This window comes from Pelophylax lessonae (genome assembly GCF_965119305.1).
Source record: "Pelophylax lessonae genome assembly, chromosome: 2".
NCBI lineage: Eukaryota > Metazoa > Chordata > Amphibia > Anura > Ranidae > Pelophylax > Pelophylax lessonae.
The window spans coordinates 63,158,445-63,302,623 of record NC_138769.1 but is presented as its reverse complement, the minus strand read 5'-3'; the positions used below and the strand labels follow the sequence as shown (position 1 = coordinate 63,302,623).

The window sequence follows — 144,179 nt, the reverse complement described above, 5'->3', positions numbered from 1 at the left end:
GGCGATGTACTTATTACCAAAGACATCTCTTTTGATGCTGCTAAACAGCAAGAGATTGACAACTGGCAAAATAATAATGTTTACGAAGATGTCACAGACAAAGGTCAGAAATGTATCTCTACTAGATGGGTCTGTACGTTAAAGGAAACTTCTAGTGGTGGTGTTCCCAAAGCCCGCCTTGTGGCGAGAGGTTTTGAAGAAGTCAATATGCATGAATTACAGAAAGATTCTCCCACATGTGCATCAGAATCACTCAGGCTCCTGTTAGCTGTTATTTGTCAAAACAAATGGCAAGTGAACTCTATGGATATTAAGTCTGCTTTTTTGCAGGGAATGGAACTCTCAAGAGACATTTACATTCGTCCCCCACCAGAAGCGAGCGTGGACAATGTGTTGTGGAAACTAAAGAAATGTGTGTATGGACTTGCAGATGCTTCCCTCTACTGGTACAACAAGGTCAAAAGAACTCATGCTGAAAAGTGGGGGTAAAATGTCACGGGTTGATCCTGCAGTGTTTTATTGGCAGAATGAGCAGTCTGAGGTAACAGGAGTACTGGCATGCCACGTGGATGATTTTTTTTGGGCAGGTTCAGAGCATTTTGTAACCAATGTCATCCCTGTGCTTAAATCTGCATTTCACGTGGGTCGTGAAGAGTGTGAGAGTTTTTCATATGTGGGGATGAACATTGCTACTGTGGGTGGTGTAGTACAGGTGCATCAGCACAGTTATATTGAAAACCTACAACCAATTCATTTGCAGGCAACACGTGCTGTACAGAGAGAGGCCCCACTGAATGAGAAAGAGAACAACTCAGATCCAAAATAGGACAGGTTCTGTGGGTTGCTAAACAAACAAGACCAGATGTTAGGTTTGACACATGTAGCCTAGCATCCAACATTAAGAATGCTACTGTTCAGTCCATACATGAAGTGAACAAAGTGATCCGTAAACTTAAGTCAGAGAAGGTAACACTTAAGTTTCAATACTTGGGTAACAGTGAGGATTTGAGTTTGGTAGTATTCAGTGATGCTTCACTGGGCAATCTTCCAGATGGAGGTACACAGGGTGGAGCTCTAATTGCCCTCATGGAAAAATCAGGAAAGTTCTCCCCACTGTTTTGGCAATCTAAAAAAATTAGACATGTGGTAAGAAGCACACTGGCAGGAAAAACCCTTGCCATGTCAGATGGTATTGACAATGCTATGTTCTTGGCTTTGCTCTACTCTGAACTCACTACTAGTGTTGAGCGAACACGGACTGTATTATTCGTGTTCGTACCGAATAATTGGATTTTTGTTACACGAACACGGACACTTTACTGTATATTCGGGTAAAAATCCGTGTTCGGTCGTTTTATTTCCGGGTTTTGCATGCTTTGGCGCTCTTTTCATGGCGGGATTTCAACAGCCAATCAACAATCGTTTAACTGGTGTGCCTTAAGCCATCCCAGCCATGCCTGCAAATGTCTCAGTAGCTGTGATTGGCCGTCTGAAGCATGTGACCAAGTCTTTATAAGTTCGAGGCAGCCGCAGCGGCATCATTATGCTGCTTAGATCAGGGACAGAGCACACATCAACGTGCTGGCTGCTGATTAGGGAAAGATAGGCAGGAAAAAACCATTTGTGTCCGGATAGAATTGAGGGACAGGTCGGAGTGTTTAGGCAGGGCGAGTTGTAGGCATTTTAGGGATAGAGTCTGCTGAATTATAGGGTCAGTGTGTTCTACAAACTACAATCGATATTGCTGTGTGGGGTGGGGTCTGCACTTAGTTCTCCTGATCTACGATCTCTTCTCAATCCTGTTAGGGACAGAGTCTGCTGAATTTTAGGGAAAGTGTGTTCTACAAACTACAATCGATATTGCTGTGTGGTGTGGGATAGGAGATAGGCAGGTGTCAGTGATCCACATCCATTTTTCTGTGTGTGGGCTGCAGTGAACACAATCTTTTTGGGGTGCAGTGAACACAATCCTTTTGGAGTGCAGTGAACAAAATCTTTGTGGGGTGCAGTGAACAAAACCTTTGTGGGGGTACAGTGAACACAATCTTTGTGGGGTGCAGTGAAGACAATCCTTGTGGGGTGTAGTGAACAAAATCTTTGAGGGGTACAGTGAACACAATCTTTGTGGGGTGCAGAGAAGACAATCCTTGTGGGGTGCAGTGAACAAAATCTTTGGGGGGGTACAGTGAACACAATCTTTGTGGGGTGCAGTGAACAAAACCTTTGTTGGGTGCAGTGAACACAATCTTTGTGGGGTGCAGTGAAGACAATCCTTGTGGGGTGCAGTGAAGACAATCCTTGTGGGGTGCAGTGAACAAAATCTTTGGGGGGTACAGTGAACACAATCTTTGTGGGGTGCAGTGAACAAAACCTTTGTGGGGTACAGTGAACACAATCTTTGTGGGGTGCAGTGAACAAAACCTTTGTGGGGTACAGTGAACACAATCTTTGTGGGGTGCAGTGAAGACAATCCTTTTGGAGTGCAGTGAACACAATCTTTGTGGGGTACAGTGAACACAATCTTTGTGGGGTGCAGTGAACAAAACCTTTGTGGGGTACAGTGAACACAATCTTTGTGGGGTGCAGTGAACACAATCTTTGTGGGGTGCAGTGAACAAAACCTTTGTGGGGTGCAGTGAACACAACCTTTGTGGGGTACAGTGAACACAATCTTTGTGGGGTGCAGTGAACAAAACCTTTGTGGGGTACAGTGAACACAATCTTTGTGGGGTACAGTGAACACAATCTTTGTGGGGTGCAGTGAACAAAACCTTTGTGGGGTACAGTGAACACAATCTTTGTGGGGTGCAGTGAACAAAACCTTTGTGGGGTGCAGTGAACACAATCTTTGTGGGGTGCAGTGAAGACAATCCTTTTGGAGTGCAGTGAACAAAATCTTTGTGGGGTGCAGTGAACAAAATCTTTGTGGGGTACAGTGAACACAATCCTTGTGGGGTGCAGTGAAGACAATCCTTGTGGGGTGCAGTGAAGACAATCCTTGTGGGGTGCAGTGAACAAAATCTTTGGGGGGTACAGTGAACACAATCTTTGTGGGGTGCAGTGAACAAAACCTTTGTGGGGTACAGTGAACACAATCTTTGTGGGGTGCAGTGAACAAAACCTTTGTGGGGTACAGTGAACACAATCTTTGTGGGGTGCAGTGAAGACAATCCTTTTGGAGTGCAGTGAACACAATCTTTGTGGGGTACAGTGAACACAATCTTTGTGGGGTGCAGTGAACAAAACCTTTGTGGGGTACAGTGAACACAATCTTTGTGGGGTGCAGTGAACACAATCTTTGTGGGGTGCAGTGAACACAATCTTTGTGGGGTGCAGTGAACAAAACCTTTGTGGGGTGCAGTGAACACAACCTTTGTGGGGTACAGTGAACACAATCTTTGTGGGGTGCAGTGAACAAAACCTTTGTGGGGTACAGTGAACACAATCTTTGTGGGGTACAGTGAACACAATCTTTGTGGGGTGCAGTGAACAAAACCTTTGTGGGGTACAGTGAACACAATCTTTGTGGGGTGCAGTGAACAAAACCTTTGTGGGGTACAGTGAACACAATCTTTGTGGAGTACAGTGAACACAATCTTTGTGGGGTGCAGTGAACAAAACCTTTGTGGGGTACAGTGAACACAATCTTTGTGGGGTGCAGAGAAGACAATCCTTTTGGGGTGCAGTGAACACAATCTTTGTGGGGTACAGTGAACACAATCTTTGTGGGGTGCAGTGAACACAATCTTTGTGGGGTGCAGTGAACAAAACCTTTGTGGGGTGCAGTGAACACAATCTTTGTGGGGTGCAGTGAAGACAATCCTTGTGGGGTGCAGTGAAGACAAACAATCCTTGTGGGGTGCAGTGAACAAAATCTTTGGGGGGTACAGTGAACACGATCTTTGTGGGGTGCAGTGAACAAAACCTTTGTGGGGTACAGTGAACACAATCTTTGTGGGGTGCAGTGAACAAAACCTTTGTGGGGTGCAGTGAACACAATCTTTGTGGGGTGCAGTGAAGACAATCCTTGTGGGGTGCAGTGAAGACAATCCTTGTGGGGTGCAGTGAAGACAAACAATCCTTGTGGGGTGCAGTGAACACAATCTTTGTGGGGTACAGTGAACAAAACCTTTGTGGGGTACAGTGAACACAATCTTTGTGGGGTGCAGAGAAGACAATCCTTTTGGGGTGCAGTGAACACAATCTTTGTGGGGTACAGTGAACACAATCTTTGTGGGGTGCAGTGAACAAAACCTTTGTGGGGTACAGTGAACACAATCTTTGTGGGGTGCAGTGAACAAAACCTTTGTGGGGTACAGTGAACACAATCTTTGTGGGGTACAGTGAACACAATCTTTGTGGGGTACAGTGAACACAATCTCATACTTCTGAAGCTTTGAGGGTGCTGCCTGTTCTATACTCCTCCTCCTCCTCCTCATTCATCCTTTTAGGTGTACAAACAATAGTAATTGGGGCCTAGTGTGCTTCTGTACGTGTGAAAAACATACACTTTTTTTGATCATATTTCCTATTCCGTTATTCAATAAAAACCTTTGGGGCTCAATTAAATTGTGGAATAGTCTGTGTCGGTACGTGTGAGATCCACCTTTCCAAGTTTTTGGGGTTCATCTCATACTTCTGAAGCTTTGAGGGTGCTGCCTGTTCTATACTCCTCCTCCTCCTCTTCCTCATCCATCCTTTTAGGTGTACAAACAATAGTAATTGGGGCCTAGTGTGCTTCTGTACGTGTGAAAAACATACACTTTTTTTTGATCATATTTCCTATTCCGCTATTCAATAAAAACCTTTGGGGCTCAATTAAATTGCGGAATAGTCTGTGTCGGTACGTGTGAGATCCACCTTTCCAAGTTTTTGGGGTTCATCTCATACTTCTGAAGCTTTGAGGGTGCTGCCTGTTCTATACTCCTCCTCCTCCTCCTCCTCATCCATCCTTTTAGGTGTACAAACAATAGTAATTGGGGCCTAGTGTGCTTCTGTACGTGTGAAAAACATACACTTTTTTTTGATCATATTTCCTATTCCGCTATTCAATAAAAACCTTTGGGGCTCAATTAAATTGCGGAATAGTCTGTGTCGGTACGTGTGAGATCCACCTTTCCAAGTTTTTGGGGTTCATCTCATACTTCTGAAGCTTTGAGGGTGCTGCCTGTTCTATACTCCTCCTCCTCCTCCTCCTCATCCATCCTTTTAGGTGTACAAACAATAGTAATTGGGGCCTAGTGTGCTTCTGTACGTGTGAAAAACATACACTTTTTTTTGATCATATTTCCTATTCCGCTATTCAATAACCTTTGTGGCTCAATTAAATTGCGGAATAGTCTGTGTCGGTACGTGTGAGATCCACCTTTCCAAGTTTTTGGGGTTCATCTCATACTTCTGAAGATTTGAGGGTGCTGCCTGTTCCATACTCCTCTTCCTCATCCTCCCTTTAGGGTAGGAAAAAATTTAATCGGGCCTAGTCTGTGTTTGTACGTGTGAGATACACAGTTTTTTATCCTATTCCGCTATTCAATACACACCCTTTTGGTGTAAAAAACATTAAATTGCGGCATAGTTTGCATATTTGACTGTGAGATACACCCGTGCGATACTGTTGTTCTTTTGTTCCGCTATTCAATAAAGACCTTTCTAGGGCAAGATCTTAAATTTCAGAAATATGAGGAGAGCGTCAAATAGGGGCCGTGGCCTGGGTCGTGGTGGTGCTGCTGCTAGAGCTCCTGTTGCAAGGAGAGGACGTGGTCGATCTGTGCCAGCTACACGCACAAGTGAAACACCTTCCTCAAGTGTGAGTAGGCGACAGAACCTGCATCAGTATTTGGTAGGGCATCATACGCCTCTAGAAGTGATGAGGCCAGAACACAGAGAGGCGATAGTAGATTGGTTTGCTGCTGACAGTGCCTCCAGTTCCTTCACATTGTCTCCCACCCAGTCTACTGCAGAAAGGTCAGAGTTGGCACCTGCAGCCAATGTCCAACCGTCTTTCACCTCACCCCCTTGCAAATCAGGCAAGCAGTCTGAGCCCCAAGCCATAGAGCAGTCTCTTATTCTTTTTGAGGACTCTGTCAGCAGGGTTTCCCAGGGCCATCCACCTAGCCCTGCCCCAGAAGTGGAAGAGATTGAGTGCAGCGATGCCCAACCACTTATTTCTCAAGATGAGTACATGGAAAGACCATCACAGCACGTCTCCGATGATGACGAAACGCAGGTGCCAACTGCTGCGGCGTTCAGCATTGTGGAGACCGACAGGGAGGGCAGGGGTGAAGACTGGGTGGAAGATGATGTGGAGGACGATGAGGTCCTCGACCCCACATGGAATGAAGGTCATGCAGGTGACCTGAGTAGTTTGGAGGAAGAGGCGGTGGTCGCACAGAGCCACCAGCACAGCAGAAGAGGGAGCAGGGTGCAGAAGCGGAGCGGCCGTGCCCTAGACACTACGCCTGCTACTGCCCAATGCAGCAAGGGAACGAGCGCACCAAAGTCAGCTCAAAAGAGTTCTCTAGCGTGGAAGTTCTTTAGAAAATGTGCTGATGACAGGACACGAGTGGTTTGCACCCTGTGCAATCAGAGCCTGAAGCGAGGCATAAACCTTCTCAACCTGAGCACAACCTGCATGATCAGGCATCTAAGTACAAAGCACGAGCTGCAGTGGAGTACACACCTTCAAAACCAAGAAACGTCTCTGGCTCATCCTGCTTCCTCTTCTGCTGCAGTCTCGGCCGCTCCAGCCACCTCTGTAGTCATACCGGCACCTGCCACCCCGCAAACAGACGATCTGTCAGCAACACCACCACCTGGGTCACCAACAACCATCTCCACAATGTCCCGTGGAAGCGTTCAGCTTTCCATCTCCCAAACACTTGAGAGGAAGAGGAAGTACCCCCCTACCCACCCGCGATCCCTGGCCCTGAATGCCAGCATTTCACAATTATTGGCCTTTGAAATGCTGTCATTCCGTCTGGTGAAGACGCCCAGTTTTAAAAAGCTTATGTCGGTGGCTGTCCCACAGTACGTCGTGCCCAGCCGCCACTACTTTTCCAGGCAAGCCATCCCTTCCCTGCACAACCAAGTGGGGGAAAAAATCAGGTGTGCACTGCGCAACGCCATCTGTGCCAAGGTCCACCTAACTACCGATACGTGGACAAGTAAGCACGGTCAGGGGCGTTATATCTCCCTAACGGCACACTGGGTAAATGCAGTGGCGGATGGGCCTGAGGCGGATAGCAATTTGGCACATGTCCTTCCACCACCGAGGATTGCAGGGCGCTTCAGTTTGCCTCCTGTTCCTAACTCATCCTACTCCGCTACCTCATCCTCTACCGCCTCCTCATCCGGACAGCGTAATACCTTCACCACCAACTTCAGCACGGCCAGGGCTAAACGACAGCAGGCAGTTTTACAACTTGCCTGTTTGGGGGACAAACCACACACCGCGCAGGAGTTGTGGAGGAGCATGGAACAGCAGACAAATGAGTGGTTGCTGCCAGCGAGCCTCAAGCCCGGCCTGGTGGTGTGCGATAACGGGCGAAATCTCATAGCAGCTCTGGGCCTAGCCGGTTTGACGCACATCCCTTGCCTGGCGCATGTGCTGAATTTGGTGGTGCAGAGGTTCCTTAAAAACTACCCCGATATGTCAGAGCTGCTGCAGAAAGTGCGGGCCGTCTGTGCGCACTTTCGGCGTTCTCACCCTGCTGCTGCTCGCCTGGCAGGGCTGCAGCGTAACTTCGGCCTTCCCGCTCACCGCCTCATATGTGACGTGCCCACAAGGTGGAACTCCACCTTGCACATGCTGCAAAGACTGTGCGAGCAGCAGCAGGCCATAGTGGAGTTTCAGCTGCAGCACGCACGCGTGAGTCGCTCTGCGGAACAGCACCACTTCACCACCAATAACTGGGCCTCCATGCGAGACCTGTGTGCCTTGTTGCGCTGTTTTGAGTACTCCACCAACATGGCCAGTGGCAATGACGCCGTTCTCAGCTTAACTATCCCACTTCTATGCCTCCTTGAAAAAACAATTCGGGCGATGATGGAAGAGGATGTGGCACAGGATGAGGAGGAGGAGGAGGAGGATGAAGAGGTAACATTTCAAAGGCTTTCAGGGCATTCATTCGCAAGGGGCTCCGAGGGTGGGTTCCTGCACACACAAACGCCAGGGACACAATTGTCCAGCAGGGGCACAGTTCTGGAGGATGAGGAGGAGGAGGAGCTGGAGGAGGAGATGGAACCATGTTCACAGCAGGGTGGCACCCAGGCCAGCTCATGGCCATCACTGGTGCGTGGCTGGGGGGATACAGAGGACACGGACGATACACCTCCCACAGAGGACAGCCTTTCGTCGCCTCTGGGCAGCCTGGCACACATGAGCGATTACATGCTGCAGTGTCTCCACAACGACCGCCGAGTTGCCCACATTCTAACTTGTGCTGATTACTGGGTGGCCACGCTGCTGGATCCCCATTACAAGGACAACGTACCGTCCTTAATTCACTCACTGGAGCGCGATCGCAAGATGCGCGAGTACAAGCGCACGCTGGTAGACGCGATGCTGCTGGCATTCCCATCTGACAGCGGGGCCACAGTGGAAGCACAAGGCAGAGGAGGAGGAGGAGGAGGTCGCCAACTCAACCAGGGCACCGCCAGCACCTCAGAAGGCAGGGTTAGCATGGCCGAAATGTGGAAAAGCTTTGTCAGCACGCCACAACAAACAGCAGCACCAGCAGCTCAGATGGAACGTCTTAGCAGGAGGCAGCATTTTACCAACATGGTGGAGCAGTATGTGTGCACACGCCTACATGTAGTGAATGACGGGTCTGCCCCCTTCAACTTCTGGGTCTCCAAATTGGGCACATGGCCTGAGCTTGCCCTTTACGCCTTGGAGGTGCTGGCGTGCCCTGCAGCCAGTGTATTATCTGAACGGGTATTTAGCACGGCTGGGGGTGTTATAACAGACAAGCGCAGCCGCCTGTCCAGAGACAATGTGGACAAGCTCACGTTCATTAAAATGAACCAGGCATGGATCCCACGGGACTTTTCCGTACCTTGTGCAGAATAGCAATGGATACCGACCTTACCCAGCCATTGTTCCATTTTTGCTCTTTCTCACTCTTTTGGGGTGTACCCTCATTTAAAATTTGTGAAAAGAAGCAGTGTTGGCTACCTCGTCCTCCTCCTCAGGGCCAGATTAACGTAGGGGCTATTGGAGCTGCAGCTCCATGCAGGCCCCTACCTTTTATATAGGCCCCGGGTTGGCCATATTCACTGTGACCGCTCTTCTGTCACTTGTAAACACAGAAGTCTGGCTTCTATGCTCGCTTCCCCAGGCAGCACCCTCAGAACCTCCCCACACAGCGCGAAGGCCGGACAAGGAGGGACAGTTGCCGATGCATGGATGTGTTTATGGGCTTCAGAGACAGCATCCCATGTTGAATTAGGCATGCATGGCTGCACCCTTCCTCCTCTGGGTGCATGCCAAGGCACGGCCCTTAAGGCCCTTCAAAATCCTCAGCACCAAGACCATGATGCTCTTAGTCCGGCCCTGGTCCTCCTCCACTGCCGCTTCCACCTACACCGCCCATAGGTGTGCGCAGCCTATTGCATTAGGGTGTGCACCCCAAAGTTGAAATACACATGCATGTGTTTGCCTACATGTACATGGCCCCGATACATTACTCTCCCTGCTGGCAAAGAGAAATAGAGCAGAGCAGGTGCGAGGGAGATCTTTCCCATCTCCTCACTGGCAAACAGAGCGATAATGCTATGTGCCCTAGGTGATTAGGGTGTGCCCAGGTACACCAGGCACACCCTGTGCGCACGCCTATGACACCGCCACATCCACCACCACCTCAACCTCCCTCCTACTCCATATGGGCCTCGTCCTTCAGAGATGAAGAACATTGTTTTATTTTTCTGTTTTTTTTTGTTGTTTTAAGTTATTTCCCTATCCACATTTGTTTGCAGAGCACTTGCCATGCTCTTAACTACGTTTTGCTGCCATTTGCAGCACTCTAGCCCTTTCCATTGGTGTTTTAGAGCCATTTTAGTGCCTTAAAGTTCGGGTCCCCATTGACTTCAATGGGGTTCGGTGTCCGGGAAAAGTTCGGTAAAAGTCCGGGACACGGACCCGGACTTTTTTTTAAAGTTCGGCCGAACCCGTCGAACACGGACATCTAGGTGTCCGCTCAACCCTACTCACTACTGGTAAAGCTGATCTTAATGCTCTTCCTCTTGTCTGTGTTACTGATAACCATTCCCTGTTTGACGCTCTTAAGTCTACAAAACAGGTCACAGAGAAGAGACTAAGATTAGAGATAAGCGGTGTCAAAGAGCTCATACATGCTAATAAAATCAAAGAAGTGCGTTGGTCAACAGCCAAGTCACAACTTGCTGACTGTTTGAGAAAAAAAAGGTGCTTCCTCTCTTATGCTTCTTAAAGCGCTGTATGAGGGTGTATGGAAACTGTAAAATCTGGTCCATTGAGCATATATCTTGGTATTTTTTTTGTTTGTTTAAATACGCAAACTCACTTGAATGCTACTGTGTTCTGAAAATCATTTTTGTGTGACAATGTTTTATGTCAAACTCACCCGTTCTCTTTTTTTATCTTAAGAAGAGAGTGAGATTGTTAACTTCATGTACAAGGGATATAGTTGTTTAATATACTGCCATCTTGTGGTCATTTCGGTTACTGCATCTTTTTCAGTGTTCCCTCCTATTCTATGATGTATTTCCCCTTCCTGTTTAGTTAGTGTGGATGAGAAAAAAAAGTACGGAGTGCAGAACCACGTCGTGTCTGTGGAGTTTATCAGGTGGCGTCCTTCGAGGTGGTACTTTCCCTCAGTTTCATATGAGGATCCTCCAGATGGAGATTCTTCTCAAATGGAATAGGAATCCCGATTCCCTGGACAATCAGATCTGACTGAGCAAGCAGACCAGGGAGTCCCTGATTCAGTCCCTGGCTTCAGTCTCCGATGCTCAGTCAAGGAAAATCCTTTCTTCAGATCTATTGGATGATTGTCACCACGGATGCCAGTCTATCCGGGTAGGGAGGGGTTCTCGGCAGGTTTTCTGCTCAGGGAATCTGGTCCCTGGAAGAATCCAGGTTGCAGATAAATGTATTGGAACTGAGAGCGATCAGGCTTTGCCTGGTTCACTGGACCGAGCATTTTCGGGGTTGTCCAGTGCGCATTCAATCAGACAATGCCACGGCCATGGCTTATGTCTGATTTACAGTGACGTCCTCAGTGACGAAATGCGTAAGCTTTGGACCGCACAGCGTCATTGCGTCACGGCAGGTGGATCGCAAGCCGGAAGTAGGTTGTTCCTAACGCTACTCCGCGAGGAGAACCGAGCAGCCCGCACCGCTAGCCCACCAGGGACGCTGATATTTATATTTTTTAAAAACTCTATAGCCTTTTGGAAGAAATAAAGACTCATTTAAACGGTATCACACCATTTGGAGTCCCTTTTTTCTTTCCTCCATATACGGTTGGAAGTGAGCACTTCAGAGGCAGAGAAGGCATCCCAGGACCCCGGAGGGATATTCGGAGGGACAAAATCCATCTAAGCCCAGAGGGCTTCACAAGCCTGAATGGTTCTGGTGCCATACGGCATACAGAACCCACCTGTTCTGGTAAGTGATTCCATTCACTTATATATATATATATATATATATATATATATATATAGGAGGATTTTGCCTGATTGAAGATACACCTGCCATTAACCACTTGCCTTCTGTGCACTTAAACACCCTTCCCATCCAGGCCAATTTTCAGCTTTCAGCGCTGTCACACTTTGAATGACAATTGCGCGGTCATGCTACACTGTACCCATATGAAATTTTTATCATTTTTTTCACACAAATAGAGCTTTCTTTTGTTGGTATTTAATCATCTCTGGGTTTTTTATTTTTTACAAAAAAAAGAAAAAAGACAGAAAATTTTGAAAAAAAAAAAAAAGTTTTTCTTATTTTCTGCGAGTAAATTTTGAAAATAAAATTTTCTCCTTCACGGATGTGCGCTGATGAGGCGGCACTGATGGGCACTGATAGGTTGCACTGATGGGCACTGATGAGGTGGCACTTATGGGCACTGATGAGGTGGCACTTATGGGCAGTGATGAGGAGGTACTAATATGCCGCACTGATGAGCACTGATAGGCGGCACTGAGAGGCGGCACTGATGAGCACTGATAGGCGGCACTGGTGAGCACTGATAGGTGGCACTGCTGGGCACTGAGAGGTGGCACTGCTGGGCACTGAGAGGCGGCACTGACGGGCACTGATAGGCGGCACTGATGGGCACTGGTGGATGGCACTGGACACTGACGGGTGGCACTGATGAGCGGCACTGATGGGCAGCACCATAAGTGCCCACACTCAGTGCCCATAGTGCTGCCAGTCAGTGCTCATCAGTGCTTAGATGAGCAGGCACTGATGGGCACTGACTAGCAGCACTATGGGCACTGATTGTGGGCATTGATGGGGGGCACTGATGGCGGGCACTGTGGGCACTGATGGGGGGGCACTGTGTGTGTGTTTTTACCTCTAGTAATCAGGGCACTGGTGATCAGTGCCCTGATTACATTCTCCTGTGTCCCCGGCGCTGTGAGGCTCCCCCTCCTTCCTCACACTGCAGGCTCCGTGTGAGGAAGGAGCGCCGGCGATGAGAGATGATCTCATATGTTTACATATGAGATCATCGCTCATTTTACGGCCCGATCACGTGGTGAATGGCCGCTGTGATTGGCCATTCACCACGATCTGTGATCGGCCGTGTCCCTTGGACACAGATTTCCCCCGCAGCGTGCTCGCGTGAGCGCGCGGGGGGCGTGTCACTGGGAGGCCGTTTAAAAACGGCCTCCCGAAAATTCGAGTCCGCGCTGCAGCCGTATATAGGCTGTAGCGCGGATGGGGAAAGGTTAAGGACAATTATTCCTTACATTATCGTGGAGCACAGGAGTCACTTTAATTTGTGGATTTATTTGAAGCACATTAGTCACTTTATACTGAATGAACTTTTTTATGATTATACATCTTGAAGAAATGTTTTTTGGATCTTAGCTGGAAGGGAAAGAAATCGTTTCTGCCACCATCCCGAGAGTATAGTTTGTCGATTTGTGGTGCCTCAAGTCAAGTATGGGATTTTAAGGGCAGGTGTAAGGCGAGTAAACAGTAGTAGTACAATTTGTAGATAAAATTTATTCACATGTATAATTATATACAGAGATTTGAGTGAATTAATGGGTAAAGTCCCATTGTGATAGTGAAGAGAAAAGAGTAGTAGGTGTGGTTACACGTGAAAATAGTGACTTAGACAAGAAAGGTAGATGGTCTTGCTCTGCTGTTCCTCATATCAAAGAATGGGAAATGGTTGCAGAGAGGGGCCTGATCGGTATTCCAACATGTTTCGGCCCAGTAGCGGCCTTTATCAAGGATGTTACCGATTCTAGGAATAAGTACAATGAATTGTCAGAAATAGTAGCATATATTTGCTCAAGTTTAAGTTATATATAGAATAGTAGATAAACATACATATTTTTTGTCCACTTTCTGGAGTATTGCTTTCCCAGACTTTTTCCAGGAGCTGCAGGAACAATGCTGTATTGGGTGAGAAAAGTACGGTATAGTTGTAGTTGGAGCCACAGGTGAAACAACCTGAAGAGTTGTTGGTAATAAGTAGTATGAAAATAATAATAATAATTACTTCTTGGGCCACGTTTTTTCTGGTCCAATGTAGTTCAATGTGGCTATAGTGTATAACTTTCCACATTGATGAAGATCATCTGTGGTGTTTGCACATTGATGGGAGTCATCTGAGGTGCAAGGTATATAAGAAAGATGCATAGTAAAGTAAAGGATGGTTTGAGGTAAAAATAAATAGACATCCTTGAATGCAGTACTGAAGGTTTGAAAAGTAAGGACTTGATGGAGAGATGTTGGTACATCTTTTCAAGTCTATGCTTACGTTTTGTAGAAGGTATTGGTATGGTGTTACAGCATGTTGCCTCCAGGTCCTGTCCTCCTGCGATCCGGGAGAGACTGAGGATCTGGAGGTGTTCCCCGGCCTTTTAAAGGCTGTCGCACATGCGCAGTGATGCGCTGTGTGACGCCTATGGGCGGTGTCTGTGGTCTAACGTGAGATGCGTCTGCACGCGGCAGATGCGGCATCCCTTGTAGCCGTGCGGACGTGCCCCTGCGGCCGCCGACACGGAAGAAAGCCAATAAATCCCAAGGGGGATAGTGGAGGGTGCAGGACCGACCGATTGGCTTAAAAATGCCCCGATCCAAAAGGGGAATCGGGGCTTTCCGTGCCGGGAGTTCCTGGAGTGCAGGAAATAAGCAAAAGAAGTGGATGAACAGTGTCATGACAGTATATGTACAGACGTATAAATACCAATTAAGTACATATGAGGAAGATTAAATAAATAAACAAGATATAATATATATTGATATATATAGTTGCAGCAATATAATCATGAAGGGAGAGGGGATGTGAGACGGTCTGGATAGGGTCCGAGTAGGGAGGGTATTCTATGGTCAGGTATCCCGGTATCATGTTTTCGGCATGTATTGGGGAGTAGGATGGCCAAAAAATGGCCAATTGTAGGTTGATCTAAATGGAGGTGGATTTCCTTGGTATGAGTTTAGTCTTTTTTGCCGGAAGAGAAACCTGGGAGGAATGGACGATAACTTTGGGCTTCATTTAGCCCTGGTGGGATGGTGGCCTTGAGAAGAGTAATCCAACGCATTTCTAGTTGTAATAACGTTTTGTTCCAGTCCCCCCCACGTAGTGGGATGTGGATCCTGTCCAGGGCCATGAAGTTGATTTTGGGCATTTTATAGTTGTGGTTGTCCCTTACGTGTCTGCCTAAAGGCACATAGAAATTGCCAATGTGCATGGTTTGGAGGTGTTGGTTGACCCTCTTCCCAAATTCCTGTCGGGTCTTTCCTATGTAGAAGGACCCGCATTCGCAGGTCATCATGTATATTATTCCTTTGGTTTTGCAGTTGCAAAAGTGCTTGGGTTGAAATGGTTCTCCATTCGGTAAGATAGTATTAGTTATTTGGCGGATGACAGGGCATTGGGCGCAGTCTCCGCATGGAAAGGTGCCTTTGTTCTTGCATGGGTCTCTTTTTGATCCTTCCTGGAATTCACTACGTACCAGTTGTTGTTGGAGGGAGCCTGCTTTCCTAAAAGTAATAGGTGGGTGGTGTGGTAGGAACTTCGAGGTGCTGGGTTCTTCCATGAGGATGGGCCAATTCTTAGTAAAGATGTTTCTAATTTCCTGGTGTTCGTTGGTGAATCTGATGATGATGCGAGTATCAATTCCGGTTTTGCTGGATTGCTTGTTTTTGAAGAGAAGCATTTCTCTATCTTTGTTGTTGGCCCGATTGTATGCCTTGCGTAGAGAGGTTTTGGTGTAGCCTCTTTCTAGGAATCGGGAAGTGAGTGCATCAGCTTCCAATTTGAAGTTGGCTGGGTCATTACAGTTTCTCTTGATTCTGAGGTATTGGCTATAGGGTATGGAGTGAATGAGGGGTTGTGGATGAAAGCTTGAGGCATGAAGAATGGAATTGCCTGCTGTCTCCTTCCTATAGAGAGTGGTGGAGATTTTTCCTGTGGGGTCTTTATATATTAGGGTATCAAGAAACGATATTTGATGTTTGTTATATGACATTGTGAAAAACATATTGTATTCGTTTTGATTCATCTTGGTTAATAACTCAAGTATCATGTGTTCTGGTCCGTTCCAAATAATCAATATATCGTCAATATATCTTTGCCATATGAGAATCTTGTCAGTATAGATGGTGTTTACTTCACTTGATAGAAATTCTTGCTCCCATGAGCCTAAGTAAATATTAGCGTACGAGGGCGCGCAGCTGGTTCCCATCGCAACCCCGCACGTTTGGATGTAGTAGTTGCCACCGAATGTGAAGACATTATAATTGAGTATGTATTGTAGCATGTCTGTGATGAACAGGTTGAATTTTTGATCACGTTGATTGTGGCAGCGAAGTGTTTTTTCGATAATTTGTATTCCTTTGGTGTGAGGTATGTTGTTGTATAGAGATTCCACGTCAATCGTGATTAGGTAGGTTTCTTCTGGTATGGTGATGTCATTAAGTATCCTGAGAAGATGAAGTGTGTCTTGAGTATAAGAAGGCAGGTCTTTGACATGAGGGCGTAAGTATCGGTCAATAACTTTACTCATGGACTCTGAGATGCTTCCATTCCCGGATATAATCGGTCTTCCAGGTGGGTCATCCATGTTTTTATGCAGTTTGGGTAGTGCATATAATGTCGGAGTTTTGGGGTGTGGTGTCCTTATATATTCCCATAGGTTCTGGGAAATGGTACCTTCCCGGAATGCATTATCCACTTTGGTGTAGAAGATTTGATCATATGATTTGATCATAATTGGGGCAATCTGTTTGTAGCATTTGGTGTTAGAGAGTATTGTGTGGCACATATTTTTGTATTTTTCTTTGCTCATAACAACTACATTGCCTCCTTTGTCAGATGGCTTGATGATGATTGTGTCGTTATTTTTGAGTTCTTGAAGAGCTCGTTTTTGTTTGTTGGTCAGGTTAGACATATGTTTTTTCTCTCTGATTGCTTCTATGTCTTTTGTGGTTTGTCGCACAAACAGTGCGATTGCTGGGTTGGTGTTAAAGGAAGGGAATTTATTTGATTTCTTTTTGAAAGTAGGTATGTCTGTAGTTGCTTCTGGTTCCTCATTGTCAGAGTCTTGGTCTGGTTCACTGGGATCATCCCAGTCATCTAGGTCACTTTCTTGGAGTAGTAGGTTGAGGTCCCGGATGGCTCTGAACTCAGCCGCTGTAAGTGTAGGTGTAGCTTGTGGTTGGGGTTGTTTGTGATAAAGAGTTTTGAGTAGTAGATTTCTGGCAAATAAGTTGACGTCTTTAATGGTTTCAAACTTGTCTAGGCATGTATTAGGACAAAGTCCTTACTTTTCAAACCTTCAGTACTGCATTCAAGGATGTCTATTTATTTTTACCTCAAACCATCCTTTACTTTACTATGCATCTTTCTTATATACCTTGCACCTCAGATGACTCCCATCAATGTGCAAACACCACAGATGATCTCCATCAATGTGGAAAGTTATACACTATAGCCACATTGAACTACATTGGACCAGAAAAAACGTGGCCCAAGAAGTAATTATTATTATTATTTTCATACTACTTATTACCAACAACTCTTCAGGTTGTTTCACCTGTGGCTCCAACTACAACTATACCGTACTTTTCTCACCCAATACAGCATTGATCCTGCAGCTCCTGGAAAAAGTCTGGGAAAGCAATACTCCAGAAAGTGGACAAAAAATATGTATGTTTATCTACTATTCTATATATAACTTAAACTTGAGCAAATATATGCTACTATTTCTGACAATTCATTGTACTTATTCCTAGAATCGGTAACATCCTTGATAAAGGCCGCTACTGGGCCGAAACATGTTGGAATACCGATCAGGCCCCTCTCTGCAACCATTTCCCATTCTTTGATATGAGGAACAGCAGAGCAAGACCATCTACCTTTCTTGTCTAAGTCACTATTTTCACGTGTAACCACACCTACTACTCTTTTCTCTTCACTATCACAATGGGACTTTACCCATTAATTCACTCAAATCTCTGTATATAATTATACATGTGAATAAATTTTATCTACAAATTGTACTACTACTGTTTACTCGCCTTACTCCTGCCCTTAAAATCCCATACTTGACTTGAGGCACCACAAATCGACAAATTATGATTATACATCTATTATAAGTTTGTTTGGAGGATTGTAACACAGAAGATATTTTCACAATTCGGATATTTTGATTTACCTATCATAATTTTAATTTTATATTTATATAGATTTCTCGCCACATTGTTTATAAATTCACTATAATATATGAATTTAAACTTATTTATTTGTCACATAAATTATATTTTTTACATATATATTTACACCCTATTTATTCACACCATTTTTTGCACATCTTGCACTGATTTACAGTATATGAGACAATTTCTATGGTCATGTGATGCTTATACATATATATCTTGATATCAGAGTTTTTTTAAGCAAGCGCTATATTTGATCCCCTTATGAGATCATATACACTCAAACTATCCTTTACATATAGTAGCTGTTAATTTTATCACAACTATACCAAATTTTATAAACTAAAGTCCTATTTTATTACCACAATTCAATATTACACATCCCTTGGCGCGAGGAATATACTTTGTAAATAAATTCATCAGCAAAACTGGATTTTTGACTTACCGTAAAATCCTTTTTTCTTAAGCTCATCGACAGATGCAGTACCCGCTTTTCTATTTTTGAGTTAGGTTGGTGTGGTTTCTCTGACTCTGCTTTGTTACATAACTGACATCCTATAGCAGGAAGAGAGAGGGTATACCCCCTGGGATTGCCCATAGGTGTAGCCAGAACTTTTTTTCTGCCTAGTGTCCTACTCCTGTAGGGGGCAGCAATACCCTACTGATATCAAGATATGAACAAACAGAAAGGCGGGTCCCCCTGGGGTGTGGGACTTTAGCGGCAAACACACTTCCACAGTTGAGTAAAATTTTAATCATTTTATTAACAAAAAATATTAAAAAAGATCTAACCCAGATCTAAGGTGTCACAATTTATGTCCTATACAGAGAATATGTATGGATGTAAATCAAAGAGATAAAGAGATTGGTGATGCATATACTCAATGGCATATGATGACTTTTGAAGGAAATCCTCCCACCCAACGCGTTTCAGGCACGCAGGCCTTTCTTCAGGGGTCTGGAAGTGGGGAGATTTATGATTTCCTGCATGACATAGTAAACCATATTTTTGTTAGTTGCATAATTTAGGATATATTACATTCAAGTGGATTTGATAGTATGCAACTAACAAAAATACTGTTTACTATGTCATGTAGGAAATCATAAATCTCCCCACTTCCAGACCCCTGAAGAAATGCCATTGAGTATATGCATCACCAATCTCTTTATCTCTTTGATTTACATCCATACATATTCTCTGTATAGAACATAAATTGTGACACCTTAGATCTGTGTTAGATCTTTTTTAATATTTTTTGTTAATAAAATGATTTCAATTTTACTCAACTGTGGAAGTGTGTGTTGTCGCTAAAGTCCCACACCCCCAGGGGGACCCCCAATTCTGTTTGTTCAGTTCACAGGGATGTTGGCAACTCACTTCCAGGCTTTCATCTAGCTGGGGTATACAATTTCTGTCGATATCAAGATATGAGCCCTGCGTCTGTCAATGAGCTTAAGAGAAAAAGATTTCACGTTAAGTCAAAAATCCAGTTTTTTTTTTAACTGCAAGGCAGCCTTTTCTTTTCACCTCATTGAGGATATTATCCTCGCTTACCTCAGTCCTGCTCCAAAATATGACAAGGATTATCTTAAACTGCTTTATTGTGATGAGGGACGGAGTCTACTTGATGGCCACAATTCAGTTTGCAAGACTGAGCTTCTCTTTTTTTTTTTTTTTTTTCTATATAAAGAGCCTGGTAGACGACATCCTGTTCCTGCTCCACCATTGTCAGGTGGATGAGACAAAAGAAAGGTTTAAAGCCCACTCTATCATTGTGTCTCCTCCACCCTCAAACAAGTCACGCAACAGTCCAAGATGGGAGCACAGTATGTAAGCAGGTTGAAGTGGTCATTAGGTGCTGTCCTGCTGGAAGAGTTAAGCTCAATGTTTTCCTCGTTGTCCTGATGTCTTTTTCGGGTTTTCCCTCTGGTTTCCTTGCCCTGTGTATATAAATCTGGACAGTAGTCCGAGGAGTCCACGTGAGAGAGACCCAGTGAGCACCATACAGGCTAGGGATGGAGACCGAAAAAGACTTGCAGGAGTAGAAGAATGCCTCTCATTATGGCCTGTAACCGAGACATTCTCCTACTCCTGCGGGTCTCTTTTTCCATCTCCATATCTAGCCTGTGCCCACTGGGTCTCTCCCATGTGGAATCCTCAGAGATTCGCCCTGAAGACACCAACACTGGAATTCACCTCTGAAGTACTTGCACTTGTGTGATAGAGTTACCATATGAAGGTCTATGATTGCTGGACTGCACTTTTCAAGCATGCTGGGACAGCACATCAGCCTGTAGTTATAGTTAGGAGTAGGAAAGTGTCCTGTCTTGCTTGTTGAACTGTAAAATGTATACTTTTGCACCTTTTATTAAGTAAAGTGTTTGAAACGTTGTCCTTGTCTGGTCTGAAGTCAATAAAGAGATGTATCATGAGTAACCAGCACACACACACAGTCTTTTTGAAAATACCAGTGGTTACCTAGGTGAAAGATTGTATTAACATGCCTTATGATATTTCAGATATATATTTCAGTTTATGCCCATCCTGTGATGAAATGTGGGCCCTTGCATTTACATCGTAACGAGCTAGACGGACAACCATTCATAACAACCTTGGACAGCAGACAGCTGTATTTTGCATATAGATGAAAAGACATTGACATGTTCAACACTTTTCCATTCATTCATTCAGACACTTAACGAGTTAAGGCTTAGCATTTAGATTACAAGACATTTTGCATAGAGACTGACACCACCATAAACAATTGACAATTGCTTACATTAACACAGACAAGCTGAACACAAGACGGACCGATACTACAACAAAACACCTCATATTGACACAAATGCATGGCGAAAGCAAAGGCCCTTTTATGTACTATTCTGTCTGATATGTGCTATTGACTGATGAATTATAAACCGGTTTGGAGCAGTCTTTCCTGCTCAAAACATGCCTTAAATATGAGCTTCACGTGCAATAAAATTAGTTGTGACTGCACTACGTTTGAGTGCTATGTGTTGTCATAACTCCCGGCCGGACGGGGGTGAATTCACTATCTAGAAAGGGGGGTTAGCAACTGAAGGGCTGTAATATCATCGTGATTGCCTCCTGACAAGATTTGAGCTAACACTAGGGGAAAGGAAGTTCAACATAAAGCCTATCTATAGCGTGTACCTGTTATAGGTTGCATGACCTCTAGCAGTAAGGGAGATGTCGGCACTCCTTAACGGCAGCAGTCTGTCTCCCATAGCAACAGGATTTAATTGCACTACAGAAGTTTCCCATCCTGTAGAGAGGTACAGAAGTTGAAGAGTTAATTTGAGTGCATGTGTGGAGCTTGCGTAGAGTGCACAGCAGGGCCCACTCCGCTATTGTAGCCGAAAAAGTTGGACAGGTAGTTATGAACATTAGCTCAGCGTGTCCCTCCAAAATGCAAGTTACAGGGAAGGTGCACATCGACACGGGTAACCAAGAGTTAACTGGAGAATAGATTCAGCACAGCGTACATCTGTAGAGGTCTGCCTTAAGGCTGAATATTCCCCCACGGCAGCCTCAGCCTTGTCCCAAGGCATTGGTGAAAACGGCACAAAGACAAAAGTACTCCGTGTGTGTGTGTGTGTGTGTGGTGTAACGTGACCCTGTACAAGACCAGAAGAAGGCCTCTTATGTGACCCAGTACTTGGCACCCAAGGAGTTAATGGGAAACATAGAGAACGTGACTAATGACCACCACAGCACCCTACCCTTACAAGTACATCACAGAGTAAATCTCCAGCACACTTGCAGCACCATATTTGCAATACTGCAACCTGATCCTCTCTTCACATTTCCAAGTTCTTCCAGGTGGATTTTCAGGCTTCAACCGATGCCAGCTTCTGCTATAAGGTGCTTTAAGCTGTTATCTGAGTGCTTTCATGTATTTTAAAGCTGAGCTCTAGGTTTTAGTGAAGTTTACATTTTTTTCCCCTAAACGTCTTTCAGAACAGCACCTGAGAAATTGTGGCTCTTCCCACCATCCAAGGAAACACCTCTTCTACCAGTTTTTAAAAGGGGGCTTCTCCCCACCACATATCAGTCTTTGTGTTTCCCTCCGACTGAGAGGAAACTCCTGGTGGGAGCCGGGACCTCTTAGATGTTGCCCTAGGAGATTTAATTCCCTGCCTCCACCTGTTTTCTTTTGTTTTTCAAGAGACTTACCGATCCTCCCTGGTCCACCTGAGGCATCTGGTGTTCGGGTTCTTTCTCTCCCTTCAGTGCTCGTGGAGAGCCCATACCGCATGCAGGTGCTGCTCCTAGGTGGCGGGATCTGGGGAGAGGCCCATCTCTGTGTGGAGGCTGGCATGGCGCTGATGGTCACCGCCATTTTGGTGGTGGCTCAGGGAGCTCCAGCAGGAAGTGAGATATCCGGAATGGGCGGCACCTGCAATGCAGGCATGCAGGGAAAGGTTCTGGAGGAAAAGGGAAAGCGCAGAGAATACTCCAAACCTCTGTAAAGATTCCTCTTTGGGTACAGACAGGCCAAGCCGCATTTTGCTACTCATGGCATGAGAGGAGAATCTACAAAATGACAGCACCAAGCTGAGAGGCACGGAAACAGACCATAAGAGTCCCTCAGCTATTCCAATAGTCATCCAGACAGGGTTCTGAAGAAGAGGGTAAACTCAAAGCGCGTTAGCCGATGTGTCTACGAGCATTGTGCATTTGCATACAGTATATGGACTTACACAGATGATGTTATGTCCAAGCTATGATGCAAGCATTGGTTTGTGAGTACATTCACCTCAGTTTTATACCATTAAAAAAAAAACATGTTTTGAGGATAATGCGGTAGGCCTACGCGCCTTCTTTGTTTCCTATACTTACTGTTGGCATCTCTGAGTCTTCAGTTTACTGTTCCATCACTGTTCCATCTTGTGAGTGTTCCTGGTCCGGTTGCCTTCCAACCAGGCAAGTTGTGTATTGCTGGACTTCTGTTACTATATATTCCTTTTACTGCACTTGGCCTCCATATGCTTTCTGCCCACTGCATCACGCTGCACCTACCCACACATACTTGGTTCATGCATTGTTTTTCTTGTGCTGTACAAATTTTCTTTACTTTCTGACTGTTTACTACTGTTCCTATTTTTGTTGGCTTGTTAGGTGCACAGCCCAAAAAAAATTCCCAGCATTACCAGAAGGGGTTAAATCAGGGAACCCATACATTAGTAGCTCCTTCGTAGGTAAGCTCTACAACTGTAAGGGGATCAATAGGTGCATGCCCCCTAACTTTTTGAGATGGTAACGAGGGACACTTAGTATGTAGGGATAGGACACCCCTGGCCACGCCCCCTTTAACCACTTAAGCCCCGGAAAATTTTACCCCCTTCCTGACCAGGGCCTATTTTGCGATTCGGCACTGCGTGACTTTAACGGACAATTGCGCGGTCGTGCGACGCTGTGCCTAAACTAATTTGACGTCCTTTTTTTCCCACAAACAGAGCTTTCTTTTGGTGGTATTTGATCACCTGTGCGATTTTTTTGATCATGCGCTATAAACAAAAAAAGAGCGTCAATTTTGCAAAAATAACAATATTTTTCACATTTTTTTATATGAAATTCCCCCCCCCCCAAAAAAAATGTAAAAATCTAAATTTTTTAACATTTTTGGCCAATTTGTTTTATGCTACATATGTTTGGTAAAAAAAAAATCGCAAAAAGCATATTTTGATTGGTTTGCGCAAAAGTTATCGCGTTTACTAACAATGGGAAAGATTTTGTCATTTGTGTTGTTTTTTTTTTTTTAACGCGTAATGGCGGCGATCTGCGATTTTTTTTTTTGTGGTACTGCGACATTGCGGCGGACAGATCGGACCCTTGACTGACATGTTTGACACTTTTTGGGTTACCAGTGACATTTCTACAGTAATCAGTGCTATAAATATGCACTGTTACTGTAAAATTACACTGGCAGTGAAGGGGTTAACTTTTTTTGAGAGGGAGGGGCTATGTGTGTCCCTAGGGGCGTGATTCTAACTGTGATTGGCTGTGGCTTGAGATGTATGAACAGTGATCAACGGTTCTACATAGTAGAACCGTATGATCATCATTCATACACCGGGGAAAATGACAGGCGGCTTGTTTACATTAGCCGCCTGCCTTTCTCCCTCTCCACCGACGATCGCGAGTGACCGGCGGATGATCGGGTCCGCCGGTCACACGCGCGGGGGGTCCGGGAGCGCACCTCCGGCGGCGCGCGCTCCCTCCTGAGACCCTCACAGGCTAGCGACGTAGACCTACGTCGCTCTGCCTGTGAGGGGCTGACTGCCGCAGTCAATATACTGTGCGCAGTCGGCAAATGGTTAAAGGGGAATTTTCCAAAAAAAATATTAGTTAAACCCACAAGTGCTTTACCGCTTCTATTCCTTTATATTGGCTTTTGAAATTTACAAATGCAGTGATTTAGAATTTGGATGAAAGGTTTAGCATTGGGAAACACTTTTTGAAAGATAAATAGTGCATTTTATATACGACTATATAGATCAGACAAAAATGAGGGACAAATGAGGGGGAAAGGGGGACAGAGGGACTTTGTTCAAAATCAGGGACAGTTGGGAGCTATGGTGGGTGTATGCCAACAGAATCGCCAGAACTTTTTTACAGTAGGCGGATCAGTAAGTGCACACCAGCAGAATTAGAATATTTGTGTCACACAGTAAGAACATCAGGAAGGAAAATAATCCGCCCTGATTTGGCATTTAATTGTTTAATTAGTTTCACTTTCATTTATCTTTTACTTCGTCATTTAGTTGAGGGGAGGATAGAACATCGGTCTGGTTCTCTCCCCGAGTTTCTTCGTTCAACATGGGTCTCAGTACTTCTGAGAGAATGGGTTGCCGGACAATACTGCAGCAGCTGGATTTGTCTGATTTGGAGTCTCTGTACAAGACTGTCAGCAAAACCAAAACAGCATTCTATGGCAAAGCAGGTGAGATGTTCTTAAAGCCAAGTGAGACATTAAACAATACACAGATTAATAATGGGGACACATGTATGTTATAGTGAACACGCACGGTTCATTATCATATATACAGTAGGTAGGTATATAAGTGTTAGAATAAGAACAATGAACATTGTGGTGACTTGGCTCATAACAAAACTGTTTCTTAAGTTAAAAATATATCACGGACCATCCCTCATATTCGGGAATTTCCGAGATTTGTCAATGGAAATTTTCTTTTCCAGGAAATATCCTGTACCACTAAATGTCTCTTTAATTGTATGTTGATTTATATTGCTAAATTTTGGGGAGTAACTTCACTTTCCTTGATTTACAGTATTTACATTGTGAGGATTATAACAAACTTTATTGCATCTTTTGTTATTCCCAAGGAAAATCTGTTTGTCTATGTCCATGTGCAAAGTGAATGTGAATAGGAGGGACTTTTTAACCGGTTGCCGACCGCCGCAAGTACATATACTGCGGCGGTCAGCCCCGGCCAGGCAAAGTGACGTATGGGTACATCACTAGCCTGTCACTTGCTTGTGAGCCAATAGCGGGCGAGCGCGCGCCCGCGGAGGCGCGCGCCCCCCCCCGGCTCGTTCCCTGGGAAGTCCGTGCGTGTGACCGGCGGACCCGATGTCCGCCGTTTACTCGCGATCGTCCGCCGTGAAGGGAGAAAGGCAGACGGCTAATGTAAACAAGCCGCCTGTCATTCTCCCCTGTGTATGAATAGTGATCATACGGTTCTACTATGTAGGACCGTTGATCACTGTTCCTACACCAGTAGCCATGTCCAATCACAGTTAGAAGCACGCCCCTAGGGACACACTTAACCCCTCCTTCCCCAATAAAGTTAACCCCTTCCCTGCCAGTGTCATTTTGCAGTAACAGTGCATATGTATAGCACTGATTACTGTAGTAATGTCACTGGTAACCCCAAAAGTGTCAAAAATGTCAGTCAAGGGTCCGATCTGTCCGCCGCAATGTCGCAGTACCGCAAAAAAAATCGCAGATCGCCGCCATTATGTGTTAAAAGAAAAACACCAAAAATGACAGAAATCTTTCCCTTAGTTATTAAACGCAATAACTTTTGCGCAAACCAATCAAAATACGCTTTTTGCGATTTTTTTTTTACCAAACATATGTAGCATAAAACAAATTGGCCTAAAATGTTAAAAAAATTTGATTTTTACATTTTTTTTGGGGAATTTCATATAAAAAAATGTGAAAAATATTGTTATTTTTGCAAAATAGATTTTTGTTTATAGCGCAAAAAGTAAAAATCGCACAGGTGATCAAATACCACCAAAAGAAAGCTATGTTTGTGGGAAAAAAAAGGACGTCAAATTCGTTTAGGTACAGCATCGCCCGACCGCGCAATTGTCCGTTAAATTCACTCAGTGCCGAATCGCAAAATAGGCCCTGGTCAGGAAGGGGGTAAAATCTTCCGGGGCTTAAGTAGTTATTATTAATTAGCTGCTGCACCTGCAGGATTCTAATGAGCAAAGTGCCAGGGCCTGCATCCCCTTAGCCACAAATAACCTTTTGGGAGTATTTCAATAAAACAGATTTTTTTTGTTGCAGAGGATGCAGTCACACCCAAAATCTGATTTGTATCTTAGTGTAGACTTCAGGGAAAATCAGTAAGCAAAATCACACAAGCAAGCAAAACAATAACATTTCTGGGGGGGTGTTCTGTACACCATCTGTGTACAAAATGCTTGCAGGTTGCCACATTGATTTTTACAGAAAATGAGAGCACTGCAGTTTGAAATTGAAAGATAATTTTTAATAATGTTATATTACAATATGGCTTGTGTATATGCCATATTATTATTTTTTTTTATTTGCTATATTTTTTTCCACAAAAGTGGAGCTACCCTTTAGGTTTCCAGAGATGCTAGCAGGGTTTATGTAAACCCAATCACTAAAATCTTACATACTGTAAGCTTTATATTAATTAACTGATATCAAACGTCATTAGTAATATTTTTATATCTTTAATGAAATAGGTCCTTTCTTAGGCACTTCCTGCTCTAGGGTGACAAAGTTGTATTCTTAACTGACAATTTCACTTCTGCGATGTCACACAAACGTCCGACAGAAACATAACATAGCAGCTGTCACCATCAGGACACCCAGAAAAATGCCACGCAGCCATTGCTGGAGTGCATATGTAGGCAGGAAGTGACTGCAAAGAGACTTCAGAAAAATCATCAGCACAAAGCATGAAAAAAGGACAAAGCAGTATTTTATTTTAAAAAATGCCAATAGTTTATAATACACAGTGCTTTAGCAAAGTATATGTCATTCAGGAGGGGTTTATAACTCTATTTGGCAAATGAGGTTTAATGTTGTTAAATGTAAAGTTATGCATTTGGGGGCTAAGATTATGCATGCATCATATATACGAGGGGGAGTACAACTGGGGGAGTCAATGGTGGCGAAGGATCTGGGGGTAATGGTAGAAATAGCATGCAATGCCAAGCTGTGGTTTCCAAAGCGACCAAAATCCTTTCTTGTAGTAAGAGAGGTATGGACTCCAGAGAGAGAGATAACATTTTGCCCCTGTACAAATCATTAGTAAGACCTCATCTGGAATACGCAGTTCAGTTTTGGGGACCAATTCCTAAAAAGGATATCAGGTAACTGGAGAAAGTGCAGAGAAGAGCAACCAAACTGATAAGAGGCATGGAGGAGCTCAGCTATAAGAAAAGATTAGAGGAACTGAATTTATTCTCTCTTGAGAAGAGGAGATTAAGGCCTCTTTCACACTGGCGTTCCGTATGTCCGTATATCACCCCATCCGTTTGCGGATGATATATGGACATAATGTATGTCAATGGGATTGCGGATGTCAGCGGATGACCATCCGCTGACATCCGATTTGCATCCTTTCAGTTCTGTTCCGTTTTTGGAACGGAACAGAACCCTATTTTTCTTCCGTTTAAAAAACGGAAAGGACGCAAAATCTGATGTCAGCGGTGTCATCCGCAATCTCCATAGACATACATTATGTCCGTATATCATCCGCAAACGGACATACGGACCAAATGACACAAGTGTCATCTGTGTCCGTAAAAAAAAAAAAGTGCCGGAGCGGATCGCAATACGGTTCGCTCCGTGTAAAAGAGGCCTAAGGGGGGATATGATCAACATGTATAAATACATAAGAGGACATATATTGAAGTTGGTGTTAAGTTATTCACTTTAAAGTCATTACAGAGGACAAGGGGGAACTCTTTATGTCTGGCGGGAAAGAGATTTATTTTCCAAATATAGAAAGTTTTTTTCACAGTAAGAGCTGTGAAAATGTGGAATAGACTCCCCCAGAGGGGGTTCTGGTCAGCTCTGTGCATTGCTTTAAAAAAAGGCCTGGATTCTTTCCTAAATGTACATAATATAACTGGGTACTCAAATTCTGTTCTGCTTCCTTCAGAGCCCCAACTTTGCCAGCCAGTTTTTTTTTTTTTTGTTATTTTTTATCAGCAAGTTAGGACTGTTTTTATATACTGTTGCTAGGTAAAGGCAGTTTAGTTCTGTTAACAACTGTTTGTTAGAATCCTGCAGGTGTTTAACCATATCTCTTAGTAACGTTATTGTCTTATTGGTTTGAAAAAGCACACTAGCTAAACTGTTCTTAATTTAGACTACGTTTGGCCTAAAAAATTATTTAAATACTTCAAGGTATCTCCATAAGAGCTGGGTGAGCACGGGGTGTCATATTCAGGTGCGTAGAGAAATCACAAAACAATTCAGCGGCTCCTTTGGGGGTTGTGCTACACAGGTCAACACAACTCACTAGACATGGTGTGCATGAGCCCTAACTCCTATTCCAGTTTGGGTGAACAACACTAGGTTTATTCATTCATTGCTCTCTGTTTATCTGTTTATTATCAGCAAAATGTATTCATTCAAATGCCCAAATATACGAGTCTCAAAGCAGCTGCTGAAATCCCAAGACCTTACAGCCCCATTCACATCTGTGCAGCCTGGTGCAATAACGTGCATGTGTTAGATTATGCATTAATGAGCATTTTGTTGGGAGAGCCTATTCAATTAACCACTTCAACTCTGCTCACATTGCTGCTACTGCAGCAATGTGGCTCGTTATCGTCCAGCGACGTAGACCTACGTCGCTGGACTCCGCCCCTTGTGGGTGGCGCGCGCGCGCTGCCGGAGGCTTGCTCCCGCTGTGTTCAGTCACAGCGGGAGTCGGGCCAGGGGAGGAGCGGCGGCGATCGCCGCTGCTCTTCCCCGATCGTCGGGGAATCTTCTTTGGAGATCCGCCCGCTTGTGTAAACAGAGCGGGCGGATCTCCTAAGTGACAGGGAGTGACAGATCGCAGTGTTCAGCATAGCTGAACATATGCGATCTGTCCCTGTGTCACTCAGTCACCTCCCCCCCACACGTTAGTAAGCACCAGGCATACATTAACCCCTCCCTCTCCAATAAAATTAACCCCTTCCCTGCCAGTGTCATTTTTACAGTAACAGTGCATATTTATAGCACTGATTACTGCAGTAATGTCACTGGTACCCCCAAAACTGTCAAAAATGTCAGTCAAGGGTCCGATCTGTCCTCCGCAATGTCGCAGTCCCGCAAAAAAAAAATCGCAGATCACCGCCATTACGCGTTAAAAAAAAACCCACCAAAAATGACAGAAATCTTTCCCTTAGTTATTTAAAGCAATAAATTTTGCACAAACCAATCAAAATACACTTATTGTGATTTTTTTTTTACCAAACATAGGTGGCAGAAAACAAATTGGCCAAAAATTAAAAAAAATTTAGATTTTTACATTTTTTTGGGGGGGGGGGGGGGGGAATTTCATATAAAAATTCATATAAAAATTTTTTTAAAAATATTGTTATTTTTTCAAAATAAACGCTCTTTTTTTGTTTATAGCGCAAAAAGTAAAAATCGCACAGGTGATCAAATACCACCAAAAGAAAGCTCTGTTTGTGGGAAAAAAAGTTTTAAAAAAATTTAGTTTGGGAACGGCGTCGCACGACCGCGCAATTGTCAGTTAAAGTCGCACAGCGCCGAATCGCAAAAAGTGGCCTGGACGTAAGACAGCAAAATCCTCCGGTGGTAAAGTGGTTAAATTGGCAGCCAACATACCACCAGAAAACACACCTGGACTATTTTTCTGATGTGCGGAAGTATGTTACTGTGCTTTGAGGTTTACTGCAATGCAGATGTGTTGGAGGTGCGTTCCTCTAATGCATGGGGGTGCCATTTAACATGAATGAAACTGCAACACACGAATGCACAGGTGTGAAGCCATCCTAAATATAGGTATGAATGTAGAGTCCAAAAACTGAACCTCCAAGGTTACCTGCCTGTAAATGCTACAGCAGCTGAGTGGAGTTAAAATCTTGGGTCTAGAGACACTTCAACTCACTGCTACCCAAACAATAAATATCAGTTCTGAGTAGAATTACCCTTTAGCAATATCTTTTTTTCTTCTTTTCAGACCTTATTGAGAGAATCCTAGAAGAGAGTAACACGGCCTCGGAGCTCTTGAAGCGGAAAAAGGTTTACAAAGATCAAATTTTGCAGTATCTGAATAATGAGCGTATTTTTATACCAACTAAAATCACAAAAGAAGAGGCCATACAAAAATTGATAGAACACTGGAGAAAATCAGTAAGTAATACCGATCTGAGGATCCAGTTCATAACCTGAAAGTTTTTTAAATGTTTTCAGTTGTTCTGTTATGTAAAGCAACTTGCAGCTAAACCTGGATATAAGCTAGGCTAACCAGACATCCATGATTTCTGGGGACAGTCCGTGTTATCAGGAGGCTTCCCCCTAGAAAAAAGTGTCCCCAGTGTATCCCCATTCATTACCACTTCACTTAAGGACCGGAAGGTTTTACCCATTTAATGACCAGGTCATTTTTTGCGATACTGCACTGCGTTATTTTAACTGAAAATTGCGCGGTTATGTGACGCTGTACCCAGATAAAATGAATGTCGTTTTATTGCCACAAATAGAGCTTTCTTTTGGTGGTATTTGATCACCTCTTTGGTTTTTAGTTTTTGCGCTATAAACAAAAAATATTGACAATTCAGAAAAAAAACAAAACAATATTTTTTACTTTCTGCTATAAAACATTCCCAATAAAAAAAAATGTAAAATTAAATTTTTTCATCAATTTAGGCCAATATGTATTCTGCCACATATTTTTGGTTAACAAAATCCCAACGAGTGTATATTGAATGGTTTGCACATAAATTATCACCTCTACAAACTAAGGGATAGATTTATTTCATTTTTCTTTATTTATTTATTTTTTTACTAGTAATGGCAATCAGCGATTTTTAGCGGGACTGCGACATTGCGGCGGACAGATCGGACACCTAACTGACACTTTTAGGGGACCTGTGACATTACTAAAGTAATCAGTGCTAACAATATGCACTGTTACTGTACTAATGACACTGGCAGGGAGAGGGTTAACACCAGGGACGATCAAAGGATTAAGTGTGCTCAGAGGGAGTGCTTTCTTTTTTTTTTTTTTTACAATTCAAACGGTTCCTTTATTGAAACAATTGGCATGACACATTCACAAATTGGACAGCATATACAAGAGATTAAGAGCAACCAATATAATGCATTAACAGCGATAACAAAACAGTCCAGCATAGCAGGTCATATAACAAACAATCATCCCCATGCCCTCAGTCCCGGAAGCACCAGGAGTAACACTAGGCAGACAGCCGCGACTAGCCCGAAGGTGCCAGCCAAGGCTGCCATACCCTGTCAAATTTTTTAGGACAGTTTCTCAGCAAGTAGTTCAGCTTATATAACGGTAGAACCGCATCAATAGAGTTCTCCTAGGAAACCACCGAGGGGGGAGAAGGGGCAATCCATTTCAGAACAATTTCCCTTTTGGCATAGTACAGCAAGTAATTAATTAACATTTTGGTGGGTCTAGGTCTCTGATCATCATCCATAATGCCCAACAGGGCCAAAATTGGCGAGATCGGGATAGCCATCCCCAACCTGTGGTTGATGACATCAAAAACTTGTAACCAGAACTGGGCTACCTTGGGGCATTCCCAAAAATATGAAAGTAAGTCCCCACAGTGGCGAGGCAACGCGGGCAGTCTGGAGATCTCTGAGGGAAAATTCTATGTAATCTCTGAGGGGTATAGTAGATTCTATGCAAAAATTTGGTCTGAATCAAACGGTCTCTGGCAGAGATCATCAGTTTGGTACCATTCTCAAAGCAATCCTCCCAATCATCTCTATCAAGATCAGCTAAGTTTCCCTTCCACATATCCCACAACTTATCCATTCTGGGAGAGTGGGAACATTGCAGGGTAAGGTAGAGAGAGGAGAGCGGCTTGGCCAAAATCTCATGTGCAAGCAGCTCCTCCACCGGGTCCATCTCCAAGGTTAAATTCTCAGGAAACTGAGCTTGGAGCGCATGCCGCAACTGGAGGTACCGGAAGTACATCCAACTAGGCAGGCCCCTCGCCCTTCGAAGGTCGGAGAAGGGGAGAATGGAACCCCCGGGGCACACATCCTGGAGGGTCCGCACCCCATACCGCGCCAGCAGCTGGGGATCTGGCAGGGACACCAGATGCCTCAGGTTGGGGTTCCCCCACAGAGGGCAGACCGGAGACTACTGAGTAGGCAACAAAAACCGCCACCACGCACACCCGCAAGGTCACTCTGGTAGACTGAAGAGCCGGGGGACAGGCTTAGAAGTCCCCTGTACACCAGGTTACTAAGGCCCCGCAGAGACCCCACCAGAGCAGCCTCCAGACACACCGCCGCATTTCCCCGCGACTGCGCATACCACCAGCCAACAGTGACCAGCACCGCCGCCCAGTAGTAGGTCCGGTAATCAGGCATAGCAAGTCCTCCACAACTCGACGGTAGACACAAAGCAGATTTAGCTAAGCGGGGAGATTGTCCTGCCCAGATAAATGAACTCACATAGCCATCAATGACCCTAAAAAAGGAGACAGGCAGCCAAACAGGATAGTTACGAAAAAAATACAAAAATTTAGGCAAAAAAATCATCTTAAGCAGATTAATTCTACCCATGAGGTTCAGCGGCAGAGAAGCCCAGAGGGCACATCTATCCCGAAGGTGAGCCACAAGGGGATCGAGATTCAGGAATTTAAAGGAGGTCGGGTCCCGTCTTACCTCTATACCCAGATAGCGGAATTGGTCCACCCACCGCAAAGGGGTAAGGGCCGCACCAGCCCTGGTTCCCGGGTCCAAGGGGAACAGAACCGACTTGGACCAGTTGATTCTGATACCAGAGAATCGACCAAACTCGTCGAAGATCTCGAGGGCAGCCCCCAAGGAAGCGTTAGCATCATGCAGGTATAAAAGTGCGTCATCTGCGTATAGGGAGATCTTCTCCTCCAGGGGGCCCACCCGCAGACCCACAACGGAAGGCGATCCCGGATCAGGATTGCCAGAGGCTCGAGGGCCAATGCAAACAAGGAGGGTGAAAGCAGGCAACCCTGCCAAATACCCCTCTGCAGTGGGAAAGAATCCGAGACCCCGCCAGAAGTACGAACCCCGGCAGTGGGCGAACGGTAAAGCATAGTCAGCCAGGTGAGGAAATTGGGGCCGAAGCCAAACCGTCGCAGAACCTCCCACAAGAACCCCCACTCGACAGAATCAAATGCCTTTTTGGCATCAAGGGAGGCTATAACTCTTTGCCCACAGTCAGCATGGTCAGCCACCAGTTTCAAGAAAAGCCGCCGCAAATTAATATCCGTACCCTTACCTGGCAGAAAACCCGTCTGCTCTGCCTGCACCAGCACATCAAGTAGCCCCGCAATTCTACGAGCCAACGAGGGAGTGCTTTCTAACTGTATGGGGGATGGACCCAATAGATACACAAAGAGACCTGTGTTTCATAAATAGGAGAAACACAGGATCCCTGTGTTCATCTCTGACAGAATGGCGGTCTGCCTTGTTTACATCGGCAGACCGTCGTTCTGTCTCCATAGGGAGCAATCGCGGGTGGCCAGCTGGACCCGCTTATTGGCTCCCCCTCTGACCAATCTCCACTATCTCCAGTGACTACCTGCTATCCCAGATAATGTCTTGTTAGAGGAAACGCGTTAGTTCTAGCTCCATTTGTACCATTGCGTTCCATGTGGTCTAAAGAAAATTTTATTGAAAATGCTTTTTTATCTACATAATTACTTTATCCATGCCTCATTGTTACTTGGCGGTCCCCTACTGAGCTGTCTCCATTGTTGGTGGAAGTAGAACAATCAGGGGTGTGGAGAGCAAAGTGGAAAGTGGTGTGAAAGATTGCAACTACCTATTCCCCTTCCACACTAGGTGTATATACCCCACTGCCTCTATTGACCCAATAGGCGTATGCTAAAATGGGTCCATTTGTTCTGGAAAGACTCCTTGATGTTGGTGGTGGTTGATCTATTCACAGGGTTACTCAGCATTCACTTGGATCACTTATCAAAGATTCATGTTTTCACATCAGTCTGGACTTTGTGATTTGTGGAACTTTTTTCCTTCTTTCTTTCTCATCACTCCTAAATGTCACAGTACATTCAACATGTACCAATTTGTAGCTCACTGCATTACATGTATTATGTTTTATTACCTTTGTTTTGATAAGAGATATTGATCATTTTAATTATTCACTCATTTCTATACACATTTATATGTTAACTAGAGTTATCTAGGATACACTAGCGACACACATTTTGTTATAACTTTATAACTAATAGACAAAAATGAGAAAAGCGGGAAAAAAATATATATATTATACCTCCCTTTACAGGACATTTCCATAACTGTGAAACCTAAAGCTGCAGAAAAGCCCCCATCTAATCCCTGGCAACTACAAAACACAACCTCTGATATTGATCTTGGCCAACTGTCCATCCAAGTCAAAAGTTTATCCATACACAACAACCAGGAAGATAGCAACAAAGAAGAGAAAGCAAAATCACTTCCAATGTCGGATGCTCAGGTAGGTCTACAGTACTTCAGCATTAATAATGCAAATTATTTTTTATGCCACTTGTGTTTGGTTGTTTTTCAGAAATCACTCTTAAATCACCCTGTGTGTTTAAATCCAAAATCCCCCCAAAAAACCCCTCTTTACTCATCATAGTGACTATCATCCCTAAAACAAAAAATAATGAGAAATGTATAATTTTACAGTTGTCCCTGGAACAAGAGGTGAGGGAAAATCTTCCAATGGGGGAAGCTGCCCTGTTAAAAACTGCCTAGATTGGGATTTCAGCTCAGAAATCAGTGGCTCCTACAGGTGGGGGATATAGACTGGAGCTGCCAGCTCTCAGTGACAGCCAGCAACCAGCACTAAACCCAGGAGCTGAAAGGTCATCTCTTAGGCTTCTTCTATTTCTACACAGCACTTGCAGTAGATGACTTAAAAAACAATACCTTCCCACTGTGTGTACATAGTCACAGGTGGCGTAATGGCACTTCCTTGAGTATGGAGGCTGAAATAGAGTGTTGCAACTCTTTCCTGCTTTTCTTTGCATAAAGGAAAATAAATAAATAAATATATATATATATATATATATATATATATATATATATATATATATATATATATATATATATATATACACAGTATCTCACAAAAGTTAGTACACCCCTCACATTTTTGTAAATATTTTATTATATCTTTTCATGTGACAACACTGAAGGAATGACACTTTGCCTTTGCTACAATGTAAAGTAGTGAGTGTACAGCTTGTATAACAGTGTAAATTTGCTGCCCCCTGAAAATAACTAAACACATAGCTATTAATGCCTAAACCACTGGCAACAAAAGTGAGTACACCTCTAAGTGAAAATGTCCAAATTGGGCCCAAAGTGTCAATATTTTGTGTGCCCAACATTATTTTCCAACAGTGCCTTAACCCTCTTGGGCATGGAGTTCACCTGAGCTTCACAGGTTGCCACTGGAGTCCTCTTCCACTCCTCCATGATGACATCACGGAGCTGGTGGATGTTGGAGACCTTGCGCTCCTCCACCTTCCCTTTGAGGATGTCCCACAGATGCTCAATAGGGTTTAAGTCTGGAGACATGCTTAACCAGTCCATCACCTTTACCCTCAGCTTCTTTAGCAAGGCAGTGGTCATCTTGGAAGTGTGTTTGGGGTCGTTATCATGTTAGAATACTGCCCTGTGGCCCAGTCTCAGAAGGAAGGGGATCATGCTCTGCTTCAGTATGTCACAGTACATGTTGGCATTCATGGTTCCCTCAATGAACTGTAGCTCCCCAGTGCTGGCAGCACTTATGTTTGATTGTAGGCAAGAAACACTTGTCTTTGTACTCCTCACCTGGCTGTCGCCACACAAGCTTGACACCATCTCAGCCAAATATGTTTCTTAGTCTCATTAGACCACAGGACATGGTTCCAGTAATCTATGTCCTTGTCTAAAGCAAACCGTTTGCCGGCTTTCTTGTGCATCATCTTTAGAAGAGGCTTCCTTCTGGGACGATGCTGACCAATTTTATGCATTGTGCGGCGTATGGTCTGAGCACTGACAGGCTAAACCCCCACCCACCCCTTCAACCTCTGCTGGCAGCACTCATAGGTTTATTTCCCAAAGACAACCTCTCGATATGATGCTGAGCACTTGCACTAAACTTCTTTGGTCGACCATGGCGAGGCCTGTTCTGAGTAGAACCTGTCCTGTTGAACTGTTGTATGGTCTTGGCCATTGTGCTGCAGCTCAGTTTCAGGGTCTTGGCGATATTCTTATAGCCTAGGCCATCTTTATGTAAAACAACAATTGTTTTTTTCAGATCCTCAGAGAGTTCTTTGTCATGAGGTGCCATGTTGAACTTCCAGTGACCAGTATGAGAGCGTGAGAGCGATAACACCAAATTTACCACACCTGGGACCTTGTAACACTAATAAGTCACATAACAAAGAGAGGGAAAATTACTAATTGGGCCCAATTTGGACATTTTAATTTAGGGGTGTACTCACTTTTGTTGCCAGCGGTTTAGACATTAATGGGTGTGTGTTGAGTTATTTTGAGGGGACCGCAAATTTACATTGTTATACAAGCTGCAAACTCACTACTTTACATTGTAGCAAAGTGTCATTTCTTTAGTCTTGTCACAGGAAAAGGTATAACAAAATATTTACATAACAAAAAATGTGAGGGGTGTACTCACTTTTGTGAGATACTGTGTGTGTGTGTATATATATATATATATATATATATATATAAACATATTCTTACAAAAGTGAGTACACCACTCACATTTTTGAAAACATGTAACTATATCTTTTCATGTGACAACACTAAAGAAATGACACTTTGCTACAATGTAAAGTAGTGATTGTACACCCTGTATAACTGTAAATTTAGTGTCCCCTCAAAATAAATCAAAACACAGCCATCAATGTCTAAACCGCTGGCAACAAAAGTGAGTACACCCCTACGTGTAAATGTCCAAATTGGGCCCAAAGTGTCAATATTTTGTGTGGCCACCATTATTTTCCAGCACCGCCTTAAGCCTATGGGGAATGGAGTTCGCCAGAGCTTCACAGGTTGCCACTGGTGTCCTCTTTCACTTCTTCATGATAATATCACGGAGCTTGTAGATGTTGGAGACCTTGTGCTCCTCCACCTTCCGTTTGAGGATGCCCCACAGATGCTCAATAGGGTTTAGGTCTGGAGACATGCTTGGCCAGTCCATCACCTTTACCCTCAGCTTCTTTAGCAAGGCAGTGGTCGTTTTTGATGTGTGTTTGGGGTCGTTATTTGATGTGATCCCCTCCCTTATTATATATAAGGGAGGGGATCAAGCTCTGCTTCAGTATGTCTGTAACGCTCCTGCGTTTTTAGTATAGGCTGGATTTGCAGCTGCAAAATCTCCACTCAGTAGTCATGTAGAGATGTGTTGAATACCAGATCCAACTCTCCAGGACTCATCACCGTGGGCCTGTCAGCTTCAACATACAGATATATACACACTCAATGAGATGTTCCTGGAGTGATAGGATGTATATGATAGTATGAAGGTGATGTGCTGAAGGGACAGGTGTGAACAGTGACAAGGATGGTAATCACTTGATAGGTTTGTATAGGAGGGTTCAAGATGGTATTTAGGAATGCAGATAGGTTAGTATCGAGTATGCTAATAGGTGGTGAGGACAGCAGATGACAAATACAGGATAGAGTAACCCAGTGCAAGGATAGATAGTAGTAGACAGGAGAGCTAGCAATCTATGCAGCAGTGCAGATGATAGATGGTAGTAGGCTCAAGAGCTAGCAATCTATGTAACAATGCAGATGATAGGATAGTATGGATAGGTAGTAACAGTCCTTAGTGTGCATAGGTAGATAGTGCAATAAGGTTATGGAGGGTTCCCCTGCGGGGTACTTATCACTTGTAATGTTAGTAGTTTTAGAGAGGTCCAGTAGATGAGGAATGGTCCGGTAGCGAGATACAGGGATCAGTAGCGAGGTTCCGGTCTGCTCCAGGTAAAGGGAATAGCTGGAGGTTCCGATCGAGAGACAGGCTTGAAAGCATGTGGATATCAAGGCAGGTTGAACGAACAATGTGAGTGAGACCGCCGGCCGTTGAAATAGCCGCTCTGCGGCGCTCAGCAGTGACATCATCGTTCTTAAAGGTATATGCGTACCACCTGAAGAGAAAGGTGGGACGCATTACAGAGGAAAGTGGTGATTAAGGGTACCGAAGGTACCGGAATCTTACAGTGTCACAGTACATGTTGGCATTCATGGATCCCTCAATGAACTGTAGCTCGCCAGTGCTGGCAGCACTCATGCAGCCCCAGACCATGACACTCCCACCACCATGCTTGACTGTAGGCAAGACACACTTGTCCTTGTACTCCTCACCTGGTTGCCACTACACACACTTGACACCATCTGAACCAAATAAGTTTATCTTGACCACAGGACATGGGTCCAGTAATCCATGTCCTTAGTCTGCTTGTTTTCAGCAAACTGTTTGCGGGCTTTCTTGTGCATGATCTTTAGAAGAGGCTTTCTTCTGGGATGACAGCCATGCAGACCAATTTGATGCAGTATGCGGTGTATGGTCTGAGCACTGACAGGCTGACCCCCTACCCCTTCAACCTCTGCAGCAATGCTGGCAGTACTCATATGTCTATTTCCCAAAGACAACCTGCGGATATGATGCTGAGAACATGCACTCAACTCCTTTGGTCGACCATGGCAAGGCCTGTTCTGAGTGGAACCTGTCCTGTTAAACCGTTGTATGGTCTTGGCCACTGTGCTGCAGCTCAGTTTCAGGATCTTGGCAGTCTTCATATAACCTCGGCCATCTATATGTAGAGCAACAATTCTTTTTTTCAGATCCTCAGAAAGTCCTTTGCCATGAGGTGCCATGTTGAACTTCCAGTGACCAGCATGAGAGAGTCAGAGCGATAACACCAAATTTAACACACCTGCTCCCCATTTACACCTGAGACCTTGTAACACTAACAAGTCACATGACACCGGGGAGGGAAAATGGCTAATTGGGCCCAATTTGGACATGTTTACTTAGGGGTGTACTCCCTTTTGTTGCCAGCGGTTTGGACATTAATGGCTGTGTATTGAGTTATTTTGAGGGGACAGCAAATTTACACTGTTATATAATCTGTAAACCAACTACTTTACATTGTAGCAAAATGTCATTTCATTAGTGCTGTCACATGAAAAGATGGAATAAAATATTTGCAAAAATGGGAGGTGTGTACTCACTTTTGTGAGATACTGTGGGCCGGATTTAAAGAAACTGCAGCTTCAAACCTCTATGACGTGTTTCAGTTTCGCCGCGTTCAAATCAATTAACTGGCGCTGCGGCGAATTGGCGAGTAAAACAGCAATAATGAATTCCGCCGTCAGCGGGATTCACTTACGATCGCGGCTTCGCCAATTCGCAAACTTATGTCTTCGTGCTTATAGCAGTTTCACATAGCGATGTGGGCTAGTGGATTAGTGCACACATCACATGTCTGTAATTCATCTCCCTCTGCTGTAGGTTCGAGGCTTACCATCTCCACCTACTTTTTTTATTTTCTTTTTTTGTTTATATTGCTAAAATGTAACGGATTACATCATATATATTGCTAAATAATGTTACACTCAGAAGCGCTTGCAAGCTTACACCATTTTAAGTGTTTTTTTGATCTTGTCTGTGTGTCGAATCGATCTTATGAAGGAAAGTACCAAAGGCAAGTGACCAAACCCCTACCCTACTTCAGGGCAAGATGAAACCTCACAATTTTACCATGGTCTTCTTCCCACATTCCATACAATGTTTAGTTCTTTAGCTATATGTGCTTTTTAGCCTTAACACACTCCATTTTTTCCACCATACAGCTTTATTCTGCACAATAGCTAAGTGCTTTGCAACTTCACTGCAGTTCACAACGTCATGGGTTCAAATCACATCACTACACTTGGGATCTCTTTTCACTCTCATTTTTTTAAACAGTTTTTTTAAACTATCTTGAATTTGGGGGGGGAGGGGGGTGTCCTACCCAAATTTCAAGCACATCAATGGAAACAACACAATTTTGATTTTATGAGTGTGGTCCTAGTTTTATCGAGATGCAATTCTTTACATATTTACCATGGTTCTTACAATTTCTTGACCAATAAACATAGGTGTCTGATATTGGACTCTCTCCATATTTCAACAACACAGACCCTCATAGTCCAACACTACATTTGCCTCACACCTCAACACAACACTGTCACATCCCTACTCTACATTACAACCCCTCACATCACCAGTACAAGCAGCATGCAAAGTGCAAAACTCCGGCCTTGGCAGCTTAATGGGCCATACACTAACAATTTGTCTAGACTTTTTCCTGTAGACTTAACCAAACCATATAATAGAAGCTCAAACCTCAACACTTTCAATTTGGATGCAATCAGGCAGGCCCTTGCACTACATAGAAAATGTCAATCGGAAGGATAAAGTCTTCTCTAAATCTTACAGTGTGGATGGCCCTTTTGTCTGTAGGCACCCACACAAAACAAAAAAACACATGTTCAATTCTAATGTATTTATTTATTTGAGAATGACAGCAGAAGGAGGGATGCAGCAAAAGAATATTGTCACTCTCCAGTCCGTGTGCCTTTACAGCGCCAGACCACGATCTTTGCTCCATGGCTACGGGATTCTGATGTCTTCCACAACTTCCGGCAGAGTTCAGAATCCATTCTGCACCTCTACCAGCTCATAGGGGACAGGCATGGCAAGGTTGCTGGGCAGCTTCCAAGCCACTTTCGAAGTTCCAGGGTGTTCATGTTGGTCATTGGCCATGTGCCTTACCAAATATCCACTGACCACAAAAGAAAATGAGTGGAGTCCATCAAGGTGGGTTTCTACCACCTACACCCGCAAGCAGTACCACTCCTGGAAAAATAAAACAAAGGATAAGACATTTCATAATGAAAATCACATCTTAATGCCTGTTTGCTTCATTCTGAACTTCATTTAATTTCGACATCACGAGTGAAATAACACATTTTATGCCAACTTACACAAATCAGAAATCATTAATGTAAACATTTGAATACACACCTGTGACGCCAGACAGCCCATCACCACAGGCTTCCCATGGTACGTGCCATGATTCCAAGATGTTGATGTTCTGGAAAATTACAACACCATAAGATACCAAGCAGCCGTTCATGTTATCAATAACTACACAGGTGGCATAGACACAAATAAACACCTGCCAGCTCTTCTCAGCCCTTTACACTATTCACAATACCAACATGTTTATGGTTAGAGGTGCATGTTTTTGCTCAAGTAACACAATTTTACCAATGTTGACTACACTTTATCTACAATGGCAAGTGTCATTGGCAGATGATAATCACCCTCTGTCTCCCTGTGAGTGGCACCTCTGCTAACTAGCTAATTAATACACATGCCCTATCTTGACCGGTTACAGTACTTACATGTAAAGTGGCTAGCAACCAGGGTATTCCGGGTGGCCATACCGGCAGCGGTGCTCCGCCGCCTGGGGGCCGCCGGCTGACGGACCTCTGGCTCCCTCTCCTCCGTCAGCTCCCAAGAATCATCCCGGGCAACGCACATGTTGTGCAACACGCAGCACGCCAGGATGATCTTGGAAGCCTTTGTAGGAGAGTACAGGAGTTCACCCCCAGGCCGGGCCAAGCAGAGAAACCGGGACTTGAGAAGACCTATGGTCAACTCAATGATACTCCGGCTTCTCCGCAAGGCCCTGTTGTAATTCCTCTCTGCTGGGCCCTGGGGGTACCTGATTGGAGCCATCAGCCACGTCAGCTGCGGGTAACCAGCATCCCCTGAAAAATAAGAAAAATATACATTAGTTATTCATATCATGTGACTTTAGATGACTCCTCAAAATGGGAGACAATTAGGCATTTTACTAAACAACCTGCTCGTCTGTTTGCAAAAAATCATATGAAACATCTCAACTCTGTCTAACTGCCTAAATCACTAATACAAATGGGAAAAAGGACACACAAAGTGGTGGGTTTCTCTTGCAAGTTACAACTTGGCCCCTATTTTGTTCCTATTACATTAGCCTAGGTCTTACTTCTGGAATATATCTGCAACTAGAGTGAGGAAACCAATATTGACTCACTTATGCAAAGTACTTTGGGGATATGGCAATACCATTGGAATCATTTGTCGGTTTTCTTTGGGTGGCTAGAGGACACCATTTACACATTGGTTAACCACCTTCATTGGACTCAAAGACAACTTTGCAAATCTTTCTTTTGTGAGCTGCTAAGCTGCTGATCTGGTTGTGTGTGAACAGCCTGACAACTCCTAACACATCCATTTTAGGTAGGCTTTGCTTAAATCAGGGTGTACACCGATGTAGCTTATTCCTATGTCTATGTAATCTTACAGTTTATGTTGTTAAGACAAAATACTTTACCAATAAGCCACCCTTCGGGCATTTGTCCACTTTCAAACACCTCGTACAGAGTACTTGTTCTTAACATACTGGAATCATGGCACGACCCTGGGTGACCAGTGTTGACACTCATGATGCGCTGTTTGGCGTCACACACTAATTGGACGTTCACGGAGTGGTACTGCTTGCGGTTCCGGTATTCACTTTCGTGGCTCCTTGGGGGCCTAATGGCTATGTGGGTGCCATCGATTGCCCCTAGGATTTGCGGCATGTGTGCCCGCCGGTAGAAACCCAACTTGACTTCATTCCACTCATTTTCATTCTGTGGCCAGTGGATAAAATTGGGCACTATATCCACTATGGCATTAATGACCAACATGAACACCCTTGAAACTGTGGGCTGGCTAATGCCCATGATACTTCCCGAAGTGGCTTGGAAGCTGCCACGCCCTAAAATATACAAAGTGGCCAGCAATCTGGCCATGCCGGGCACCGCATGGCCGCGCTGTGTGTCCGGGTCAATTTTCTCTGCTATGAGCTGGTAGAGGTGTAGAATAGTTCCTCGCTCGAGCCGGAACTTCCTCCTGACATCAGAATCCCGCAGCTTGTCCAAATAGATCCTTGGAGCAAAAATGCGTGGCTGGCGAGGTAAGGGCACACGGACTGGAGGTGCTGCTGCTGGAGGTGCTGCTGCTGCTGCTGCTGCAGCTTCCCCACCTTCTGCTGCCTCCTGTGCCAGGGCCTCCTCAAACAAGGCACCAATAAATGCCAGCATTGCACCATCTAATGCGTCTGGGATATCGTCCTCCATTTTGAACGCGCAAATTCGCGAATGCGCAGATATATATAGAAACGGCCGCTAATTATCACACCTGTGAGCCAGCTATAAAAGGAGCACATGGCCAATATGGCTGCTGGATGTTATAGATCGATGTTTCTTATGTGCTAGCAAGACCCTGTGACCCACAACCTACATTATCTGGAGGTAAGACAATTGTATCTCTCTCTCCCAAAAAAAGGAAGGAGACAATTTGTACTTATCTTGGGTGTGCTTAAGTTGTCTACGGTGAATCCCCTCCAACCCACAATAGCTTGGGAACCCCTCAAGTGTCTTTTAATCATTGGCAGTTGGCCCCATGTGCATGTGGTTTGGACATGTGTTTTCTCATGTTTGTTAAAGGTGTGCAGTCTAGATTTGGCATCTAAACCTGCCCCCTTACCTTCCCAGCTTCCAAAGACACCATTTTTGCTTTCCTGATAACTGTAATTTATTATGTGCACGTATGTAGGTCATGCGATTTCTCATGTATGTTTAATGTTTGCAGCCTCCTTTTGCCTATAAAGGATTACACCACCACCACCACCACCACCACTGTGTTTGTGCCATTAGGTAAGTGTTTGGAGGGCCTCGTGTGATTTGTACCCCTATGAGTTTTCTTATGTGTTTTTTTTTTCCATTTCTTTGCAGCCTCTTCTGCTCTTTGCCACCACCACCACCACCACCACCACCACCACCACTGTGTTTGTGCCATTAGGTAAGTGTTTGGAGGGCCTCGTGTGATTTGTACCCCTATGAGTTTTCTTATGTGTTTTTTTTTTACATTTCTTTGCAGCCTCTTCTGCTCTTTGCCACCACCACCACCACCACCACCACCACCACCACTGTGTTTGTGCCATTAGGTAAGTGTTTGGAGGGCCTCGTGTGATTTGTACCCCTATGCGTTTTCTTATGTGTTTTTTTTTTCCATTTCTTTGCAGCCTCTTCTGCTCTTTGCCACCACCACCACCACCACCACCACCACCACTGTGTTTGTGCCATTAGGTAAGTGTTTGGAGGGCCTCGTGTGATTTGTACCCCTATGAGTTTTCTTATGTGTTTTTTTTTTCCATTTCTTTGCAGCCTCTTCTGCTCTTTGCCACCACCACCACCACCACCACCACCACTGTGTTTGTGCCATTAGGTAAGTGTTTGGAGGGCCTCGTGTGATTTGTACCCCTATGAGTTTTCTTATGTGTTTTTTTTTTCCATTTCTTTGCAGCCTCTTCTGCTCTTTGCCACCACCACCACCACCACCACCACCACCACCACTGTGTTTGTGCCATTAGGTAAGTGTTTGGAGGGCCTCGTGTGATTTGTACCCCTATGAATTTTCTTATGTGTTTTTTTTTTCCATTTCTTTGCAGCCTCTTCTGCTCTTTGCCACCACCACCACCACCACCACCACCACCACCACCACCACTGTGTTTGTGCCATTAGGTAAGTGTTTGGAGGGCCTCGTGTGATTTGTACCCCTATGCGTTTTCTTATGTTTTTTTTTTTTCCATTTCTTTGCAGCCTCTTCTGCTCTTTGCCACCACCACCACCACCACCACCACCACCACTGTGTTTGTGCCATTAGGTAAGTGTTTGGAGGGCCTCGTGTGATTTGTACCCCTATGCGTTTTCTTATGTGTTTTTTTTTTACATTTCTTTGCAACCTCTTCTGCTTTTTTTGCCACCACCACCACCACCACCGTGTTTGTGCCATTAGGTAAGTGTTTGGAGGGCCTCGTGTGATTTGTACCCATATGCGTTTTCTTATGTGTTTTTTTTTTCCTTTTCTTTGCAGCCTCTTCTGCTCTTTGCCCACTACTACCACCACCACCACGACCAAGTCTGTTTGTGCCATTAGGTAAGTGTGTTCTGTAACTGTTCACTAATTATACTGTATATGAAGAGCAATCTGCAAATCCTGTTTTTTCTGTTTTCTCTTTTGTCATTTCAGATTTAGGAGTTTGGGGCTCTTTGCTGCTGCTGGACAGCCAGATTCTCTGCCCACCTCGTGCTCCCATGGCCCCACCCACTGGAAGGATGAGAAGGGGCAGGGTGGCCAGGGGGGCCAGGGGGGCCAGGGGGGGCAGGGGGGGCAGGGTGGGCAGATCGTCTGGCTCTGGTGTGAGGGAGGCTCCAGCTGTATCCATGAGGGAGTCCACCATCCCCATCCCGGAGGAGGAAGCCGGGGGAGGTGTTAACACACCAAGTGGACAAGCTGGCTCTTCTGACAGTAGTCCTGGAGCGGGTCCGTCCACCAGAGTCAGCTTGTCCACATTACCCCGGCTTCCCCGTTTCACCCACAATCAGTGCTGTGCCCTGGTCCACGCCTATATGGCCAGATATCAGGCGATACATGGGACCAGGGCCGCGTCTTACTCAGTAACAGAGAAGAACAGATTGTGGGATGAAATCCGGGATGCTGTAAATGCACTGGGTGAAGCACCTCGCCACCGTGACAGTGTGCGGAAGAAGGTCAACGACATCTGTGGGTCCGTTCGGAAGAAGCTAATTGCATGGGCTGCGGAGGGTCTTTATGACCGTCAAGGTCGGCTGGATGAACGTGCACGAAGTTCTCTCTGGGATTATCAATTACCTTTCTTGAACATCATAGGACCCGATACCATCTTTCCCAGAGAGGACTTAGATTCGGATGCTTTGCACCGAGGTAGGATATTATCTTGGATGTCAATTGTGTGAGTTGTTTGGAAAAGATTAACTACTATCCTATGTGTGACATTAAGAGAATGTGATACTTGCCCTTCCAATTGTCCTTTTTTTGTTTTCCCCAACCTGCAATTTGTTCATCTGTAGCACGGATCTCAGCCCCTCCACAGCCCATGCAGCTTGGCGAACCAGACGGACTCACAGGTGTTGACATCAGTGCTGACCCTCCTCCTGGTAGGTCCAATATCATACTGTGCCAAACAATGTAGATGTTTTTTTTTTTCCAAGATAGCTCATATTGCTATGTCCTTTACAGAAGATCCGCAGCAGGGAACACACCCAGTGCAGCTAGGCCTGGAGGAAGGTGTTGGTATGTCTAGTCAAATAATGTTTTTTTGAATCTTATTAACCCCATTAACACACATGTTTTTTCTTAGGAAAGAGTGTTGCCTTTTAGATGTTTACCCTGCAAAACACAGTTGACAGCATTAATGGGTGCCGTCATTAGTAGGCAGACCAAGCCTTCTTAACCTTTGGGAGGGTTTAGCAAGTGTCCTATGAGCCCAGGAAAGCACTTTTGAATGTTTGGCCTCAATGCTTCATTCATGAAGCTAGGAGGGCAATCTGGCCATAATCATTACTGACTAAGGTTATGTACTAAACATGTTTTTTTTTTTTTGTTTTTAAAAGAACATCAGGCCCCTCTTGACGTTGCAGCTGGAGTTGGATCAGGAGCTGGCGACGATTCTGCATCCAGTGCTGTGGTATGTGATATAAGGGAACAAGGTGCACATGTAACATTTCAATGGTAGCATTGATTTTGGACTAGATGTGGCTTACATTGTGTGTGTTAAATTAGTGCTATGACATTCTGACGATGCACCAGCACAACAAGAGTTCTATCTTGAACATCAGGGAATTATGTTATAATTTGGTGTGCCACTAATGTTCCAAAAACATCCAGGATCTTTAAAGTCCGGCCCGTCTTTGATTTTCCAGGTCCAAATTCATGGGTATCGTTTGGTTGGGTTGTCCTGTAGCCGATTGATGGCAAGATTTTAGACAACATACGTAGATGTATAAAGTCATTGGTGTAGTAACAGATTTACCAAAAGCATAAACAACCTACCACACCAGGGTTAATTGGGAACACCTTCATGTTGAATCTTTTTTGCCTTTGTCATATTAGTCACACCAATATAATATGTACCCATTATCAGAAGTGTTGCTAGCTTGGATAATCTTACAATGAACAAGTACTCATTAGAAGCACATCAAACTTTTCAACGTTCTGCTTGGGGTGTTAAGTTGTCAAACTAATCTGAAATATTTAGTCATGATGTTTGATAATGATTTGGTCTATTTCTTCTGCTTTCAGGTAGCCTTAGATGCAGAGGGATTGTCACCTACCCAACTTCGTCCATCTATGCTGGATGTAGCCGAGAGGCTGCTTGATGAGTATCAGGTCCAAAATGAGTTAAGGAGGCGTACTCAGCAATCTACTGAGGCAGTACGTCTGCTCGGGCTCATACAGGAATCTGTAGCAACAATGGTACAGGTTCACCAGGATATGTTACAGGTTCAACAGGATATGCGTAACAGCTTGGTAAGTTTAGCAGACCAGCATCAACGGGATCGGCAAAGTGTTGACACTCAGGTGCTGGTCACACGCCAATGCCTGTTTGGATCTGAAGATGCCCCATTGGCAGAGCCCTCCCAAACATCTCACTCACCTGCCACTGCAGGTTGTGCTAGTGGGAGGGTAATGCCAGTGTTGGCCACTTGTCAGGCAGCTGGGGATGGGACAATTCCTCCTGTAGCCACTCCTAGCACTTCACACTCCGTTCGGACTCCCACACCCCTCAATGAGCAATCCTCCTGCACAACCTCAATGCGCACTGGTTCCACAGTACCCCTTCCACCTGACTACATTCCCTCCACACCTTTATCACTTCACTCCTCCCCAGGCCGTTCTTCTTTTTTGTCACCAATGCGACATGTCGTTTGCCCCCGCACCGTGGACCACAACAAACAATCAACCACCACTCCCCACACATCTTCACAACCCTTGCACCACCAGCAGCATCAAATAGCCTTGGAGCAGCAACGATCCCATCTCATGGTAATGGCACACGTTGCCCAAATGCTTAGGCTGACCCCAGAGCAGATGACACTATTGGCCGAACATCTTCTGTCTGGGACATTTCCAACGTTCAACACCCTGCATCATCAGCAGCCTCAGACAGAAGATATGATCCTAATGGGCCACTTGAGCACAACTCTACAGTTAACCCCAGACCAGATGGAACTCTTGGCACACCATTTGATGGCAGGAAACTTAACAGTGCTCACCACACTGCTTCAGGCACGACCACCAACTTGATTTTTTGTTTTTTTGTTTAATTTGGTTTAGTTTTGTTAATGATTTACATTGGCCAATTTTTTGGGCCATTTTTTTTTTTAATTTGAGGGTGGCACAATATGATTTATTATAGTGCTTCTTTTGGGGATGAAATAAAATTTTATGCTAAATGATTAGTTTGTGTTTGCTCTTTGGTTTTTTAGGAGTGTTGGTGGCCAAGTAATGGCCCTGGTTAATGTAGGCATTTATACACACGTGCTTCTCTATCTCCAAACATATGATTTCATGTAAATTTAGATAACTCAATGTTCACATAACGACCCAAGAAAAGGTCTCCCTTCAAATGTAGCTTCAAAACAAGTCTCAAGGCTAACATAAACCAAAGCCAACATACTAACAATTACAGACCACACCACTCAAGTAAACAAATACAACACAAAAGACATTCGATGTGTACACCAAAAAGAAAACTTGGGTAATAAAATAAATGTTTTAATAACACATGTGGGTGTCTACCAACTGTAGCGTACAAAAAATATATTACAATATATAATAGAATGAACTAAATTGCCAATGTAACATTTGTGTTGCAAAGAGCAACATACTTAAATTTAATTTAGATAAACATTTTAAACATTTTTTATGTTTTGACATCATTTTTTGGAAGGTTTTCACAAAAACAATTCTTTTTTGTAAACATTTGTGGTTTTGTCGGTTGCCATAAAAACAACAAGGCTTTTTTGTAAACATTTGTGGTTTTGTCGGTTGCCATAAAAACAACAAGGCTTTTTTGTAAACATTTTTGGTTTAGTTTGTTACCAAAAACAACAAGGCTTTTTTGTAAACATTTGTGGTTTAGTTTGTTACCAAAAACAACAAGGCTTTTTTGTAAACATTTTTGGTTTAGTTTGTTACCAAAAACAACAAGGCTTTTTTGTAAACATTTTTGGTTTAGTTTGTTACCAAAAACAACAAGGCTTTTTTGTATACATTTTTGGTTTTTTCCGTTGCCAAAAACAACAAGGCTTTTTTGTAAACATTTTTGGTTTAGTTTGTTACCAAAAACAACAAGGCTTTTTTGTAAACATTTTTGGTTTAGTTTGTTACCAAAAACAACAAGGCTTTTTTGTAAACATTTTTGGTTTAGTTTGTTACCAAAAACAACAAGGCTTTTTTGTAAACATTTTTGGTTTAGTTTGTTACCAAAAACAACAAGGCTTTTTTGTAAACATTTTTGGTTTAGTTTGTTACCAAAAACAACAAGGCTTTTTTGTAAACATTTTTGGTTTAGTTTGTTACCAAAAACAACAAGGCTTTTTTGTAAACATTTTTGGTTTAGTTTGTTACCAAAAACAACAAGGCTTTTTTGTATACATTTTTGTTTTTTTCCGTTGCCAAAAACAACAAGGCTTTTTTGTAAACATTTTTGGTTTAGTTTGTTACCAAAAACAACAAGGCTTTTTTGTAAACATTTTTGGTTTAGTTTGTTACCAAAAACAACAAGGCTTTTTTGTAAACATTTTTGGTTTAGTTTGTTACCAAAAACAACAAGGCTTTTTTGTAAACATTTTTGGTTTAGTTTGTTACCAAAAACAACAAGGCTTTTTTGTAAACATTTTTGGTTTAGTTTGTTACCAAAAACAACAAGGCTTTTTTGTAAACATTTTTGGTTTAGTTTGTTACCAAAAACAACAAGGCTTTTTTGTAAACATTTTTGGTTTAGTTTGTTACCAAAAACAACAAGGCTTTTTTGTATACATTTTTGGTTTTTTCCGTTGCCAAAAACAACAAGGCTTTTTTGTAAACATTTTTGGTTTAGTTTGTTACCAAAAACAACAAGGCTTTTTTGTAAACATTTTTGGTTTAGTTTGTTACCAAAAACAACAAGGCTTTTTTGTATACATTTTTGGTTTTTTCCGTTGCCAAAAACAACAAGGCTTTTTTGTAAACATTTTTGGTTTAGTTTGTTACCAAAAACAACAAGGCTTTTTTGTAAACATTTTTGGTTTAGTTTGTTACCAAAAACAACAAGGCTTTTTTGTATACATTTTTGTTTTTTTCCGTTGCCAAAAACAACAAGGCTTTTTTGTAAACATTTTTGGTTTAGTTTGTTACCAAAAACAACAAGGCTTTTTTGTAAACATTTTTGGTTTAGTTTGTTACCAAAAACAACAAGGCTTTTTTGTAAACATTTTTGGTTTAGTTTGTTACCAAAAACAACAAGGCTTTTTTGTAAACATTTTTGGTTTAGTTTGTTACCAAAAACAACAAGGCTTTTTTGTATACATTTTTGTTTTTTTCCATTGCCAAAAACAACAAGGCTTTTTTGTAAACATTTTTGGTTTAGTTTGTTACCAAAAACAACAAGGCTTTTTTGTAAACATTTTTGGTTTAGTTTGTTACCAAAAACAACAAGGCTTTTTTGTATACATTTTTGGTTTAGTTTGTTACCAAAAACAACAAGGCTTTTTTGTAAACATTTTTGGTTTAGTTTGTTACCAAAAACAACAAGGCTTTTTTGTAAACATTTTTGGTTTAGTTTGTTACCAAAAACAACAAGGCTTTTTTGTAAACATTTTTGGTTTTTTCCGTTGCCAAAAACAACAAGGCTTTTTTGTAAACATTTTTGGTTTAGTTTGTTACCAAAAACAACAAGGCTTTTTTGTATACATTTTTGGTTTTTTCCGTTGCCAAAAACAACAAGGCTTTTTTGTAAACATTTTTGGTTTAGTTTGTTACCAAAAACAACAAGGCTTTTTTGTAAACATTTTTGGTTTAGTTTGTTACCAAAAACAACAAGGCTTTTTTGTAAACATTTTTGGTTTAGTTTGTTACCAAAAACAACAAGGCTTTTTTGTATACATTTTTGGTTTTTTCCGTTGCCAAAAACAACAAGGCTTTTTTGTAAACATTTTTGGTTTAGTTTGTTACCAAAAACAACAAGGCTTTTTTGTAAACATTTTTGGTTTAGTTTGTTACCAAAAACAACAAGGCTTTTTTGTAAACATTTTTGGTTTAGTTTGTTACCAAAAACAACAACGCTTTTTTGTAAACATTTTTGGTTTAGTTTGTTACCAAAAACAACAAGGCTTTTTTGTAAACATTTTTGGTTTAGTTTGTTACCAAAAACAACAAGGCTTTTTTGTAAACATTTTTGGTTTTTTCCGTTGCCAAAAACAACAAGGCTTTTTTGTAAACATTTTTGGTTTAGTTTGTTACCAAAAACAACAAGGCTTTTTTGTAAACATTTTTGGTTTAGTTTGTTACCAAAAACAACAAGGCTTTTTTGTATACATTTTTGGTTTTTTCCGTTGCCAAAAACAACAAGGCTTTTTTGTAAACATTTTTTTTTTGGTTTGCCAAAAACAAGGCTTTTTTTTTTTTTTTTGTTTTTTTTGGTCCCAAAAAAAGGGTTTTTTTTAAATTTTTATATTTTTTTTGGTTGCCAAAAACAAGGCTTTTTTTTTTTTTTTGTTTTTTTTGGGTCCCAAAAAAAGGTTTTTTTTTAAATTTTTATATTTTTTTTGGTTGCCAAAAACAAGGCTTTTTTTGTTTTTTTTGTTTTTTTTGGGTCCCAAAAAAAGGGTTTTTTTTAAATTTTTATATTTTTTTTGGTTGCCAAAAACAAGGCTTTTTTTGTTTTTTTTGGGTCCCAAAAAAAGGGTTTTTTTTTAAACTTTTTTTGATTTTTTTGTTAGATTTTTGTTTATAATGGGCAACAATTACAAATGTGACATTTCTTTGTGTTGCAACGTGCAACATAAGTAAACAAACAACCAAAAAAAAATACTAGGATCTTTTTAAAGGTGTGACATTCCTAACGAATGGCTCCTTAGGGTCTGGATCCACGCCACAAAGGTGTTCCAAATAGAGAATTCGGTCTCCGCACCACCTCATATAATCCAGGAGGACCTCGTAGGTGAGGTGGGTGTGCCCTGGGTAGAAAAAAACATGACAATTAGTTTTAGGCAAAATGATCCAAACAAGGATTGTAATTAATGTGCCTCAACAAATATGCTTAGGAGTCTATTGGTTGGCTTTTATCAACACTCTGAAGCAAATATGCTAAATTGCTGTTGTAAACCTTAAACTCAAACTTTCACAGCAAATTGTTCAAAAGGTTACATAAGATGGCTTGGAATGTTAGTAGCAGTTCCACCAAAGCTAAGTAAAATGCTTTTCTGCATGTAAACACAAGCAATCTTTTTGAAGAATGTAAGGTGTTTTGGGTTCACTTGGTCAACACGATACATGTGCACACATTTATCTCTATCACCATTGGAATCTGTGGAGCGTTCTCTCTCCCTCTTACTGTCTATAGATTGAACCTGACACATAGTAGAGACTCACCCTTAGGAATTTTGAGGGCCAGTTCTGGACGGAGCAGATGTGTCTGCTCCCCTGATCTCCTTTCCGCCATCCCAGCTGTGTTAAGAGAGAAGAAAAAGTTTATCAACAAATGGACTCACGCTAACTGTAGGTTACGCAGTCATGAAAACGCTCTAACACCCACTCATTACCCCTCCACATTTCCCTGAAAGTTTTATTTAGACATTGATATGGTGGTGATGCAGATTTGTACAGTGCAAGCGTCATTCTTCTGGGTGAAGCTTGTAGCGTTAAGGATACGTACTCCCTGCTTTTGTGCTGATTGTGTTTTTCTGATGTTTTTGGTGCCTCAGCCCTGCCTGTTCTAAGTGTTGGAAACATATCATTTTGGGAGGGCTGCGGAAAACTAATCAGGTTAGACTTACACTCTCTAGGTTTTTGGGGACAAGAGAAATAACAATCCTCCTTTTTACATGGCCCCTGTACACACCTCTAGGCACCTCCCTCCTGTTGTTTGACCCCACAGCAGGCAGCTTGCTATGGAGGCACATGAGATGAAGCCAAGCACCCTGTGCCTGTTCAGGCACTAGGCTGTGAGCCAGCCTTGCCCCCCTCCCTTCCAATGGTCTCAATGATTAGGAGTGACAGCATCAGGAGGCAATATTGGCATGCTGTCACCTCAGTTAAGGAGGAGGGGGAGTCTGTTCCAGACAAGTATTAGTGCAAAAATTTGGACCGTAAAAAATGGTCCCAGTAAGTCTTAGGGGGAATATGCACACCTATCACTTGGAATACTAATGCATAGAATGCATTCACATAAAGAACCCGCTGCCTTTAGAACAACTTGAAGCCTGAGCGGGGACATACACAGTTAGCATTTCTCCACTTACTAAGTAGACACATTACTGGAAAAGCACACAACTTACCATCATCAGGTTTTTTTGGGGCCCCTGAAGTGGATGGCGTGGCTGGCTCTGGAGAAACTGCACAAAAAGAACACAAATTGTGAACTGGAATGTGGTACATTACCGAGGAAGAGTATTTATGAAAGATTGACAAACACACATTTTCAGTGTTGACTAAATCAGGACATGATTAAATTACAATGTCCCCTAAAAATTTACAAGTACAAAGCACACCATTTCCAATGTAGAGAAACTAACACCAATTTAGAATAGGGTGGCTTGAGATAACTTACAAAAGATAACATGTCCTGTAAAGCTCCCCAAAACCACCTTTCAAACATGAAGGTTAAGCAAGAGTGTTTCATGACCAACCTTCCTGTCACATATAGCAAAACTACACTTGCTTTGACTCCAACTTAGATTATCCTAGATACACATCATCCTAGCACACACAATTCATGTGAGAATCTAATTTTAGGTACTTACAGACTAGTTCAGGGGAGCCTGGAGTGGGGGAGGATGGGGGAGACCCTACATGGGGGGATGGTGTCCCTTCATGGGGGGATGGCGTTGTATCTCCTAGAAACACAAAGACACAAATACAATCCTTGAACAAAAGCTATTTGATAAAGGCACACAGAAAGTAGTCTGGAAACATTGAAGGTAGTAGTTACAGTGGACTGGGTAAGCAGTGGCCCCTCTTCCCCAGTCCTCCACAACAAACATCCTCAATGTCAGCTGCTACAAAACCCCAATGTCAAAATATATATATTACAGCCCTTATATTTACCAGGACACATTGAACACACAAACACATGTAGAATACTTACTTCCCCTTTGAGGAGAGCCCAGGTCCTCATCCGAGTCGGACCAATTGGCCTCTTCTTGGCCAACAGTTTGTTCCTGGCCCGGATCCAGGCGACTTGGCCCTGCCTGAGGCTCCTCTCTTGCTGAAGTTACATCAACCACAAAAGAAAACAAAACAAACAATCATTCCTCCAAGTTCGACCTAATACACAACACACCAGCACATCCACATTACTTACAGGGGGCCTGAGAAGGCTGAGCCTCCACATCCTGATCACTGGTTTCTAAAATAAAAGAAAAACATTATATATTATTTATGGACACAAATAGGCAGTAACCTCTCATCATGCTAGCACCATACTCAATGCCCCTACAATTCAGAACATAGAAGTGCACTTACACCAATGAGATGCATTGACCATGTTTTAAAACAGGAGGGCACCATGCAAATTAAGCGGGCGCCTAAGGCCTCGCACCTACAGGGGCCTTGCGGCCAGTGGCGGAGCACCAACATTTCGAAGGGCGCAGTCAGGGAAATCTCCCAAGTAAAAGATTGCTTTCAATCCTCGGATCAAAAAGTTGCAGCAGTGTGCTGCAGTCCCTTCACTGCGTCTGCCAGGTGTCTGTTGTCCGCTGACACTTACTCCTCCTTCTCTGCCTGGGGATTGGCCGTCTGATCATGTTATCCTAAGATGTGGAGGAATCGGTAGGTGTTTACCTGCACCAGTAGGAAGTGACTGGCCGGTCAACTCACTCTGCTATCATCAGTTGTTGCTCTGGGAGGAGAGCTCCGCCCTGGACCCGGAACATACAGGTAACCAGGCCCAGACTTGATATTTTGCAGGCTGGTCATAGATTTGTTGTGTCCACTATGCAAAGTGGTTGAGTAGCCCCAGGGAAGTTGGAAGAGTCTGAAAATGGTTGGTGGAGGAGGAGGAGAAGAAGGCCCTGGGTGGCTGGGGGACAAGGAGAGGGCCCCTGGGGGTTTTCTAGAGGAGGAAAGATCCACAATGACGCCAGAGTCAATTGCCAAGGAAGAGAGTGGAGCTGAGCAAGTCCTGCCTATCTGACATGAAAGCCAAACATGGTGTAGATGGAGCCCTTTGCCCTACACAATGACAGCACCAGAGGTGGAAGGTGAGTGGTAGCGGGTCTTTGACATTATAGAGCATATGGACTCTGTCCATTATTGGTAGTTTTGTTTGGAGTTGTCCTTTAGATGTTTAACTGTGTTGTTTTTGACCCGAGCTGTGAGGGACTGAGGTATGACAGCCCACTATGCTGAGACTTATAGTGCCCTAGAATGTTGAGGACTGAGGAATCCTTAGTCCCTAACAGAGGGCACTACAAGTCTTAGCATAGCAGGCAGTATTTCCTCATTCCCCTACAGAGAGGATTACAAGTCCAAGCAGGTAGCCTTCTGCAGTGGGACTTGTTGTGCCCTTGACTGTGGTGGACTGAGGAAGGGAAGTGTAAGAGGGTCTCTGTAAGCTCAGATGTATGGGGGAGCTTTGGGGAACACAGAGTTCCCTTTTACACCAGAGTCCCCAGCTTCCCCCCTCAAATAATGGTTCCCAAACTCTCCTTATATCAGAGTCTTCACACTTCCCTCTTACAGTGTAGTAAGTCTGGAGACTCCGATGTAAAGGGGGCTCTGTAAAATGTGATTAGAGATTAGAAATTTCTAACATTTTTATTTTCTACTTACGATCCACAATTTTCAGCTGCTCAAATGGCTCGCTGCCTCTGATTGCGTATTGGAGTGTGGCCGTCCTCCTCCTCCCCTTCTTCACCAAAAGCACAAGAGGGTGCCGTCCGTCCGCTTTGGCTAGAAGCAGAAGAAAAAAAAAAAACATAAAAAATACGAATGTACATAGTAGTATTAAAGGTTGTGAAGAGACACTTGATGGAGGTAGGAAAGGTAGGAGCGAGAGGGAGGGGGGGGGGGTGTTGGTATTAGTGTTGTTGCATAGCTAAACACATGTCCACCTACCCAAAAAATTGTAACCTATCTGGTCAAATGTAATGTATATTTTTACTTACCGGAGATTTGCTCCACAGCCTTTAGCAGGAGCTTGGGTGAGCGCCTTTTGGCATCACTCCAGGCCCGCTGCAGATCCACTATCTCAGGCAGAAACTGAAATCTCCGCTGCAGCCTCATCCGGAGACGACACATCATCTTGTGCTTTTGGTGAAGATGCGTATAAACTTTATCATACCCCCAGAGGAGGAGGAGCTGTGGAAAGAGCAGTGTATGTTTGAGTCCAAGTATGTCCAAAATAGTACAGTCTTAAAATAACATGCTAGGTCGTCTTTGAGATATTGTAGAACAAAGAATTCCATTTCTGGTGATACATATACATCGATGTCCAAATCTACCTCCATGACATAGGTTGCCCCACACTGGTGATTTCCTCTACATGATATAGCCATTTTCTCAATTGGCCTTTCATGACACACCCAGGGCCGCCATCAGGGGGGGACAGGCAGTCACTGTATTTACAACCTTATTGCTGTCCATTTAGCAGGGTGCAAGTAACTTTACACACATGTAGCATAGGTATCAACTTTTGTCACCATGTTAAAAGGACAGCAGTATGGGTAGCATTACAGTGACTGTTATTAGTCCAGGCTCACTAAACTAGCCAATGCTTGGAAAAGCAAGCCATGCAGATTGCTTTTCAGGTCCCTTTTAACACGAGCTGTCTGATTGGGTGTGGCTGTTAATTTTTGACGCAGACCTGATAAGCCCCTCAATTCTCCTTTATGGAGTGTTATATGTAAATGGGATTGCTTCATTTGAGATGCAGATTTAAACTGTGTATGGCCAGGCTGAAGGTACCCAAGTTGATTGGTCGATCACCTGGAGGACAACGTACAACCAGTCTGTCAGATTTTACACACACTTATCGCTAGCATCTCTTGTAGCCACTAGCAATAATCACTGTGTTTTCCTGGCAGGGGCAGCACCAGGAGAACACAATGGCTCCGCAGGAGGGTTTCCCCTGTCTGTGTTGATGGTGGAATCAAGGCAAAATGTTTTTCCTGCAAGCCACGGGACAAACAAAGATAGTTTTTTAATTAATCCATGATTTTGCCAAAATGGAAAAAAAAAGATGTTTGCTTTGTATATTCTTAGGTTTGCTACATAACTAGAACATGTAACAGTGTTATATCATTGCAGGAGATTTCCCTTCACTTCCTGTCTTGGTGTCACCAGGACAGGAAGTGAGGGAATCTCCCGTGGGGATACAGCCAGCAATTCTTTCCTTTTATATATACTATGGACATTATAAGGCAACAATTGCAAGCTATTTCCCCACAGTGATATTCCCCTCACTTCCTGTCTTGGTGACACTAAGACAGGAAGTGAGGGAAAATCTCATGCAATGATATCACCCTACTAGAAATTGTAGTTCCGTCTAAAAAGTATACATAAAGTAAGCACTTGGTTTCCAAAGTGGCAAAATTATGGAGGAGTTAAAACCCCATAGTGTGATCGGGTAATCTGACGGTGTGTTCCTACACTCCTCAATGTGTCTGTTCATTAAGCTGTGCTGAATTATCCTTGATTCACAATTCCTGCAAGAGTTGCACATGGTATGTGGGAGATGCAAATTTAAGGTGGCATAATTATCCACACAATCACACATAATCCTTTTTAAAGGTCCCCAGCAGAATTTGATGGCATAGTGGTTCACAGCAGTGCCATCAGATTCCAGTTAGATCTGTAAATTAACAAAGCAATGTGATCTGGGGGTGTATTTAACTTGCAATGGACACCCCCATTCATTATCATATGGCAGTGTGAGATGGGTGTGTTGGGAATGTGATCCATTGAGACAAGTGATTATACACTCATGTGTTTCTTTTAGAGGTGATTTGTTCAAGGCAATCCTTTGAAGACATGACCATTCCAGATTTTTGTGATCACTGATTCCATCTCAGGTGAACCAATTAGCTGCTGTGTGCAGATCCAGCTTATGATGGTAAGAGTGTCAGACAAGACAAACGGGGCCGAGCTTGCAGTGTGTATGGATGTATGTAAGGCAATAATTTTTGGCATTATGCATTTAGGGAATATAATGTTTCTAATCTTGCATATATGAAAAGGGTCAATACATTTGTCTTTATCGAGACAGATTCCAAAGCGTCAGAGCAATCTGTCACAGATAATTGTGTTTCATTTTGTGTAAAAGTTGAAACGAATCAAATCTATCTATATACAGGCATAGCCCACTTTAAGTACACAATGGGACCAGGGCATGTATGGAAACTGAAAATGTACTTAAAGTGAAGCAATCCCTTTTTTCTTTTCTCGATGCATGAAAATACACCAGCTCCATTGTAAATTTTGGCCACATTGACATAGCCTTACTCCCAAACCATGTGGGAGCATGTTAAGGGGATCCAGGACTATGACATGATAGATTACCTAGGCAAGCTGGCCAGCCACAAAATGGATATGGTGTAGTCCTGGGTACCTGGGTACCCTGTCGTTGCTCCCTAAGTTTGTTATCCCTGTCACTTATGGTTTGTGAGCAGTGTCATGGCAAGCTGAACAAGCTGTGTCCTTACTCACGATTGTATATAAAGTGAGTGTACTTAAAGCAGGGTATGCCTATCTATATCTATATAGAAAGTTCAGAGATGTGAACCTGTTCCCTATTATATACACTAATATATGGTATATAACATATTCTATAATGTATCTAATGTATATATATTGTATATAATATATACATAGTATATATATTGTCTAATATATATATTTTGTATAATATATATTTTTTAGATACACATACATACATACATATATATATATATATATATATATATATATATATATATATATATACACATACATACATACATACATACATATATACACACATACATACATATATATATATATATATATATATATATATATATATATATACACACATACATACATATATATATATATATACATATAATATATATATATATATATATATACATATAATATATATATATATATATATATATATATATATACATATAATATATATATATATATATATATATATATATATATACATATAATATATATATATATATATATATATATATACATATAATATATATATATATATATATATATATACATATAATATATATATATATATATATATATATATATATATATATATATATATATATATATACATATAATATATATACATATATATATATATACATATAATATATATACATATAATATATATATATATATATATATATACATATACATATATATATATATATATATATATATATATATATATATACATATACATATATATATATACATATACATATATATATATACATATACATATATATACATATATATATATATATATATATACACATATAATATATATATATACACACATACATACATATATATATATATATATATATATATATATATATATATATATATATATATATATATATATATATATATATATATATATATATATATAGGGAACAGGTTCACATCTAGGAAGTTTCTATAACAGGAAGCTTCTAGATCACGTCTAATAGGCAGAAAGTGCATGCGCAGATCAGCAGACCAAAAGTTTCTTGCACACCCGCTAGATAAGCGACCCACCCAGCCACCATCCCCCATCCCGCACCCTGCACATTCACACCCCCTCCTTACCTTACACACAAATGCCACTATTTCAGCTGTAAACAGTGCAGGAGCCATGATGCACACTTACGACAGGGCCTGGACAATTTCCGGAAACGTGTGCACGCACCAAAAGTTTCGTTTCCGGTTTCATGTATAAATGTGAGAACGCGGTTTTGTATATTCGCGAATTCGCGAATAGTGAACATACACAACCATTAAGCAGATTTAACTTAGAAAAAGAAATACAAATACATACATTTGTGGACACCAGAAAACTTTATTTAGACACATGAAGACATTTTAAAAAAAAAATTGGAAACATGCTGTTTATTACATTTGTATTTTTCAAACCAAAACAACCTTTGTACAACATTTAGACCATATACATCGACAAAGAGCCCATAATCAACAGATGCATGTGCAGATTGACAGAATTATGTTAACAGCAATAAATACTTACAGAGAGTCAACACACAACACAGCCAAATCTCACCTCCATAAATAACAAAGGGCCAAAAATGTTACCCATAAAACATGTGACACACAAATATATTGGACCTCTTCGTAGGTCAAATCTTTCCTGATGTCTGAGTGAGCTATATATAATCCAAGCAAACACACCCAGAATGGTAACGCCCAGTCCAAAAATTAACTGTGTGTATCCTGTGTGTTTTGGAGCATGCTCAGTTGCCAAAACAAGGGAAATAGAAATGAGGAATAGAAATGTATGTAGGTGTGTATAGTATATGTGAATTGAAAAAATTCTCTCTTGAAGTTTGCTAGTCATTATTTAGAATGTTTAGATACAGGAATACATACATATATATACAATTACGTGAGAGAGAGAGAAATATATATTTAGGGAAACAATTGAAACACACCTTTTGGGATTTGAGAAGTGAGATTGTGACGATTGAACAGATATGTAAGCCAACAATCTGACTCATCACTCATGAACATCCCTAAATTTGGCGTGGCAATTATATCAGGCGTTCTTATGTGCATTTTGGCTGGCGTTTTCACAGGCGTTTTGACATGCATTTTTTGGGCAGGCATTGTTATATGAAATCACCTACAAAAGCCCCAAAAACAGACCACAAACACGTACATGTGAACGTAGCCCGTTTGGGGGCGTTTGAGGGGGATTTGTCCAGCTCAAGGATCAGCTCCCAAAACAGGCAAAAAATCCAATCCTATTCAGTTCAATGGCCCCTGTTCCCATGTGAGCATTTTGACGGCATGAGGAAAACACCCAACGCTCACTGAGAAATAGCACAATGATTAGGGAGTCTGCCTTCCTGCTGTAGGTTTGTAAGTTCGAATCCGGAAGGTGCCCTCTGTATGGGCAACACTTGGATATCTCCAATCCTCCAAATGTTGACATCATTAATTTTGTTCATGTTTGAAAAAGGCATGTGTATCAGCAAACTTTTAATCCAAAGACATGAACAAAATACAAAAGATGCCCCATAAAGTCAATATGTAGCAATATTGTGAGCTAAAGCTCTATTTGTTTGTTGGGCATACTTTGCTAATTAGCCAAGTATAAGGGATATATATATATATACCTTCAGTTAAATGTGTAGTAAAATGGTAACACTTGGCCATACCCATATGGAAGAAAAGGTAGTATTTGCAATATATTTCTAAAAACATTCTTTGGAAACACATAAAATATTGTCAAAATTGTGACATTTCCTTGATATGTGTGAAATGCTAATAATCTTTCTTTGAAATATGTTTTACATCTATTTTTTTTCTATCTGACGACCAATTCCCCAATGTAATATTTTGTGGGTTTTTTCAGAGAATGTGGAGGTTCTATATAAACACTGTAGATTTGACTGCTATGATTTCGGAGTTAGCAGGAAAGGTGTATGGAATGTGATGGTGTTTACTAAAGGATCCCTTGTTGGAAGTGTGCATGTTTTTCCAATTCCGCCGGTTTTTGCCATTTTCTATGGGCGAGACAGCGGATTTGCAAGCGGTATTCAAAAAAAAATTGACCCAAAATCGCGCTGGCGAAATTTTTTGAGCCAATTTGGCGTTGCGCATGCGCACATTCGCGAGTTCGCAGCTCGCGGCTGGAGGAGCTGTTTAACCTTTCCACACTTTCGCAGATATCTCTCTTTCTAAGTCAGTTTTTGAGATTTTTTAAACGCAAGTCATCTCCAAATTGACTTCCACACCTTCCACAGTGATTTGGGATTTTTGGGGGTACAGGGGAAAATTTGGCTAAACTTTAGTCGAGCTTTTAGCTGGCGTGGTTTTAAGTCGCGCTCTGACCATATTGCATCTTAATGAATCTCACACTAGGCGCTATTTTCCGCCCGCCGTTCTTTGAATGCCAATTTCAGACTTAAATAATCGCCGCTTCGCAAAATCACGCCGAAACGCCAATTCGCCGTACTATGAATCAGGCCCTGTATGTCTATTATATACTGTATGTATATGTATATATATATATATATATATATATACATACATACATACATATGCATCTCATAAAATTAGAATACCATAAAAAATATATATATTTCAAGCATTTCTTTCTTTTGATTTTGATGAGTATGGCTTACAGCTAGTGAAAACCCAAAATTTGCTATCTCAGAAAATTTTAATATTACATGTAGCGCACCCCCAACCTCCTAGGGTCTGATTGTGACCCCCAGAGACCGGGAGGGCCGACATTCCTCCTCAGGGTGTAGATTGCTAGGCATGGTGTGTGATGAAACAAGTAAAAACGATGGGCGCCAGTCACTTTTATGCTTAAACAGGAAAAGAGTTTATTACTTCTCAACAGCAACAAAAATCCATATACAAAATGACATGCACTCAGAAAGCGGTACAGGAAACAGACCTTGAGGCTCAGAATGACCTGGGAGGCAACTCCTCTCCCCTGGGTCCAGTCCCTTTCAGTAATCTGTGAAACTTCAGATTAACCTGGGAGGCAACTTCTCTCCCCTGGATCCAATCTCTTTCAGCAATCTGTACTGGCTGGACAACTGTATTCTATATCAAAAAGGCAGGTAACTCACAAAAGGTTGTTGGAGCTCTGTGGATGCTCACTTCCAGGCGTACCTAGGCTCTCCTCAGCAGAGTCTCCCTTCAGGCCTACCCAGCAGCAGACACGGTGGCACACCCCCACCCCAAACGGGGGTCTGGGTGGCAAGAGAGCGATCATTGGACTTCCCCAGATACATAGCCTCTCCCAGCATACTCCAGCTGCAATGTAATTGGCTATTAGATACATACATATTCATAACCTATTTGACTGTATTTATCACTCTAATGTCAAAAGCAACACTGCCACCTACTGACAGAAGGGAGAACTACAGCCAAACCCGGATTAGAAGGAAATCCAATATACCACAGTGCTATAATCAGCCAGGCTACCTATTGCCCAGCAAACTAAATTTACCAACAACCCTGGTTCTGACAAGGGTGCTACATACATAAGACTAATAAAAAAGAAAAAAATATTTTTACTAGAGAAATGTTTTCTTTCTGAAAAGTATGTATATGTACAGTAGAGTATGCACTGAGTACTTGGTCTGCAATAATTACTACATCAATGCATTGTGGCATGGAGGCGATTAGCCTGTGGCATGGCTGAGATGTTATTAGAAGCCCAGGTTGCTTTGACAGCGGCCTTCAGCTCCTTCTGCATTGTTGGGTCTAGTGTCTCATCTTCCTCTTGGCAATACCCCACAGATTCTCTATGGGGTTAATATAAGGTGTATTATTTGCTGGCTAATCAAGCACAGTGATACCATGATCATTAACCACTTCCGCTCTGGAAGGTTTTGCCCCCTAAAGAGGAAGTAAACCCTCCTCTGCAAGTTGTTCCTATAGGTAAGCCTATGATAAGGCTTAACTGTAGGTACTGTAAATATCTCCTAAACATGTACCGTTTAGGAGATATTTACCTTAAATGCAGCCAGTGACCTCACTGGCGCATGCGCTCTGAAGGAACGGCTGCTGGTGCAGTTCCTTCAGAGCCCTGTGCTGTGACCGTCGGCTCCCGTGCGCATGCTGCGAACCCGGAAGAAGGGTGACAGAACATGTCACCCATGGGAGAGGTGAGCGGTCGGCCCTTTGGGGCTTCGTTCTAAGGTAAGTATATCATAATGAGCTAGTATGCAATGCATACTAGCTCATATGTGTTTGTCTTTCAGGTGTACTTAAAAAAAAAAATACAATTCTGAAGTTTACAACCTCTTTAATGACCAGGCCATTTTTGCGATTCGGCACTGTGTTCCTTTAACAAAAAATTGCGCCGCCGTGCGATGCTGTATCCAAGTACAATTGATGTCCTTTTTTTCCCACAAATAGAGCTTTCTTTTGGTGGTATTTGATCACCTCTGCGGCTTTTAGATTTTGCACTATAAACAAAAAAGTAGTGACAATTTTGAAAAAAACTAAATATTTTGACTTTCTGCTACAAAACATTCCCATTAAGGTCTGGTTCACGCTTATGCGATGCGGGAAGGCTGCGAATGCGCAGCCTGTTCCCGCATCACACACGCACCCCCGGCAGTTCACACTGCCATATGCGATACGCTGGGGGTGTCAATGTAATCTTAACGACACTCCCAGTTTGATCGCATATCGCAGTGCGATCGTGCAGTTCGCACAGGATCGGATCGCACAAGTGTGAACCGCTGTGCGATCCGATTCTGATGCGGCTTCCAAAAAGGGTCCTGTGCGTGTTTGCTGCGGCTGCGGTGCGAATTTAGCCATACAAAGTGTATGGCTAAACTCGCACCGCACAGCCGATCGCATGTAATGAAGGGGCAGTGCGCTCCGACATTACATGCGAACCCCGCACTCGCATAAGTGTGAACCGGGGCTAAAAAAAAAATAAAAAAAACAATTTTTTTATCATCAGTTTAGGCCAATTTGCATTCTGCTACATATTTTTGGTAAAAAAAAATACCAAAAACCATATTTTAATTGGTTTGCGCAAAAGTTATAGCGTTTACAAACTACGGGATAGATTTTTTGACTTTTTATGTTTTGTTTTTGTTAGTAATGGTGGCGATCAGGGATTTTTAGCGGGACTGCGACATTGCGGCGGACAGATTAGACCCCTAACTGACATTTTTGACACTTTTTGGGGACCAGTGACGTTAATACAGTAATCAGTGCTAAATATTATGCACTGTTACTGTATAAATGACACTGGCAGGGAAGGGGTTAACACAGGGGGTGATCAAAGGGGTTAATGTATGCCTAATAATGCTTGCTGACTGTGGGGGGAAGGGCTCTGTCACAGGCACAGAGAGATTGGGGTTTCAGCTTTGCTGAAACTCATGATCTCTCTCTCTGCCTGTGTGACAGAAGACCCGCCTGCTTTGTTTACATAGATCTACATGATTATGCGCAGCCGAGCCGCCCTGCCACAGTAAATCTGTGTGGGGCAGTTGGCAAGTGGGTAAACCAGGTATTGGTACTTTTTGCAGTGTGGGCAGGTGCCAAGTCCTGCTGGAAAATGAAATCCGCATCTCCATAAAGCTGGTCAGCAGAGGGAAGCATGAAGTGCTCTAGAATTTCCTGATAGAAGGCTGCGCTGACTTTGGACTTAAACACAGTGGACCAACACCAGCAGATGACATAGCTCCCCAAATCATCACTGACTGTGGAAAGTTCACACTGGACCTCATGCTACTTGGGTTTTGTGCCGTTCCACTATTCCTCCAGAATCTGGGACCTTGATTTCCAAATGAAATGCAACATTTTCCACAGTCAGTGATGATTTGGGGAGCCATGTCATCTGCTGGTGTTGGTCCACTTTGTTTTGTCAAGTCCAAAGTCAGCGCAGCCCTCTACTATGAAATTCTAAAGCACTTCATGCTTCCTTCTGCTGACTAGCTTTATGGAGATGTTGATTTTATTTTCCAGCAGGTCTTGGCACCTGCCCACACTACCAAAAGTACCAATACCTGGTTTATTGATCATGGTATCACGGTGCTTGATTGGCCAGCAAACTCACCTGACTCAACCCCATAGAGAATCTGTGGGGTATTGTCAAGTGGAAGATGAGAGACACCAGACCCAACAATGCAGGGGAGCTGATGGCCACTATCACACCAACCTGGACTTCCATAACACCTCAGCAGTGCCACAGGATGATCGCCTCCATGCCAAGCCTCATTGATGCAGCAATTCATGAAAAAGGAGCCCTGACCAAGTATTGAGTGCATACTATACTGTACATGGACATACTTTTCAGTAAGCCAACATTTCTGTATTAAAAATCCTTTTTTTTTTTTATTAGTCTTATGTAATATTCTAATTTTCTGAGATACTGAATTCTGGGTTTTCACTAGCTGAAAGCCATAATCATCAAAATTAAAAGAAAGTAATGCTTGAAATATATCACTCTGTGTGTAACGCATCTATATAAAATATATGCATTTCACATTTTGAATTAAATTACTGAAATAAATTAACTTTTTGATGATATTCTAATTGAATGAGCTGCACCTGTATATATATATTACAAGGGTATTAACCCTTGTTTGAGCTTAACTTCATAAAAAAAATTATTTTGAAACGTCAGGCATCCTGACCCTTTTCAATTTCTAATCCTCCCAGCAATGCTGTTGGATGATCTGGATGACATGCGCACTTACTATGCAAGCCTCAAATGCTTATACAAGAACATTCATTGTCATTGCCATACCTTTTTTTTTTAGCCCCACATGAGTCACAATTTAGTATCGGAAGAGGTATAAAGGTCTCCTACAGCTTAAGGCATATTTTCAGTTTTAGCTTTACTATTCTGCTATGTTACATAAAATTTGCATTATTTTCAGCAGACTTTGTTTTTTTTTTTGTTTTTTTTTGGAGAGTGTGTACTAATGTAGGGGTATACTAATTATGTAAAATCTGCATTGGTAAACATTACGGGAAAATGTATTTTTTTCAAATGTTTACATAAACAGAAATAATATCAGCGCAGATGGACAACCAATGACTAAGGAAAGCAGCTGAACTCTCAGGTCAAAAATACAACTCCTGTCTGATAGTCTATACGATACAATAGAGCAGCGCTATCGGATAAAAAGCAAATAAGTATATGAATGAAATCCAGTGGTATTAGAAACAGAATAAGTCCATGCAATGCCCGTGATGAAAGGTGACCCACACTTTCTGGTTGGACTAACAGGTGCTCTTAGTGCTATTACATCCACCACCGAGTGAAATGGCCTCTCACCTTAAGCCTGCTAGTAATGAGCATATAACTCAAGACCTCATGGAACGCTCATCCCCTCTGGATAGAAGGCAGGTATGGTCTGTATCCCTCTTGTACTCCACCACACAAGGACCTCACACTGATCAAAGGCAGACTTCACACTGATCTTAGGCAGACTTCACACTGATCTTAGGCAGATTTGAGCCAGCAGCTCCCCTCATAGCCATGAAATAGGGAAAAAACCGGGCAAGCCCATAGCGTGATACTGACATAAACTTTATTTCAAACAGTGTAGTAAAGACAGCCTCTTACTTGTATAGTAGAAAAAAACAGCATCAACAATGATCCAGCAATACCGGCGGGACCCGCAGGTACCTCGCCGGGTTTCCAGACAACAGCGGGCGACGTCTGATGGCTCCGCCTTCCCCCAGACGCGTGTTGTCCCCCAATGGGCAGGGACTTCTTCAGCGGTGTATGAAGGCTGTGAATGACGTCGCCCCTTATGTATACCGCATTGTCCACTGATTGGACAAGCGCTTCGGATCTGCTAATTGGTTGGCCTCCGTTGCCTAGACATCCACTGACGCTACCGCTCTCTATAGGGCGGAAGCGTGGACGCTCCGCACTTGGAGACCGCCCATTGACCGCTCCCTGATTGGGCGAGCGGTCTGGATCCTCTCATTGGCTGGTCTCCTGTAGTCATGACTCCGGCCGACGCCGCCGCTCTGCACAGAGAGGAAGCGCCAGCACCTAATACCGGAAGACCGCCCATTTCATTCTCCCTGATTGGACTAGCTGGGAGTAAACACTGCCGAGTCACAATACTAGGTGCTCATGGCTACACCATTCATATGTGCTGATAACTGGCAGCAGCGTGTATATAGCAAAACAATACCCAGCATCTACACAACAATCGGGAACTACTGAACTAAAACCCTTCAAGTATTGGCATGTTATAATACTGTATTAAAAATATAGTATTAAAAGTATATGCATATTTAATTTAAAATATGTAAATGTTTAATTAAAATATAAATCGCTTCAAGTATTGCAGGCAGCCCTCGGCTATTTAACATAGAATGGGGGTACTCTTAATAATATGTACCTCTACAACCGCGAGAGGTACATAAACTCAAATATACCTCCACAGCCCAAATAGTCTAATGCCCATAAACAAAAAGACAGTATGAATATAATAAAATCACAAATATAATGATGATCTGCAGACACTACAAAGTGTTCAGCTATATAGCAGAAGCCCATCTAGGGACTATAAACCATAAAAATATACTTTAAAATATGGAGCTGTCGACGTCCCACTGTTGTCTGGATCACAAGGTAAAAGAGTAAAAACACAAACACTCTAAAATATGTATATAAACCCTAAAAACCCTAAAACCAAAAAAATTACCGGTCAGAAATAAAACAATTGAGGTCAAACTCCACGTTTAAACCTCGGGGTACCACCACTTTAGTCTCGTATATCCAAAAGGACTCTCGTTGACTTAATTTTCTGATCAGATTGCCTCCCCTCCAATGCTTGTGGACTCTTTCAATACCCCAAAACTTCAAACTCCTAGGATCTTTATTATGGAATTTCTTGAAATGTTGGGTAACATGGTGGGGGTTTTTTCCTTTTTTGATGCTCCGGACATGTTCAGCAACCCTAGTTTGTAGGGCCCTTGATGTCCTACCTACATACTGCAGGCCGCAGTCACATTCCAACATGTATACTACGCCTGTAGTTGAGCATGTGATCAGGTCTTTAATTACATAACTCTTTCCTGTTGCTTTTGCTATGAAATCCTTCCTGCGTTTCAAGTTCCTTTTGGCTGTTCGACACACCACGCATTTACCGCAGGCGTAAAACCCTGATAGATATGAGAACAGTTTGTTATTATTGTTCTGTATAGGTGGGTCAACTACCCCTGGGGCCAAATAATTCCTAAGGGTGGGTGCCTTCTTGTAAACAAAAGTTGGTCTGGCTGGTATAATTGCTCCCAGTGTCTTGTCCTGTTGAAGGATGGGCCAGTGCTTACTAACAATCTTTTCGATTTTTTTATGCTGGACATTATAATCTAATATGATTCTTATCTCATCCTTCTTTGGTTTAACCGCTTTAGGGGCATTAGACAAAAGAGACTCTCGTTTGATAGCCTGGACGGCCAACCTATCCTCCTTTAGCTTGTCTTTGCAATATCCTTTTTGCATGAATCTGTCAATAAACACTTTTGACTGAGATTCATAATCTGCGTCAGAAGCGCAATTGCGCCTTAGATGCATGAACTGCCCTTTGGGAATATTGCAAAGCCATGTGCGGTGATGGCAACTATCTAGCGGGATGTATGCATTTCGGTCCGTGGGCTTCGAAAAATTAGAGGTGGTGATTTTATTTTCCGTTACTGAGATGACCAAGTCTAAAAACACAACCTTTTCTTTACTAGTGGTCCATGTTAAAGCAATGTTTTTGTTGTTAGTGTTCAGTTTGTCCATGAACTTGTTTAAACCATCTGTGTCCCCTTCCCATATAAGGAACATATCATCTATATACCTTCTATAACATGTTAGCTCTGGGGAACAATCTTTAAACACCACTTCTTCCTCCCAGTGGGCCATAAAGAGGTTGGCCACACTGGGAGCGAAGCGTGCCCCCATCGCCACACCTCGGGTTTGAAGGTAATAGGACCTGTTATACCAGAAATAATTCCTAGTAAGGCAAAACCACAGACTGCTCAATAGGAAACTTCTGAGTTTTCTGGGTAGGTTGGACTGGGAGAATGCCCATTTTACGGCTGCTTCTGCGGCATCATGTCCAATTATGGTGTAAAGCGAACTCACGTCCGCTGTAACCAAAATCGTGGACGCTGTACACGGAAAATCTTGCAGAATCTGTAGGATATGCTTAGTGTCCTTTAAATAGGACTTGGTTTTAACCACCAAAGGCTGTAAATACACATCTATAAATTGTCCTAATCTGGACGTCACAGATTCTATACCGTTTTCAATTGGCCTTCCCGGTGGATGTTCTTTATCCTTATGTATTTTAGGCAAGAAGTAGATGACCGGAGTCCGGCAATATAGGGGGTCCAAGTACAAGGACTCTTTTCTATTTAGGACTCCCTTCTTTTTACCAGATTCAACTAATGTATTTAGTTCACCTTTATATTCCGGGAGTGGGTCGCGTCGTAAAATATTATACGTACTGCGATCCGAAAGTAGGCGTGCCATTTTATTTTTATAGTACTCCTTACTGAGGACCACAAGACCCCCTCCCTTATCTGCCGGCCTAATGACAACCTCTTTATTCTCCTCAAGTGCTTTTATTCCGGCTTTAATGGATTGGGGGTCGGCCACTTTCCTTACTTTCAAATGTTTACCTATTTTTCTCCAGTAAAAACAAGGATATAAAAATATATGTATTAAAATTTGCTACCAAATAAAGCACTATCTGTCTAGAAAAAATGACGTATAGCACATTGGGGTAGAGTACAAACACTAAAAGGTACAATGTGCAGAACCAAGACCTCACCAAAAATAAATAAAAATGCTGTGGGTCTCAAAGAGATTTAGGGAGAAAAGGGCCTTTACTGTATTTACTGTAGTATGGTGTGTAGTAGATAAATTGTACCTTTACATTATTGTGATTTTATATACACCTTTACCACCTTTAAACCTTTAAAAATATTTAGTTGCAAAAGAGGAAGAATATTCCAAATGAGGAAGAGTTAGTAGCTATGAACTTCCTGTTTGGTTTCTTCAACAAGGTACAAACCACTTGAGAGTTTTTAACTATTCCCTACTCAGCCTAAAGTAATCCTTTTTTTGTTTTGATATTTTTTTTCCTTTTTTGAGGTGTAAGCAGTACAAAAAAGAAAACATGAAATATAATATGCGAGATGCTCTGTTCATTGTCATACAGTTATAGTGCTGTCATGTACAAAATTCAAAGGAAATCAATAATCCCAGTATACCACTTGCTCCTTGATTTTAAAACATTAGCATTGTAATAGCAATACAAACAATAGTTATTATTGATAATCTAATATAAGCCACATGAAAATTCTCCTTCCATGATGCCAGCTCTGCTTGTCTCCTAGTCATCGCTTTCCACAACTCCCTGGATTTCTTGAATGCTATGCAGCTTCTCCTCTGCTGTCCACTTTCAATTTCTAAGGACTACATATCCCATGGTACCTTTCTGCTGGCAGGCAGTGATTCCTGCATTGATTCCGCCTCCTAAAACTGCTCTCAGCACCTCTGAAGTTCAGAAGGCATGCTTTGTGAATTCTATGACACTCTCACGCAGAGGAGACTGAAATTACGAGGTCGGCTTCTCTTGTATCTTCAGCCCAAGCCTCGCTGGAAGTGAAACAGAGGGTGCTGAGGGACAGGAGGAACAAACAAATGTGCCTGCAGATGTAGATTGAGTGTGTTGCAGCTGGAGATGTGGTACCAACAGGAGAACCATCAGGTCAGGAACAGTAGCCGCATACAGCTGGGCAGACACTCGGAACGGGTCGGCAAGCCAGAATCAGAGACAGAAGCGTGGTCACAGAATTAGCCAGGGTCATCAACAGGCAGGCAGTGAGGTACCAAATCAAGTGCAGAGCCAAAGTCAGGACCAAACCGGGTCAGGAACAAGCAACAAGACAAGAGCAGGATCTAAGATCAGGTCAGGAGTAAGCTGGGTCAGTAACAAAAGGAACACACTGGAAGTATGCAGGACACAGGGAACAGCTGAAGACCAGTCAGCACTTGAGCACCGGCAGGAGCATCCTTAAATAGTTAGTCTGGACCAACATGCACTGTGTGTGCATCCATTTGCGTGCGCATTCCTGCGTGCATGCACCTTTCTGATTGCCTTTCTGCAGAGATTTATTCGCGCATACACATTTCTATTAGCCAGATGTCTCACAGGAATTCCCTGACAGACACAGTAGTGTTTTCTCATAGGGCATAGTAAATGTGTCACAGAATTTAAGAAAGCAAATGTTTGGAGAGCTTCAAAAATTACGTTTACAAACTTCAAGGTTGTTCAGGTTAATAGAAGTAGGTTAAAAATAATTGAAATACATTGGATACAATGTGGACATAAATATATAATTTTACTTTTGACCATATATAAGTATATCCATTGTGAACGTGTCATTAAACCAAGACTATGAAAAACTCTTATTACATGTTATATAACAGAGTTTGCATACTAACAAAGCCACTAAAGCACTCATTTTGTGTAGAGTGACATATACCTGCTTGATCCGGCCTTAAACTGCCCCTCCCATCTTCTCTAGGTCCCCATTGCAGCCTGAGATTGTGCTATTCTACATGCGGAGCATGCTCCAGTTTCCTTCTAAGCGCCTCATTTGCTTCCTTTTCCTATCTGTGCAGCCCATGTGACTATAGAGTCACACATGTGGGCGTATACACAGTGGCAGATGACACTTCCTGTCCTCCCTCCTCCTCCATGTCCTCCTACTGCTGAGCACTATGGGGGCGGGATTTAGTATGCTGATTGATTAAATTCACTAAGAAACTCAGAAAAAAAGCTTAGTTTTAATATGTGAGTAATAAATATATCAAATGTAATTGCTAGAACATGTAAAGTAAAAAAAAGAGCCTTGAATGCAGATGCTAGCTGAACAATAGAAAGCTAGTGTTAGTCATCTTTGACTCCGCCTACACCATGCACAAAAATGAAAAAATAAAAATACAAATGTGATTTTCAATAAAGGTTTCTAGGGAGCTGTTAAACAGTCTTTGATATTTATCATTTATTTTGAAATGCTCTTCTGAAGCTGTTTTTTTTTTTTTTTGTCATGTGACTGGCACAGCACTAATTAGAGCTGTGCAGACACAGACTCACACTGTAGAGAGAATACAACAGCAGAGTAATGGAAGCCCTTCCCAAAGATTGGTAGATGCTGAAGAACAGGAAAAGATCATGTGACCACACAACAGTGCTGCAGAAACAAGGGACTTAGAGGATATTTAAAAAAAACAAAATACAGTGGCATGATACATATGATTTATGAGAATGAATTATGGCAATTAACGCTTCTCTGTTTAGTATCACTTTAGGTATATCTGTTATCCAATACCTATTGCCATAAACTGACAAAAAATGCCTTTTGCATTCAGAAACCTGACTCTAAGCTGCTCACAGCCAGTCAAAAAAGTAAATTGTGAAAATCCAATATTGAATGAATTAATAAAGAATGGTGCGGTGTTGTTACAGTTTTTTTGATAAACATAGCAAGCAACCTGATGAATGGTTGTGAATTATACAAAAAATGTTTCCAATGACAGCAGTAGGTTTTATTTTCCTTGGCTTCGTCTAATCATGTGAAATACAAAGAAACATTGACACTTATCCAAGAACCAACTATGCACTTGAACAAAGATCTAAACAAACCTTAATTCCTGAAACCAATTTTGCAACTTTAGCATAGGTTAGTAAAACTGTACATATTTTTTCAACTACATAGTGTATCCAGGTGAATTATGTTTTTAAGACAAACTGGGTGGTAAATTGATATCTTCTAATTTGTTTTCCTTATCAGAGGAAAACTTCCCCAAAATAGTAAAAAATTTTTTTTTATATTTTTGAGCTTTAAGCCTCTGCTTACATATATGTGGCTCTGTATGCCATGGGTGCATGGGCACGGCAGCCCATTCATTTGAATGGACTGCTGGTCCTGTGCTTTCTGCAGGTAAAAGGTCCCGGCACCTTTTTGAAAACGCGTTTCACAAATAGAAAAGTCAGCACTAGGGAAACAAAAGGCTTCTAGCCACTAAGGCTAATATATGTAAACCTCTCACTGTAAGCCGTATAATATAGGCAGCACCAAAAATGTGAACATCTAAATTACATACAAGTGAAAAATGACAAAATTACAACTTCCTAAATATAATACACCTAACTGTTCCTTCATTTGCAATGCAATCATAAAGTATTCAGGCCCTTCACTTTTTCAATGTTGTTATGTTGCAGCCTGATATTACAGTTGTTTAAATTCATTTTATTTTCTCGTTATTCTACACTCAGTACCTCATAATGACAAAGTGAAAACAGAATTTTAGAAATGTCTGTGAATGTATTAAAAAGAATAAACACAAATATCACATGTACTTAAGTATTCAGACTCTTTACTTAGTACTTTGTTAAAGCACCTTTGGCAGCAATTATAGCCCCAAGTCTTTTTGGGTATGATGTGACAAGCTTTGCACACTTGGATTGAGGGATTTTCTGCCATTCTCCTCTTAAGCTCCGTCAGGTTGAATGGGGCCTGTCAGTGCACAGCCATTTTCAGGTCTCTTCAGAGATGTTCAATAGGGTTCAAGTTAGGTCCCAGGCTGGGCCACTCTAGGACATTCATAGAATTGTCCCCAAGCCACTCCTGTGTTGTCTTGGCAGTGTACTTAGCATCATTGTCATGTTGGAAGGTGAACCCTTCGCCCAGTCTGTGGTCCTGAACACTGTGGAACAGGTTTTCATTAAAGCGGTTGTATCCCGCTTTTTGACACTTTTACCTACAGGTAAGCCTATAATAAGGCTTACCTGTAGGTACAAATATCTCCTAAACCGGCACGGTTTAGGAGATATTTACAGTGCATGCAGCCGCTCGCGCGAGCGGCGCATGCGCTCTGAAGGTCCGGGGGGACCTTCAATTAACTTGCCGGGAGCTTGCCGGAAAAATCACTCCCGCGCGCATGCGCGGGAGTGACGTCATCGCGGCTCCGGCCAATCAGCGTGCTGGAGCCGTCTCTTCCGGCCAATCAGCGCGCCGGAGCCGCCGAACCCGGAAGAGACGACGAGGGATCATGGCAGCGCCCGCATCGATGTCCGGGGGTCCGTGTCGGGGCTTCGTTTTAAGGTAAGTTAAACATAATGGGCTAGTATGCGATGCATACTAGCTCATTATGCCTTTGTCTTGCAGGTTTTTTTTTTTTTAATTTTTTTTTTTATAGGGTTTACAACCGCTTTAAGAATATCTCTGTTCTTTGCTCCATTGAGCTTTCCCTCAACCCTGACCAGTCTCCCAGTCCCTGCTGCTGAAAAACACCCCACAGCATGTTGCTGCCACCATCTTCCCAGATAGCAAGCAATTGAGCTGCAAGTTTGAAAATGACTTGATAAATTATTGCTAGACGTGCCAGGCTTCACAAGTTTATTGCACAATTGTGGAAGTCCACATTGCATGACTCCAGATCAACTTTTCTTGCAAATATTTTGAAAGTCTGCAGCAAGTTATGATTCAGTTATGTTATGCAATAGTCATCCCACCACAGGGGTCACTGTGGCCAAATTGTCATGATGTAGACTTGCAGAGCTCTTTCTAGAGACTTGCATGCAAATTTACTACAAATTGGAAAAGTGTATAGACTGTGCTATAGACTTACAGGGCTCATGCTGTAGACTTGCCACGCAAATTACTACAAATTGGAAAAGTGTAAACTAGAACTTGTGCTTCAAGTGCTCTGCAAGTTTACAACTTGCCAGTGAAAATGTGCAGCAAATTAACAAGACCTACAGTTCAACTCTGCCACACATTTTTAGGCAAGTTATCCTTGCTATCTGGCATGCTTCACTGCTGGGATAGTATTTTGCAGGTGATGAGCGATGCCGGGTTTCCTCTGGACATTTAGAATTGAGGCCAAACAGTTCAATCTTGGTTTCAACAGACCAGAGAATCTTGTTCCCCACAGTCTGTGAGTCCTTCAAGTCCTTCACCAAGGGGACTTTCATGTGGGTTCCGTCAAGCCACTCTGCCATAAAGTCTAGATCAGTTGAGGGCTACAGTGTGGGTTGTCCTTCTGGAACTTTGTCCCATCTTCACACAGGATCCCTGTAGCTCAGTCAGAGTGACCATCGGGTTCTTGATCGCCTCCCTTACTAGGGCCCTTTCCCCCTCTGGACTCAATTTGCCTCGGCAACTAGCTCTTGGAAGATTTGTGGATGTGATTGGTTCCAAACTTCTTCCATTTGAGAATTATGGAGGCCCTGTGCTCCTGGAAACCTTTAGTGCAGCAGAAATGTTTGTAACCTTCCCCAGATCTGTGTCTTGCAATAATCCTGCCTCTGAGCTCTGCAGGCAGTTAATTTGGCTTCATGGCTTTTGCTCTGATACAGTATGCTTTGTCAGCTGCGAGATCTTTTATATGGAGTTGTGTGCCTTTCCAGATCACGTCTAATCAAATTTAACTAATTTACCACAAATGGACTCCTCTTAGGGTGTAGAAACATCTCAGCAACGATCAAGAGAAACGGGAGGCACCTGAGCTAAATTTGAAGTGTTGTTGCAAAGGGTTTGAATACTTATACAAATGTGATTTCTCAGTTTTTCCTTTTTCATAGATTTGCAAAGGGTCCAAATATCTGTTTTCACTTTGTCATTATGGAGTACTGAGTGTAGATTAATGATAAAAATAAATTAATTTAAAAAAACTGTAGTATCAGGCTCCAACATAACAAAATTGAAAGAAAGTGAATGGGGTCTGAATATTTTATGAATGTACAAGTAAGACTAAAAAATAAAAAGTTCTGGCAATTCATTTGATTATCACTATATGTAGATAAATTAATAAATAAATAAATTCAAATAGTTCATTAAAGTGTGTCTTTCTCATTCTTCCACTGAATTAATCAGATGTGTCAAGCAGATGTCACCAATTGAATACAAGTGTAACCACACCTCCACTAATCTGCATTCATCAGACAGTGAGCTGCCAATATCAGCAGCATACAGCATTTAAGGAAGTATCATGGTCTCCTTTTTCACACTCCAGCTCCGGTCCCCTTCAAGCATGTTTAGGCTTTCACACTTCTCTCTACCAGTGGGCAACAGTGACCCAAGTTACTGCCTGAGGAAAGTGCTCACCACACGGAGCCACAAAGTTCAATAATAGCATAGGATGTATTATAATTCACAAATGGTAAATCATATGAAGTAGAAACTATGTTAAAATTTTAGTATATTCAGCTAGGTAAAAGCAAACAAGTGTGACCAAACTTACAAGTATGGCCACCGTTCTGAACCAAAAGTGGCAGCGTGGCAGCGTGGCATCAGCACATAAGCTCTGCGTTTAATGCAAAGGCATGTCTTCAGGGGTCTCTCATGCTGACATACTGCATCGTCACCTTTAAGTTGTTTGTTACACCCCGCCTCTGTAATAGCACAGGAATAACACATAAATGCGTTGGGCGGAGCTTACGTGCTGCCGCAACCTCCTGGGTGGGGTATATTAGATTAAGGTTATGTTGTGGATGAGGTTGTATGGGAGTCTCTGTTCTTAGGGATTAGACATTCTGTATCTTTCAATGTTTTTTTTCTTTTTAATACGATCCAACCTGATGATTGGTTAAGCTGTAGCAATAAACATTGCATTTTAACATGTCTATGTATGAATCATTCTTTTATGAGATCATACACCTTAAAAATCCAACACATTTTTTTTTGTCCTATATTGTCTTCCAACAGGGTGAAAAAAGTTCAAGCAACACCATTTTCGGTGCACCTGTTAATGCATATTGTACTCACAACAGACAAAGAAGGCTTGAATTCACTTCAGTGAAGGACACTGTTCGAATTACCCCGGTAATCAAGAGTTCAACTAATGTTTGCATGTAGAATATATATATATATATATATATATATATATATTTATATTTTGACATGCTCTGCTGTTTCTAAGACTCCGGTAACTTAACTACTGCATAATATAGTAACACATATGCTGATTAACATAAAAAAAAAAAAAAATATATGGGTTAACATCAAAATCCCACTACACACCAAAAGGGTAAGTATGCAATTTTGAGTTTGGATTCCATATTGACAGGGTCACTTTAAACCCCAACTTTTTTGGTATAGTGTATGGAAGGCTTGGTGCTAAACTTTAAGTAGAACTAAAGGAAAACTTTTTTCTTTCATTTTGCATAGAGTAAGGGAGGGTTATAACCCCTGTCACATTTCCCCCCCCCCCCTCTTCACTTCCTAACCCATAGCCAAAATAGGCAGTGATAATAAATCCCTGCAAAGCAAGGGAATTCCTGGTTGTTACTAGGGTCAGCAGAAATTGTGTCCCCATTGGAAAATGTGCCCTCTATCAGGGTTCTGGGGATAACCCAAAATTTTAGATTTTGTTTCAATTCGGGTGATAATGGTAAACATGACAAATAGAGAGGGTGAATCTCACTGACGGGATACAGACAGCAATATAAACCTTGCAGGTGTTTTAATCCCTCTCCACTCTATTCAAAACTGAAAAAAGGTTTTAACATCTTCATGCCTAAGCCTCTTTCTGACATTTGTTGCCTACAAGTTAAAATCTATATTTTTTTGCTAGAAAATGACTTGGAACCCACAAATATTATATATAGTTTCTCTTTCATTCATTGCCAGAGCTCCTAAATCTTCTTAACTATTGGGTTGTACTGCCCCCTACAGGAGTAGAACACTAGGCAGGAAAAAGCTTGCCTACGCCTATGCGCAGTCCCAAGGGGTATGCACCCACTCTCAGCTATAGGCACTCAGTTTTTTTCTGCCTAGTCAGGAGTACGGACCTAGTTTCTTGCTGAGATCTCTGGTCCTGGTGATTTTTTCTTTAAAAATTGAATTTTTTCCTATCTTTGTTGTTTTGTTCCTGTGAGAATCTACTATCAATTGTCAGACTGGGCAACGGACTGGACAATCTAGATCCAGAGGGTCCCTCCAGTCTGTCCAGCGAGCACATGCAGACCACAGTTCCGCGGTAGGTCAGCCGCGACATAGCTCCACTGGACGGGGGCTGGCCTGCGAGTTAAACGTCTCGCTAGGATGCATACGACCTGGCCTCGGTCTGACTCGCAGTGTTTCTCCTGGCCCACAGCACCCACATTACGATGGAGCGGTGGTCTTTCTGGAGCAGTGCCCATCCTGTTCCTGGTATGGTAAGTAACTGTCACCCCTCTACTCCAGAAGGGTTTTGGGGTGGACGTGGGGTTCCCCTCCTCCCCCCAGCCCTTTTAAATTTCCGGTAGTCACTGTGGGTATTGATAGGAGGGTGGAGGCTCTGGCCCACCATATGTTCGCTCTGGATGGTTCAGCTCCTTTGATTTCTAGACTATCTGTATCAGCAGTGGTCCTTCAGCGTATTATCTGGCTGAATTACTGGTTTGTGGACCGGACTTCTAAGAAGGCCTTATGTGATCTCCTCCTTGTAGGGGATTGCCTGTTTGGAGCTTCCTTGGATGACATCGTTAAGGGTCTCACAGGGGGGGAGAGTACTCTTCTTCTGCAGGCTACCAAGGGCAAGGAGCCCCGTCATAGACGTGGGCCAATCTCCTAGAAAAAACGAGGTTTTTTTCATTACTCCACCGGAGGTTTCAAGAGGACCTGGTCTGGCAAGCCATGAGCGGGCTCTTCCAGACCTGTAGCCAAGGCTGCCTTTGCATGAAGGGACAACCTCATCCGTATTTGGGGTGGAAGGACGTTTTTGCTGGTTTACTGGATCCCTGGACCTCCCTGGTATAGGACACGTGGGTCCACAAAGTTATTTGGTCAGGCTACGAGATCTAGTTCGGTCTTATCCTCCGGAAAGGTTCTTCCCTTCCAACCTGCACTTGTCCCCGATCACTTACGGGGTTTCTTTGGGGTAGTGCAAGATTTGTTACTTCAAGGGGTGATTGTTCCAGTATGATTTTGAAACATTTTCAGGGGTTTTTACCCAAACCTCTTTACAGTCCCCAGGAAGGAAGGCAAGGTATGTCCAATTCTGGACCTCAAGGTGCTAAACTGCTTGTGTGAATACAGAAGTTCCACGTGTGGTCTATTCACATGGTAGTGGCGTCCCTATGTCAGGGGGATTTCTTCTCGCTTCTATCGACATTAAGGGTGCCTACCTGCACATTCTATAATGTGCCGGTCACCAACGCTTCCTCCAATTTTCCGTGGACGAGGAGCATTATCAGTTTGTAGCGTGGACCTTTGGTCTCACCTCAGCTCCTCGGGTCTTCACAAAAGTGTTTGCCCCGGTGCTGGCATTGTTTGAGACAGCAGGGGATCATAGTGCTGGGGTACCTGGATGATCTTCTTTGCAAGCGGAGTCTCCGACTGCTCTGATGAACAACTGGAGATTGCTCTGTGAACTCTGAGGGAGTTTGGCTGGATTCTGAACCTTCAGGAGTCTGCTTTGGTTCTGTCCACAAAATCTGGACTGTCTGGGTCTGACTCTGAACTCGGTCTCTGCCAGAGTGTTTCTTCCTCTGGAAAAACTCCAGACATTGCAGGTGGCTATTCAGCAGAAGGTCATCCGTCCGCGCTTGTATGTGGGTGCTGGTACTGGTGGTGTCCTCCCTCGAGGCATTCTGTTTGCGCAGTTCCACACAAGATCTCTGCTAAAGAGATTCTGGTGAAATGGGACATGGATATACGGTCTCTAGTGGTGGCTTTGTTCTCTGACCCAACAGGGAAAATCCTTTCTCCCTCTGTACTGGACAGTTGTCACCATGGATGCCAGCCTGTCCGGGTGGGGAGGTGTCCTCAGCACAGATGTGCTCAGGGGATCAAGACTGCTGATTATTGTTCTGGAACCCTAAACGATCAGCCTTTGTCTGGCTCATTAAACATTTCATCTTCAGGGGTGTCCGGTACAATTTCATTTGGACAATGCCACGGCCATGGTCTATGTCTATCACCAAGGGGGTACAAGTAGTGTAACCGGCATTCTAAGGTGGGCTGACGGATTTGTTCCAGTCCTCTCAAATTTCTGCCATGGCTCTGGTGCAGGATCAAAGAAGAAGGGATTTATTCCAGACTGATCTCACTGGTCTTGGTACATGGATCTGGTATGGCTGGTTGCTAATGCTCCTCTGGGACTTCCTCTCAGGGAGGATCTGCAGTCCCAAGGACCAATCTTCCATCCTGCTTTACAGACGCTGGCTTTTACGGCTGGGCTGTTGAATGCCAGGTGCTGAAGGATGGAGGTTTCTTATGCTGTCAGTGATTTTGTCTGTGATTGCTACGCTGTTGAAAGCTAGGAAATCTACTTCTAGGAAGATCTACCATCGTACATGGAAGACAGACATTGAGTGGTGTGAGTCTCTTTGGGTTCATCCTCGATCCTTCTCAGTGGATCAGTTCTTAACCTTCCTTCAAAGGGGGGTTGAACAGAAATTGGCCTTGAGTATCATCAAGGGCCAAGTATCAGTTTTGGCGGTCTTTTTCTAACGACCTTTGGCCTCACACTCCCTGGCGTGTACCTTTCTTCAGGGTGTCTGACATTTGGTTCATTCAGTGTGGGCTCTGTTGCCACCCTGAGATCTTAATGTGCTGCTTTCGGCTCTACAGAAGCCTCCCCTTGAAAATTTTCTGGAGGTTTCCTTGCTTGCCCTGCCCCAGAAGGTGGCTTTTTTTGGTGGCTATCACCTTGGCACACAGGGTGTCGGAATTGGCTGCGTTATCCTGTCATCACCCTATTTTGTGATTCACACCGAAAAGGTGGTGCTTCGCCCCTGTCCATCATTCCTTCCTAAGCTGGTCTCTGACTGACATTTGAATCAAGACATTGTGTTGCCTTCCCTGTGTCCCAGGCTGAACATCCGAAGGAAATTGCCTTGCATGCCTTGGAAGTGGTCCAGGCAATCAGGGAGTACCTGGCAGCTATGGAGTCTTTTAGGGAGTCGGACTATCTTTTTTTGCCTCACGGACGGACCTCACAATGGATTCCAGATGGATCAGACAGACAGGTGGTTCGGGCCTATTGCTTCAGGGGTCAGGTTCCTCCTTTCCCTGTTAAGGAGTACTCTACTAGGGTGCTTAGTGTCTCCTGGGCTTTCCGTCATCAAGCATCAGTGGCGCAGGTTTGCAAGGCGGCCACCTGGTCCTCGGTGCACACTTTTACAACATTTTTATAAAGTGGATGTGTTGGCATCTGCGAATGCTTCTTGTGGCTGCAAGGTTTTGCTGGCTGCTGTTTAGAAGACCTGGTCCTCTTTGAGGGTGTATTGTTTTTTTTAGGTGAGATACAGTTATTTATGGTTGAGCTCCATTATACCTGGTTGGCTATGGTTAGCCTTGGGAATTTTTGTTCTGCTTTTTTACCACCCCTCATGTTTAACACTGCTTTGGGACGTCCCAATGGTTAAGAAGAATCTGGAGCTGTGTCCGTCAATGAACGAAAGAGAAAATGGGATTTTTGAACCACTGTAAATTCCATTTCTCTGATGTTCATTAACGGACACAGCACCCACCGCTCTGTGGAGTTAGCTTTTTTCTGATACTGCTTGTAACAAAACTGAGTGCATATAGCATAGAGTGGGTGTATAACCCCTGGGACTGGCCATAGCGGTAATCAAGCTTTTTCCTGCCTAGTGTCCTACTCCTGTAGGGGGCAGAATAACCCGATGGTTAAGAAAAATCAGGAGCTGTGTCCGTCAATGAACATCAGAGAAATTAATTTTACGGTAAGTCAAAAATCCCATTATTTGAGTAAAGACCCTATAGAATAAAATAGCGATCATTGCCATATTATACGTCACACAGCTATTGTGCAGTGGTCTTTCAAACGCAATTTATTTGAAAAAAAATACACTTTCATGAATCAAAACAAAAAATTAATAAAATAACAAGAAAGTTAGCCAATTTTTTTTGTATAATGTGAAAGATGATGTTAGGCTGAGTAGATGCTTTAAAATTGCGCACATTTGTGAAATGGCGACAAACTACTCCATAGGCGAGGCTTTCAAAATTTTTACAGGTTACCTGTTTAGAGTTTCAGAGGAGGTCTTGTGCTAGAATTATTGCTTTTGCTCTAATGATCATGTGTGGTTTGAACACTGTTTACAGTTGTGGTCACAACTTACGTATGTGTTCGCTTCTGCGTGCAAGCACAAAGGGATGGGGCGCTTTCAATTGTTTTTTTTTCATATTTTCTTTATTTCTTTTAATTTTTTATTTTTACACTCCATGAAAAAAAAAAAAAATTCTGATCACTTTTATTGCTGTCAGAAGGAATGTAAACATCCTTTGTGACAGTAATAGGCAGTGACAGGTACTCTTTTTGGAGGAATCTGGAGTCAATAAGACTTTGTTCGGGTCTCTGACCTGGCGGACAATGCCAGCTGGTCGCTCAGGCCTCTCAGTGGGATGCCCCCTCCTACTGCTTAGGATAACAGCTGAGTGGCTTTTTAGCCACATCGGGTGTTATCCCAAGAAAGCAGCTGCAGGCATCACACCGGTACAACCCCTTCAAGACGAGGCCGCATATTCACGTACAGTCAGTTAACCTTAGCTTTGTTTTACTATAAGGCACATATAAAATACCCAGATAATCCGGGTCTGTGATCCTGAATACACCATTAAAGGTATTAAAGTGATTGTAAATGATCATCTTGTAAAACAACCCATTTAGTTTAAAATAGAAATGAAAGGCAAAACATTTTTGTATAGATATAAAAAGAAATTAAAAATACCTTGTTTCCTTTTCACCAGTGATGACATTCCCTCTGTTCTCAGCTGCATAAGAGCTGGGGGAGGAGAAGCAGCAGCACACTGAGCTCCCCAGTGAATGTCAAAGCAGCAGGGTCGTGTCAGGACAAGTCTGATCATTGGAGGAGACCACGCTGAGTTCCCTAGAAGAACTAGCCCACAGTGTGCTCTCCTGCTTAGGGTGGTCAGTTTTTGAGAGGAAAACAGGAACACCAGGGACTTCACATAAAAGGAAGCACTACAAAGAGAACAGGATACTTTCTCATACAAGTACATGATACAGCAGGCACAAATCAGGAATATAAAGTGTTGGGGTTACAAATGCCTTAACTTCAAGCAGTGTAAGGTCCTGAATTTGACCTGAAATAAGCCTCTTGCAGTCTCTGTTTAGCAGAGTTTGTAGGGGCCAGGAAAAAGAACTACAATCTAGTACAACCGATCATCTTATTTGCTGAAAAGAGGAATGCTGATAGGAAGAGAAATTAGAGTGACAGAAACATGAGTTCATTACTGTGCTGCTTCTCTTTTCACTGTCCAGTCACAGGCTGGGGGAAGGGCCAGGAAAACCTGAGCTCAGAGAAAGTGATTAGAATGACACTGACCATCAGACTGAGGACGTCTAGCAAGCACAGCAAGGGAAATCTTAGGAGTGAAGCTGAATGTTGCGATGGCAAATTGCATTTATTTTATTTGTTAATGTGCTTTTTATTTTATTCTTGGAATGTTTGCTGGCGTTCTGCTTTGATGTTTTTTTAGGGGCTGTCCCTGTTGCATGGATTTACCTTCACTTTCTCTCAGGACAAGTTGTAACTTTAAATCTCTTCAGCAGGAAAACAGACACAAAAAACCAAGCAGAAATTTTACCCAATCAGGGACCTCAGCTACTCAGTGGCGGCTGGTGCTCAAAATTTTTGGGGGGGCGCAAAAAGAAAAATGTAATAGGTATTGCTTCGCGCCAAAAAACGCAGTAAAAAATTGCGTGACTTTGAAGTCATGGTACAGGCATGGCATAGGTGATGGTACAGGAGATGGTATAGGCATGGCACAGATATGGTATAGGCATGGCACAGATATGGTATAGGCATGTCACAGGTCATGGTACAGGAGATGGTACATGCCCCCTTTAATGCAGAGATCAGCGTGCGTGCCCCCTTCAATGCAATGAACATTGTGCTGTGCCCCCTTCAATGCAATGAACACTGTGCTGTGCCCCCTTTCAATGCTGAGACCAGCGTGCGTACCCCCTTCAATGCAATGAACACTGTGCTGTGCCCCCTTCAATGCAATGAACACTGTGCTGTGACCCCTTCAATGCAATGAACACTGTGCTGTGACCCCTTCAATGCAATAAACACTGTGCTGTGACCCCTTCAATGCAATAAACACTGTGTGCTGTGACCCCTTCAATGCAATAAACACTGTGCTGTGACCCCTTCAATGCAATAAACACTGTGCTGTGACCCCTTCAATGCAATGAACACTGTGCTGTGACCCCTTCAATGCAATAAACACTGTGCTGTGCCCCCTTCAATGCAATAAACACTGTGCTGTGCCCCCTTCAATGCAATAAACACTGACCTGTGCCCCCTTCAATTCAACAAACACTGTGCTGTGACCCCTTCAATGCAACGAACAATGTGCTGTGCCCCCTTCAATGCAATAAACACTGTGCTGTGCCCCCTTCAATGCAATAAACACTGTGCTGTGCCCCCTTCAATGCAATAAACACTGTGCTGTGCCCCCTTCAATGCAATACACACTGTGCTGTGCCCCCCTTCAATGCAATAAACACTGTGCTGTGACCCCTTCAATGCAATGAACAGTGTGCTGTGACCCCTTCAATGCAATGAACACTGTGCTGTGACCCCTTCAATGCAATAAACACTGTGCTGTGACCCCTTCAATGCAATAACCACTGTGTGCTGTGACCCCTTCAATGCAATAAACACTGTGCTGTGACCCCTTCAATGCAATAAACACTGTGCTGTGACCCCTTCAATGCAATGAACACTGTGCTGTGACCCCTTCAATGCAATAAACACTGTGCTGTGCCCCCTTCAATGCAATAAACACTGTGCTGTGCCCCCTTCAATGCAATAAACACTGACCTGTGCCCCCTTCAATTCAACAAACACTGTGCTGTGACCCCTTCAATGCAACGAACAATGTGCTGTGCCCCCTTCAATGCAATAAACACTGTGCTGTGCCCCCTTCAATGCAATAAACACTGTGCTGTGCCCCCTTCAATGCAATAAACACTGTGCTGTGCCCCCTTCAATGCAATACACACTGTGCTGTGCCCCCCTTCAATGCAATAAACACTGTGCTGTGACCCCTTCAATGCAATGAACAGTGTGCTGTGACCCCTTCAATGCAATAAACACTGTGCTGTGCCCCCCTTCAATGCAATAAACACTGTGCTGTGACCCCTTCAATGCAATGAACAATGTGCTGTGACCCCTTCAATGCAATAAACACTGTGCCCCCTTCAATGCAATGAACACTGTGCTGTGCCCCCTTCAATGCAATGAACACTGTGCTGTGCCCCCACAATGCAGAGTTCAGCGTGCGTGCCCCCTTCAATGCAACTGTGTTGTGCCCCCTTCAATGCAACCATGCTGTGCCTCCTTCAATGCAATGAACAATGTGCTGTGCCCCCTTCAATGCAATAAACACTGTGCTGTGCCCCCTTCAATGCAATAAACACTGTGCTGTGCCCCCTTCAATGCAATAAACACTGTGCTGTGCCCCCTTCAATGCAATACACACTGTGCTGTGCCCCCCTTCAATGCAATAAACACTGTGCTGTGACCCCTTCAATGCAATGAACAGTGTGCTGTGACCCCTTCAATGCAATAAACACTGTGCTGTGCCCCCCTTCAATGCAATAAACACTGTGCTGTGACCCCTTCAATGCAATGAACAATGTGCTGTGACCCCTTCAATGCAATAAACACTGTGCCCCCTTCAATGCAATGAACACTGTGCTGTGCCCCCTTCAATGCAATGAACACTGTGCTGTGCCCCCACAATGCAGAGTTCAGCGTGCGTGCCCCCTTCAATGCAACTGTGTTGTGCCCCCTTCAATGCAACCATGCTGTGCCTCCTTCAATGCAATGAACAATGTGCTGTGCCCCCATCAATGCAGAGTTCAGCGTGCGTGCCCCTTTCAATGCAGAGCGCCACAGCATTGTCCCCAATCACTGCAGAGTGCCCACAGCATTGTACCCCAATGATTGCAGAGTGCCCACAGCATTGTACCCCAATGATTGCAGAGTGCCACAGAATTGTACCCCAATGATTGCAGAGTGCCCACAGCATTGTACCCCAATGATTGCAGAGTGCCCACAGCATTGTCCCCCAATGATTGCAGAGTGCCACAGCATTGTACCCCAATGATTGCAGAGTGCCACAGCATCGTACCCCAATGATTGCAGAGTGCCCACAGCATTGTACCCCAATGATTGCAGAGTGCCCACAGCATTGTACCCCAATGATTGCAGAGTGCCACAGCATTGTACCCCAATGATTGCAGAGTGCCCACAGCATTGTCCCCCAATGATTGCAGAGTGCCACAGCATCGTACCCCAATGATTGCAGAGTGCCCACAGCATTGTACCCCAATGATTGCAGAGTGCCACAGCATCGTACCCCAATGATTGCAGAGTGCCCACAGCATTGTACCCCAATGATTGCAGAGTGCCACAGTCAGCATTGTACCCCAATGATTGCAGAGTGCCCACAGCATTGTACCCCAATGATTGCAGAGTGCCCACAGCATTGTCCCCCAATGATTGCAGAGTGCCACAGCATTGTACCCCAATGATTGCAGAGTGCCACAGCATCGTACCCAAATGACTGCAGAGTGCCCACAGCATTGTACCCCAATGATTGCAGAGTGCCACAGCATTGTACCCCAATGATTGCAGAGTGCCCACAGCATTGTACCCCAATGATTGCAGAGTGCCACAGTCAGCATTGTACCCCAATGATTGCAGAGTGCCCACAGCATTGTACCCCAATGATTGCAGAGTGCCCACAGCATTGTACCCCAATGATTGCAGAGTGCCACAGTCAGCATTGTACCCCAATGATTGCAGAGTGCCACAGTCAGCATTGTCCCCAATGATTGCAGAGTGCCCACAGAATCGTACCCCAATGATTGCAGAGTGCCACAGTCAGCATTGTACCCCAATGATTGCAGAGTGCCACAGTCAGCATTGTCCCCCAATCAATGCAGAGTGCCACAGTCAGCATTGTACCCCAATGATTGCAGAGTGCCACAATCAGCATTGTCCCCCAATGATTGCAGAGTGCCACAGTCAGCATTGTCCCCCAATCAATGCAGAGACCAGCGTGCGTGCTCCCTTCAATCTACACTTACCTGGCGGCGGCGGGTTCTCCCCTCCTCGATCCATTCGTCCTCTTCTGCGGCGGCGGCGGCGGTCCTCCGAGCGGCGGTGACGGTGAGTGACGGACGCACGCACCGGCACCGCCCCCATTGTGACGTCACGATCCGATGTCCTGGATGATGATTCTTCCAGGCTGGAGACTGGACCAATCACAGCCAGGATATCAGGAAAGTGGGGGTGCCCAAGCGCAATGACATGCACTCAGGTTACGCCCCCAGAAGGCAGCCAATCGGCGCCCTTCTGGGTCGTAAACCCCACCCCCCCATAGCCACCACATAGGCCGGGGTAGCGGCGAACACAATTTTTTTTTTTTTCAAAACTTTCTTTGTTCATTTTGTAATTTTTTTTTTCAAAACTTTATTTGTTCGTTTTTTTTTTTTTTTTTCTTCTTGTTTTTTTTTTCTTTTCTTTAGGGGTAGGGGGGGGGGGGCGGCGCCCTGGCGCCCCCTATGCACGGGCCGCCACTGCTCACTGGCCACTACTTCCCTGCCACTATCACTGCTAGGCCGTGGCCTGTGCCAGTCGCCACAATGTGACAGTGCAGAATTATGTTTTTAATAGGGAATGCTCTGTGATTCCTATGATTTCACATGTTCTTGTTTTGACTAGATAGCTTTGCCCTATGCTATGTTGGATATCAATATATTTGTTTAGCCTTGTCCCACTTTTGATCAGATGCATTTTTCTAGTGTGCAGCTGCCTTGAAGACAAGAACTGAAGGTGAAAAGATGAGTGAGTATTACAATTTTCTGCCTTTTTTAGCTGAGGGATAACAGGTATTGGGTTTTTAACACAGTTTACTAGCATGGCTGCTGATAGAAATCATGGGGCCCCATACAGCCTTCCTGACAGGCCCCCCTCTGGCTGAAAGTGACCGAGGACATAGATTTATCAGTCCCTTTCTCCACAGCCTATGCTGCACAGATGAATAAATAGGAAGCACTCTGAGGCTTCCTGCTCATTCACAAGCTGAAGCATAGTGAACATAGTTTACTATGCGTCAGTGATAAATGAATACAGGAGTGATTGGTACCGATCGCTCCCTGTGTTCATTCAGGAATGTAAAGGGCCAGTAAATGACATCCACCTGTGTGCCCACAGCAGCTGCCGTCCAGAGAGGAGAGATGCTGGAAGCGCTGTGGGAGAAAGGGGCACACAGGGGGGCCCGGACAGCAGATGGAAGGGGTGCATGTGCTGGAACCAATCCCCTTGCAGTGCAGCCGGAGGAAGGGAGAGTAGGAGAAGCTGACAGCTTTGCACTGGGAGACAGAAGTGGATTGATCTCTGCAATAAGACAGTACAGCCGGCCCTCCTGCTCAACAGGTGCCTGGGCCCCCCTTTTGAACTGATGAGACCTGGACCCAGTACAGGAGGGCTGGCTGTACTGCCTTATCAGCGGCCCTGGTTACTAGCACTGGTTTCGTCATTCCTGTGGATTCTGTATCCTTTGTGTAGAAAGACTTCTGTATTATGCTGCTGTTAGGACATTTGCAGTGGGTATAGAAAAGAATCACTCCTCTTTAAAATAATTAGTTTGTTGATTTGCAGCCTGAAATGAAGACAGACACAGTTTTTGTTTTATCCAGCTGTATTTACTCAGTGCAATATATAACATCTAAGGCTCCATTCACACCTGGGCGTTTTTGAGCATTTTTCAGCTCCAAAAAAACGCTAAAAAAACCGTTCCAAAATGCCCAACAAGTAAAACCCCATTCATTTAAATGGCCCCTGTTCACATCTGAGAGTTTTAACACCTGAAGCAAAACGCCTGTAGCTGAAAAAAGTACATGAGCTTCTTTTTGGGCTGATTACCAGCGTTTTTGATAGATGTCAATGCCTGCCTCCAAAAACGCCTGAAAATCACGGTAAAAATTGCGGTAAAAAAGGCACGAAAACGCTACGCTCAAGTGTGAATGCAGCCTTAGTGACAGATATAACACCAACATTTCAAAAATAAATACATTAATTAATAAATAAAAAACAGAATCAATCGGAAAAAGGGTCACTCCCCCGTGTCAGTAGCTTGTTGAACCCCCTTTTGCTTTAATTACAGCCTTTAGTCTGTTGGAATATCGTTCTACTAACTTTGCACATCGAGACTTCAAAATTTGCACACTCTTATTTGCAGAACTGCTCAAGTTCAGTTAAATTTGATGGTAACTGTTTGTGGACTGCAGTCTTCAAGTCATTCAACAGATAAGGACTAGGCCTTGCAAGGACATTCACCTTTTTCTCCTTTGACCACTGTGTGGTCATTTTTGCTGTATGCTTTGGGTCATTGTCATGCTGGAAGGTAAACCTTCTTCCCATTGACAACTTTCTGGCGGAGGGCAGCAGATTTTCCTCAAGAATTTGATGGTATTTTGCCCCATTCATTTTTCTTCTTTCCTGACAAGTTCTCCAGTCCCTGATGCAGCGAAACACCCCAATAAAAGGATATTACCACCTCCATGCTTTACTGTAGGAATGGTGTTATTTGGATGTTGAGCTGTATTGGATTTCTGCCAGACATATCGTTTGGTGTTAAGACCAAATAATTACATTTTAGTCTCATCTGACTATAACACCTTTTCCCATGTAGCCTCAGAATCTTCTAGGTGCGTTTTGGCAAAGCTCAGTCGTGACTGCATGTGGCCTTTTTTTGAGGAGCGTCTTTTTTCTTGCAACGCTCCCATTCAAGCCACATTTGTGGAGAAGTTGTGATATTGTTGTCACATGCACGCAATGACCACTCTTTGTCATAAATTCCTGCAAATGCTTTGGAGTTGCTGTAGGCCTCTTGGTAGACTCTGACCAGTTTCCTCCTGGCTCCCTCATTCAGTTTGGAGTGATGTCCTAATCCAGGGAGGGTCTGTGGTGTACCAAATACCTTCCACTTTTTCTTAATAATAGACTTCACTGTGCTTCTGGCATTGATAAAGCATTTTAATTTTTTTTCTAACTATCTCCTGACTTGTGCCTATCCATAACTTTATATCGGAGATCTTTTGACAGTGCCTTGCCACCCATAGTTGATTGTTTGCTTCAGTTGCAGGGAAAACAGAGAGGCCTCTTCGCTGCTCCAGGGGAGAGGTGTAATCCTGAGAACAGGTGGGACTGGGTGCTACCCCCCGGCTCACATCCGTGAATACAACTTGGGAAATTAAATTGGCTGCATACCTCCGTCTGTCCAATATATTTATTGAAACATGTAAAACTGCCACCAAGACAAGGGCACAGACCAAGAAAAGGTTGATGTGTTTCACACTGATAACGTGCTTCTGCAAAACCTAGGGGAATACTGAATCCACTCTTCTTAAATAGGAGCCACCCCCATTGGCCCTTTAGCCATGCATGCGCTTTAACACATTGTTTTGATTTTTCTTATCCAATGTGGATTTGATTATATATTTTTTGCTTAACAAAGTGAATTTATTAGTATTGTTATTGTATATATGCTTATTCACTTTACATTGACACTCAAAATTATTTTGAATTTTCCCAAAAAAATTTTTTCGATTCCCCTTCGTTTTTCCTTTTTTTGTTTTTTTTCTTCCGATTTTGTCCTTCGAGGGTCATGAGTTTGGACTATGTTCATTCTCCTTTGTTTTTCCCAAAAAAAAATGTATTTTTTATTTTTTTCTCTTTTCTCCTGCTTTATCACTTGCATTATATGTGGTTTATTTAATTTTTTCATTGGTATTTCATATCATAAATATTTGTATTTGTGCTCATTTATGTTCATAGGGGATTCACTTTTGTATGTGAAATGCTTTTATGTGCTTATCAAGACATATGGGGAACTGATCAGGTCACCTAGCACCTGTGATAGGTGAGGGTGGCTCCTATTTAAGAAGTGTGGATTCAGTATTCCCCTACGTTTTGAAGAAGCACATTGTCAGTGTAAAAACACGTCAACCTTTCCATGGTCTGTGTCCTTGTCCAAGTGGCAGTTTTACACCTGTTTCAAAAAATCTATTGGACCGACGGAGGTGTTCAGCCAATTTATTTCCCCAATTGCTTTAGTTGCACTAACAGAGACTGAAATGCTCTAGGAAAGCTCTTTCAAAATGAACACAGCTGATCACAGTGAAAGTCAAATAGCTTTGTGTGCCATTGAGAAGGTGATTATCTACACCTGATTGAGTTTACAAGTTATTTTTAGGAGGGGGGGGTGATACTTTTTCCAACTCAGTGATTCTGGTTTTTATTTTTATTTATTTTTTTCTGACATGTTGGTGTTATCTTTCCCTTGGATGTTATATGTTGCACTGAGTAAATAGAGCTGGATGAAACAAAAACTGCGTGTCTTCATTTCAGGCTGCAAAGCAACACAATGTGATTGTTTTAAAGGAGGGTGATTATTTTCTATACCCACTGTATAAAGTGTGTGGAAGGAAGAAACAGCAGATTTAATAAAGTGCCATGTCAGTGCCGCTTGGTTGACTACAAAGTGCTTTTTATCACCCAACTTTCACCAAAACATTTCTTAGTTAGAATAGTAAGTGCTACCTGAGTTTTAAAATTCTGTCTACCTATTAATAAAAAAGTGAACTTTACAAAAAGGCATTTTATGGGTTTCCTTGCCCTTGGCTTGCCCATAGCTGTCAATATGGGATGCATGCTTGCTGCCTTTTGCAGTATAAGACAACCTAGTCTTAAAAATTGTATGTGGATGTAGTGAAGAGCATTTTATTATAATTTGTTTATGTTTGATCTTGTGATATATTTTGATGATATTTAAATTTTATTAAAATCATTTTTGTACATTTTCAAAAATACCTTTGTCAAAGCCACTTAAAATCTGTAAAAAAATTTAAACCGGATAGGAGATGCGGGACTTTATAGGTACATAGACATAATAATAAAGCAAGTAGATTCTTAAACACATTAATATTTATTTAATCCAACACAATTTGCCTAAAAACATTTGTACAACCTTAGTCAATCATCCATCAAGTATGGTAGTCTTTCATCACGCCTATAGTTCCGACATGTTTCGCCATTCCTGCTTCTTCAAGGAAAAGCATGATGAATTTGGTGATGCATAGATAAATATAAGATCAAGATCAGGCATTTTGCAATATGTCCAGATTTTTACATACTCATTAACATATAAACAAAAAAGAAGCTGCACACATAAATGTAGGCATCAGTTCCTAAATATGGCTATCTACCTCACAGATTGTACAGGGGTAGTGAAGCTGTAAATGGGTTCCAAAAGAAGGGAGTCTGTCCACGCGGGCCGTATGCACCACTGGATCGGGGGATCCACCCACAACCGATTCTCCCGCAGAGAGGGATACTTTGGAATGTTGGTGCTGTAAGCATTGTTAACCTGGTACTGTCTACATAATTTACCAGATTGTTTTAAAGTCTGTGGAAGTAACCTCTTTGAGTGACCTTAATTCTTAAGTTGGGGTCTATATTTTTATGGTTATTGTTTAGTTAAAAAGGCTACAATTATGTAGTGACTTGGCATGCAGGTTATGCTATAGCTCCTTTTTTGCTTTTAAATCTGCGCAAAACTGCACATGCGCATATCAGTGTATACAAACACTGACGGGCAGGGAGAAGCAATTATAACAGAAGAGACCAATCAAGTCTCTTCTGTCATAAAAGTCTTACTTGTGAGCGTTTTTTAAACTTTACTTGTGCCTTAAGGAGAACCCTGTATCCTCACCACAAAGAACATTAGGAGCAAAGGCAAGGTGAAGGATGTCAGCTTTGCAGCAGGCAATAACACCAAGGAGAGCAACGCTTTTAAGGCAACCACAAAGGCAATCCATATTGGAGTTTGGGACTGGGAGGAAAAGGACTCAATTCTGGTAGGCTTGTTAGGCAAGAGCAACAAAGCATCCATGATTGGTGTTTGCAGTGCTGCCACAATCTACCTAGAGCATGCAGAAGCAGAGCTGTGCTTTATGATTTAATTAATCTCCCCCTTATCTTCAACTTCATTGACCAATAGTCACCTTCAGTCACCAATGACCAATGCACTACTCTAGCCTACAGTGCTTAGTTTAGCAGCGACAAAGTCTTGCCTAATTGCTCTAGACCTCACCAGCAATGAGGTTAAAGTGATATGTGCAATAAATAGTTAATAAACAAAATCTATATACTAGTGAAGGGTAATGGTGGTGTTTCACAGTTATAAGAATACAATCTAATATAATATGATTAAAATGTGCTCATAAAAAATATATGCTAAATAAATAAATTGATGTGCAAAAAAGACTATGTGCCAATGAAAGAGATTAAAATGATAATGGTGATCACAAAATTGAAACAGTATAATAATCCGATAAAAGAGGTAGGTAGTCCATACAGTGATTAAACACAAAAAATAAAAAAATTGTGATAATCCACCAAAGAGTGCTGAACAGTCTTTAAACGTGCTATAAAAGTGAAGCAAAAATATCTTATTCAATTGGTGATATTCCGGGTGATCCGAGTGCTGGGTGATGGGTGAGAAAGACCAGTGCACCCCTCCGATTTCTCCCGTACTCACCAGAAATATGCACCCCTACAGGGGTAATGGGCCTCGATATAATATCCTCTTATCCAACAATTTCAATGTGTGGGGCTCTTGGGGGAGAAGGTATCTCCTAAACCTGGATAGTGGAGCCTCTCTTTCTTGACAATGTTACGAAGCCTACCGCATGTGGAAGTGTACCGCATTGGACAATGGCCAGCTTTTAGTGGCAGCTACACTCAGAAAAGGCTATCTGTCTACAACATGAAGGAACAGAAAAAGCATGATTTGGCACTTTCTACAACACTGAAGTGACAGATAATCTTCATTGCAGCAAGGAGGTAAACATGTGACAGATAGCCTTTTCTGAGAAAAAACTAAATTAATACCTGCGCTGGTAGATCAGCTAGAATATGTGAGTCAATAAATATATAAAGGATATATATAAAAATATATATAAAAAATATATAAAGTGCATAAATTATATTATATGCAGCAGCTGCAACACTAAGCAAGTCTTAGAAAAGTATTATAAACCAAAATTAAGCAGCGCTAGCATTAGTGATAGTGCACATCATGTGAAATGAATATTAAAATTCATGAGAACAATCTTAAACGTGAAAAAAATATTGTGAATAAAAGCAAAAAGTCCTTAATCGTGATCCAAATAAAGTGCTCAGGTGCTGAAAATTATTCAAGGTGCTCCAAAGTGATAGATGACCCCTCTCGGTTCCCCACTCACCAAATTGCCAGAATTTTTGAGCCTTGGATATATATTGCACATAAGCCCTCTTTGCCAGGATCTCAGAGATGTTTCTCCATATAGCCTTGGATAAGGGTAGGTAAAAGGTCCGCCTCCGTATCCACCAATAAAATATAAAAAGGCCGTACATGGTGACGTATGTTTGAACAATTTATTGTGCTTGACAAGTCAAAAACATACTTACAAACATGTATTAGTATAAGCGCATATATTGTATGCCACGTGTAAGCAGCGTTTGGCGTGCGTTCCACGACCAGGAAGTGCCTGACCGAAAGTGACGTTCCGTCTCGTCTGTATCCGGAAATTACGTCAACGCGTTTCCCCGTCCTCCACTGTGTTTTCAAAGACATCACTTCCTGTTTACGGACTCTATTTATATTGTTTCCATATCTCTCGTCATATCCGGATTTAACATTCTTATCTACTATATATTGCTCAAAACCTTTCGGACTTTGGCAATCTATATCAAATCTTATATTATAATCCCATTAGAAGGGAGAGATCTATTGATAAATACATTATTAATTATTTTTTTACGGTTATTACGTCCGAGCATCACTTCCTGTTTACAACCAACTTTATAACTTTATTAACTTAATGTTGATTTAGACTTAAATTGCTTTTTATCCAATTGGTAAAGGAGTACCCCACTATGCTTTTAATTCTTTCCCTTTATATAGTTTTTTTATAATACAGATTAGTTGTTACATATATCCTCTGTCTTATATATACATACATTTTCTATTAATAATACATTTTATTACCCCCCTTTTTTTATATATAATAATATCCCAAGCATAATGTGTTTATTTAATATTTAATATGTATTTATCCTAAACCTACATCATCTGCCAATAAATCTCTATATACAACTTTTTAAATATAAATTTTAAATATAAATATAGAATAATAATAATTTTAATACATATATATAGGAATCTCTCTCTATTAAAAGTATCCCATCTAACATTATTTATCGATTAATGAACTCCACTCCCTTAATAAAGTTATATTTTTATAATTTTATATATATATTTTATATATTTTTTATTATATTTTTTTATATTCCTAATTAGTGATTATTAGTATAATCACCACTTTGCTAGTAATCCTAATATTACAGGGAAGCAATTTTATTCCATTTTGGTTTAAATATTAGTATGAGATATGAATTGTTCATACGTATTGGTTTGTTTAATAAAGTTATAAAGTTGGTTGTAAACAGGAAGTAATGCCCGGACGTAATAACTGTAAAATAATTAATAATGTATTTATCAATAGATCTGTCCCTTCTAATGGGATTATAATATAAGATTTGATATAGATTGCCAAAGTCCGAAAGGTTTTGAGCAATATATAGTAGATAAGAATGTTAAATCTGGATATGACGAGAGATATGGAAACAATATAAATAGAGTCCGTAAACAGGAAGCGTCCGAAAACGCCGTGGAGGACGGCGAAACGCGTTGATGTAATTTCCGGTTACAGGCGAGACAAAACGTCACTTCCGGTCAGGCACTTCCTGGTCGTGGAACGCACGCCAAGCGCTGCTTACATGTGGCATACAATATATGCGCTTATACTAATACATATTTGTAAGTATGTTTTTGACTTGTCAAGCACAATAAATTGTTCAAACATACTTCACCATGTACAGCCTTTTTATATTTTAATGGTGGATACGGAGGCGGACATTTTACCTACCCTTATCCAAGGCTATATGGAGAAACATCTCTGAGATCCTGGCAAAGAGGGCTTATGTGCAATATATATCCAAGGCTCAAAAATTCTGGCAATTTGGTGAGTGGGGAACCGAGAGGGGTCATGTGCTGCCACGCAGCTTTAACTGTCTAGCAGTTGTTATTACATGTTATGTTATGCTATGTTATTGGTATCTTCCTTGCACCCCTGCTGTTTCTGGCTAGATGGTTTCTCCCATCCTCCATTTTCCTGCTGTAACTCCCATTTTGTTTAGTTGTTATGAGGAGACTGCAGAGTGTGGAAGCTGTGTAACTTCATTGGAAATTTACCTATGGAAAAGCCTCTATGTTTATGCCTTTGCTAACTTGAAGCATAAAGAAGCATTGGAGAACACCTCTGGAGTCTTTATTCATTGAGTAAACTATCTGTTAAAGCCATCATTCAACCTGCTGCACACACTTTCAGACTGGGTCTACAAGGAGGTCACAGGTACAATCGATGCTGAGACAGAATAGTAAATTTCCAATTGTTTCATCACACAGGTATCTCTGCAGCTTCAGAAAGTAAATTTCCAAGACTCTGCAGCTTCAGAACAGTGAGTACCACACTTGTCTGTGAGTCACCAGAAGCATTACTCTGCATATGAAACCAGCCACCTACTGAATGCTTTATTACTGTTACAGCCTTCTGAGGTGATCCAGTTTGAACTAGTTCCAGCAATAGCTAGCTATTGTATCAAATACCCAGCACCTCAGCCAGCCTGCTTAATAACAGAAGTCACTACTTACAGAGCTGAGCTCTGGCAGATTTCTAACAAGACACCAGAAATACAGTACTTATTATGTCTGACAGAGATCTCACAGAGTTACCTGCATTTAGTCAAGATAAAGCAGACTCCTTACTTCATTCTCCTCGTCCTGTCAGAGCCCCTCATCCATCCTTGAAGGCAAGGGAGGTTTATGAAGCAAGTACGGAAGAAACATCTAGTAACCTGACTGCATTATGGGAAAAGACTTGTATAACAGCCACTAATGAAACTAGCAACAATTCTGAGCAATTGAACACTGCTCTTTCAAGGGCTAAGAAGGCATTTGAGAATTATAAAAGACTTTCTGAGAAGTACTATTCCCTATTGTCACATTCCAACATAGAGGAAGCTGCATTGGAATTAAAGGACTTTACTTCTAATGACCAGCAGAGGCATAGTACATATCTTGAAGCAAAGGCACAGATAGAAGGTAGATTGGCACAGCTACATGAGACTACATCCTGTAACTCTGCTTCTTCCAGACACTCAGGAAAATCTTCTAGGTCTGCCCGCTCATATCATAAATCTTCTTCTAAGTCTTTGCGGTCCTGCTCTATAAGGTCAATACTGAGTGACACAAATACTCAAAGCTCGCCAAAATGTTGCAGTAGCCCAGGTTCAAGCCGCCTGCTCTGAAAAAGAAGCAGCCTTCAAGGATCAGCTAGAAATTCTTCAGAAGAATAGAGAAAAGGAAGTAGCTTTAGCAGAGTTATCTGTCTATGAACAAGCCCTATTGGAAGAAGGAGCAGCTTGTACCAGCTTAGCTGCTTGTCAAGACCCTGTTGATAGGACCCTACAGTTTGTCCTAACTCAGAACCACGACAATACAGTCCCACCTACAGTTGGAGATTCTTCTCATAATCATCCAGCAAGTGGATCAGAAGGCAATGTGTCGCCAAAGCAAGCTGGTCAACTAGACGCACCTACTAACAGAGACCCTCCACAACTACCGCACGTCACAAAATCAAGTGAATCAACCTACGCAGCTCATGTGCCACCACAACCCTATGTGCATAGAGATTACAAGGGCACAGCAGAAGACTACAGAATGAACTCTATACCCCCTTTGATACAGCTCTCTTTGACTTCAAATGCTCAGAGACCTTCAGTCGACAGACCCTTACCTAAATTAAACCCATCTGCAACACCTTTCTCTCTACCTACCAGCCAACATCAGATACCAACCATGGTCCAAGACGGCGCACCATCAGTAGACCCTGTGGCTATAAAAACTGAAAGCACTGACATTGCAGAGTTCAGCAAGTATATGATTCGACGAGAGTTGATTACAACTGGACTGTCTAGATTTGATGACCGCCCAGAGAACTACAGGAGTTGGAGATCTACATTTAAGGCGGTAACCAAGAACTTGGACATTGATCCTCAAGCAGAACTTGACTTACTAATAAAGTGGTTGGGGCTTCAATCTTCAGGACAAGTCAAGAGACTTAAATCTGTCTACATTTATAACTTTAAAGCAGGCCTTGATGCTGCCTGGGAACGTCTAGAACAAGACTATGGGAGCCCCGAAGTCATTGAATCTGCCTTATTCCAGAGACTAAACGACTTTCCTAAAATCTCTGTTAAGGACAATCATAAGCTTAGAGAGTTAGGTGACCTCCTTCATGAACTTGAAATTGCTAAGTTAGATCCTAGTTTAGCAGGTCTTAGCTATTTAGACACTGCTCAGGGCGTAAATCCTATTGTAGCAAAGTTGCCTAGTCATCTTCAGGGAAAGTGGACTAGTGTAGGATCAAAGTATAAGTATGAGCATCGTGTTTCCTTCCCTCCCTTTTCTTATTTTTCAGAGTTCGTGCGGAAGGTTGCAAGATCCAAGAATGACCCAAGCTTCTTCTATCCAGATACAACCACCATTCCTTTAAGTACTTCAAGGGGTATTGCCACCAACAGTAAATTCAAGGATTTAAGGCATCCTATTGCCGTGAGGAAGACTGCAATAGCATCCAACGTCTTGGCTACAGACATCAAAGTAAGCAATCTTAATCAACAGTGTCCTATTCATAATGCGCCACACTCTCTCTCCAAATGTCGTGCATTTAAGGACAAGCCTATTGAAGAACGCAAGTCATTTCTCAAAGAGCATAATATCTGTTTTAAGTGTTGTGCATCCTCCGATCATTTAGCTAGAGACTGTAAGATCGCCATCAGATGTTCTCTCTGCAACAGTGACAAACATGTGGACGCTCTTCATTCAGACCTGTTCAAAAGGAAACCTTCACCCGGCAGCAACCCCAAGACTACATCAGATGATGGCGGGGAGAGAACTGAGCAATATGCCGACCCCGTAACCACAAGGTGTACAGAGGTATGTGGAGAAGGGCTTCATAGCAAGTCTTGTAGCAAGATATGTCTTGTAAGGGTTTTTCCTGAAGGATGTCCACAAAATTCCATAAAAATGTATGCTATACTCGATGATCAGAGCAATCGCTCATTGGCCAGTACAGAATTCTTTGACCTATTCAACATTCAAGGAGAGACCTGGTCCTATACCTTGCAGACATGTGCAGGAATGGTCAATACTTCTGGAAGAAGAGCCCATGGCTTCGTAGTTGCATCAGAATATGAGGACACAGAGTTTCCTCTTCCAACTCTAATTGAATGTGATCAACTACCAAACAACAGAGAAGAAATCCCCACACCAGAGGTTGCACGTCATCACCCTCATTTGAGCCATATTGCTAACTACATTCCACCACTTAACAAGGATGTTAAGATTTTGATTCTACTAGGGAGAGACATTCCTAGAGTTCATAAAATAAGAGAGTTATGTAACGGTCCAGATGATGCTCCTCAGGCCCAGAAACTTGATCTTGGATGGGTGATAATAGGAGAAGTCTGTTTAGACCAATCTCACAAGCTCTTGGATGTAGCTTCCTACAAAACTAATGTTACCTGTCAACTGATGAAATGTCCATTGCATTATTATGTGAAGGAAAGACTTGATTTCAAAAACGAAGTTCCATATCAAGCACTTCAAAGTATTAACTGTAAGCTCACTTCTCAAAGGGACTTTGGTGATTCAGTGTACCAGACTACTTGTGATGACAACAAGATTGCCTCTTCAGTCGAAGACAAGGAGTTCATCAAGATTATGGATGAAGAGTTCTTCAGGGACAATTCCAACAGTTGGGTAGCTCCATTACCCTTCCGAGTACCAAGGCTTACTCTCCCTAACAATCGAGAACAAGCTTTAACCAGATTTGCTGCACTTGAGAAAACTCTCCGTAACAAACCTGAGATGCAAGAGCACTTTCTAGCATTCATGCAGAAGATTTTAGTGCCAGCAGTTGTCCTCACACAAACCATTTGGTTTTCAGGACCCAAGTTTTTAATGGACCAGTCTTCTACAAACTCAGAAGAAATTATCGATTTCCACCTGGAGGATCCAGATACTGATCCGGAAATCCGGCCTGAAGTTGTAGCATTGAGTTCCAACATCTGCTCAAGAAGAAATTTGGAGGATGAAGATGACTCCACAGATATGGGGGATGGAGCTGATGAATGGATGCAGGCCAAGACTCTGGTTAAGCCTCCGGACCAGCTGGAACTCAGCGACGCTGAACTTAAGGAGGAATTCACTCGTATCCTGACTGCAAACAACCCTCATGCCCCCCAGAACATTGTGAGGTACAGTTTTAAGGAACAGGCCTACAAACCCATTAACACCGTGGACCAGCTGGCCGTACGCTTCTCCCTGGATGGAAACATGTTAAACGAAGACTTTGATGAAGCGCGGCGACAGATGGGGAAGTTGGGAGTCATTGAAGAGACTCAAACCAACGACTCCACAGAGCCGGGAGACAAAAATACAGATGGGAAATCTGACGCTCAGGCTAGTGAAGAATGGACAGAAGGTGAGGAAATACCATCCAGGAACAAGAAGGAGAGAAAACTGACCAACCAGTTCAATTATAGCGAGAGAGCGTCCCAGAGCATTGGCAAGCCCCTGCGGGAGCGAGCTTCTCAGACGGAGCCACCTCCAAGGGCCACCTTCTCCGCCACTGCAGACCAGTGGAGATTCAGCCCACCACACGCTTCACACTTGGGCGGAGCATGGGAACGTATGATTGGGATAGCAAGGCGCATACTGGATTCTATGTTGCTTGATGTGAGTTCTTCACGTCCTACCCATGAAGTACTTACTACATTCCTTGCTGAGGTCGCAGCAATAATCAACTCAAGACCGTTGACCGCTGTATCTACAGACCCAGAATGTCCGACTGTTTTAACTCCAGCTGCATTATTGAGCCGGAAAATTGGACAGACCCCAGTGCCAAAGAGCATCTTTGATGAAAAGGACATATATAAACGTCAATGGAGATACGCTCAATACCTTGCAGATTGTTTCTGGGACAGATGGAGGAGGGAATACCTCACACTTCTTCAAGGACGTAAAAAGTGGCATACCCAGAAGCCTAACTTAAAGGAAGGAGACCTGGTTCTTCTAAAAGAAAAGCAAACCAATCGGATCCAGTGGCCAGTTGGAGTTATTACAAAGGCCATTGCTAGTGATGATGGAAAGGTCCGAAGTGTGGAAGTCAGGATTGTAAAGGACGGGAGCCCAAAAACCTTCCTGAGACCAGTCATTGAGACAGTCCTAATTATGCCTGCTTCCAAAAATTCTGATTCAGTGTTATGTGTAGGAGTCACTTAGACCTCTAGCATAGTTAGCTTAGAGGAGAGGGCTACATAGCATTCTACTGTATGCAATGTTAATTGTATGTTTATGGAAAATAATTGTGTAGTGGTATCTCACGATACCAGGCGGGGAGTGTGCTGCCACGCAGCTTTAACTGTCTAGCGGTTGTTATTAAATGTTATGTTATGCTATGTTATTGGTATCTTCCTTGCACCCCTGCTGTTTCTGGCTAGATGGTTTCTCCCATCCTCCATTTTCCTGCTGTAACTCCCATTTTGTTTAGTTGTTATGAGGAGACTGCAGAGTGTGGAAGCTGTGTAACTTCATTGGAAATTTACCTATGGAAAAGCCTCTATGTTTATGCCTTTGCTAACTTGAAGCATAAAGAAGCATTGGAGAACACCTCTGGAGTCTTTATTCATTGAGTAAACTATCTGTTAAAGCCATCATTCAACCTGCTGCACACACTTTCAGACTGGGTCTACAAGGAGGTCACAGGTACAATCGATGCTGAGACAGAATAGGTCACCTATCACTTTGGAGCTCCTTGAATAATTTTCAGCACCTGAGCACTTTATTTGGATCATGATTAAGGACTTTTTGCTTTTATTCACAATATTTTTTTCACGTTTAAGATTGTTCTCATGAAATTTAATATTCATATTCACATGATGTGCACTATCACTAATGCTAGCGCTGCTTAATTTTGGTTTATAAGATAGACTTTTCTGAGTGTAGCTGCCACTAAAAGCTGGCCATTGTCCAATGCGGTACACTTCCACATGCGGTAGGCTTCGTAACATTGTCAAGAAAGAGAGGCTCCACTATCCAGGTTAAGGAGATACCTTCTCCCCCAAGATCCCCACACATTGAAATTGTTGGATAAGAGGATATTATATCGAGGCCCGTTACCCCTGTAGGGGTGCATATTTCTGGTGAGTGCGGGAGAAATTGGAGGGGTGCACTGGTCTTTCTCACCCATCACCCAACACTCGGATCACCCGGAATATCACCAATTGAATAAGATATTTTTGGCTTACTTTTATAGCACGTTTAAAGACTGTTCAGCACTCTTTGGTGGATTATCACAATTTTTCTATTTTTTGTGTTTAATCACTGTATGGACTACCTACCTCTTTTATCGGATTATTATACTGTTTCAATTTTGTGATCACCATTATCATTTTAATCTCTTTCATTGGCACATAGTCTTTTTTGCACATCAATTTATTTATTTAGCATATATTTTTTTATGAGCACATTTCAATCATATTATATTAGATTGTATTCTTATAACTGTGAAACACCACCATTACCCTTCACTAGTATATAGATTTTTTTATTAACTATTTATTGCACATATCACTTTAAGCACTACTTTTTGGAGAGTACTCTCTATATCTGCTTTGTACCCTTTTATATACTTATGCCCTATATCGTGGACTGCACGTAACCATTTAAACTAGCACATTAGCACTTTACGTTGTGACAATTAAACTAAACTTTTTTACACCATTTGCATATAATTAGGCAGCGCCATCTCACCTCACCCATCCCACATTTATTGATATAGTCTTTGGACTATATTTTGAGGTTGGCCACAGCCCATTCTTTTGTCCATAAACGCAGAATTTTTTCCACCCTTCACTCACCAGCAATGAGTTGAGGAATCTCCCCTTTTATTTGAGAGCACAGGGCCCAGTGTAAGGTGAAAAATGAGCAATATCTTGTTATCCACAATTTTTGGAATTAGGTGCTCACACTACTTCTTAGGCTCCATGTACACGGGACGCTGGAAATGGCCGTTTAGGAGCAGTTGGGCGTTTTTTTCAGAAGCCCCTGAACCCATCTACATTTTATCTTATCTGTCCATGTACACCAGGTCGTTTACAGTCATTTGCAGGCAGTTGCGTTCAGGGACTGTTTTTAGAACGCAATTATTTGCGTTCGAACGTGTGTTTCCCGGCGTTTCAAACGCACAAACGCGTCCGAACGCGTCTGAACGCATCCGAACGCGTCCAAACGCGATGACCCGCGTTTAGCGTTCGCGTTTTTCCATTTTAAAGGGGAATAATTTTTTTGACCTCTAGGAACGCTTCTAAACGCAAACGCCCGCAAACGCCACTAAACGCCCGCTAAACGCGGGTACAAACGCGACCGAACGGACGTTTCAAACGTCCTAAAAATTCCAGCATTCAAAGGGACTTTTAACAACGTCCCGTGTGCATGGAGCCTTACACTTACACTGCTTCCCAACTTTAAGAATGGTTGTATCTCTAAGGCTGGCCATACATTATACAATTTTCTGGACAATTTTCTTTAGATTTACCTTCAACTATGTAGTACAAAGGCATGCCTAATTTGATACAATTGGAAGTGTTTCGTTTTGACCTCATATTTATATGGTTTTTGGTAAATCTAACAGAAAATTATACAAGAAAATTGAACATGTATGGCCAGCCTTAGCTAACCAACCCTGCCTTGACTCATTGTATGGTGATTGAGTTACCTCTGTGGAATGCTGTGTATGGTCCTGGCCCTCATTAGAACTGAAAAAGATTCTTGGATAAGTAGCAAGACATCTTCAACATTACAGGAAAAAGAAATGTGATTAAGTACAACTAGGTATTTTTAGCTTTAAAGTGGTTTTAAACCTCCTTCATGAAATCTGAGCAAAGCACATATAACTGTATTGTTTACTTATGTCTATACAAAGCTCCAAGTGTTGTTTCTCTCTGTTGCTTTGTTCCTCTGTTATATGCATGAGTAATTTCTGAGAATTTTTCCCAACACATAAGATAAAAATTTGTGTCGGGGAGGGAGCTCAGCACAGATCTTGTCTATTCACAACACAGTTTGTCTGCTGTGTGATGGCCATGTGTTAATTTCCTCCAATCCGCTCTTACACACTGTAACTGCAGCCCCTCACCCCCTCCTCTGTTATACTAACAGATGGAGAGGAATTTTAACATGATTCTGCCCTTTTAAAGGGGTGTAGGGAAGAGAGGTGTCACGTACCTGGTTGGAGAACCTGACATGCGGAGGAAGGCCTCTCGTACAGCTCCGGCTTGAGGGCCACTGGAGGTGAGACAGTACCAGCTAGAGCACGGCGGGGTAAGAGCACCTAGGATCAGTCCAGTAGTCTGTGCAGGTAGTAGATGGAAGGAAGCCAGGAGTAACGTGACAGCAGGCAGATGAGATGGCCGGTAGGATAGCTGGAAGCGGGCAGACTGACTTGGCTTGGCTGATGACAGACTGTGGGTGCACAGCAGGAAGTAGGCACCAGAAGGTGCAGAGCTGGACTGAAAGAGCTGTAGCAAGCTGGAAGCAGGGTCAGACAAGCCGGGTCAGTGACAGACGGACAGATCAGGCATATACGGCAGACAGAAGCATAATCGGGTCACAAGCAGAATCGGCAACAGATCAACAGGTGCAGCAGGCAGAGACAGAATTCAAGGTGAAGCCAAGGGTCAGGACAAGTAGCAGACAGAAAGGGTCAGAAGCAAGCCGGGTCAAGATCAGGGGTCAAATGCAGGAAACAGGAATGCAGGAACATACACAGAATGCTGTAGAGGAAACAGCAATTAGCCAGTGCTGAAGCTCTACTTAAATAGGCTGTCTGGCACCAGATGAGCGTTTGCGAGTGCGCGTTCGCATGCACGTACACATATTGGCGCATGCACATATGTGTGCACCTGTAAACAGTCTCTGTTCTATGGTATAGCCTTTCCTGACAAGAGGGCTGAAGATAAATAAGTAAAACCTATGTAGGAGGATTTGTGTCATCTTTGTGTATTATCTGAGGCTGTTTACTTCACTAGGTATTACATCCACTTTATTAACAAATTACCTGTCGCAGTTTACCTGGGGCACAGGTTAATAATCAAACACTAATTCTTCTGTTAGTATATACCAGATAACAAAATTGCGGCTTTCTTGATACTACTAAATTGACTAAATTGACTAAAACATTCTTTTTTTTTTTTTTTGGAAATCCTCATAAAATCAGATAAAGTCACTCTTGTGGTGAATCCTAAGGACAATCATAAGAAAAGCATAATTCATCACTTTAGATATGTATAAAGGGGATATCTTGGTTGCTCTTATTAAACTTACACATTTCACACATGAAAATGATTTTGTCATCAGGAAAGTAGTAACTATTAACAATTATCCAAAAGTGTTGTACAATCTTATGAAGAACATTCAGTTTGTTTTTGCTTCCTAGTGTCATATCACCTTTCTCATAGAGAACAAAACAGTAGCTGGGAAAGAAACCCACAGAGCAACCAATGCCCATTGAGTATCAAAAAAATCCCATTCATGCCTATTCTGCAGTGCATTGTGATTCTGTTCCTTTTCAATGTCATCAAATGGTCCTTGCAGCACACAATAATGCTCTGTCATACATAGTGGTGTGCTGCATTTAAAAGAAAAGCTGTATGTCCCATTTTTGGCCTGTTGTGGTGTATAAGCATAGCAACAGATTAAAAAGGCGTAAATGGGCCCTTAGAGTTTTTTCTGTTTTTGTAAGAGATTTATCAATATTTTTTTAAATATTCAGCTAAATAAGCCTGATACAGGTTTTAAATCCGATTTATTTGGTTTTGTGTTGACCTTCCTTTGCAATCGGCATCAGGGTTAGGTAGTTTTATGTAATTTCTTTATTTGTTTTCTAGGTGGTGCTTTGGGAAGTCGTTCTGAAATAAATTTACTGAAAATGAACTATTTAACCAGGCAAATTCAGGTGAGTTAAAGCTACCCAAAGAATTTTATTGATATTTAGATTATGTAGCACTACCCCCGTGGGAGTTTGGAAATGGCAGGGTTCCCCACTGCTGCACAGCCAAGCACACAGCATCTTCAACTTGCATCCAGACACAGTAAACAGTCCTTGAGCTTTATTTAAGTTGTTTTTATTAGGGCATAATAACTTGGATGGTGATGGGGATTATGGGATGCCCAACTTGACAGAAACAACAGAACCAGGGACAACTTACCCCCTATTTAGAGCTTCCACTTCTTCCTCCTGTTTAAATCTTGATCCTCTGTACAGCTCTGCTGGGTTCACTCCTTTAGGAACTGTAAACAAATGTATCAAACTACACACAGTATGAAGCAATAGTAAGTCCAATACATGAGCAGCGCTGATTAAAAGGGTGACCCCTCTTAAAAGAAAAAGAAAAAAGTCAGTGAAGAAGCAAAGTCCATGCTGAAAGGATCAATAATCAAAATACAGGTGCAGACTTCCACCACACCCCGTGACCCCTAGGGCAATGCTCACTCACCGGACTAGGTAAAAATCGCCTTAGAAATAATAAGATCAGCCAGGTCAGTCATCAGATCCTCAGAATCGTCGGTATCCAAACCAAACCTCTCCCCATTCACAGATCAGGGACTTGCAAAGGCACGATCTCCAGGCTCATCAAATCAGTACAGAGCGAGATAAAAGATAGAGGGCTCATAGGGTAGTATGTAAATACAATTTTATTCACTACTCAGTCCCCAAACCAATCCCCCACTCTATGCACTCACATTTAAAAAAGCAATAAAAAGCATAAATGTACACAGCCGTAGCGCTGGGAGGCTTACCGCTCACCAGTCCTCTCCTGCTCGTCAGCCGCAAGAGGATGAAAGAGAGACTCCTCCGACGCTCGATACTATGTTGCAGTCTGGGTGGCCGCGCGCTCACTCCCTGACATGTTTCGTCACAACGGTGACTTCTACTGAGGGTGCGGGCGCGCGGCACCTCCACATCCTTTTATCTCACTCCTCCTCATATGGTTAACCCCCTCCGCTGCTGGCTGCCGGTGCAAGCGCAACGATCTGCAGAGCGGGGCCGCCTTGAGTCATAGGAGATCACTGACCAGCTGGCAACAGCCCGTACACTGGTGATTCCAAATACAATGTGTCAATGCTGCAAAATATATCATATTGAAGATCAGTCCACTACATACATCGGGGAGAATAAATGAGCGGAAAGACCCATCTCCTAGCAGCATTTAACCGATATTTAATTAGATCCCACCACCATATCACTAATCATGGTCAATTTAAATCTCTATATTCCGATCCCATTAAAATGAGTCTGATCATTGAGATATGAAGGTATGTATTCAGGACTGTACTTCTACACAATTAGAACAATAAAATAAATATCGGATGATCACATATAAAATAACAATTAAAAATCAGATGATCACATATAAAATAATCAATCAATAGTACAATATACATGTACAATCATACAATCATTAAAACTTCCAATATTGAAATTTAAAACCACCTAAAATTGGTAAAAATCTTAGTGGGGCAGATGTGCATTGTGCTAAATATGGTGAATGACACGCCATGCGTCACCAAATATCTAAATTTATGTCGTTAAAAAAGTAAAATGCAGATATTATAACAATTAAAAAAGTGACACTAGAAAGAAAACATAAAGAAATATGTTTCCCTCAATAGTCACTTATGAAACAATTTACGTCTAATTCTACATTCAAGCCTTTGGGCGTCAAAGAACCAGTTAGAAAAATCCATTGGGTCTCTCTTTTGGAGAGCTCCCTAACTAAATTCGAGCCTCTCCAAACAGGGTCCAATTTGTCTATACCCCAGAATTTTAAGCCCGATGGATCTCTCTTATGCTTCTGTCGAAAGTGTAGTGAAACGCGGTGATGTTTGAAGCCCTTTCTAATATTGGCCAAATGCTCTGACACTCTTTTGGACAAAGTTCTTTTAGTCCGGCCAATATAAATCAGGCCACACGGACACGCAAGACAGTATACCACGTGCGTTGTTTGACACGCTATAAATTTCCTGATTTCAAAACTTTTCCCGTTGGCCTCGAACGCAGTCTTAGCTCTTAATGTTTCCTTTACTTGCCTGCAAGAGATACATCTGCGGCATGCAAAGAAACCCACCCTGTCCCAAAACATTCTGGGTCGAGACGGCGGGTCTAAGACCTTTTTGATGACCTGATCACCGAACGAAGGAGATCTCCTGTATATAAAGACGGGTTGGGTCGGGATCACTGGACCTAAAAATTTGTCCATGCATAGGACCCCCCAATGCTTCCGGTAGGAACTAACAGACTTTTGTTAGCTTAGCAACAGCCACTTACAGGCTAGGAACTCCTGAGTCCCTTAGAAAAGTAGCACATGTGGAGTGAACTGCATCCTGCAACACCTTCTGCTTCACTGTGGACACTGGTCCCAGCTATACTACTTGCAGGCAATGCTAGCCCACCTGGCTGCTTGTTCCCAGTCTGCCCACCTGACACACTGGAGATCTCCCAGGACAAGGTTGGATGAGAAATTAAGCACACCGCTGTCTTCAAGAGAGACCTGCTACAGCTGGTAGTCTCTCCCCTTGTCTGTCCCTGCACGGTGATGATCTACTTACTCTGTCTCTCTTTGCTACCGTTGCCTCTCTGGAAACTGCCTCCTGTGGTAGAATCTTTCCAGGCAAGCCAGTCAAGCTCCGGACCGAGGGAAAACCCTTCCCCAGCAGGGGTCCCTCAAGGGCCACCGACAGACTCTCTCAGCACTGCTTCTCCATCTTTCACCAGACTCCCCTGCTGGCATAACTCATATCTATTTAAGGGCTCACTTAATCCACTGCCAGGCCCACTTCCTGGGGATTGGCTAAGGGCCCCTAAATATGCAAGACAATCCTCCTAGCTTCCATCCACTAATTTCTAGAATATTCACCAACATTCTAGAACCAGGGGAAGGCACCAGAGAGCTGCCAAGATGAGTCTTCCAGCCCTGAACTATAATAACTTGGAGACAGATTCCATGGCTCAGGCTTAGCCCTTGAGCCAGACTAGAATTTACCTGTACTACCACTAGTAGTACATTAGAGAGTTCTACAATTAATTTGAGCAAATGCTGCAAAAACACTTAGAACAATCAAAAAGAACAACCCCTGCACATGCAGATACACAGCATATACATGGGGAAATACTTCACCAGCCTATGGCGCTGTCCATGTGTCCACTTCCTATTGGATGTGTGTCTTTTAGCCGATATGTCCTGGTCACTGCAGCTCCTCTCCCACTTCACTGGGGGGGGGGCGGATCAAAAGCAATTCCAATCTGTAATAGAGGGAAGCGCACGCAGACCTCGGGCAATATCACTTTATTTTGGGACAAATTATACAGTACAGTTAAAATGCACTCACATGATTTCGTCTTAGCAAACGCATATCGGCATATTCATAGGAACAGGACGTCAAGAAAGCAGCACGCCACGGACAGTCTACTAAAACAGTTCACATCTTTCCATGTTATCTTAGGTCCCAAGGGGTCGATGCTCCGAGGAATGTCTTCCAGGTTTCAGAAAATCTGTAAGAGAAGGATATCACCCATGTTGTTATAATTGTGCTCCATATTCAGAAGGAGAAATATCAAACCAATCTGGTGAGGAGACCGGAGTGTCACCATCTGGAGGGACGGGAGGAGCGAGGAGCTCCTGTGAATATGCCGATATGGATTTGCTAAGAAGAAATCATGTGAGTGCATTTTAACTGTACTGTATAATTTGTCCCAAAATGAAGCGATATTGCCCGAGGTCTGCATGCGCTTCCCTCTATTACAGATTGGAATTGCAAAAACACTTAGTCTTTCCAACAGTTTTCAAAGAATGTAGGAATGCTGTATTTCAAATAACAAATGCCTGGAGCTATTAACTTTTAACTCAACTCTGAACTCTGAAGAGATATTATATCTACTTGTCCCAGTAATCTTTACTCTCTTAAAGAGTTAGGCAGACTGAAGAATCTTTTTCATTATATTTCCGGTGTATTACTCCCCACTGTGCACTATGGTTACACAGGACATGGTACTGACAAAGGGTCTGGCATGTGGAACCCCAGCACGCATCGGGGGATATAGAATCTGACACTCCCCGAAGTGTGTTGTATGGTAAAGATTCCACAACAAAGACACTTTAGGGGAAATCTGTAGTAAGAGAAATAAGGGTGCTGCCATTTCTGACTAGGAATGAAGGAATCTGCCCAGGTTTTATTCATAGGGGTTTATCAAATCCTTCTTCAAATTGGCAAAACCCAAACTTAGCAGCAAACACCACTAAAATCTATGGAGATGAATCTTAAAACTACATTCTAGTCATTTGCAATGCTACTATGTAATCTATTGTCAAAAACAGCATGGAGGACATTTAACATAGCAGAATATTTTGTACCGTACAGCAGGAAGAGTGTCCTTTTAAGTTTTAACATAGGTCAACATGGGAAATTCTTCAATCCTATAAAACTTACATGCTTTGGAGATGCCTTTGAGATTTAATGGTGTTACAGAACAGCACACTATTCAAAGACAGCATCAATGACACTGTAAAATATGATGTTTTAACTTTCACAACAGCAGCAATCTGATTTTTCTCAATCTTTTTAGGTAATCTTGGCTGTGACACTTGGTTTTCTATTCAGCAGGAATAAGTTTGAACAGAAAAAGTAGCACCCACAACAAATCTAAATACTAAAGGAACGTTTAATCTTAAAAAATAGTTATTGGCCAGTGGCAAAACAGATTAATAGTATAGTTAAGCTTTTTTTTTTGCAGTAGAATTGGACTTTTTTTATAAGACTGATAAAATGTCAAACAAGAGTCCACAAAAACATTTAAAAAATGTAACCCCCTATTTCCTAAATCCTCCACTATTCCTGTACAAATTATTTCCAATTGGTAGTAATTGGCGAGCATCAGGACAATATGCAGAATAGACAGCAAGGAGAAAGAGGCAAGGCTGTTTTTATTTTGAATGCTTTGCTTTTTTTACCATCACCCTGGACCCAATGGAGAGATTTTGCTTAATTTCTGCCATTGCGTCAACACCCTCCCTAGTGGCTACATAAGAGCCTATTAGCACTTCCATGTCATGGTAAAGTTTTGTTACTGCATCATTCATGTGTCAGTGTGTTGGGGTGTGTTGCATTACACAAAAGGGTAGTTTACGAATTTTAAATGCTGTGGTTCACTTTTTGTGTGTCTCTGGGCTCTCGCCCTAGGAGGTTTTCAAACGGGACAAATCCTCTTCTACCTGCAGCTGGGTTTGGACTAAGGATGAGCTCAGGGTTTGAAAAGAACCTAGATTCAAACCAAACATTTCGGGTTGGTATGGTTAGAACTGGATCCAAACTTTCGGGACATTCAGCAGTAAGAAATAACACATTTTTCTTTTTAATTTTAGGTTTTATTTTTTACTTGAATATTGCAGACTACAACATTTTATTAACATAAACAAAGGTTTTCTGCAACCCGGCTTGATTAACATATATAAAAATATTAGGTTGATTGATGGGTGCAGAATTGTGTTTTATTAGGGAATGCTCTAATGCTCTATAATTCTGGGCATTTGCACATGTTTGTGTTTTAAACAGTGGCTTCACCCTATGCTTCGTTACACATCAATATCAATGCTTAGCCTTCTTCCAGCTTTGATCAGATGCATTTTTTTCTAGTCTGCAGGTGCCTTGGGGACAAGATCTGAAGGTGACAAGATGAGTGAGTATTATAATTTTTTCCCTCTAGGACTAGGAGGGATATCAGCTTTTGGGTTTTAACGCAGGTTTTTGTTTATGAGCAATGGTTTCCTGATACTTGTGGATTCTGTGTCTTCCTCTTTGCAGCTTGGTTGATACAAAGAGCTTATATTACCCAGTTTTCATCAAAACATTTTTTTAGTAAGAGCAGGTAAGGGCAAATGCTATCTGAGATCCTACTGAGGAGAATTTTTCGGTCAGTTTTAAATGCTTTTTTCCTATTAAATAAATTTTAACTTACTTCCCGTTCCACCTGATACTCATCACCGTCAAGGGAAGTGAAGTGAAATATGCCTCAAAAGGACACATAAAGTAATAAAATCAGGACAAAGGCTCTAAAACCTGCTTAGTCTACTAGAAAATGTGTTTTCAATCTATTTTTTTTTTTGTCTTCACGAGGAGGTTTTCTTTCACTTCCTGTTACATCTAAAACCTGTCAAATAGATAGAAAATGGGGGGGGGGGGGGGAGAAAGGATTACAATTTGACGAGGCTAACCCTCAATCACTCAGAAAAGTGGGGCATAGAATTGATCACAAATGTTGGATGGTGTTAAACTTAAATCAAATGGTACAGATTAGGATGGCAACATAAAAATCTAAATTTATGGGGATTTTACAGTTTCTAAAAAGGCCTTTGGGAGCCTTATAACCTCCATAAGACCAATTAGGGATGCTGAAAAATGTTCTATGCTTTTCAGTATAAAAGGGAGCATCCCTGCAAGGAGACTTTGTCCAAAGAAATGATGCAGTCTATAAGGACACATGTGACTTTAAGTAATGAAAAAACAACTTTATTGGTATCAAAAATTCACAAAAATATAAATTAGACAATACCCCTCAACCCAAAAGCATTAAAATGGGACAATGTTGTCTCATGGCTATAAACAAGGTTAAGACATCAGTTCAAAAAAGTGGGGTTTATGTCCCACTGGGGAGTGGGGAGGTGTATGGGGAGGTGGTTTTGCGGTCTAACTGGGTCTAATATATTTGTTAGGGTTCTTTGGGCTAAATGTGATGTTTTGCCAGTGGGACTGTAACCCCAGGGATATCTTAACCTTATTTATAGCCATCAGACAACGCTGTCCCATTTTTTGCTTTTGTATTTTCCTGATTTTTATACAGTCCTGATTCCCCAGCATAAAGTTTTAAAGGAAAATAAATTTTCACAAGAAAAAAATAAAAATTATTAACTCATCTTGGCACACAGCTATGCCGTGAATGTATGCTGAGCTGTACACGCGCATCTCAGTCTACACAAAATCTGACAGGAAGGGAGAAGCAATTATGACAGAAGAGGCCAACAGTCTGTCATAAAAATCCTACCCATCAGCCTTTTTTTTTTTTTTTTTTTTTATATTTTAAATGCAATTTAAGAAGAACCCTGTGACCTCACCCTTATATATTAAAAATGCCACAAAGAGAGAATGTTGGAAGCAAAGACAACAGAAATGGTGTCAGCTTTAAAGCAGGCAATGGCACCAGGAAGAGCAAAACTTCTAATCCCACAAAAAGGGAAACCCAAAGTTAGGAATTTGGGATTTGGGAAAAAAGGGGATTATCATATTTTATTTGAGGACATTGTAAAGCAGCTGTCTGAATTAAAAACTATTCTAATTGGGAACAGAATAATAAAACCTGGCAATATAAATAAAGCACAGCTGTGATGCACTGCCACAAGAACCAGGAGGATAAGAAAGGCACTTCCCAGGCCAAGTGTATAGTAAAAGATGAGCAATATCTTGCTATCCCCAGTTTTTGGAATAAGGTGCTCACAGTACTTCTTACACTTGCACTGCTTTAAGGATGGTTATATTCCAAAACTAACCAGTCCTGCCTTGAGGAATTCCATGGTGACTTGATTAAGGTGACTGAGTTATAATGCTGGGTATGGTCCTGACATTCATTAGAACTGAAAATCTGCTTGGATGAATGACAAAATGTCTTCAGCATTACAGAGGGAGTCTAAATTTGACTAACTACTAAGAATTTTAGCTTTGACTATTAACAAACTACTTTCCTTATGTTATTCGGGAACCGGTTAACCAATTCTTCTGTTGGTATACACCTCCCCATTGAAAATGACAAATACCAAAATTGGGGTTTTCTTGATACCGCTAAATTGAATAAAACAGACTTTTTTTATTTTGTAAATCCTCATAAAATAAGATAAGATTGCTAAAGTAGTGAGAGTTGTCCTAAGAACAATCATATGAAAGGCATAATTCACCAGTTTAGGTATGTATATAAATGATAACTTGTTTGCTCTTTTCAGTTTAGCGGATTTCACAGAAGAATGTATGTTCTATCAGGAAAGTAGCAATTAACTGTCCCAAAGTATTGTATCATTTTATAAAGGACATTCAGTCCATTTACAATACACTTCCCACAAAGTCATATCACCCTTCTCATGGAGACAAAATAGTAGATGGGAAAGAAACTCACAGAGCAACCTATATTCGTTGAGTGTCAAAGGAGCAGCTTTTACGACCCTCAGATGTGTATTTATATTATAAGGGCCTGTTAATGCCTATGCAGCAACTCATCATGGACACAAGTGTGTGTTGAAGTGCTGTTGATTTTCATTGGCACCCCAATGCACCGTGCAGCACACGGTTATGCTGTACCATGCATTGTGGTGCACTGCATTGAAAAAAAAAAGGTGCATGTAGCATTTCTGGTCCATTGTGGCATGTCAGTATACCAAGAGATAGGAAAGGGGCAAATAGGCCATTAGGGTTTACTTTTCTGTTGTTTTAAGTGGTTTTATAATGTCTTTGAAGATGCATCTAAATAAGCTTCATAGGCGCTATTTGTGAAACAAGATTTTTTTTTGTGCCACCCTTCCCTTGCAATCTGCATTACTGCCAGGGAGCCTTATTTCTTTATTTTGCTCCTAGGTGGTTTTTTGGAAAGTAGTGTTGAAATAAGTGCACTGAAAAGGAACGATGAAGGCAGACAAATTCAAGTGAGTTGAAGCTACTCAGAGATTTGCTGGCATTGTATTTAAGTGGATGCTGCACAAACACTTTCCAACAGTTTTCAAAGAATGTTGTAAATGCTGTATTTAAAATAAGATATTCCTGAAGTTACTTAATTTTCTTTTACCTTGTTTTTATTGAGGATTTTCAGAAAAGTAGAAAATACAAACATTTCAGTAATACATTGTCAAGTTTTTATCCATAGAGGGATAGAAACAAAAGAAAAAGCACGACATAACATAGTCAAATTAGCCAATACAAGGGGAGAGGTATAGACCGTACTAACAATGAGTAACAGAATATCCATAACAGGCTTGTGATACAGGTCATACCACTAAAAAAAAAAAAAAAGGAATTTCTGGTTTCCCTAATGGGAACAAACTGTGTCCGGATGAGGGCATGGCCAGTCATCACTCTTCAGTATGGCTCTTTTCTTTTACCTAAAGTATGTTGTGGTTTTTAAGACTCTTTACTTATGCCTTTACTAGAAAAAAGAAAACAAAAGTTTTAAAGGTTTAATTAATAAAGATAAAGATTACTTCTTGTTTGTGGGTAAGACTAAAATGTAAAGGTAAATTAAACCTTAAAACAGGGTTAACAAATTAGTGCATGTAAATACAACTTTTTTCTTTTGTAAAACTTAGCTAGTAATATTTTCTGCCCATTTAGTGTTTGGTTCTGTTCAGTTTTGTTTTACTGAAAGATAGCATGGGAGATACTAACTCAGTTTTGACTCTTGATAGTCCTAGTATGTGAAACTTAGAATTAGGGATAGAGCCTCAGATTATTCCTGCATCCGTGGTTATTCAAATCCTCTAAATGCCTATGAAGCTCTATCATTTATAAAGTCTGTGAGATCAGTGCAGTATGGATTTGGTCAATATGCTCTTCATGTCGTGTAGTGATTTTTTCTACCTCCTGTACACGGTCAGCCATGTCATGAAGCTCATTGCGGAGGTCAGCAATAGCTGCTGAAAAGGCTGCTGACAGGGTGTCCTTTATGTCTGTGGCTACTGCCAGTAAATCATGCAGGCTTAATGTGGAAGTTTGGGCTGGTGCTGCAGGGGCTGTAATTTCGCTTAACATTGTTTGTGTCTGGCTGCTTGGATGCTGCATATTGCTTAAATCCTGAGAGGAGGTTTGTGAGGTCTGTTTGGAGAAGGTGGTCATGCTCTGTGCCTGTGTCCAGAACATCTCCAGTATCTAGTGACTCAGCTGGGTGCCTGAGGTCTGCGGGGAATGGGATTGTGTTGCGGATTTCCGATTTCCTTTCTCCATGGCTAGCTGCTTCAGATCTACTCTCAGCAGGTGTTTTTTCCCCTCGTTCGGCCGGAGGTCTGGTTCTATGCGGCCATCTTCCTCCGAGGTTAGGACACGCCCACTACTTTTTTTTTATTAAATTAACCAATTTCTGTCTAGGGCAATTTTGACTAGACATGTTCTCATCGGAAAAATGTGGTTTCATTTTCGGATCCATTTGTTAAGTGAAGAATCCTTTTTTGGATGCATTCAATAATGGACCAATTTTTTTTTCTGAATTCATTTTGTATCTTTGGCATCCTTTCATTTCATTTGGAATAGCACTGGTTAATAAGAAGCGGGCAGCCACTCAGCCGCCACGTCTTTAACCACCATGTCTCATCTGCTGTCAGATTCCCTGCTGTCAGTAGAATGTAAACTAAAGAAAGACTGGCTTAAAAGCTAGAAAAAAAAAAGGTCTGGGTCTGGTATGGATTTAAAGGAGAACCCACGCTGAAATGTATAAAAAAATGGCTCGGAGTCCCCAAAAATTCATACTTGACTCTTATCTGAGCATGTAGCCTGACAAGCAAGCCCCCCCCCGAACATTAACAGACTCTCCACATAGAAGTGTGCTTTGGGGGTTGATGGGACAAGGGCCTCTTGTTTGGGGGTTTTTTTTGGCATCTGCCAATGGGGGGCTTATTGGAATCTGGAAGCCCCCTTTAATAAGTTGGCTCCCATATCCCACTTCCCCCCATGCAAATGAGTGGGGGATACACAGTACCCCTACTCATTCAACAAAAAATAGTGTGAAAAGTAAATACCCCCCCCCCAAAAAAAAAAAAAAAAAAAAAACATAAAAAAATGATTTCTTCTGAAGTAATCCAGCATCAATCACAATGAACACCAGCCACCAATCCCCACAGAAAAAATAAATAAATCCCGCCCTCACCGAACACGTCCGCTCCTGTGTCCCATTACACACCGGATGACAGGTAAACATGGGCTGGGTTATAGATGGCTGTCAGTCAATTTCCTTTTCTTTGCATTTTTTTTTGCTGATTTCATTTTAAAAACAAGGTTAGGAATAAAGAATACTTGAAAAAGATGGCAACAAATCTGGCCTACACAGCTAATAATGAGAATCCCAGTTTAGAGCTAGTGATCATCTGCCCTTTAGGAGCAGTCACAATTCAGGTGTACAACTCTTTAAGAGCAATCTGAACTTTAGTTAAATGGAACTTTCTCTGAACAGTATAATTACTTGAGGACCAGCCTGTAATACACCTTCACTACCAGACCAATCAATTTTCAGTGCTAATAGTTTAACTAACAAGCATCAATGTTCAAGAATATATTTTATATCATTTGGGACAGATAGAGATTTCTTTTGGTGGTATTTTAATATCGCACAGTTTTTATGATTTACTGTAATAAGGAAAAAAACACCCAAAATTACATGTTTTTGGAAAATAGACACCTGAAGATAATCTTATTTGGAATGCTGATGCTGATATCAAAGTTATTAAAACATGGAGACTGGTAATGGTGTACTTGGTAAATGAATGTATAGATCATACACAGAGGGAGGTGGCAGTGAAGAATTTAGGGACACTCTAAACATTTATCACCTTCACCTAGCTCACATAACTGAACAAGCTCCTCAGTGATTGGCTGAAGAGAATAAACCTTTATGGCTCAATTATTGGTTCTTTCCTCACTTCACTCACCACAGTCACCTCCTCAACTGTAACAGGCAGAAGCAATTAATACCCTGAGCTTAGTAAAAATCCTATAGAGCAAAAAAAAAAAAGGTAAACCAAACTTTGGCTAGCTACAATCTAGCTGTTAACCACTTGACCTCTAGAAGGTTTTACCCCCTTCATGACCAGGCCATTTTTGCTATTCAGCACTGTGCTAATTTAACTGCCAATTCCAAGGTCATGCAACACTGTACGCAAATGAAATCAATATCATTTTTTTCCAAACAAATAGAGCTTTATTTTGGTGGTGTTTGATCACCACTGTTTTTTTTTTTATTTTTTTACATATAAGCAAGAAATTTGAAAAAACAAAAACTTCCCAATATTTTCTACTTTCTGTTATAACACATATTGAATAAAAATCAAATTTCTTCATAAATTTAGGCCAAAATGTATTCTGATACATGTCTTTGGTAAAGAAAAAGAAAAATCCAATAAGTGTATATTAATTGGTTTGTGTGAAAGTTATAGAGTCTACAAACTATGGTATATTGTATATATTTCAAAATTGATCAGTTCTGATGTACTGATGGCCTATCTAATTTCTTGAGGTCCTAAAATGCAGAACAGTATGTAAACCCTTCAAATGACCCCTTTTTGGAAAATAGACAGTCTGACGTATGGAGAGTTTTTGAAGTTGTAATTTTTTTAATTTATTAGTAACTAGCATGTGATAACTATGACCACTCATAGTGATAACATGATATCCCAGCCTTTCATACTGGTTGGGACCTGTAAAGTTAATCTGCTGTGTCCGGTGGACACACCGGTCACAGGAGCGCCCATGCACAGCCGATGTACCTGTACATAACTGTGCCTGCCGCCCACTCACAGTATAATTACTGTGAGTGATTTGCAGGTGGTTAAAGACAACATAGAATAATTACTTTTTTGTTTTCTTATTTTGCCTTTTCACTCCCACCCCATCTGTGATTTTTTTTCTTTGGTTTGCAACTGCACAGTAGACTGCAGGTCAGATGCACCTGTCAGTGAACTCTAAATGATCTTAAAGCAGGACTAATGGCACAATCACCTTCGTTCCAACGGTCCAATGCCGGGTTCTTCTCCCCCCAGTTCTTCCAGGGGCTGATCTTCTACTGTTTTGATTGGCTGGTGCAGAATGACATCACTCATGTGCAGCTCAGTGTACATTCTGCAGCGGGTTGTGAACAGACAGGTAGGTGCACTTTATTGCGGAAGAGACATTGCCTTTAGGATTACTTTAAGAAGAAAACAAACTATAAGACATTACCTGGACTGTATTTAGCTGATTTAATATGAAGGTTTAGTTGGGCTTAAATCTTCTTTCTGAAACAGTAGGTAAAAATAATGGTAAACATTTAAATGGAGTAAACCATGGTGGCTCTATACGTATGAAAGTATTTAATGCTGCATTGGATTTAAGGCTGCTGCAAGACACAAAGAGAGACCACAAATGTATGATGTGCCCAGAGTTTATAGGCTTTATTGGACTGAATGCTATCTTTGTTTGCAGGTCAATAAGGAAGATATTGGAGAAGTGTTCTGTCGCTGGTTTTATAAGGACATGCTTCCTCAACTTGAACATTTGATAATTATAGGTGATTGGGCAGCTACAGTTTTCTTTGACAATGTAACTATCCACTGTATCTGTACTATAGGTGAAAATAAAAACATACAAGGTGAAGGATCTGATACGGCTAGCTGGATATTTTCAGATCTCATAAGACATAAAAGACTAAGATTTAACTATAATACTCATGGAGGAATAAGGAGCAATCTTAACAACCATGGCATACTAACTGTGGAAGTATCTGGAACTGTTTACAAGGAGCGATCACATGAAGGGCTGTTTAAACACACATATAAATTAACTAAACATCCAGACAATGGCAATTTCAAAATTGCTAATGCTGATCTCAGAATAGATAAAAAACAATATATACAGGTTTGAGGAATATTCTGGATTTCTGCAGTAATGGCTCATAAAATGTCAACTTTTATTCATCTAGGCCTGCCTTTTTCAACCAGGATGCCTTGGCAAAATGCCTACAAATTGCCCTAAAATTGTATACAAGCCAGTGGGTGGATGAAACCTGCCTTTTAGTTACACAAAGCCACAGGTTTTAATTTTACACCATTACGACCTTCTAGCTGCCAACCTCCTAATGACCAATGACCTTTTCAGTTGATAAGGAGGATGTCAGTTGCCGGCATGCCATCCTTGTTTGAACCTCCCTTGCCTCTCATTAGCTAAGTGATGGAAAAAAACTGAGGGAGATAAGAAACATTGGAATGCTAGTCAGTACCAGTTTGCAAAAGTGTATTTGCTTTAGAAGAATAAATCACCTTTAACATTGGTTGTCCTACCTGCATTATTTAAAACTATCGAAATAGTTTTTATATTTTAGAATGGGGTGCCTTAAGACTGTCCATACCAGCATACACAAAATTGTACATTGTTGTATATATTTAAAAAGATTTAAAGAAAAGCATGATGAATCATGATTGTGTGGGTATACAAACAAAAGATTAGTATATATGGTTCCCTATATAGTTTAAAGAGAAACAGGCTTCCTTTTTAGGGCATTTTATGCCACCTTCTGATACTTACCCTTACCATGCTCTCCAGCCATTCCATTCATCTGTCTAAGCCCTTGGGAATACTTGGTACTTCCAGAACGGAATCATGTGACCTTCCTCTCTTCTTCCCAGGGTGCAGTGGTCAGTCTTAAAGCCCTGGCAGAAATACAGAGGGGCAGGGTAGTAAGAGAAGGTAATGATCAGGGAGTGGGGTACTCTAACAAGAGAGCCTGATACTTTGTCCTGAATAAACAATTTATTTGATTTTTTTTAGCTTTCTCTTTCAAGGATTAGTGGAGTTAGAAGTGGGAGGTCAGACGTGCTGTTCTGCAAGCTTTCCAACACATTCTGTATCCTGAGTGTACAGAACAGTTTTATTTGCCACTTCTACTGTGAACACCAGCACTGACTGCTGTTTAGAACTTCTTCTACTTCCAGCTCATCTGCTTAGTAGTGAAAATTAGCAGGCTGAAGGAAAAAGAAAAACAAAGAGCTTGGGAGGAGATACTGAACTAAAAATCTCATGTTACTACAGTGATCTCCCCACTGAGCTATTGTGTTCTGGCAGGGGGAGGCCCTCCCTTCCAGCCAGAACACACCGGTCAGCGCTGTCAGCCATTGGCTGAAAATGCGGATCGGATGCTGAATGGCAGACCTTTTTTGGTCATGCCCCTTCGACAGACGTCTGGCCGGCCTACGTCGGAGCGGCTGCTGTACGTACAGGCCGAATGTCGGCCGGTTCAATAGGAACCGTCTGATATTTGACCCATGTGTACGGGGCTTTACTTTTGAATACCTAGAACATTCTGCCATTTTACCCAGCCCTGAAGAAGGATTGTGTGACACCCGAAATGTTAAATGTCTTTTGCCCTGCTTGAACAATAAAAGACTTTAGACCCCTAATGATTTTCCATTTGGTGCTCTCTATTACATTGCATAAACCTACATTTAAAAGTCCACAGTTAATGTTCCTTATTTAGGGAACAATTGTCCTTCACAGTAAACAGTGACTCTGGGTAAATTCATAGCAAGCTCCATGACTGCTCCCATCTAATCCTCACAGTTCCAGTGAGGCTGTGTACAACATATATACACATATGCTATAGAAAGAAATGGCGCCTCTAGGAGAATTGGCAGAGAAATTAATCATTTTAGCAGTAATTCAAAAAATGTGCTTGCCTAAATTGAATGCAGGGACCAACACCATACAATTTCTCATGGCTATAGTACTTACAGTGACGGTATATACAATAAGCCAAGATACACAATAATGATATAATAATATACTCTTAGAGGTGCCATTTTTTCTTTTCTATTTATGTATAACCCTGCATTTAGGTCTAATGTAAATAACACAGGGTTGTTATGATAATGGCTACTCAGAAACCGAGTTTAGGCAGTTATTAGTGAACTAGACATTAAGCCCGTTAAATTAACGGGCGCTAGAACATATGTGGTCAAACATTTGTAAAAATGGATTTTTGTAAAATCTTACCGTAAAATCCTTTTCTCTTAAGCTCATTGACAGACGCAGTCTTCTTGATTAATATCAAATAGGGTTATGCTGCCCTCTACAGGAGTAGGACTAGGCAGAAGGAAAACGTTCTGGCCACACCTTAGGGGCAGTCCCAGAGGGTATATCCTCTCTCTCTCTGCTCCAGGAAGTCAGTTATGTCACAAAGCAGTGTTAGAGAATTTAACCCAACCCAACTTAAAAACAGAGGGCGGGTACTGCGTCTGTCAATGAGCTTAAGAGAAAAGGATTTTACGGTAAGATTTTACAAAAATCCATTTTTCTCTGTCGCTCATTGACAGATGCAGTCTTCTTGATTAATATCAAATAGGGACGTCCCAAAGCAGTGCCACAAATGAGGGGTGGGATAACAGAAATCAAATTTTAAATCCAGAAGGCCCAACCGGTGCCAACTAGAAGTCTTAAAGGCTCATCAAACCAAAGGATGAGACTCAACTGAAAATCCAACTGAAAAAAAACCCTTGAGGTAGACCAACGATCTCCTCAAATTGCGGCCTACAGAACCTTGCGGCCAAAAGAGGCATCCGCCGATGCCATCACATCAACTTTATAAAATTTTGTAAAGGTATGAACCGACGACCCGACGACCAGGTAGCCGCCTTGCAAACCTGGACCACTGACGCCTGATGGCGGAAGGCCCAGGAAGCACTAAGCGCCCGAGTGGAGTGCGCCTTAACAGGGAACGTAGGATTCCGACCCTTAATAGAATAAGCCTGTACCACCGTCTGTCTGATCCATTTGGAGATAGTCGCGGCAGATGCAGGCAGCCCCTTTTTGGGGCCATCCGTGATCACAAAAAGTGAATCCGTTTTACGAAACGAGTCCGTAGTTTTCAGGTATACCCTGATTGCCCGAACCACATCCAAGGAATGTAACGCAAACTCCCAAGGATGACTGGGCTTAGGACATAGGGAAGGCAATACAATGACCTCATTCAGATGAAACTCTGAAACCACTTTAGGAAGAAAGGATGGATTCGGACGAAGAACAACCTTATCCCTATGAACCACCAGATATGGGGAACGACAAGATAATGCGGCCAGTTCTGACACCCTGCGTGCAGAAGTGATAGCCACCAAGAAGGCCACCTTCTGGGATAACGTAAGCAAGGGAATCTCCCTAATATCTTCAAAGGGAGGTTTCTGAAGAACCGACAACACTAAATTAAGATCACAGGGTGGTAAGGGTGCGCGCACTGGCGGAGCCAGGTGTCGCACCCCCTGGATGAAATTCCTCACCAAGGAATGAGTGGCCAAAGGTTTCTGAAAGAAGATTGCTAATGCTGAAACCTGACCCTTGATAGTGTTCAAGGACAATTTCTGCTCAACTACCTGTTGCAGAAAGGCCAAGATTCGGGTCACCGAATAGGTACGTGGGGGAAATCCAAGAGATTCACACAACGCAATATAAGACCTCCATGTGCGATAATAGACTTTGCTGGAAGTCGCTTTCCTTGCTTTAATTAGAGTAGGAATAACTGAAGCTGACAAACCCTTGTCCTTCAGTACCTGAGTCTCAATGGCCAGGCCGTTGAAGCCAGCTATTGTAAAGCAAGATGGAAGATCCGTCCGTGAGACAGCAGATCCTCCTTGAGAAGAAGTCTCCAAGGAGCGTCCGCGACTAGCCTCACAGAGTCAACGTCCGAGGCTCGACGAGGTCCGTCCGAGGTTACCAGGATAACTGGAATTCCCTCCACCTCTATTCTGCGAGGAAGTTCCCACAGAAACTTGAGAGGATGGAAAGCATACCGTAGCTGATACTGCCCCAACAGGGCGATCAGCGCGCCTTTTGCATCCACTAGAGGATCGCGGGCGCGTGCAACAAACCTCCGCACCTTCCTGTTGAGCCGAGATGCCAACAGATCCACATCCAGGGTGCCCCAATGAAGGCACAGCTGGTGAAATACCCCTGGATGAAGGGACCCTACCCCTTAATCCAAAGTCTGATGGATGAGATAATCTGCCTGCCAATCCTCTAGGTGATTGACCTAAGCCACAGCCGTGGCATTGTCCAACTGGATGCGAACTGGGCTGCCCTGGAGCTGCTTGGTCCAGTAAATCAGACACAGTCTGATCATTCTCAGTTCCCACACATTTATCTGAAACCTGGATACTATTGGAAGGAGTGACTTCCCCTGGGTGAGCATTGGAGACCGAAGCCACCAGACCAGAGACTCCCTGGTCCGCTCGCTCAACCGGATCCGATTGTCCAGGGAATCAGGATCCCGATTCCATTAGAAAAGAATCTCCCTTAGAAGAATTCTCCTGGAGGGAACTGGAAATGATCTTTGAAAAAGGTGAAGAAAACGTTCTGCTCAAGGAACGGAACTACCGCTCCCTGTAGCATACGAATGTTGGAAGGGAAGAATCGCACCGGTAGAAGGGATCGAAACTCGATCTTGAATCCCGACCGTACGACCTCCTGAACCCCTTTGTCCGAGATTCAGGAAAGTCATGGATCTGGAAACTGGTGAAGACGTCCCCCCACCCCAGAGATGGGTGGGGGCGTACCTTCAGGCTGTATTGGTTTTATCTTCAGGTTTGGCTGAGCCGGACTTTTGTTTCCCCGACCAGCGTCCTTTAAAACCCCCTGAAGGAGCTTTGCCCTTCTCGCTCGCCCCAGCGGAGCGAACAAACCTTTTATGAGCGGAAAAGGAAGGTCCTCGTCTGTTACGAGGTCCTTTACCCTTAGCAGTTTGTGGCAAAAAAGCGCTTTTACCCCCAGTGAGATCCTTTATAATCTCATCTAGGGTGGCCCCAAACAGGCGATCCCCCTGAAAAGGGAGATTAGCCAAGGCTTTCTTGGAACCTTGATCCGCCGACCAGCACTTTAACCACAACACGCGTCTGAGGACTACTGCTGACATCGACGCATGCCCTAACAAGGGAGTTGCGTCCAAAGCGGCGTCACAGATGAACTGTAGTCCCTGTATGATCTGCTCCATCAAATCGGATGCTGCCGGGGGGATACCTCTCCCCTTTAAGTCACGGCATAACAACTTGGCCCATTCTGTCAATGTTTGTGAAACTAAACCAATGGGCACCACTGGCCTAAAGGCTGATCCTATCAGGGAAAAAACAGAGCGGGATTCGGCTTCCACCTTCCGATCCACCGGATCCTTAAAGGACAGCGCGTCCTCCAACGGGATAACAGTGGCTTTATTTAATCTGGAAATCGGTGGGTCCACCACTGTTGATACCGTCCATTTTTTAATGAGTGATTCCTCAAACGGATAGCGCCTAGCAATGCGTTTGGAAATAGCAAGAGTTCGTTTGGGATGATCCCATTCCTCCTTAATCTTATTACCAAAGCATTTGGGTAAGGGAAAAACCTTCACCATCTTGGTAGGCTTACTAGTACCAAAGGGAATTTCCATCTCGGTTACCTCTGCCGGTGTAACCTCCAATCTTAAGGTTTCCCGGACAGCCACAACTAGTGCGTCACCAACGCTTCTTCTTGCGCTATGGCGGAGGCAGAAACGTCCTCTTCACTGTCTGAGGAGACATTACCCCTAACTAGACTAAAACTGACTTCCTGGAGCAGAGTGAGAGAGGATATACCCTCTGGGACTGCCCCTAAGGTGTGGCCAGAACGTTTTCCTTCTGCCTAGTCCTACTCCTGTAGAGGGCAGCATAACCCTATTTGATATTAATCAAGAAGACTGCGTCTGTCAATGAGCGACAGAGAAAAACAGACTTGTTCCAGTTAAGCAAGAGCCTGCGTCCCTGTTGCCCTAGCAACGTTGAGGACATGCGCAGAGCTGACTGAGCGGCTCTGGCTTATCTCGTTCTTTTTTTCTAACAACGCGAGAGCCGCATGACGTAGCCAGCTCTGCGCATAGCGGCCCTAGCAACATCGGGGACACGCGCAGAGCTGACCGAGCGGCTCTCGCGTGACATCGCTTGCCCGCCGCCACTTGTAACACCCGCTGCCACTTAGCAGTAAGTCCGCGCGAGCGCACATCCGTCGCGTGCCCGCGCACACCCGTCGCTTCAACAGTTTCGCCCGGTGTTTTATCAGATTTCCCTATCTACATAATTTCCGATTGAGATCAGCTGCGGATTCATCATGCAGCAGCTTGTACCTGCGTCACACGTCCTATTGGGCATGCGCAGAATAGGTAGGGAATTATGATAGCATCGTAAGGGGTCAGACAAAAGTCCTAGTGTGCATGCACCGGCGCATGCGCACCAACGGGTCGGGCAGCAGGATCTCTGATAACAAACATCCATCCAATCTCCATGGCACACACTGCGCTGACCCGACACTGCACCGACCCGACAATCCGATCCCCATGCCCCACACTGCGCCGACCTGACAATGAGACAGTGGGCGTGCGTGTGTGGGTAGGGAATAGGATTGTCCGATTGGCGCAGTGTGTGCCATGGAGATGGGATGCATGTTTGTTATAAGAGATGGCGCTGCCCAATCCGTTGGTGCGCATGCCCCTGCTCATGCGCAGTAGAACTTGTGCCTCAGCCCTTACGATGTTATCAAAATTCCCTACCTATTCTGCCAATGTTCCCTCTAATTTTTTACTGTGCTGAGCAAGTAAAAAATTTTCTGAGCGCAAACCTTTAGATTGAGCAATTGGGGGGGGGGGGGGCGTCAATGCAGAGTGCCCACAGCAATGCCCCCAATCGCAGAGTGCCCACAGCGATGCCCCCAATCCGTTCAGTCCCTAGCTTCCCGCGTCTCCTCAGTCCTCCCGGCGCCTCCTCCGGGTGTCCGTCATCCTGGGCGCCCCGTGCAGGCCCGATCCCCGGCCTCTCCTAAAGGCCGCAGTCTCCGCACTCCGGGGGGTGGCAGTCTCCACAGATCGGAACGCCACCCCCAGCCAGGGCCTGCGGATGTTGAAAGGTGGGCGGGGATCCGCTCGAATACACGCCCACCCAACGCCGCCCAGTGTTCTCTGCGTCCCAATCCCAACGGTTGTCCGTGGTGCACATGCGCTGTAGCGCAATCCACGGACACAGGGACGGACTCGGGACACTTGTGTTTTATTATTATAGATTACATGTAAAAGGCTCGATTCACACCTATGCATGTTGCTTTTGAGCATTTCTGTAGTGCTTTTTTCTGTGCCTTCCACATTTTTTTACCGCATTTTTGCTGTAATTTAACAGAGATTTGCATTTTTATGCATTTTTTTTAGGGGGAAAATGTGTTGTTGGGCAGATTTAAAAACGCGAAATGCAAATCGCTGCAAAATCACGCATGAAATACTTTTCTGCAGCTTCTCCATTGTAGTCTATTATACCAAAAGTGCAAAAAAAGCAACATTTTGTATTTAAGAAAAGCCCCAAACCATTTTCAGAAATGCAGAGGCACAAAAATGCATTGATGTGAATGTGTTCTATAGGAACTCATGCTTAAAGCATTTCCTGCGTTTCTGCAAAAAGCAAAAAAGCATGAAAAAACGCATAGGTGTGAATAGAGCCTAAGACTTTGGGTAGCCTTTTATCTCATATTTTTAGCTCTATAAATATTCCTCAGACAAAGTAATAATGACACGTATTTGAGTAAATGACAATATTTTTTAGGTGAGTCTCCAAAATTATATATAAAAAAAAAAAAAATGTGCTAAAAATGTTTAGATTCTTGAAAACAAAACAGTTTTGGCTCTTAATGTATAGTAGGTTTTGTTTAAACAGACTGTTTCAGATCGATCAAAGCATTTCAGTGGGAATGAGGTCAGTACTTTGACCGCTAAACAGTGTTTGAGTGATGCTGTTGCAGCTAAATTGTCTTAGTTTTTGGATCATATACATGTTCCCTGATCCCACTTCATTTGAGTTTTAGGTAATATTTAGACACCTTAGAAGGAATTACTAAGACTGGAGCAGCCAGAATCTGGAGCAGCTGTGCATGGCAACCAATCAGCTTCTATTTTCAGATTGTTTATTTAAAGTGTTACTAAACCCATAACAGTAAAATCAGTCTGTATATGCAGTAAAGCATGCTTGTTATACCCACTGTGGAACCTAAGTGGTAATCCTCCACATTGTGTAAAAAGGCGGTTTGATCCTGTCTTCTCTGATCCTCTCCTTTTCCCACTGTCCCCAATCCTTCCCCTGAAAAAAGAACATTTGGATTCACTCTGCACATGCTCAGTTTTGTGTGCATTGCTAGAAAAGGGTGCATGTGATCAGCACAGGGCCAATCAGCACTGTCCAGACAGAGGGTCAGGGGTTCTGCAGCCTCATATGACAGTCAGAGTAACTCTTTCATTGCTCTCATGAATCTAATAAAGCCTATAAACGTACTGTAACCCCCCACCTTCTTAATGCAGCTAAATCCTGGATTTCTCTGTATTGAAGGAAACAGGATATCCCTTCACTGAAAAGGTGGTGCCAGTCTGTAGTCCATATCTATGCAATGGAAGATCTTACTGTGAAGCCCGTAATGCACATTCCACTTTCACCAAGATCTGAGCATGTTGGTTTGATTTTAAGTCCACTCCTGCAGGAATAATGTCCACTGAGTAGTCCTATTTTTAACATATCACTTCAGCAAATGGATGTGATTTCCTGCTACTGATAGCCTCTTTCCACCTTTCACTCTTGGTTAATATTTTTTTTTCCAAAAAAAGCTTTATTGAAAAGTGAGTATTAGAAAATTATACAATACAACAGCAAAACCAGGCCGATCAACCTTCTTGGTGGTTTCAAAATGTGGTACAAAGCTCATGTACACTAGTAACATCAATATTTCAACAATGTAGAGTAGAAATAAAAATAAAAGTTTCTTGCCTTAGGTGTCACTGTAAAGCGAGTTCAATAGGGGTGATCCTGAGTAGAGGTACAACAATGATTAGTGGTGTGAAAGCTCTAAGGAAAAAAGAGCTATTATAATAATATGTTAGTCGTACGTGAGTTGTTGTGCGGGAGGTTTTCCATATAGGAACGAGAAAGATATCTAATAGTGTAATGGGAAGCATATGTCCAGCATGTACTCCCCTATGGGGAGTGGGAGAAGGGAGGGATGGGATTAGGGGAGGAGGGGAAGTGTTAATGTGGGCTTTGTTAAGGTGTTAGGCTGAGTCCCAATGAAACTGTAGTGGTAATACGAGAAAAGGAGCATTGTTTGAGGTCAAGAGTTAATTTGGGTTTGTTAGGCTCATTATAGTGGAATAAGTGATAGTAATCTTAAAAGAAATCCAGGGGTTCCATGTTTTTTGCGTATTAATTCGGTTTGTCATGTGCGATTGCAATTAATTCTTCCATCTCAGATCATTTTTCAATTTGTGTGAACCATTCTTTGATAGAGGGAGGAGCGGTAGTTCCCCAGTGTCTGGGGACACAAAGTTTAGCCGCATTGATTAAGAACATGGTCAAAGATTTGCAGTGTGTGTGTGTGTCCAGTGTTAAGTTGTAGAAATGTGGTGGGAGACAAGTAAATTGCTTTCCTAGTGATGTCAGTAATCAAGGAATTAATTTGTTTCTAGAAATTTTCTATCGGGGGCAAGCCCACATAATGTGGTAAAGGTCCCCTTGATTCATGTGACATCTCCAGCACTGATTGGTACTTGATAGATATGCTTTATGTAACATAGTGGGTGTGCGGTACCAGCGAGACAAGAGTTTTTAGTTGTTCTCCTGTGTAGAGACGTTGACAGATCCCTTGTGAGCCGCATGGAAAATGGATTGCCAATGATTTTCAGTGAGAGATATCTGGAGATCAGAAGGCCATGCTTTACAGAAAAGACTGTCTTTTACCTTGGTATCTTTCCATAGTATAGAGCAGTGATGGCGAACCTTGGCACCCCAGATGTTTTGGAACTACATTTCCCATGATGCTCAACAACACTGCAGAGTGCATGAGCATCATGGGAAATGTAGTTCCAAAACATCTGGGGTGCCAAGGTTCGCCATCACTGGTATAGAGTATAGTTTTGATATCAAGTGTGATTGGGGGGTGGAATCACAGCAGAGTTTCTCAAAAGGTGTTAAGGAAATTGGTTTAGCAAGATCTTGGGATATGCTTGTTATAAAGTGACGTGTTTGAACATAGTCCCAGAAGGACACATTGGCTGTTGAGGGAAGTTGTTTCAGAGCTTCGTAATTGAGGATTTTGTCTTGACATAGAAAGTGATATAGTCTCAATGTTTTATTCACTAAGGAGTGATAAAGGTGTTGTCCTGTCAGGCCAGGTGGGAAAGCTGGGTTGTTTAGAATTGGGGATAGGGGCCCAGGGATGGAAGATACGTTGAGCTTGGAGTAAATGTGGTTAAAACATTTAAGAGTGGGTGAGTTAACAATTCCTGTGGAAGATCTTTAGGTTTAATCCAAGGCGTAACAGCTAGGGGAATTTGAGAGAAGGAATTTTCAAGCGAAATCCAAAGTTTTGACGTGTGTGCCATTCTACTACACGTTGTAGGTGACAGGCTTGGTAGTATCTAAACAGATCTGGAAGCCCTATTCCACTCTTAAGTTTTGGTTTTGTAAGCTGCGCAAGATTTACTCTTGGTGGTTTACGGGCCTAGGTGAAGAGTCTACAAAAATTTGCAAATTTTTTGGAGGAGGGATAGTGGCAGGTGAATGGGGAGGGTTTGGAAGAAATACAGAAATCTAGGCAGGACATTCATTTGGTGAAGTAATGGTGTAACATTTTTATCAATGAGGGTGTTTAATTTGGATGGGAGTTGTATACCTAAATAAGTTGTTGCGTCTGATGTCTATTTAAAGGGGAAGTTCTTTTTACAGAGGTCAAATTGTGTTTCAGGCAAAGAAATGTTTAAGGCTTGGGATTTTGAGTAATTTATTTTGAGATTGGATATGGATTTGTATAAAGTTAGTTCCTGAAGGAGATTTGGTAAAGAAATATGGGGATTAGTCAGAAAGAGAAGTACATCATCAGCGAAGGCTGCTATTTTGTATTGGCGGGTTCCAATGAAAATTCCTTGGATATTGTCATTAGCCCAAATAGAGCGCAGGAGAGGTTCCAAAGTTAGTATAAAGAGTATCGGAGAGAGGGGGCATCCCTGTCGGGTTCAATTTGTGATCTGGAAGGCATTTGACAGGAGGCCGTTAACCCTTACCTTGGCTGATGAGTTGCTATATAATGCTATAATAAAACCAAGTAGTCTATTGTCAAGGCCTAGAGAAGTTAGTACTGCTTTAAGATAGTCCCAGGCCTGCCTGTTGAACACCTTCTCAGCATCTAGGGATAAGAAGAATTCTGGTAGTTTGTTTTTTGTTAGGTAATGGTGGATATTTATTGCCTTAATGGTGTTGTCCCTCGCTTCCCTCCCAGGGACAAAACCTACTTGATCAGTCGAGAGTAGAGAGGGGACAAAGGGAAGCAATCTATTGGCCATCTATTGGCCAGAATTTTTGCGTACATATTTAGATCAACATTTAGGAGGGAAATCGGACGGCTTGGTTAATATTTTAATGTACTCTGGTCTGGGATCTTGATACATGGCACAACCCTACACTCCTCTCTCTTTTCTTTACCCTCTCTTTCCTCCTCCACCCTTTACCTCTCCCCCCCACCCCCTCCTTTTTTTCCCTCTACGGCTCTTCCCTCTCATGTTTTGATATAGAGCAAAATTACTTGAGATAACTGTGGCGAGACCAACCTCGCCACATTGCATTGGAGGAGCCTGGTTGCCCGCCTGCTGCCTTTGGATTATGGACCGGCAGCTAAAGGGTTAATTTTACGGTGCAGAAGGATTTATTTCTCCCTTTCTGCACAGCCGTTCGGTAGATTATATCTACCGAACAAACAGCCCCTGGTTCTAATTCGTATGGATTTGGTGAATGCAGGGTGACCAGGAGGGTGTTGAACACTGAAAATATGGTTTGGACTACTACAAATGGGACAGTCATATTCAGGAAAAATGTATCCCTTGTAATATGAAGATTTTTGTTCCCATTTGCCATGAGGTCTCTGAACAGGAAGTCAACTCCTAATATGGTCATTACAGGAAGTTCTGAGGAGACGGGCTGTCTAAGGTGGCTCCCCATTCACCTATTGTCAGGTGTGCTAATGACCTCACCTGTTGTCTGCTAAGGGAGGTATTGACACTCAGAGTAATGTGTATTGAGGGCTCGTTAGGGAACCATTGTTCTGTGTCTGACTATTGTGTACATTGATTGCCCCCTGGGGCTTCTGTCTCCTTGCATTGGTCAAAGCTATCTGACCAATCCCTGTTGACTCATTTTCAATTCCTCATTTGCATGGCTAAAAGAGGACCTGAATGGGAACTGCAGGTACTGTGCAATTGACCAATGGGAAAGTGGTTGTTGGGGGAAGGATGTTCCAATTTCTGTATAAAAGTGTGCTGTGTTCTTCCAATAAATGTTGTTCTTGTTTTACCCTCAACTCGGAGCTTTGTCTCGTTTTTGGAGGGAGATTTATTATACAGAAAACCGTTCAATTGTTTGGGTCCCTCTTTGGATGATCATTTGTATGCTGGTGTGCTACAGGGGTAATTCGTACATGCTGCAAAGGTGGTACATCCACTAAACTGTGGTTTCATTCCTTTTTACGCTGAGGTTCGTAACAATTGGTGGCAGTGGTGGGATCGTTCTCACAGCCAGAAGGACAGCTACAGGAGGCACCATTCCGTGGATTTACAAGTTGGGGGCAACGCATGTCTCAGTACAGCGACCCTTAAAGCAACAGGATGGAACCAGCAGTGGAGTACAGATACTCTCTGAGAGAATATGACCGTATGGTGTGGTTACGGCTGAACTTCTTCGGACCCAATCCACTGGAGAGATCCAAGCGGTTCGTGAAGAACTTAGTGTTCGGGACTCTGCTAGACAGGGCAGAGAGAGAGGGCCAGCTGGCACGTTGGGAGGAACTCCAGTGGCAGGTACAGTTAAGGGAAGAGGAGAACCCAGTCTCCATTCCCCAGCAGCAGTGTAAAGTGCAGGGAGAGGAGAGCAGCGTCCTCCCTCCCCAGCGGCAGGCATAGTTACAGGGGGCAAAGGTAGTTGTTGCTGCCCCCCAGCAGCAGATTTATATGCCGGGAAGGCAGTGTGAAGTACAGGGAGAGGAGAGCAGTGTCCTCCCTCCCCAGCGGCAGCATGATATTTTGGGAATTGGGAGCCCAGTCTCCATTCCCCAGCGGCAGTGTGATGTGCCGGGAATTGGGAGCCCAGTCTCCATTCCCCAGCGCGAGATACAGCAGGGAATTGGGAGCCCAGTCTCCATTCCCCAGCGGCAGAGTATCCTACAGGGAATAGAGAGCCCAGTCTCCTTTCCCCAGCAGCAGGACTCTGTGTTGGGAGGAGAGAAAGTCGGTCTCCCTCCGCAAAGACTGGAAGTATGTATGGGAGAGGAGATTGTTGCCACCTCTCCCCAGCGGCGGATCAATGATGGGCAGAGTGTTCTATCGGGAGAGGAGCTTGTTACCCCCTCTCCCCAGCGGCAGCTTAATGTACCAGGGGGAGACTGTAAGCCCCCCACCGGTGCAGATGGGACCGTGGTCTCTGCACTTACCACACAGGGGGTAGGGATGGGCGGTCCTACCCCCGCCAAGACAGAGCTGTGTATCCAAGGGGGAGACAACCGGTCTCCCCATTCCGCAGCAGAGCTATGCACCTAAGGGGGAGACAGTCCGTCTCCAGCAACCAGGCCCCAACCAGACTACTCCGGTGGTAGTGCTGGCACCAGGACAGAGTACCGCTGGTCTCTGCCCACTCAGCAACCCACCAAGGCAGCCTACCAGTCCCCTACACAGCCGTGGTGAGGCACCTGGACATGGACAAGTTTCTCCTCTACCCAGGTGTAGTGACCATTTATTGTGGGTGGGCTGTACTGTTTTTTCTGCTTTGTGGGTGGGCTGCTGGACTAACGAGGGCACTGACCGGCAGGAGGTCAGGTACCCTGTTAGTCTTTTTGGAAAGGGGGAGAGAAATTGTTACGAACCTCAGCGTAAAAAGGAATGAAACCTCCGTTTAGTGGATGTACCACCTTTGCAGCATGTACGAATTACCCCTGTAGCACACCAGCATACGAATGATCATCCAAAGAGGGCCCCAAACAATTGAACGGTTTTCTGTATAATAAATCTCCCTCCAAAAACAAGACAAAGCTCCGAGTTGAGGGTAAAACAGGAACAACATTTATTGGAAGAACACAGCACACTTTTATACAGAAATTGGAACATCTTTCCCCCAACAACCGCTTTCCCATTGGTCAATTGCACAGTACCTGCAGTTCCCATTCAGGTCCTCTTTTAGACATGCAAATGAGGAATTGAAAATGAGTCAACAGGGATTGGTCAGATAGCTTTGACCAATGCAAGGAGACAGAAGCCCCAGGGGGCAATCAATGTACACAATAGTCAGACACAGAACAATGGTTCCCTAACGAGCCCTCAATACACATTACTCTGAGTGTCAATACCTCCCTTAGCAGATAACAGGTGAGGTCATTAGCACACCTGACAATAGGTGAATGGGGAGCCACCTTAGACAGCCCATCTCCTCAGAACTTCCTGTAATGACCACATTAGGAGTTGACTTCCTGTTCAGAGACCTCATGGCAAATGGGAACAAAAATCTTCATATTACAAGGGATACATTTTTCCTGAATATGACTGTCCCATTTGTAGTAGTCCAAACCATATTTTCAGTGTTCACCCTCCTGGTCACCCTGCATTCACCAAATCCATACGAATTAGAACCAGGGGCTGTTTGTTCGGTAGATATAATCTACCAAATGGCTGTGCAGAAAGGGAGAAATAAATCCTTCTGCACCATAAAATTAACCCTTTAGCTGCCGGTCCATAATCCAAAGGCAGCAGGCGGGCAACCAGGCTCCTCCAATGCAATGTGGCGAGGTTGGTCTCGTCACAATGACATGTTATAATTCAGTTAAAATACGTGATATTCACATGTCTTGAGACAAGATGAACTACAATATGCAAATTATTGTTTTGTATGTCACACTCAATCATCTCAATAAACACATAAAAAAATATATGACAGTCAGAGTATAATGAAAACTCCTTCTACAAGCTTTAATCAGACAATGATAGAAGTCACAAGACTGCTATATACTGCTGATGGGAAAAGGTATTTTGCAGTCTATATTTACTAAAATAATTGCATTTCCATGTTCTGTGTACTGAGTAAGACCAGATAAAGTGAATGCAGAGTCCTAGGTTTAGTAACACTTTAGGCTTTGAAAATTAAAAATAGAAGCTGATTGATTGCCATGTACAGCTGTTCTGGTTTCTGGCTGCTGCAGTCTTAGTAAATTATCCTCCTTGACATTTTGTTATAGAAAGTCCTGATTCTTCTTGAAATGTATGTGTATCTTAGGGACTGTTAGCCATCCAAGACCTGCAGCGACATGGCAGCCACATGAAATTGAACTCCCTTTGCCATGCTTTGCAGATTAGATGAACTTTTGATGTTTGCATGCAATTTTTATCACTATTCAAAATTCCATATGTTCACCAAAAGCACAACTTTTGTCTTACCTATCTCAAGAACATTGTTCTATCATTTGTTTTGAACTTTCAGGTGGTCTTACCTTGAGTAGAGAAAGGCAATTCTGTTTATGTTTGGCTTCTACTGTGGAAACCTACAATGAACACAATTTCTGTTTCCCTTTTGCTATGTTGTAACTATTCAAAGTTAATACAAAATCATTTTGATTCAAATAAAGCTTTTTCACTTTTGTTTGTTACATATTCAGACCACAAAATGTCTAACATTAAATATTTAGCTATGGGCCCTCTTGATTGTTTTCTGATAGTAAGGCTGGGACTTCTGCTTTCTATCAACAGCAAGTCCTATCAGCAGTATTATTAGCAGAGGGTAGGGCAACACAGTGTTTTACAACACACCACGGAGGCTTAGATAAAGTCCTCTGGAATGGGTATTTATTGCAACATGTTGAATGACCACGGAGGCTTAGATAAAGTCCTCTGGAATGGGTATGTATTGCAACATGTTGAATGTGGTCAAAGAAGACTGTGGTTTTAATATTGAACGTTAACACACATTTTATAGATCATTAATGCAAAAATCCAGAAAAAGTTTTGCTCAGGTTGAAACTTCCTTAAACGCTATGAACATCTAAAGAAAATCTGAGATCTGAATTTTAAATATTGTAAATAAGCTAGCATTTGACTATTAAAGTGATACTAAATGTTCCTTTTTTTAAAAGATAAAATACTTCTCTTCTCTATGCAATGGTTTTGCACAGAGCAGCCCTGAAAGTCTTCTTCTGAGGTCCTCTGCCGACACTCCTGGCTCCTCCTCTTCAGCGAGTGCCCACCTAGACACCCAACGAGTTAATGGGAAACATGGAGGACATGATGTCCACACTGTCACCCCCACCTGCCCACACACTGATCAGAGTATTCTGACAGTAGAGGACCCCAGCCGGTTCCCAGCTGTCAGAATACAATGACACAGGAGGATTCCTGCATCCATCTGGGATATGTGGTTTGGGATCAGTACATTTTTTTTTGGTTCAGCCAGCTGTCTGAATCAAAAAAAAAAAAAAACGGAGTCATGTATGGCCAGCTCTAATGGTTTAATGTAATTTTGGACCCAGAGTCAGCATATGTTAATGTGACCCTTTCATATAAAATTTGGGTAGCTTGAAAAAGATGAACACACAGCTGTCTTGGAGATGGCAAGTCATATCTTTGTTTTCTTTAAGAGATACCATTACTGCTTCTATCCAACACTTTGGAGTGCATTGTATACTGTGTTTCCCGCATTGAGCTTTGCTTCCTCCAGCCGAACAGGACATAGTACTGATGTATCAGCCAGTGGGAGGAACCACAGCACATGGTGGGAGACATGCTATCTGACAAACCTTAAAGTGTAAGAGAGCAGAACACCTTTATCTGTTGAAGAAAATTAAGATGAGACTTACTACCCCCTAAAAAAGTGAGTATCATGTTGCTTCTTCTGTAGCCTGTCCAATCACAAGTATTTTCTAATTTTCTATGTTGTATATGTCCACTCCACATGGATGTTTAAACAATTGAGTAGCCAATATTTTAATAACTGCCTTGCAACCTAGTCTTGAAGAAGCAGAACTCCACCGTGAAACATGTTGACGTGGGTTTATAGACATGATTTTTGTTAATTGCATACTCCAGATATTACGGTCGTCTGATATGAACCATAATTCTTTGTACATATTTGAAAACCTGTTTTTTACAATGTCTCTTTAAATATTATCTGGACCAATAATACAATTTCTATATAGTTTATATTGGTGTCTGTGTTTTCTTAATGCTACACTTAAATATATATTTTATATATGTATTCTTGAATCATCACACATTTTAACATGTGAACATTCTCAGATAATTTAGTAAATTACCATTCATATCAGAATTCTTATTATCTCAGAAATCTGTCATACTGAGGCTGATTTACTTAGCAAGGAGTTGAGAATGTTCATCCAATAAATTGTGTGAAGATTCACTTTAGTTATTTCACCTAATTATGATTGGACAATAGACTGAATATAGTAAATTTACCTCACTGTCTCAGAATTGTTCAGGTTTTCTTTTTATTTCCTTGACTTCAGTGCTCATTTGTACTGATTTTCTTTTTGGTGACTATAGCAGACCTTGGCCCATGATGACATTGTTCCAATGCATTTAGGTGCAGCTCAGTTTCATAAGATGAAAATAAGGACGAGGGGAGAGAGAGAGAGAGAGAGAGAGAGAGAGAGAGAGAGAGAGAGAGAGAGGGAAAAGAGAGAGAGATGGGAGAGGAGAGAGAGAGAGAAGAGAGAGAGAGGGGAAAGATGAGAGAGGGGAGAGATGAGAGATGAGAGAGGGGAGAGAGAGATAGAGAGAGATAGAGAGAGAGAGAGAGAGAGAGAGACAGTATTATCAGGGGACACAGTGTAAAACTCCCCCTCCTCCGATGAACGCATTCTGTGTGAGACATTTTGTATGGACACGTCGTGTGTAGGAAAGTGTGTCTGTGAAATGTAGGATAATGTATTATTTTTGAACAACTATGAAATGACTAGTATACGTAACATGTGATGGTAAAATGTAGTTAGTGTGAAAAAAATAAATAAAAACAAAAAAAAGAAAAACTTTGTAAGAAAAAGGGAAATGTTTAATGTTTTTGTAGAAGTGAAATCTAAGTTGAAATGGTTAGTTTTGCCATGTGACTGAAGGATTAATTAGAAACAAAGAAAATAGCTGAATAGCTGATTGTGGTCGATATCCTTTAAATTCCTAAATGGTAGACATGATTATTATACTAATTTAAATGTTTAGTTCTCCATTCCAGCCTACTGGGCATGGAAGGAGAGAAGGCTCCACCCACTGATAAAAACCTGGCTGTATCCTTTTTGTACCAGCTAGTTGAACAAGGTAGCTGACCAGACAACTTCTGTGTAGCATGTTCTAAGAGTGACAGTGTGAGATAGGACAACGGAAGATGATTACTGGAACTGTCTGTTTTGTGTTGTTCTTAATAGTGATTATATTGAAGCATGATACGTTAAAAATGCAATATTAATGATTGTTTTATTAGTTTTTGATACATACAGAAAGAACCAGATCTGTTCCTAGAAGTATTACAAGATCTGCATAATTGGGTTTGAATAAGAGGTTGTGATCATTATTCAATATGAATGGTGATGTATAATCTTTGTGTATAATGTGCATAGGTCCTGGAGTTTTCTAATTATGAAAGTTTTTTTTTATAAAACAATAGTTTTTTTTCACCCCCTTGTTCTGAGGGTTTCATATGCCATTTTAGTAATCTTACTCCAGGATAACATTTTTATCTACCGCCAACAAGATATCTGTCATGTATGACCACTCTCTTAGGGCAACCTCACATCGCTATTGAAAGATGTACAACCCTGAACCCCTTTCACACTTATGCTTACACCCACTGAAGGGGATTCACGTGACTGAATAGCTTAAATTGATGAAAGACTATTTTTTATAAAAGACCTCACGGATGGGTTATTAAAATGTTATTATTTGTTTTGTTGATGGATTGTGTAAAATGAAAAAAAAAAAAAAATACAGGTACAAATCAAACAGGGTATGCTGTTGTAATATATGACCAACAAGCAGAGATTATAACTCTAACAAGGGCATGTAACTTGGGTAAAGGCAAAAAAGGTGACTATATACACAGATGCTTTTTCCGCTGTATGTGCTTTCAGCATGTATGTATGTATGTATATATGTGTATATATATGCTTTTTCCACCATACATGTGTTTGCACAACAATGGATGAATAGAGGTATGGTCACATATATAGGTAAATCCTTTTTACACAGAGATCTTATTCTAGCCCTGTTAGACCATGTACAAAAGCCAATCCAAATAGCGATATTCAAGTGTACAGCACATAAGAAAGGTACAGTCCTAATTACATTAGGAAATGAACTAGCAGACAGAGCAGCAAAAGAGGTAGCCGAAGGCAAACAAAAATACATTTTCTACCTTGTGAAATCAACAGAAATACAGTAAGTAATAGATGAAATATGGTTGATTTGACATGCAAAAAGTAGCGCCTGAGAATGGAAAAACAAAACATGGTTATCAAAAAGAGCAACACAGGTAAAAGGTATCTACACAAGTACTGAAGGCAAACCTATCTTGCCTTCCTCCTTGTTTAGATATGCAGCTTTATTGAGCCATGGGCAAAGCCATGTCTCAAAAGTGGGGATGGTACAGATGGTTAACAAAGTGTTCACAACATATGGTTTCACTAATTACTAAAAAATTTTTTTGTTTGACATGTCCAACCTGCAATAGATATCGTATACAAGGGGTAATTAAACCTTTACGAGGCCAGTTCCCTAAGCCCCCTTACCCCTTTCACACGATATGTATGGACACCCTGATGGGCAGTCGGTGGCCAGGATAATCATAAAGGAAATAGTTCCCAGGTTTGGGATCCCTTCCATCATTTATAGTAATAATGGTTCATATTTTGTGAATCAGACAATACAGCAGATCGGCAAATGGTACAGTATTGACTTACAAAACCGTTGTGTCTATCACCCACAGTCTGCAGGTACCGTGGAGAGACATAATGGTATTTTAAAGGGTAAATTGAGAAAATGAATGGAAGAGACTGAAATAAAACCTGGATACAGTGTCTGCCAATAGCCTTGCTAAGCATGAGAGTAACTCCCACAGAAATGGGGTTGACGCCTTATGAGATATTGTATGGGAGACCGCACGACATCCCATAACTTAGGCCATTTGTTAGAGAAGATGAGGAATCGGACAGTGGTCTAGCAAACTATATGGGAAAACTGTTAACATCTAAGGAAGTGTTGTCTCTGAACTCTCTTACAGGTCAAAAACTCCGGCAGAGCAGGGCACCCTTGTTCAACCAGAGGATTGGGTGTGGATCAAAATAATCAAGAGAAAATAGTGGTCAGATCCAAGGTGGGAAGGGCCTTATCAGGTACTATTGTCTACACCCACAGCTGTAAAAATAGCAGAAAGAGTACCTTGGATGCACCTATCACATTGCAAGAAAGCAACGTATCTAGGGCCAGAAGAGGGAGCGCCCACAGAGCCTTGATTGTAAGTCCGGCTACAAAGGGGGGTGACTCCAATAGGGATCACTCGTCTCAAACCCGGTTAAGAAAATGAAACAAGATAGGCTCATAGGGGCGATAAAACAGCTTAGGGAAAGACAACTATTAGAACCTGGGTATTTTACTAAGACATGGACAGGTAGGATCTTATTAGGTGGAATGGTAGTCCTTGAGAGTAAAAAGGATTTGGTATCCAGACTGTCAATAAGTCAATTTACTTACGTAGGCTATGACTATGACCTTTTGACTAAAAAAACTTTAAAAATCCTAAAGGCACTGACTCTGGAGATTATGGTTTAGGAATAGCTGTCCCATGGAACTACGGATCAGACCTTTTGATGTGAATAAGAATCCAAGTCACACCTAATACTCCTCCAACACCACTCCCAGTAAACCCCGACTTAAATCTTCCTGATACTAAATCTGAATACCTATTTAAAACAGATTTTACCTACAAAGAACAACTAAGTATTGAAACAGGATATGGAGATAAGAATGAATGGATAGAGTGGGTTAGATGGACTACTAAAAGTAAGGAGCAGGGAAATTGCATTTCGTGTGCCAACTCACGACCCTACTTAGCAACAGTCCCCTTTCTGGCTGACGAAACAGATTTGACGTGTATAATAATGATGTTTAAAGAGAATGTAACAGATGACCAGTGCAAAAATGAGCGGGAGTTATACCTGGCAACTAAAATGTGGAGTGTGCCCCCATTAATTAGAGTAGTTCCCGGAAATTTAACTTGTTTCATCAGTACTGATGAGACGGGACAACAAGTAGGGGAGCTACCCTCGTCTTACTGCCCCCAGAATGTACTTATCACAAGTTCACCTTACCAACAGACATGGTTTGAGGATCAGGAGAAGCAATTAGCTGATGTATGGTGGTTATGCGGGGATATGAAGCTTAGGCCTAAACTCCCTCCCAGGTGGAAAGGGAACTGTGCCTTAACACACTTGCTTCTTCCCTTTTATATATTTCAATGGTTTTTATTGAGTTTTATAAGCATAACAAACATAAAAAACCAAGTGGTTAAAGAATAATAGTACAAATGAGTACAAAGTATAAAGTACTTGGGGTCGCAATAATCACTAGTAACATAGCGACATAGAACGGGGAAACAGATATATAGATCTAATTTTAACGGTTCTGACAATCCACTCAGGGCACCCCAAGGGGAACAAACTGTGCCCTGGGAGGAAGGCAGGACGTAACCAATACCCATCTACATGCCAACAGTTGTAAAAAGCAGTAAGTTCAGGTTAAAGGCCCCAGGTGGTTGAAACAGACCACTCGAAGGGAAGGGTTAGGAAGGGCAGGATGTAAGGGGGGAAAGGGAGAAAGATAAGGGGGTGGGAGGAACCAAAGAGGACAAGGAGTATACATGCATTAGACCCACCAATAACTTATGCAGGACTATCAAAGTACATCAGTAGTCAAAGTACCTACGCATCAAAGATAATCAGAGCTTGTCATGACTAAGTAGGGTGGTTGGTAGTCCAGAGTTGCCAGTTTTTGTGTATTTTAGTCAGGTCGTCATTAGTTGTGCCCAAAGTTTTCTCGTACGTATAGTGTGTATAAACGAGTTCGATCACTTCCCTGAGCGGAGGAGGAAGTGGAGATTTCCACCTCCTCGCTATGGTCAGTTTTGCTGCAAGGAAAATGTGAAGAGCAGTTTTTCTCAAAAGGGGGGGGGAGGTTATCCAAGTTAAGGTTCAATAGAGCCATACCTGGGTCTAGCGGTATGGATACCCGGAGGATTTGGGATAGTAGGTCAAAAACTTCAGTCCAGAACCCGGACAGAGAGGGGCACAACGAAAATGTGTGGAAGATATCCCCCCTGTGTCCGCAGTTTCTCCAACACCTGTTGTGGAGCCATCTTTAAAGTGACACGTCTTATCAGGAGTCAAATACCACCGAAGAAGAATTCGTTGTGACAATTCCCACAGTTTAGTGCAGCGCTTCCCTCTATATGTTGCCGTACATGCTCGTAGCCACTGCTTATCTGTGAAAGTCTGTCCTAAATCTACCTCCCATTTGGATATATGTTCTCTTTTAATGAAGTCTCGTTTATTCTGAAGTAAATTGTAAAAGAGAGAAATACCATATTGAGGAGTTCGAGGTGAAAAATAATACGTGTGAGCCTGGCATGGGATAGTGCAGGATTTGTAGGAAGAATTGGGT

The 144,179-nt window shown here is 42.5% G+C and overlaps 1 pseudogene across 1 annotated transcript; it reads left to right on the top strand.

The window, feature by feature from the left end:
- The first annotated feature begins 24,685 nt into the window (after positions 1-24,685).
- LOC309547954 (uncharacterized protein C3orf38 homolog) lies at positions 24,686-121,297 on the top strand (annotated as a pseudogene). The gene is made up of 7 exons (XR_014226155.1): positions 24,686-24,852; positions 30,347-30,519; positions 34,661-34,852; positions 89,121-89,163; positions 107,497-107,564; positions 112,847-112,994; positions 120,860-121,297. The product of XR_014226155.1 is annotated as an uncharacterized protein C3orf38 homolog (transcript).
- Positions 121,298-144,179: the final 22,882 nt, after the last annotated feature.